This window comes from Calonectris borealis, chromosome 2 (genome assembly GCF_964195595.1).
Source record: "Calonectris borealis chromosome 2, bCalBor7.hap1.2, whole genome shotgun sequence".
Classification (NCBI taxonomy): domain Eukaryota; kingdom Metazoa; phylum Chordata; class Aves; order Procellariiformes; family Procellariidae; genus Calonectris; species Calonectris borealis.
The window spans coordinates 40,629,091-40,773,269 of NC_134313.1; positions in this window are offsets into that span (position 1 = coordinate 40,629,091).

A 144,179-nucleotide genomic window follows, 5' to 3' on the forward strand; every position below is an offset into this window, starting at 1 on the left:
TAAAATAATCAGAACTGATAAATACATTTAACAAAAATCGAAATATGTGTTCATACCCTGATTTGCCTGTCATCCAAGTTCTCTTAGTTTAAATATTGAGTTGGATTTTTTTTACTTAGCACAGAAAAAACACTTTACAGGGGAGATTTTTAAGTTTATATTTATCAAATTATGGGAATTTGAGTCAGGAACTACACATATGAGATAAACAGCTCCTGGTTAGAAATGCATGCTCATACAAAGGTAATCAACTTCAGAATCATGGGAAAGAAGAACACGAAGTGGAGCTGTAGGGAGTTCTTACTCACAAAGAAGCAAGATGAAAATATGGTTATGAACAGTCTGAGTGAGCCTACGAGAAAGAGTTCACTCTGCCATGACAAAAGAAATCACAGGGGAACATGATGCTTGCCAGCACAAAGAAATCTAACAACAGGCAGGAGGTGAAAGTCAAGAACTGATGTGTAGGGGGCTTTAAAATAAATTTAATTCAGAAAGCAACAGGAAACTTCCCCCGAGAGGAGACCCTTGTTTTACGTTATCACAGAACAAGCAGAAACACAACTGAAGGGGATTATTGTTGTGTCTGCCAACTGGAGGCCAGTCACTGGAGCAGACTTAATGATTAAACAGGATCCTCCACCCATTGGCAGGCTCTGATGGACCAAATTCTCAAAAAACACCTCTGATTTTGTGATTGTGTTCAATCAAGGGTGCAGCTCTGCAAATTCACCTAGCTACACGGGATAATATTAGAATGAAGATGACTTACTTATTAATTAGATAGCCGTAGCAGATGTAAACCTCCACCTAGACAAAAGCCCCTTTCTGCACAAGCCTCTAGAAGCACACAAGGACTCAGGGTTGGCCCAGCCTAAAGGAGGAAATCCTCCGGCCGGGTCACTAGTCACCAGGATTCGTTAGTTCACTGGACAGATACAAAAGTGCAGGCATTAAAACAGAGATCAGATACAGCTTTGTAAAAACAGATGTTAAAAGATGGCAGAATGAGCAACTGCCCTCCACTGTGCTAAACGAGGAGGAGTTTGTTGCCTTCTGCATGTTTCATTTCTCTTCCACGTCTGCAGCTACAGATGGGATGGGGTTTGACACCTGGTACTCTCAGAGCACTGACACGGCTATTATTCCCCTAAGTGAGTCAAAAATATCCTGTCCCTGCCCATGCCAGCAGTGTTAACTTGTCTGAGCTGGAAGTCGTTCCTTGCTAAAATGGCAATGCATGGGGAATGCAGAAGGTTGCAATGTATATCCTTGAACACCCAAGAGGCAGGCAAGGGAGTGGCTGTGCTATGGCACTGTCCTTCCAGCAGCATAAAAACACTGTCCAAATGGTGTTTGTATCTACCTGGGCTGCTGTGCAAAGGCACTCATCATATGTACTGCAGTCCTCCTTTCTGAATTTGGGGAAGGTCTTGTGCACAGGTGGGTTAGAGTACAGCAAGGCAATGTCTAGCTTATAAAGTACTTGCTACTCTGCACTAGCTCTCTGAAAAAGGTGTTGAACTAAATACGCAGGGCCTTAATTTACCTGTTAGTTTACTGAACATACTAAAATAAGAGCACTCCATATGGCATGAAGAATGTCAGGGAAAGAGTCTGGGATAAGTGGAAATTCCCTTCTCACTTGAGCATTTCTGTTAGTGCTCCTCCAGCCCGGATTCATGTTCCCCTTCCTGGGGAGCCTCGACAGGCAGAAGAGAGCCAGTGACCCTCCACACAGGCAGTAGGAGGAAGGAAGAAGGAAGATTTTCCAGCTTCAGAATGACTGAATGTCAGCAATAAATCACATTTCTCTTTCCTAAAAAAAAAAAAAAAAAAAAAGAAGAAGATGGAGAAGAAACAAAAAAGATTTTACAGTGCAGCTTGGGTATCATATTTGCTAGAAAGCTTTTGAAAATGTTTTATCGCATCAGTGTTAGCAGCCAAGTCTTTTTACATGAGAATGTAACAACAGCTGTTCTGGGTTAGATGAAGGGTTTATCTAACTCAGGTATCTTGTCTTTAACAGTGGCCAATAGCAAATGCCTAGGGAGGAATATAAGAGCAAGACACGCAGTGATGCTCCCCGGGTATATGCTTTCAGCCACCACAAATCCGCAGCTCAGGGACATCCTGACCCAGAGGTGTTATCTCTTTGTTTAGTAGCCTTTGATAGATTTTCTTCCATGAATTTGTCTAATAGCTTTCTGAACCCCTGTCAGCTTCTGGCATTTTAGTACTAGCACAGCAGTAAGAGTGAAGGGGAAACCAGATATGAAAAAATTTTGATAAAAGGCTCATCATTTTAGCAGAGACAAGAACCTGAAGAACTGAGTAACAAAGACAGGCAGCCTCATGTTCAAAACAAGAGTTTTGAACTTAACACTTTATGAGGTGTCCCTCAATCCCAGGCCACTGCACAGGATCCTGAGAAGCCAAGTCTTTGGGACTGAATCAACAGACAACACGCAACCATTATTGTAACTGAGTCACAAGCAACAGCAACAACGAAAAAAACAAAAAACACGGGCCAAACTTATTCATTGTGAAAGCAGAAGGATTTATTAGGAAAAACAGTTTTCCCTGTGCTTACATAGGGAACAGAGTGCATTTAAGGTAAATGCACTTTCATATGGGCACCAAGTTCAGTCCCAAGGTTTTGATGTCTAGCAATCATGTGTTTGGGTTCTTAATATTCAACAGCTGTATCACAACCCCTTTTCTCCCCTTCTGAAATGAACGTTTTTAAACAAAATACTCATTAGGGCAAAACTTGCCTTCTACAAAGGACTACATCAAGTCAAATCCACCCTTCCAGTAAAACTTGGGCCTTCAAGGAAGAGGATTAGGATGCATTTTAAGCACACTTAAATGCTTCTGCACAGTTTCTCTGGCATGTGCAGGAATGATCAGATGAGTCCCCTGATCCACAATGCATGTCTAACATGACCATCAATGCTCTATCTCAAATATAATATACTTGTAGGTCTCTCTCACCTATAAATAGCTTATCCTTTGAATGGAGTGCTGGGCATCTGATTTTTTTTTAACCAATCCAGGGCTGAAATGACTACCACAGAATTATAATTCCCTATCCATAAATCAAATAACCAACAAAAACAACAATAGTGTTCCACGGGACACTAAGAATGCAAATCCTGTAACGCTGAGCAGCTGCATATGAAGTCACTAGAAATCTGCTTTGCTTTGGAAAAGCTACAGTTAGAATTAGACCAGGAGCACCAGCGAGCACATTTCTAAAATGGGAGTCAAGCAAAGAGAGAAATAAGCCAGTGAGACAAGGGGAACACAGGAAGCCCGAATATCCCCATATCATATTCAAAAAATAAATAATTCTGTTGAGCCCCACCATGTCATTTTCTCATGGGTTTAGTGATCTCTCATGCAATAACGTGCCACAGTACATTCTGCTCTGCATCAAAATTAACAGTCAGCCACTTTATGAAATATTATCTTTGTTAGCTTTACCACTAACAAAAATACACTTTCAATTCTTCACATCCACATAGCACGTCTATTAAAGCAATCTGGGAAATTAGTTTGAGATAAACTGTACAGCAATTTTATTCATAGTCTTCCTGTATCTCACACTGTTAATCTGCATCACAGCTCACTAAATAGTGCCTAATGTTTATTGCATTTAACTGAATGTATACGATTCTGAGGGTACGCCAGGGACCGATTATCATAATTATACATGTTTCTATGGAAACCCACAAGTCTATCAGTTTTGATTCATTATATTGTTATACCTTCTAGCACTTTCTAATTATTAGGTGCCCATAAAAAAGTCTCAGTCTTGCTGTTACTATAGAAATGAGCTATAGACAGGCCTCAATTGTTAACCCTTACAGGGCAAGAATGAAAAAAAGGAAGAAACACAGCTCTGGATAGAGGGTAGCTGTTCGGATAAGATAAATCATAAACTATTTTAATCTGTGGTCTTAACTTTCCATAATTGCTTCACTGAACTTACTCATTTGTTTGAAAAAATATGCAGCTAGGAAAGCTGAGAGAAACGCATAGCTGCTTGCCACATGGTCTTGGACATGGTACGTTATAGTGGTGCCCTGCAAACGTCCCTCAGTGAGACTACAAGATTCCCTTGAAAGACACAAGCGTCATTAACAGACTATGCAAAACCCTGTAATGTTAGGTCATTAGAAATCAATACAAAGCCTGTTAAACTCAACAGGAATATTTGCACTCTTCTCAGTGGCTTTCAGACCAAACCTGGACTGAAGTGCAACTGGGTGATTGAGCAGAGGATTGGTTCAGATGCTAGAATTACAACTGGGTTCAGTGGGAAATCACAGGAATGCAAGATTTCCTCAGGTCACTTCCCTAAAGTAAGAATAAACCAGGAAAAAGTGAGTTACAGTGAAAGTAATGACAACACCTTATTGAGATTATTGTGGTTATTTTAGTCTAAGTTAATGCTAGTACTTACTTTGTCATATAATATACCCATTTTCCTCCTCTTCCTGTGTCTCCTATCACAGCCCTGTGAAACCTGAAAGGGACCAAGCAGTTTCACTGTTTCCCTAACCCTCCTTCTATTACAGTTTTCAATTAGAAGTGCCTTTTAATTTAGATCAGCAAAGCTCTCCCAAAGTGACAGCTCGTCCTTCACACTGCATATCTATTTATTTCGGAAGTCAACACACCATTCAATAACCTGAGAACAGGCCTGATTGCTATGCTAATAGTATTCAAAAATATGTCGACACCAATTGAAACAAGTAAACTAGGACTAATTCATAAAGTGAATAATAAAAGAGAGGGGAAACATTCATACTTCTACTTCTCTAGCTGAAATTTTACCTTGCAAGCTTTTGCCTTCTCAGAGAAATGGCCACAGCATGGTTCACACACTCAAATTAGATTTCACCTAATACTACAGTGTTCCTCTCTTGAGCTGGTTTTATTAGGTACAGTTAAAAAAAAAAGAAAAAAAAGAAGGCAAGCAGAGAAAAAATGACCCTACATATTCATGGTTTTGTGCAATGGTCATGGTACAGCATTCTTCAGACCAAAGTTATGTTTTTTTTTTTTCTGAGTGAGAGAGCTGAGAATTTAAAATATATTTAAAATATATTGCCGTATTTTAAAAAACTCACATCGTGTATTTAGCTATAATCTACGTGTTCAGTTCTAAATCAGACTTCCACAACTTCCAGTCAATTAGAGCTAAATCACATTACATACAACAATGAGAGAGATGTACATTTGCATTTATATGTAGGAACTGTTATCAAAGAAAGTGAACAGAGTGTCATTCTATATAAAGGTCTCAGATTTATACTATATTTTCAAGGACCATTCTGTTCAACTCTTATTTTACTATTGCCATGGAGAAACTAGATTTGCTGCTAAACAAGATCTTAAGCAGCTAAAGAGAAAATTTAATCAGATAATTTAAAAAATCCACTAATTGGTATATTAATATGTAACTTATAGAATATGCTCAGCTAGATTAAAATAAAAATCATGCAGCAGAGAATATTAATATTTACACAATTTAGCATTTCCCAATAATATGACAACGTACAGGGTCAGATCCTTAACTAAGTTAAATGGAGCCACACCAATTTATACAAGCCGAAGATCTTGCATAATATCTACCTTTTCAATTCAGTTGCAAATGGCTATGTTGTATAATTGTCACATACTACAAGTTACAATAGCATGACAGCATACCCAACGGCATGCTGATGCAGGGAATGAACATGGCTGGCAATTTGGTCCACTCACACACACCTTAACAGCCCAATATTTGTTAGCTGACTTGAGCATTCCTTTCCTGTTTGCTTTAGGTGAATAACAGTCCTTCACAGGAATATACAGAATATAAGAATTAGGTTCCACCTTGCAGGTGAAATCAGACCTCCCATGGTGTCCTCAGTGACATTGCCTTCGTGTCAATGGTGTGCAATATTACTCTGGACACACAGTCAACTCCTACCTGCCTTTATTTTCAGAGCTTTAGCATGCTGGAAATGAATCCACTGAAATTAATTTAAATGAATGAATGAATGAATCAATCAATTAATTAATGATCTAATTAATTATTAGCTATTAGGTAATTCATTATTCAGGAAAATGTCATTCAACATTTATCATACACAGAGTCTAGTGCTACAGGATTATGTTATATTTCCTAGCTGATGTATACCATTATATCATAACACTAAATTTTATTTTATAACTTGCTAAATAAGCCTGAACCTAATTATTCCTGTTCCATATAAATATCAGATTCTTGTTAGAAACACAAAAGCTTTCCTCTTATTTACATGAATGAAGAATACCTAATAATCAATACATCTGTGGCACTAAAGAGACCATTCATGTCATTGCTGCTTAAAGTAGTATTTTTTCTGCCCTCACAAATGAAAATAAAATATCTAGAACCTACATAAGAACTTCTGTTTTATGAGACTTTCTTGATTGCAAGATATTTCCTACATATCTAATTAAAAATCCCACTATAAAATCAGATGTATACACCTACAAGAACAAAGCAAGGGAAAAAATCAGGGGTAGAAACAAATTGGACAGATTAGTCATAAATGTTAGGTTATCACAGCCACTGTGAATTATACAGAACCACTCAATGGAATACTTACTCTTTTTCAAAGGTGTTGAGTTTACAGACACAAAGTTTAAAGTTGTTTTTAGAAGTTAGCTGAGGTCACTAAAACTCCTCATCTGAAATTGCTTTAGCAAAGACTTTTGCTTATGAATATGTATGTTATTTTGTACAAAGTACTTTACCAACTGCAGAAATATTAGTATGAGCATTCTCCCATCAAGTCTTTAGCTTCAGTAGCTGGTTGAATTTGTACTGTAAACTCCTTAGGGCAGGAACCTTGTCTGCTGGGATGCCAATAAAGACCATGACATGACTTTCCCTCTCCTCCCTCATCAGCTGCACTGAATAGAGCTCTGAAGATGATACAGACTTGGGTTTTTTGTCTGAGTTGTCATTCAGAAATGGATTTAGGGAAGCTAGAGTTCAAAGAATGATTTTTTCCTTAGATATATGGATTCAGTTCAGCTGTTATTTTACAGTATTCATTATTTGAAAGGATTTCATAATCAAAGAAGGGAAAAGTCCAGTTAAACAGTGAAGTCCTCTCCCATGAAAAGACATTTGGATCTGAAATTAAAGTTCAAAATTTCACCTTCTCTAAATCTTCTGATATGTCATTGATTAAGTTATTATTCATTTTTATTTTCTCTGGGCAGCTGTTGTCTTGACCTGGAGTCTCAGAATACAAAAGTTTTCCTACTATTGATCTCCTAAAGCTTAGCTGAATATTTAACTGCAGCTTCAGTGTCTGGCAATGAATTCTTTAGTTCTGCCAGTTTTGGGGTAACTGTGAGTTCCTCTTCAATTTTATATTATGGCATTACAAAGCAAAAGAAATTCAGCCATAAACTACATAGACCGTAAATGGGATTTTTAAACCCATGAACACTGAGAATTTCCTAAACATATCAATTATAGAAACACCAGTATTTATATAAGTTTATGTTAATGTTTTTTTCTGAAAAATGTGTGATTTTTTACTTAGAATTGCCCAGTGCATTTGTGCTGGTGAAGTACAGCACTTGCACCAACATTGGTGGTTGGATAAAAGTGTGAAAATTCATCAGTTGCTGCAGTTTTATAATGAGATTCAAGGAAAAGGGAACAAAATTAAATTTCAAGATTTCACTGTTATTACAGTAACTAAATAAAGACAGGCGATGTACGCATGAGTCTTACATCCCACTATAATAGGCAATTAACAACTCAAGTTGTAATGGCAAGGGCCGTGGTTCATTTCGTGGCAGATTTGTTTGTGCATGTGGAGACCTTTGTGCGTGGAGACGTTTGCATGAGGCTAGCATCATCCTCTCCTTTTGTGCAGCATGTTAAAAAAAGATGTGTAACTCTGAACCATGTCTCCTGCTTCTGCTACAAGCAAGGAGCCACAGTCTGAGGACAGCCAAAGGGAGATGAGGGTTCAGGATGCTCAAATGTCTCACCTGTTTGTATGTGTGTCAGGGGGTGGGAGGGTGTATGTGAGTATACATGTACTCATGTGATGAGTGAAATTTTCAGTTTTAGAGCTGTTGGATGACATTCACCCACTGACAACCACCGGGCATCAAAAGAGGGAGACATATATGTCATAAAGCCCTTGCTTTATGGGCATAAAGCCCTCCAGATTGGATTTCACCACTGAGCCCTTAAAACTAAAAAAGTATTAAAAGTGGAAGAGAGTGTGATAAGGATTTGTACAGCATTTGCTAAAGTTGGTAGGAGTTATGATCATTCTCACCCTAACTTCATGTCAAACATCCAAATAAGATTCAAAACCCACCCTTGCAGAGGAGACTCTTCCTGTGAACCTAGGCTGAGGGACAGGCACCTGAGAGGAAGGCAAATGGTGCTCACCAAAAATACTGGCTGGTTTTTTAAGGGGAAGATAGAAATTCTTGCATTTTTTGCAAGCAGACCAAAGATGGGGATTGCACCTCACTGGCTACCTTTGGTAGCTCTAAACTGTGCCCGTAGGTTCATGCTGCCTTTCCAATATGCCTTGCCCTCTTTTGCTGGGGTGACCTGCAGCTGCCCCGCCACCCCTTGTTTCTCTCACCATGTCTTTACCACATGCACATTTCCTTGTTTAAGTCTCTTTTTCCCTGAGCTCTTGGCACTCTTTGAGGGCCCAAGGCTAACTGCTCCTTTCTAAGCCCTCTATTGTCTGCCGCATACCAAACTCCTTCTCCTACAAGCCCTACAGATCTCTTTCTGCCTTTGTTTCTAGCTGTAAGTCTACTTATCTCATTCCTCCAAGTCTTTCTCTCTCTCTCATGGCTTTCTTTCAGGCTGTTCTTTGCTTTAGGCCTCATTCTTGCACAGTGTGGTCTCTCTGCCTAATCAGCCATGCTGCTCATTACATTCAGGAGCCCTTTGCTATCTGTTTGCGTTTTTATAAGGTCTCCTGTCACCATGGTATCTTAGCATATTCTCACAACTGTTTCCACCTGGTATTTTTTGTATATTCATACATACGTGCATATTATAATATTTGGTACAAAGAAGCAAGATGGTTTTTGCCTGGAATAGTCACTCTTCTAGACCCTCCTCAATTTCTTGTGGTTGTAAAGATAAACCTCCCCCATTCACCCACGCATTTTGAATCTTCATTAATGTCATTTCTTCATTTCTATTCTTGTCATCAACATTCATCTGTCCTCAGCCAGGAGTTAAGAGAGAGAGAGCATTTTAGAATGAAGGAATTGTAAAGCTATTAATTATAGCAGCAGGCAGAATGGCAGCATAATTAATAAAGGGGCTCAAGCAAAATATTTAAAATAATTTTTGTTGAAAAATTCAGTCTTTGTTGTTTTGACAAAACACTCTACAGGAGTGCCACTTTACCTCAGATCATTATTATTGCTTCTCACATGGATTTACTTCTTCGGTACCCATCCCCTTGCCCTGCCCCTTGATTCCTTCCTTTCTGCTCTGCAACCATGGCAACTCTTTGCCCCTACTGAAGGCTGGACATTTGACCACTCTTGGAGATATCATTAGGGCTGCTCCATTGAATCAGCAGCTAAAGTCGGGGAGAGGGAGCAGCTCACATCTGCATGTCCTTCCCTTCTATGAGCATGTACATCTACTTTACCAAATTCTGCTGTCCCAGGAAGAATGAAAAGGAAAAGGTCTTTCCCGCTTTCCCTTGCTCTCCTTCTCTTCCTCCCTCCACAGGATCCAGAATATTTGACTTGTGAAAATCCTTTAGGTTGTTTCAAAATTTAGGTATGCAATGAGCGCCTGTCAAAAGAGAATTACTTCTTTGGCTCATGTCATTTCTAAGGGACGATAAAAGATAATCGTCAGCTTAAAAAGGGTTGTGTTTCTGAAAGCATCAGTACAATTTTTCACTGAAGGATCTTTAAATAATTTCTATGCAATTAACTAAGTCTCACAACACTGCCCCAGAGCTGATGTTATTGTACAGATGGAGAAACTAAAGGAGATTAAGTGACTTATACATTGTTATGTAAATCTGTGCCAGAGCCAGTCACAGAACCCAATAATTTTCTTTAAAGTCATGTGACATTGTATTTACGTTGGTAAATTTAGCATTCTTCTGCAGGACACCCATTCATGAAGTTCAGCTTAAGATTTTACTGCTCTTCTTTCAGTAATTGTCTTCCTATTCAACATGGCACTTAAGCAGATGCTTGTCTTCAAGGATGGGAGCTGGCCTGGTTAAGAGACTTTTGTTCAGGTTATTCCACTAAACATTTGGTTTAAAGAAAATTCTCTACTTTTCAGAATAAAATAGGTTTTGTCAAAATTTTCCCATGAAACATTGATTTTTAACATTTAATAAATTAACATTCTCAAAGTAAAAAGTAAACAAATCTTTCAGAACATATAAGCAGACATACTGATTTTTTTTCTCAGCACATGATGGTCTACCTAGTTAACTCTATTTTTCTTTGTTTGGCTTTATGAACCAATAAAAAGTGAAGAACTCCATTCCGTGCTAGTAGCCAATGCACTGACCAAAAGGCAACATTGTATGCCCCTACTGTGTACAAGGTAAAACCCAACTAATTTCGATATGTTAAATGTTAAGTCAATAAGAACTGAGGGGGTTGAACATATACTTTGCCAAGTAACTAGCGATAGGACAAGAGGAAATGGCCTCAAGTTGCACCAAGGGAGGTTTAGATTGGACATTAGGAGAAATTTCTTTACTGAAAGAGTGGTCAGGCCTTGGAACAGGCTGCCCAGGGAAGTGGTGGAGTCACCATCCCTGGAGGTATTTAAAAGACGTGTAGATGAGGCCCTTAGGGACATGGTGTAGAGGGCATGGAGGTGTTGGGTTGACGGTTGGACACGATGATCTTAGAGGTCTTTTCCAACCTGTATGATTCTATGATTCTATGATTCTATATTTCAGGAAAAGTGTTCAGCACCAAGCAGAATTAGAAATAAACCAGCATATGATGCTGTGCTTGTTTGACACATTGCACTATTTGAAGTTATCACCTAAGGTGCTTTGAATTTCATATTTAGCAAATTCTTGGATGTGCGGTAATGTATCATGATACTTCTATACATCCTTGTAAATATTTATTAAAAACGAATGCTCTTATTCAGCTGATTAATTATTGACTATGTTTTCCACTTAACTGTCTTTATTTTGCCACTGATATTCTTACACTGTTCAACTGACTGAAATAAATTGTTTGAGATGCTGAGGCAATTCCAACCTGTGCAGCTAGTTTCAGAGTAGGGCTACACATATTTAAGTATATATATATATATGTGTGTGTATACATCTCCATATACATACATCTGAACACAGCAATAAGAGAGAAAAATAAAACAATAAATAGTTTCCTTTTCTTCTCACTGAATCACAAAAGACCTCAGGGGGAGGAACAAAGGGAGAGGGGTCAATATATGGCTGAATCACCAAGCCAGTGATGATTAAAGGATACGTATTGCGCTTGTGTAGCTTGCAGCTTTGGGGAGAAGAGTTTACTGCAGATTACTTTGATAATTTAAAATCCAGTTGAACCCATTCGATTTGAATATTTTATTTGGGACTTATTTTGACATTTTTTTTCTAAAGCTTATTAAACACTTTTTCTTAAGATAAATTAACAGAAATGTCTGTGTCTATGATGTTTGAAAATCCTTGTTTCTCATCCAGAAGCAATCAAAGATTTTTACTTTCTTTAAAAGGAACTTCAAAAACTTTTCCTTTTTTTTGATTATGGCCCAACAGGCATCCTTTTTGTTAAAGATCTCAGATGGTAACAGGTCTATTGCTTTTATATGAGTTATGGGTCATGTTTCATGGGACTGGAAGTAAAAGATAAAGGTAAGGTCCAAGCCCTTCTCAATCAGCTAATGCTGATCTGCAGTTTCAGACCACATCTGGACTGCTGGTCTCCCCAGTACAAGAGAGACATATTGGATGGACTCCAGCAGAGCCCCACAGAGATGATGATGAGACTGGAACATCTTTTTTATGAGGAGAAGCTGAGGGAGCTGGGATTGTTCAGCTTAGAGAAGAAAAGGCTCACGGGGAACCTTGTCAAGTGTGTATGAATACCTGATGGGAGGCAGTAAAGAATACGAAGTCAGACTTTTCTCGACAGTATCCCGTGAACAGACAAGAGGCAACAGGCATAAACTGAAATACAAGAAATTCCATTTGAACATAACAAAAAGCCTTTTTGCAGTGAGAGTGGTTGAATACTGGAACAGATTATCTGTGAGGTTTTGGAGTCTCTACCCTCAGAAGCATTCAAAACCTGACTGGACAGAGTCTTGGGCAACCTTGCTAGTCCTAGTTGACCTTGCATTGAGCAGGAGGCTGGACTGGATGGTATCCCAAGGTACCTTCCAACCTCAACCACTCTGGGATTCCATCAATTTCCTCTCTGGTCAGCTGCTGCAATAGAAGCTGAGGATATGCCTCACTCCCCAGAAAGAATTGTGGTGAACTGACAGAGATAGGTGTGCTAACAGTGAATTGCAGGTAGTAGCTGTTTGTGTCTAAACTTCATTTTTGAATGCCAGTTAATAACAAGGATGGCCAGAGAACTGAATGTGGAAATAGTGCTACACATTCTTCATAAGCAGCACAACAAGAAAATACCTATAGGCAGCTTACCCTGCATGGCTGTCATCTTGATCTACTCCCTTCCGATGCCTACAGAATAGCAGTGCCACCCACTGCTGGAGCAGACTCATTCAATACCTGGGCTGTTCCTGTCTGTCGTAACCTGTCCAATCCTGGCCAGGCTGCTTCTGCCTAAAGAGACCTGCATCTTGAAATGGCTACTTTAAGCATTTTACAAATCCTACCCTGTTTGTTGCAATAGCCTAATTCATAGCAAAGCCCTCTAGCAAACTCTGTATGTCTCTATCTCCAGAAAATCAAATCTCTAAAAGTTGATAATGCTCCTTTCATGGACCAACAGGCAACAAAGAGGCTAGTTTACCACATTTGCATCTCATTTCCTTCTAGTTTTCAAGGTTGAAAATATTAGATCCTGCTTTAAGAGGTTCTACCAAATACAAAACAACGGCACACTCCTGCATGAGTTAGCAACAGGCTATCTTTTTTCAATCTTAATTCACTGTTTAGTAGGAGCAAGTTAGATTTTGCTTGCACAGACTCTAGAAATTTCAGCTCAGTCTTGAAAAGGCTTAGTGTCCTTGTCAAAAAGTAAAATTCCTCCCATACTTAACAAAAGATTCATAGAAAAGTGTTGGAAGGAATCTTAAGAGGTCATCCACTCCACTCACCCCATCACAAAGCAGAATCAACTAGAATGATATAATTTCTTACTGAAGTTCATCTAACCTATCTGTAAAAATTGTGTGTGGTGGAATTACTACAGCATTCCCCCTTCTCTCCCCTCCCCCCCCCAAATTTAGCTGATTTCTGTCTCTTCCTCTTTCTTCTTTTCTATGTATTAAATAAGTTATTTCAATGTTTTTGGTAGTTTTTGTTTTCTAAATTTTTGTTTGCTTTTCTGGAAGCATAATAACACAGCTAAGTTTTAATAATATTGAATACATTAGGAGGATTACTCACTGCTGTTTATACATATATTCTCATGCAGTGTTTTCGTTTTTTACTGTATCGTGACACTGGTGACTCATACTCAGTTTGTGATCCATTATGTCTCCCAGTCTTTTTCTATACATCTGAAACCTAGCCCATTGTTTCCTATCGCATATTCATGGAGTTCATCATGTCTAAGAGCAGACTTATGTATTTCTCCTTACTGAATTGTGTTCAGTTTTTTCCAGATGATTTCTCCAGATCATTTGAAGTTCTAATCCCATCCTCTGGCATGCTTGCAGTCCATCCCACAGTAGTGTTTCCCGTAAATTTAATAAGCAAAATGCTGTCTAATGCATCTTCCAGATTAATAATGGAAATGTGGAGTAGTACCAAACTGGTAAGTACTCAAAATACTTTTTTGATCAGTTTTGCACTCTCTGGATTCAAAGAGTTTCATCTAGCATCTTTATGAGATGGTCATGTGAGACAGCATTTCTTTTAAGTCAAGAACAGTAATATCTAGTGTTTCTCTTCTATTCAGTACAGTGTCCAGTACACTGTCTCACAGATGAACTGCTGTGACACGATTTGTCTTTGAACCACACTGGCTGAATACCTTCTTGTGCTCTTTGAGGTGCCTATAAAAATTTTGTTTCATTATTTGAGACCTTCTCTCACAGAGAAGTGAAGTAAAGCTGGTTGGTGTCCACTTTCTTGGCTCCCTTTTTCCTGGTTTTCATAGTCTTTGCATTTGTCCTTCCCTAGTCTTCTGAAATCTCACCTGTGAAAATACTCCAAATTTGCTTTAGCCACATCTATAGGAGGAATTTCATTAGGCCCAGGCAATTTGAAAATGTCTGTGTTACCTAAGTGTTTTTCTAAACTGTTCTTGTCTTAACCTGAGATCTTACAACTTTGCTTGGTTTTAGTAGTACTAACTCCCTGACTGCACGTACTATTTATAGTGCAGACTGAAACAGAAATGAGTTAAGCATGCCAGTCTCAGTTTTTCAATCTCTATCAAGTAGTGGACTTAATTTTCCTTGTCTTGCTCTTACTATAACTGCTTTCTTCTTACCTTTCATGCACCTTGTGAAAAGTATCTTGTTTTGTCCCTCAGCACTTCTGAATTTGTCCCAATATCTTCTTCTATTCTTTCATATTCATCTGTAGTTGCTTGATCTACTTTCCACTTTCTGGATTCTTTCGTTTGGATTTTTAGGTCACTAAAGAGCTGATGATTTTACCAGATCTGTCTCTTAGTGTGTTTCCCACTCTTCCTCTGTACTGGCGTAATTAATGTTAATTTCTTTATAGAAATTTATTTACTTACAGAATTTCTTTACTTCCTTTCTCCGTAAGCCTTGTCTTTCTCTGAAATTATTAAGGGCTGTCTGCTTGAAATACATTACTTTTCTTTGGTCATGTCCCTTCTTTCCTTAAAGATCTTGAACTCTTTCATTGCATTGTCACTGTCATATTACCTTCAGTCTCCACATTTGCAGCTAGTCCTTTTTGAATGCTCAGAATCAAATCTAGAACAACCTTTTCTCTAGATACCTTTTTTCCATAACTTGCATACAAAAGATGCCTAGGAATTTCTGAGCCACCAGAGAAACTATATAGTTTTTAAGAATAGTTATACTTTTGAAGGTCACAAGTTAAGACTGTCAGCTTCTCCCAAGGAAGGTCCAACAGTCAGCTGTTCCCACTGCATTGGTTCCTCAAGAATCCCATCACAACCTGAATTGTTGAGCTAATGAATTTTTGAGGATCTACATTTGATGATGTACATCATAATGAAGGTGAAATCAATACTGGCATGTCTGTGGTCTATCATAGCCACATGAAAGGCTGGAAGAAATAAACACCATAAGAGGCTGGGTATAAAATTAATGGTTTTTGTGCTGATAATATGGTCAAGATGAGGAAGATTTTTATACAAAGTTTGAGTAAAATAATACAACCAAATGGTGCTCCTGGGGCTAACTATAGTTGTGGTATGCTTGGCATTGACTTTTACTTGGTGGTTAACATTTTTTTGTGTAGAGGCAGAGAACAAAGCAAAGCTTGGATGGCTAAAAAGTAGTTAATACCAGCAAGCTACAAAGGCCTGTGCCCCAGCCTCCCAAGCACACAGTTTAGTACAAGCCTAGATACCCTCAAATTCATCTCCCTCAAGGCATTAAGTGAAGTTGATAATTTCGTACTCTCACATCTGCATATTTTCCTTAGGACCTTTTCTTAAGTACTGTGCATAACAGCTTCATTTCCAACTGAATAATGGCATCTGCACAGTCACATTCACATTACTTCTTCCTTCACCATTAAAGACCCAAAGTACCACTTACTGAATGAAGCACCATTCTCCTGTGTTGTCTGTGACACACTGAAGATAGAAGATTTTACTTGTATCTGCTGCTGTATGCTCAGAGATTTTGTTTTAGCTATATATCTCTTTTAGGAAGAGAAGGTGAAATAACTGAACACTGCAGTCATTCTCAAACTTTTTGTATTGATGGAGCACCATGAACAACCAGACTTTCCTGTGGGTCATCGTAGATTCTAGTGGACACCAATACATTATTAGCATTACTTTTAGAGTTGAAAAGACTGTTAAGATCCTATGGTCCCGTAAGCCATTTTCTTATTCTTCATGCCCTCACCAATAGCCTGTTAGGACCTCAGTTTGGGAACAACAGCTTAGACAGAAAGGGAAGATTTTCAAGGTAAAACACCCATCCAGCTCCTGACTGAGTTCAGTAATGCCAGGTATCTTGGAAAATCTCTTCTCAAACTAGCTGATTTCATAGCTGACTTTCAACAGTGGGAAGGATTCACCCTGGGAAGAAGGTCTTGCTGATGCCACTATGAATAGTGACAGTGCAGAAAGAATGGGATGTCAGTGCAGGAAAATTAAAAAACATACTGATTCTGCACTGCATGAAGAGGCAGGCTACTATTCTCAGTTAAAATATAATTTATATTGTTCTCCAGAATGCTCAGCTCTTTTCCAGGGTCTGATTTCTGCTCTCTGTTAATTCTTGATAATTTTATACCTCCTTGACAAGAAGTAGAATAGATATCAAACTCCTATGTATTATGCATCTCAGCATTTTTATATTCAAATCCAGATACTGTGTTCTGATTTTCCACTTTCGCTGTATAATTGGGTCATCAGGTTTTCCATTAAATATGCTTAACATAACATTACAATTAAACTTTAAATCTATTACCTTTTGCCTGAGCATGTTTGTAATGTTCTTCCTTAGTATCTTGGGTGAAAACATTTCTTTAAATAAAAGATTAATTAAAAGAATAAGATACGCTTTCTATAGTAATTCACTAAAATCATTTTTAAATGCCATGAACACCACAAAATGAATTAAATTCATCTGGCTACATTTGAGAAATATACATTAATCCAAAATGGCTATATTTGTACCCTCCTTTGAAATTAGTAACCATATATTATTCTCAGACTATTAAAGTTTCTTAATCTAGTTTGGAGATGACTGACCATTACAATTAATCAGCAGTTTGTTATTTTAAATTTAAAAACTGGTTAGAATGCCCTTGCAGGATTTGCATTATGACTAGCAGATATTTTTGTTACATTACAGGCATGATATGTTTGCTGTTGTGTGCAAATGTAGGCTATTAAAGGGTATTATTCTTAGAAAGGGGAAATGCTTTGTTAAACAGCTTTGAAATCCACTGACAGAGTCTGTCCTTTCCCACAAGACAAATGCGTGGACACCTCGGCAGGAGTTCGCCCCGGCCCCGATTGAGCGCCCCGGAGCTGTCCACGGGAAGGTGCTGGAAAAGGCAGAAGCAGATGGTCCAGGTACACAATTATTTCAGCCTGGAATATAGCATAATAATCAGCCCATGTTAAAGTAGATCTGATTTGGAAACTGTGACACCAAGGATGCAAAACAACCTTCCTCCAGTGAGGGTTCCCATCTAAAAAGAGAGAGGCTTTACCAGATGACAAAATTAAATAACAAATAACACTAGGTTGCACACACCCTCCAAAAACACCCCAAAAGAAACCCCAAAAAATCCAGGTCATAAAAGGCATGGATGAATATTAGAAAGAAATTGGTTGAGTTTGGAAAAGAGTGTAAAGTTATGTTATGTTATCTTTTATACAACTTACAGCTGCTGTATTCTTACGTATATAAATATTGCCTAAGTATACATGTATATACATGCATACATGTATATATATACATATATATAATATGTATCTGTGTCCAGACATGTGCGCAAGCATGTGTGAGAGAGAGAGAAGGAGAGACGTAACAGAAAAACACAGAAAGGCTTTTCACTTTGAGTTGTTTATTGTCAGTAGAATAACCATAGAAATAAATGAGAGGTTTAGCAAGTTTAGCAAGTTAGCAAGATATAAATATTGATTTTCAAATTGTGGTAAAAAACTGGGGCAATATTTTACAATCAGATTAAAAGACAGACACTCCATTGGCCCCAGAAGATTCCAAGGGAAGATAGGTACTCGTAGACATTGCCTCAAAGCATGGATATTGTGACACCCCAGATGAAGCCAGAAGCACCAAGCAGGACCCTCTTTGCCTGTAGGCTTTTCACATTATGTATGCAGTTATTGTTTTGTATTATATGCTGTATGAAATGATACAAAAACATTTTGCTGAAAAATAAACCACTGGTTTTATGCTTAACATCAGGATTACAAAACGTGATGTAATGAATTATTCATTTTATTTGACTTCATGTAAACATTTTCCTCCCTACGGTAAGCCCCTGTGAATGGTGTCCTATACAGCTACAGTTTTGAAGAACTTAATACTAGGGGGAAAAACACCTGGCATTAACTGACCGCGAATTAGGCTCATTGTCACTTAGAAAAAAAATACTTTGGCAATTTAATCCTTGATGTTCTGTATATCCCAGTTTAAAAGGGCATCTATGAAGTAGAGAAAATGGATCGACCTTGAAAACAGGAAATAGAGGTAGGTGAATTTTAGGCAATGGCATTGAATCCATCTCTCTGTTGCAAGCCCGGCTGTAATTGGAAAGCAGTTCTGGCTCTTATGAACATTCAATCAGAGAATTCTGATAAGCTTTCATAATTTACTCAGATCAAACCTTTTTAAAAACTACAAACCTCAGGACAATGGTCCTGTGAAAAAACATGTTGCTCAGTGCACTGTTCTTGCCAATTTACACACTAATTTACTTTCTTGTTAACATGTGAACAAAGGAGATAAAATAAAAAAGATTTATCAAGCCACAGAGTTTGCTGAAGGAGCAAACCTCAAAGTTATCAGAACTGGTGTCAGAACTATAGAGAGCAGTTTTATTCAGAATCAGAGCCATAGTCATCAAAAGAGTTTTACTGGACCCCACAAAGCAGCTTAGGCTACAGGAAAAATAATGCTCATCACACTTAAAATGTGACCCTCTGGCAATATCTACTACCTGATGCCAAATCAAAACATAGGCTTAATTTATGCAGTTAATGGATGACTTCATTTTCCAGCAGTATAACGGCATCCAGTAAACAAATGAACTATCTTTTTTTTTTAAAAACATGGATAAAGAGGCTGTAGTATAAATAAACGGCAATAGAATCCCGAGTCTTTTCAAAGCCTAATTGCTGTTAAATGATGACATGTCTAAGCATAAACATCAAAATAGCAGCAACAGAAAGTAGAGATGTGAGGGGGAGGAAGAGTGTTTCTGTGAAGCTCCTATGTTATTTATGACAAAACCGTACCTTAACTTTGTGGTACTCCCCTCCACAATTTGTTACACTATCGTAAATCTCAAAAGGAGAAGGTTAACAATTCATTCCTGCATTCAATGTTTGCAACGGTGCACCACAGTGTCCACTTCACAAACCTACAATAGTATTTTCAAATCAAACAGTTCCTCAGGCAGTAGCATTAACTGCATATTTTGTTTGCTGCCTTTTATCTGAGATTCCCATTCTCTCCTGCTCTGCAGCAGTCTGGGAAGCACCAGTTCAGCCATCATCATTATTATGTACTTTTATTTATTAATCACATTCACGATGCATTTGAGCTACATTCCAATCAAAATTGTGAACTGGCCCAGAAGATGCAGCAGCCATGTCATTTTGTATCAGCAGCTTCTCTTTTATTCCAATACTACTCTGACCTTCAGCAATAGTGTCATGTGCTTCTATAATGGTTCTCATTGCCTCCTTTCGCAAGCACCACAGCTCCCTAGAGACTATCTGCATGGGAAGATAACTTTAGGAGCCTCTAGGGGCCTGCTTTCTGTTTGCTCCCATACTGGCTAAAAAACAGTAAAAATCCCATTTGTTCAAATCCAGAATTTTTTTGCTTTTTTTTTTTTAATTCAAGAGCACAGAGCAACACAGCCTCTGCTTTAAGTTTCTCAGCAAAGCTACCGCCTAATTACTGCCTGCTGAGTAGCGCAGTTAAACACAATCAGTCAGAAAGCCTTAAAGATACAATATCCTTTTTCATGAACTGTCTGCTTGTCAATTCGAAGTCGCCCTCCTGCTTTAAATCAACCAACCACAGAGCTGTTATGAACAGCAACTGATTTTCCATGCAGTGCTGCAAAACAAAATCACACCGTATCCTATTTTTAATGGCCACAGTTTTTCAACTGCATAACAAGAGGTAGCTGGCACTGCTGAGCTGAACCATATCAAAAATGGGTTCAAGCAGAAATAGCACAGAACCCTTGAAGAATACAAGTACAGACCCAATTACACGTGCATTGTGATGCTCAAAGCCAATTACAGGCAAATAACAGTGAAGCATGTTTTCCCCCTTCATAGCTGCATTGTAGACATGGGTTGCTTTTATTTTTTGTTTCTACAGGATACAATGAAATAATTTTTAAGGCTCAAATCCTAAATATTATTTTATTAATCCAGTGTGTATTTATACCTTTTTAAAATGGAATTAGCACAGGAACACCAGTCTTTGTCAAGCCTACATCAAAATGTGGGCAAGGTGCAAGAATTTTGTACTTCTGTAGGTATTTTTCTACTTGATCTTCAGACGTATAGATATTAGGAACACATGCATGGACACAGCACATAGAAGTACCACATAAATAAATACAAGACTATAACCCTCTATAGACATGACAGAGTGGGATTTTCTAACATTGGATCCTTACCGACGGTTGCCAATTCTGATCTGTTCTCATCCATGCAGTTAAGCTATAAACCTCCTGGTAGCTAGAAAATTTCTATTAACTTGGTAAAAATTTCAAATACAGTGAGTGAAGAAATTTAAAAGTGTACTTAAATTAACAAACAAAATGCAAAAGGACCATTAAATTTTCCACACTTAAGTCAATACCCTCAGTACTGATATGATTTTCAGGGGTACTGTATCAGAATTGGGTTTTTTTTCTCCATTCCAGTGAAGTTGTATACTAATAACATATGACAAGCACAAAAATGTGTTGAAACATTTTAGTATTTGTCATCTTAATTTAAATGATCTGACTTATAAAGAAACTTTTTTGTCTGTGTGAAACACGTTTCTGTTGCCTCTTACTCTCACAACACTACCACAGGGCAGAGTAAAGGTGTTTTGTATACATAAAATGGACACTGCTTAGAGCATTTCCACATCTGTAGCAGTGACTGGGGCAGAAGTAGGAGAAAGTGGAATGGGGAAATGTGGAACAGACACTCCACCATCAGACTGAATAGAATAAACTCTGCACCAGTGGCTCCACCAGGAGCTACTGAAAGTCCTCTCTTGTTTCTTAACTTACTTGTTCATTACCTAAATGTGGGTTTTATTTTAAGTGTAATCTTGGTCTTGAATTTCTTAAATGTATAATGCCAGATTTAGAGATAAAAATAGTTTATCTATTTCTCTTTAAATTACAGACAAATACACTCAGTCTTGCCTCCATGGTAATATAATCTTTTCACTGGGAATTCCATTTGTTTAAAACTTATTAAATATTTTATATAACTATTAAACCAAAAACTCATGTAAAAATGTAAAAATATCATATTTCTAGTGATTTGTACTACCAATAATGCATTGATTACAGTTAAACTAGCATTAACAGCAGATCCACTGTTATGAGATATAATATTCTGAGAAATCTTGAAGTTCAGGGGGGGAGAGTTTCACAAAAAAAGCCCACAATTTTGGAGTAAACTAGAATATATACACTAATTGATTATCAAAATTAAACTTAAGAATGGAAAATATGTAATGTATCATTTAGTTACCACACAAGTTATTGGCTAAAATATTTATGATCTACTACTACAATTAGAGAAAAAATAAAAATGATAAATATTATTGCCATGTAATCAATTAGTAACAGTGTGCAAACACAGAACTAATATTAAAATGTAGATACAGAAGAAAGTCTTGTTTTAGGGGAAAAGCTTGGAAAACAAATGGGGTTCCTTACACATTCACTAAAATGCACTTACAACAGCACACTATTAAAGAGCAACAGTAAAGAGGATTGTATAAAGGACTTGTAATACCTGAAACAAAACAACTTTGAAATATCCAGTAATTTTAGAAAGCATTTCAAAGGACTGAAGTGCAATATCAATATTATTAATTTAATCATTACTCTAAAAGCACACGTCCTTCCAAGCCAGAATAACTTCCATATTTGTTTAAATTTTCCTCCCCAAATTTCTAATTTTGCTGTACTACGAGGCTATAAAGGATCAGAGGAGAGAATAGCAAGCAACCACCACAAATATTTTTCCTGAAATTTTCCTAAGGGTGGTTTTGCACCTTCACAGATGACAAAGGATGCAGGACAGCCAGAATGCATTTGCCAACCACACTGAGTAGATATCTACCAAGGTATCAGGCAGAATGAAGGAGCCAAAATGTGTTGACTAAGCTGGCCCTCAGTATGCAATCAGTTTATGTGATTTTACGTGGCGTGTTTCAGAGACTAGAACATTTATATGGAAGAAGAGAGGGAGCCTAGTTCAATAGTTTGGACCACCAGCTGTTTTCTGCATAGGATAACACTTTGGAGATCCTCTACTCCTTTGGATACTTTGGGTGTCCATGGGGCTCACACCACCAGCTTGAGAACAGTGCTCTAGTCCTGTGTCTTAAGGGCCAGTTTACCTACCAGAGAAAATTCTTAACATATTCTTTCAAATTCCTTCAAAGCACAGTTGTGGCAACTAATAAAGTCACTGTACTCGAATTCTGAAGAAAAGCTGTCCTGAACTACCCTTCCCCATTTACAGGTTACCTAAGGATTGCAGTAGCCTATATGAGCATGACAGCTTGATAGAACAATCATTAATTCTCTTAATTGCAACCTCTGTTCCTAAATCAAGCCCATGAAAAAAGTTATTTTGATTTGTATAGAAACTGAAGATTTTGCATTATTTTATAGTCACATGGGACAAAAACAATGAAAGGCTGACACAAATGTCAAATTTTGCAGAATACCCAGCTTTTAATTTTAACTTGTAAAATAATTATCAGATTTACTGGTGAAGTTACACAATATTATTTATCAAGGATAAGGGATGTAATTTAGGGTAATGAAACTGTCTTGTCTTATTTGAATAGTTTAAAGCAAAAAATACAAGGATCTGCTCGAACCATGGAGGCATGTAGAGGGACCATGTAACTGAGAAATATTTCAGCAGCAGACAAATTCATTTCTAATAAAACATTAGTGAAATAATATGATAAAAGAAATAGGGCCATAACATTTCCACAAAAAATAGGAAATAAAACTGCATTCTTTGAAGCTGTACAAGAAACCATAATGATTCCCTAAAAAGCCATATTTTGAAGTCTAGAGAGAAAAAATGATTAGCAGGCTCTTTTCTTGCCTAAAATTTACTGTTCAGTCATGCAAGACACTGAGCAAATTTTTTCTTATCTGTAAAAGCACTTAAGCCGAAGCTTAACTTGAAGCATGTGAGAAATACTACTGAAATCAATAAGGAACCAATGTTTAAGTGCTTAAAGGTAAGCAACTATTAATGTCAATTGTTGGGTAGAGCCATGGTGCTCAGATCATTGAAGAATAAAGCTTTTATGTTACAACTGGAAGAGTCTTTCTAAAGCACTACCCTGCCGTTATAAAAATAATGGCTTCTGGGTCCAAAACAAATGAATGTTTACAAAACGGTTACCAGAGGTTTCTGCTCTGCCTTGGAAGTGCTGTCTGGTGGGCCCATGGACAGAGATTTTGAATCCTGTCATTAGCGAGACCTTGGATGAGTTCTGAGTCCCTGAAATATAGTTGTGAAGTCATTAACCTTCAATCTTCTGTAATAAGAACCATGAGTCAGGTTTACTTTTGAAATTAGTAAAGACAATAAAAGTCTAATAGCTGAGTTCAAAGATTCAGAAGCATTATGTCTCCTGATCTTAATTTACAGCAGCTCCTGGAAATGAGATTTGAAAGGTAGCTGCCCATTTCCTCACTCATGCTATGATCATCCTGGAGCTTGATGGTTGTTTACACCACTTTTGCTCACCTACACACCATATAGCAAAAATTATGTAATATGGTGGTAATAATTATCTTTGACTGCAGGCAAACTCCTGAATAAAGGACTGTTTTCATGGTATCAAACAAATGAGGGGATCTGTGACCTTTTTACAACTTACTGGAGTAATTTTAGCCTTTACAAAGAGTAACAGCTATTAAGGAAATATTTCTCATACACTCACTTTTTTTTTCTTACTGTGGATGTTGGTGTTACTATTTAATTTCATACACACCAGCATATTACTAGGCACATCAAAGAGGAAAACCCATACTCAGATGAGTACTATTAGTGCCATTATCTTAACGACCTGCTTACAAGATACATAAGAGTTAAAATCAAAGGAATAATAAAAAAGTCAGCAAATGCATGTTAGGGGTTTCTTTAATTTTGTTTAATGAACAAACAGGATATCTGTTTGGACGCACTGAGATAATAATGAATATATCTGCAGATAAAAACTTATTTTTCTTTAAGTGATAAGATTGGAATCTAATAAAAATCAGATTGTTCTATTTTCTACAACTGGGCCATTGTTCAGAAGAATTCATTAATTGCATTTAGACTTAAAGGCCAAATGTGGTAATATTGTGGACAATTTTTTTAATCAAAAAAGTTTATTTAGGTGCATAGAAACATGTGAATTGCCATCCTGGGTCAGAATAAGGTCCACCTGTTATCATATACTATTTGGAAACATTTAGTGATCCAGATGGAGATTTAAAAATCCTGAAGCAGGCTCGTAAATGTTATCTGCCTCACACCCTAAGTCTCTTCCTAATTAAAAACAGAATCAAGACTGCTTTTATCCCAAAGTGTAAAGTTTAACACTCATTACATCACATGCTTATAGCTAATTAGGCTGACACTGGACTGGACTGCTCTACTTATAAAGTTTGATTCCTTTCTTAATTTCGCTGAATCCTTGATCTTTGTAACTCCTAGTGGTAATGCGTTTCACAGTATAATTCACCCTGTGAAAAACTGCTGTAAATTTGTTTGATTTTAACCTTATTGAATGTTCTCTTGTGTATTAGAATACGGGCAATGAATTTACATTCTACCTCCTCTAACTGTTTGATATTTACACACTTTTCTCATGTCTTGCAGGCTTACAAATCCACCTGTCAACATCTTCGGGTGATCAATGTTATGGGAAACTGCAGGTCTGAAATTGCAACATCTTTTCCTATGGCGTTAGTAGATATGAATGGATATGAGAGCTTGTACATTGAGCAGTATAGTGCATGAACATATTCATTCTGTCTTCATAGTTTAAGAACCCGTTGTAATTCACTCCACAGAAAGAGTCAAGGGTTTCTTACCACAAGGAAGCCTCAAACTGCTGTTGTTTTCAGTCCTAGAAACAAGAATATAGAAAAGCTATATAACAGAAGCAGAAACAAAAATAAAACTACGAGAGCATCTAACTGTGGACTGAATTAATGCAGATAATCAAAACTGTTGTGGAAGTTCCAAGGTTGAAGATAACTCATACCCTGTTTCACACGGTACTTAGTGGTTCATATAAACAGGCCTCTTCACTGCAATAACATTGTTCAGAAACAATTAATAACATTGGCATCCTTTTTCTCGGTCACAGCCTGAAAGATTAGGGAGGGTATAAACCACAAATGCTCACAATGTGGCTAAAGGATGTTCACAGCTGTGATGAATACTTGGTCTATCATTACTGACTCAAAGGCTGTTTTCTATCTAGTGGACATCAGTTTCCAGGACAATAAACCCAGGCTTTCATGAGTTCAATATTCATTAATGATTTTTTAAAATAATGATTTGAAATTGAAAACAAAAATGGAATGTATTGAATTAATACCGTAGTTGCAACACACTATTTTTGGAGGGGAGGAGTATTAGAAAAATATGAACGATGAACCCTTTGGATCCCTTCAGGTGAGAATATATATCGGTGAATAAACGCATTATTTTACATGTGATTTAATATGAAAAGAATATTAAAAGAGTAAAATAAAGAATTTCCACTGTAAAAAAAATGTGACATTTTCTCTAAACATTTAAACTCAGAGAATGTTATACAATTTTCGCAAATGAGCCAAAACTGGAAAGCTCTTGCCAAAAGCTTTCTGGTCTCTTTACTGGCACTGCAATTGCAGCTCCAAGCCTAGAATTCAGAGTGGCTACATGGCACTGAATTTTTGATGTGCTGATTTCAGACTGGCCCTATTTTGAGAAGGACGTCTTTTGTGCAACTTTTGAGATAAAACATATGCAGATAAGCCCTTTTGGAAGATGTATTCAGTGGCAGAGTGATCAGTTAACATTCGTTTTGTGGCTGGTTACGGTACTAATTTCTGCATTAAGACCAAATTTTTGTTTAAATTCAGTGTTCTAGGCAGCATTCATACACTGACTCACTGAATGTTAAATGAAAGACTAATTTGAAAGAAAATGATAAATCTTCATAAATTTACTCTGATTCTTATTCTATTTTCCCATTCTACATTTCCTACCAAATCCTTCCTGGGATTTTATGGCTTTCTGTTTGTTTTAAAACATTTCTATAAAGAATTTTGCAATTTTCTGTTAAATGGAAAAGGTCTTTAGGTCTTCATTCTTGGTGATATTGGTAACTACCATTCTCTCCTTGTATCGCTCAGTGAGAATATGACTTTTGATTTGTGAATGTCAGGGAAAAATAAAATAATTAAATTTCAGTCCATATCCTAACATACACCCCCAGTTTATAACCCCAGCTACTTAGGTGAAGTAAAATAATCTTTCTTTTACTTCCTGAGGCTGAATATCCCCAAAACAACTGCTTAGACATCTCTCTGAAGGATGATGTGCACAGCTCCATTTATGAATCAACTTTATTATCTTTGCTAATGGGGTCGAGGGTGCCTTGGATTCTCTTATACAGTTTTAAATCCCTTCCATTCTCTGTTTAGACTCAGCAGTGACAAACAGCCAGAGGCAATAATTGGATATTCAGTCCTTTCATATGCCCTTCTTAACCTGCACATGCCACAGACAGTCTGCATGCACTGCAAATTGCAGCCTACTGCATGCAGTCAAACCAACAGGCAGGAGAGGTGCAACTTCCCTAGTACCTCCCCAAAAAACATGGACCGTTCCTCCTTTTAGCAGAGAGAAGTCTCATGCAGTCTCTTCTATTTACTGTTCTTTGTTCCGTTAAAGGTCATTTCTTTTTACACGATTTGTTATTCCCGTCTGCATCTAGTATATTTCCTTTAGAAATGACCTATTTATAATCATAATAATGCATTTCACTTACATATTATTGTCCAATAATGGCATGCTTTGGGTTTTAACAGCACTGTTTCTTTCGATTCCCATCCAACAACTATTGAGGTGTGTCATTATATTAAACTATAACATATACTCCCCTTTAATACCCTGCGGTTTGACCAAATTTAGATAAACTGTATACATTACCTGATTGCCTATACATTCAAGATTAATCTCTTGAAGCTTACGCTGCCTCAGAGTGGAGTGGAGTTCTGGCCAGGAAATGTGAGCCATGGAAAATTATTGACTTGACTCTTTCCTGATTTCAAGATGTTGTGATTTTAAATATTTAGATTTTCTTCTAAAAAACAGCAATGCAATTTGAAAAGAATTCTGGGAAATTCAGCATCTGAAAAAGTGGCAGGGAAATTGGTCTTCACATTTTTTTCTGAAGAGGTGGGAAGGTGCTGTGGATCTAAAGATGCCTCCGTACTTGCTAGTATGAAATACTGAGTACTGTATGAGGTATTTGGGTAAAATAGAAGATTGTGGTGTTTTTTTCTTTTTCTTTCATAAACCACTTTTCTTATTCTAATACTTCCAGACGGGTGGAAATGAAGCCATTGCTCTCGGCAGGGAAAAAAGGAAAAAAGAAGCTATTTAGAGGACACTGAGCAGGTACTGAGAGTTGCTGAGGCTCCGAGGACTTACATTTTCAGAACACATCATTTAAGCACAAGAGAGTACCGAGATCAGTCACTTGGAATGAGCTGCCATTCTTATTCTTTTTGTACCATCAGTTCAGAACAAATATTCTAAAAAAAAAAGTAAATCTTTTCCTCTTTTAATTAATTTTTGAAGAGGTATCAACATATTTCATAAGATTTTTCTTGTGTATTATTGAGCTAAATGTATTATAAATTTCCTAATGAAACAGTATGCAAATTAAAAAGATATGTCTTTGTTCATCATCTCATAGGCATATTTTATCACTAGATTTATTTCTATCATTAACGAAATGGTTTTACCTACTACAGACTTTTTGATGTCTAAATGTTTATATGCATGCAGCTAAAAAAAAAAAAAATGATAAGGGCTGTTTTGATAAAAAGATTTTAGGAAGAACCGACAGGAAGAAAAGAGTCATCAAGAGATATTTTACAAGAGTACCATTGGGGACCTAACCAGGATACATGAGCAAAAAATAGATGCAAAATGTATTTAAACAATGAAGAAAGTAGGCTCTATAGACTCATATGTAAGAGACAGTTAAATGTTCTCTGTCCATGGTTCACATCATATAACAAACGGATTCTGTGCAACTCATTTCAGAATCCTCTTATTCTTCTGCCTAGTAAGGGTGAAGAGGTTACTAAAGCAGAAAGGACTTTCGTCTGTAAAGTGTCAAGTCTTTCCCTCTCCTTGCAAGCACAAAATCCATTTGTGAAATCCCATGTTCCTTTTAAGTGGGAACTAGATTTTGGGGTCATCTTCTGCACTGAATAATAGCTCCTGGCATGCTAGCAATACAGCTGTCCTGTAAGCATCATTACCCATTAAGACTTATGAATTCAGCTCTTGAGACTGTTTGGTCGTCACATGAAAAAAGCAGGCTCTCATTTCTCAACCTTTACTACCATACAGCTCTCACTCTTGGTTATGAGTACGGCCAGGATAAGAAAAAACACAAGATGAAAGTCTCCTCCTGAACTGCCCTTTCCTAAGGCCACTTTTGTGCATGAAAATCACCTTCTGAAGGGAATCCAAAACCAGTTCTTCCGAAGATACCATCTGAAGCTCCGTTCCCATAATCTAATCTGAGCATGAGACTGACTAACCTACCAGTGTTGCCCAAACCTTACTTGTTTCCTCCTTCATCCTCATGAAGATAGGCATGACAAAGGTACATGACAGTAGACCATGTCTTTGGTGACTCTCTGATGAGGCACTTCAAAGAGGCAAATAAACTGAGACTCCATTTGTTGCTGCGGTTTGTACCACTCTAGAAGATGGATCATGTAATGAAGAGGGAGAGGAATCGTGTTAAGAGATATTAGAATACTGACAGAAAATTTCTCACTATTCCTGTTCTGAGTTTTTTTGACTCAAGATCTTTGAGGCAAACAGATAAGGATCTCCCATTCCTACATCTTGTACAGTTTGTTGGCACATGATGAAATATTTTCTGTAAACCCCCCAGTTTTAAATGTGCTTATAAGCACTTTTACACTATGATGTTTTTCTTTAGAGTGTGATATCCTCTGCATTCCTAAATACACAGTTATGGGTGTTGGGCTTGCTATCTTCTCAATTCCCAACATCTAAACCCCTCACAATCTCAACCATGACATTGCTATGTTTCATAAGAAATATAAACAATCAACTCCATTCCCAGGTGTTATGCACATTACGCTTGTGCTTTTTTCACAGGCATCTTCTCTTTCAGTAAGATACAAAAGAGTTTTGCAAATTCTGCTTCCCATTTTTATTTCCTTTACAGACTTGGACAGTAAGTGGACTTTCACTTCTCTTGCATGGCCCAGAAGAATGAGAACCATTTATATTCTTGCTTCTTTGATCTCCTCACGGTGAGGTTGGAGAATGACCTGGACCTAGAACCACACACCTTCCCTACTTCCTAGAAACTTTCTTTACACTTTCAGGAATGACGAACGACGAGCTGTCACCTTTATATCCAGTCTATTTTCCTCTCTCTGCCTCCTCTGGGGTATATTGACAAATCATATGCTTCCCTCTAGGGACTTGGAAAAAGACTTTCCTAATTTGAGCTGCAGTCAAAACTTGCAGCTTTCCAAATTTCTGAGGAACACATTGCCTTGGCACTTGCCTTTCTCCAAATTGTCTCTTGGCTCTTACTTGGACTACTCAGCATCCTCCTCTCCTTTACATATATCTGCTGGGAGGTGCAAAATTTGTAGTTGTAAGTCTCCATTTGCAATCTCTCTGAATTTCTCTCTCTACTCCTACCCACCCTATTCAGAGAAGGCAGACTTTTTACAATCTTAGAACATATTCCTGAGGCCTATTTTGAAAATAAAAGTAAAGTAAAAAAAGTACCTCTCCAGAATGAACTAACAAGGTGTCAAGACAGAATCAACAGTGGAATACCTGCTGCTTTTCAGAGTGACACCTCAGGAGTGACAGGATCATCTCTCATGTCAGATGAAGGTGGGAAGTTCATTCCCAAAGGGAATTGCAGTTTGATGGTGTTGGGAAGAAAAGAAAGTGTTAGAAAACATTCATTTCATTAGTAGCATAATGTTTGTGAACGGAGGCATCTGAATGTTAATGACTTCTTAACATAGCTATGTTCCTGACCTTTACAATGGGTTAAAAGTAAACCTCTAGAAGCATCTCACTAGAAGTCAGAAGAAGTCACCTAGTACACGTTCCAGAGGTAATTACAGTGCATGATATATTTGTAGACCCTTATGTGACATTGGGATTAAAGATGATGAGCAAAAAGGAGATGAAGGAAGAAAGAAATATTTTGCTATCACTGAGATGTGATGGCCATGTATGAGGAAGCAAGATGCATTGTCCCACACACTTCTCCTACATACCGAGGAGCTCATAGAAACGCTCTGCTTCCCTGCACCTTTGGGATAAAATATTTTACAGTTTCAAAGTCAAGAAACAATGAAGAAATCGCTTTACACAATTATTGAATTGCCCCAAGTAAAATTTATTTGGTCTCCATAATTTGTGAGTAACACCAAAAGAAATCAATAAAAAGTATATGTAATGCAAAACAAAACTACAAATGCTACCTCTTCCTACAAATCTTGCTACAACTATTATTCTGCTTTGGCTTAGGAGATATACATGTAGGTTATCTGATTTTCTTTCCGAACACACTGATTCCACTTAAGGTTGTGTCCTAAAAGATGCAAAAATCTTTCCAGCCAGCCACTCGAAGGCATTTGCTTCATTGATATTCTCTTAAAAAACTATTATTAAAAACTATTATTTTAATTACACTATTAGTCAATCTTGTCTTGCAGAAAAGGAACAAATCCCAAACAAGTCCAATTGCTTACATACTTGAAGAGGAAGAGAGGCTAAGGAGAAGCAAAAATATGCCCAAGAGCTAATTGGTCACTGGATGCATTTATTTGCCTAATAAGGGCTTTTATCCTGTAATCTGCCTCGGCTCTAGAATGAAGGTCAGAAAAAAGTCCAGAAAATAAAGTTTTCCTTGTGACAAAAAATTAGAACTTCTTATACTTACTCCCTTTATTTTATTGGTCTTTGTCTTGTTTCTGTTGTCTTTATCCTCTGGTTTTACCTTGTCTGACAAAAATGAACAACTTCAAAAAATTATTAAGGACAACTGCACTTCCCAAGAAATCGAAGTCTCAGCCTAGGACATAAATACTAAGACTTGCAGTCCTTTACCTTGTGCTTCCTAGATGGCAGGAATCATAATAAGCTAATTTGTTCCTCTTTTCCTCACTACCTTCAAGCTGTATTGATATTTCAAGCTCATAAAAACAGAAGCAGAATTCTACTCATTACTCTCCTTAAGAGCTGAATGAAGTTACCATACTTCCAGTCAGTCCAGAAGGCATTTCTGTTCCTCTCCGAGGCAAGGAGCTCGTACTGATTCCATTGATAGTGTAGGAAGGAATTTCTGGTAGAATAATTTGGAAGACCCATTTGTTTTACAAGGAAAACCTTGCTGTTTCTATCCCTCCTCAAAGGTCTTACACATACTACGTGTAGAATGATACGGTTATTATTGCACTGTGGCAGATACAAGACACAGCTTTGCAACATAGATAAGATTTGACACAAACAATGATGACTTCATACTCAACCTTCATCACAGGTCTCAGTCCAATTACTTCCAGTTTTAATGGACGTTAAGTGTATTCAAAGTTGATGTGAATACTCTCAAAAGCTCAAGAAAGTGAGGAGTGTTCCAGTAGTAGGCTTGCACTGCCAAAAAAATTGTAAGACTGCACAGGTAAACCAGAACTCTAAACCTAATTCTTCTGTCAGCTTTCAGCACATTCGTTATTTAACAGGGCTTTGAAACAAATGTTTATTTTGCTGCCTAAACACTAAACAATTAAATAGTTTTGAAACCTTTTCAGCTTCCTTATATAGTCTAGGTTTATCAGCTGCCCGTCCAAGGCCCATTATCTATTTTAAGAGCCTAATTCGCTTAGTGTACTCTATGTGTTAGCAGAATGATGTATATTACATTTGTAATTAATTCTGAGCTGGCATAATAATAAGAAGTCGTGTCTCATATAAAAAAGATAATAATTACAAGATCTTAAAGAAGGACATAAAGATCCTTTGCAACTTTTTTTAACTTCTGAACTAAAAATGCAGATACGCTTTTGTCCTATTATTACACTCAAATGACACTGAAAGATTTGTGTTAATAAAAAGTAAGAGATTACACAGACAGACATAATATCCCACAGCTGTAATTTAAGAATTAACCATTTATTAAACAATACATTCCCATTCAGTTCTACATATGTACATAATTAATTTATACAGAGATTCACCTGAAAAGAATAGTCTTCTTTTTTTAAAGATAAGTATTTTTTAATTGATGGTACTTTTAAAGGGATGCAAGGTTTTAAATTAAATTACATTGAATGCTTTTGTATTTACTCTGCATTAAACCCTATTTTATTTATTGTCATCTTCCCAGCATGGTCTCATCATGGTTGAAGAGGGCTGCTAATGCTATTTATATTATGCTGCACTGTCCTCTAATTGACCTTGTTTGTGCAACGGAATGGCTGCTTTTCTCAAGCTGCCAGCCCTTTATTGCTGCATTTTGACCATGCACTAGTGGCTCTTTGTGCTGCTGTTGAGTTCAAGAATCAATACTGCATTCCCCACAGCCAATAAAGGAAGCTGACAGCATGAATTAACTGAGTGTAGCCAGTTGCATGGAGGGCCATTGTCTTTAAGGAAAATCCGGACAATTACAAGCCTCCATTGCTTAGTGGAGATTTTAATGCAAAGCGCGAGGTTGCTGTAATTTAATTTTGGCCTGCTGCTCTGACACACTCCCCTTTGCTACTGCTTCATGGAGTCCAAGCTATTAATGGCTGCAGACCAAAACACATAGGGAGACAAAGGCAAATAGTCACAGTCGCATAGTAGCAGCAGTTACTTCTGATTTAACAGTAATGCTTCTTTTGCATTTACTGGAATTGACAGGAACTCTTTTTTTTTTTCTTCCCAGACTCTTCCCTGTTGAATTCATACATACAATATAAGCCAAATGAAAGCAAAATAACTCAACAACCGAACCACAAGGTGTCATGTCCCAAACTGACACCTAAAGGAAAGCTGCACATGGGGCAAAACTGGAAATGTATGCATTGACCAGGGCTCTCTCCCCTATAGTCTTACTGAATCGTCTAATAAGGGATGCTGCTTAACCACAGCTACTGCAGTCGAGTGTTGCAAAGAAGTATCCACAGAAAAGGCACGTTAAGTAAATGTAAAGTTAACAGTAGGACTTCTGCTGTTAAGAGCACAAATGAAATCACTTTTATTTAAAAAGAAGTAATGGCTTTTATTCAAGGTGCTTTGATATTGAAAACTGTAGTTCCTTATGACAGGTAATATTTTTGATTCAAATGGATTCAAGCTCAGTTATTCAAAAGGACAATGTATTATATACAAACCATTTAACTCAAGCTTTTAACTTGTTTTCTCTGTTGACAGTGGTAGGAGAGATTGTCTGGGGGGTAATCTTTTCAAAGTAATGCCTGTAAAGTTTTATCCACTTAGGACTTCTATAAAACATCTAAAGCTCTCGATTCCTACTGCCTGCTTACCTGCCTTATAAATACCTCAGGAATTTACCTGAGAAAAAGAGCTGAGGCTAAGCTTGATTTAAAGGATATTTCTTCTAGACCATAGGTCATGGAAAATAACAAAAGAGGTACCTGGATCCCTTAAGCAGTTTTAACTACAACCAAAAGACATTCTATATATACACCGTAATTCAGATCTTCATCCATTTCCCAGAAAGGAAAAATGAAGTTCAGAGCAAATAAGGCACATGGCCAAGTGATGGGGTCATTCAGATAAGAGCAAAAGTCCTTTTTCTTGAATTGCAGGCAGGCCTGGGAGTTGGTAGCTGTACACCAGACTCTTTTGACCACATGCCTTCTTTGCATAAGACAAATATAAAATACTTCACTAGAGTGCCATTTATCTCTTCTGCCATTAGCCACCTTAGCCATCTAAGAGTTAGACATCTAGTCGTCTTCTCTAGTCAGTGTAAAGTAGGAAGCCCTTCAAGAGGATGAATCACCCCATCCCAAAATAGCAGTTAGAGACAGCTGATGAACTGTGATCAGGAGATATCTATTTTTTCTCCACTGAGAGTAGAGGGAGCCTGGGCAACTACCTAAATTAACTTTTAGAATGCTAAAGTGAGGTGAGATAAATCCCAGATGCTTTTTAACATTATACAGTGCATTAAAGGGAATGGAGTAAATAATAGCCAACAGTTTGATTAGGTATTTCTTTATAGTCACTGTCATTCTGTCTGCTGCAAAGGTGTGTGAACAGCACTACACACAAATTGTGTACGGATGCACAAGAAGAGGTGTTGGGGTTTACACAAGGCATATCCCCTGGCAAAATGCAAAACCCCAGGGGACCTATTCCATCAGTGAAACCAAGAGATGGGAACTTATGACTACCCTGAAAAGAAAGGAGTAACTCTCTTCATCCTGGAGATGGGAGCCAAGAGCTGGTCTTATGATTTAGTAGATACACATGAATGCTCACAGTAATTTGCCCTGAATCCTCATATTTAAGGGTCTTTTACTAACAGCTCCTCAACTCTTCCATGGGATTCACATCTTGCACTGACAGCAAAGATGTGCCATAGATTTTCCTCTCTGAAACCACATATAAATTTACCTTTCAAAAGATCTTCCTTGATAGACTGCATTTTGCGCAAATTCACAGAGCAGAGGCATAAGTAATACTAAAATTTTTCCTAAAGTGAAAAGTTTAAAAATTATCAACTTTGAACACATTTTTTTCTACAGTATAAATATCTTATATAACGGTCAGAAAGAAGAAAAACTAACTAACAAAAAAAAGAAGGTAAAAATAATTTGGAGTGACCCACAAGTAATCATTATCCATCGTACTGCAAAATTATGAAACTGAAAATCAATGGATCTATGGAATAAAGAATCAATAGATATAAGGAATAGTTAAGTACCGCTAAAGGAAAGTATCAAGATGACAATAAATATAATCTAGGCAGACAAGCTGACTCCTGGGGAGCAACACGATTCCGTTTGTAACATGGGCTTGACCCTGCTCCAGCCGGCAGTAATTAAAATGATCCAACTGACTTCAGAAGGAGCAGATCTGGACTCTGAATGAGTTTCTAAAACTGCTGTCACCACAACACCTGAATATTCCTGAAGTTGCACACTGAGAACACTTAAGCATGTTGAACTCTTAGCCAAGTTCAGCACTAAGGTACCCAAATACATCTTCCCCTGACTACAAGGAGAACTACTTATATGTATTATTGGAGGGCAGAATGTGGCACCAGCTGTTGAAAAATATCATCAGTCACAAATGATCAGAAGATTATTTTTCCAGCCTAACTTATAAATAAACTTGAAAACGTATTTCAGACCTTGTAAAAATGTTGACAGCTAGGAAGTTTGGAATTGTTAGCAAGACCCAGTTTTCAGGTAGAAAACAAGGGCAGAGCACATCTAGCTCTCCTTTGAAAATAATATATTATTAGGATTAAAAACAGCAAATGATATGGAAGTAAGGTAAACCTAATTTGCATTCTTCAGTTCAAAAGAAATGTTGCTTTGATACCACTGTGTATTTACAGTACACCCATGTCCTCCTGGGAATAAGTGTTTATTAAAATTCTACTTGTCTCTTCTTTTTGTTTACTGCGTGCTTTTTCCCCCAATCAGGTTTTCAGTAGTGAAGTTATTGCAAGTGCACTTTATATATAAGAACATTTGGTACTGAGTTACTTGGAATTAGGCAAAACATCAGTTTTATAAATGTCAGTAGTCACCACTAAATTCTGTACTTTTGTAACATGACATAGGCGCCTCGCTCTCTGCCACTTGTGAGCACTGTATCAATGATTATGTTTGCACGATTACAGAATATACAGTAATTCAAACTATGTTCATTTTTAAATCACAAGCAAATTAAAACCTATGTTGTGCAGATGTGTTAATTATCTGTTACTTCTTGAACTCCTTGAAACTAATATTAGCTAATGCGGCTAAAAAGATATTGTTTCTGTTATTATATTAACCTCTTTACCTATTTTACAAATATTGATTTTACTTGGATATGCTAGATACAGTACAAATATGCAAAAACCGGTCCCATCTCAGCTGCTGTGCAGTTTCAAAGAATACAAATAATACTTAATGGAAAGCTGAAAAAGAATATTGGTTCATGATTACCATGCACTCGCAAAATTTTTAAATTGTCAAGAGTACCAAGAGTCCTTGTCTATCCCTCAAGACTACATCATTTGTCTAATTTCTTAGAGTCAATGCAGCTGAGTTTTGTGACACCTGAAGGGAGTGTGGTGGGCTTTTGGTGCACCTGAGGGAAACCCTTCCCTCAATAAGAGACTGTCTGGAAAAAATGTTTTAAAAATTTTTGATGAAGCTTTTAGGTGTCTATCTTCAGAACCCACCAAATGAACTTTGATATTTGGGCTGGTTCTGATAACTGTATTTAAATTTATTATTATTATTACTATTACTATTAACGTTATTATTATTATTATTATTTATGGAAATGCTAAAGATCCTCTCCCAGTCAAAAATTAGAGCTTTGTGCCTATCAATATACAGATAAAAGAGATTTCTTCTTTAACGACTTCTCTGCCTAGGTAGATGGGAAGAACATATTATGTGTATCAAATGGTCAATTTTCTTAAAATAATTTATAGGCTGTATAAAAAGGTTACTCACTTCATTCGCTACTGAAATGAATATGCAAGGTAGCCATATGGTGTGAGTAATACTTTTAGAACAGTTTTTAGGAATGGAAGAGAAGAATATCTTGTCATATAAAAGCCATGGAGAATTTAGGAAGGAAGAACATGATGAACTGATTTAGAATTTGGAGAGCATATTAGGGTTAACACCTCTAATGAAAACTGCCACTTGAGCTTTAATAATAAAATGCTTCAATTTTAGGTCTCATCTGAAAGGCAGATCACATAGAGAATAGTCTGAAACTCTTTAATTGCCTTGTATAACAATACACATTTTTAAGTAAGTGAATGCATTACAGCTTTGACTTTTGTTCTGATCATTTGGTGTTACAAATAGCAGCACACCCATCGTTCTTCTCATCGGTTAACAATTTTAATGTTGGTGCATAGGATATTCAGTCTGCATAATTCCTTTTACTCTTAATAGGAAATGTCTGGTTATGCCTTTATACACTGAGAAATGAATAGAAGCAGTTGTCTTTGAAAAGGCTGCCTTTTCTTTTGGTACAAAACTATATCAGTGTGAATTATCACTTGTGTCCTTAGCAAACTATGAAGCAGAGGCATTTGAAAGAAATGTATCATCTCAATGATCAGTGTCCACTTCTGACTTGTTTTATGTTAATAAACTGGCCTGCACACAGCTCTTATTTATACCATGGCAAATTGCTGCAATTGTATTAATATCAGGAAAGTTACTCCAGATTTACATCTGCAAAACTGAATTTGGCCCCATGTGGAGACATATAGCAGGTACTGTGTAGCCTCCCATTAGAGAGTTTTGGAGTCTGCTCCCAAAAGCAAGTGAAGAGGTAGGCAAACAGAGGCTGTCCTTTTAAGAGAGTAGCAAGTCTAGCAACTTGACACTAATAGAAAAGCTCAAATACCAGTGCTGATGGTTGACTCATGTGCAGCGGAGAGCCACTAACATTTTCCAGCTGTTTCTTCTATGCTAAATGAAGATACTGCCACCTACTTCCCTGGGGTGGTGTGGGGTTGAATTAATGGTGTTCTAAAGCACCACGTGAATCTTATTGCTAGCTGGAATTTGTCCATTGCATACATTTGGTATTTTGAATCAACCACAAGTCCCTGGTATCCATATTACCAATATTAAAGGAAACAAATTATTACAGAGAAGGCACCAGGAAGTAACGGGTTTTGGGAGTCTGCCACAGACTCTCATTGATTTGTAGAGGTATCATGTGTCTTTCCATAGATTTGCAATCTCTTCTTCCTTACACTGCTTGCATCCATCTAAATAATGATGGAGAGCATATGGCTTTATTTTTAAATACTGGCACAATTTTCAGTCAAGCAGCTCTTAGGTTATAAATCACAGACTATAGCCAGTTCTAGAAGACTGATGGCACCAGCAAGCCAAGGACTTCTTTTGGAGGGGTGGAGGGGCGCATGGCAACCATGGCCCTAGCTGGATCCTACTAAGAGAAACTTTTCCAAAGACAGTGCCCAAGAACATGTCTCAGTGAGAAAGCAATATTCAAAGTACCAAGAGATTTCAAGGGTAGTTTGGAGGCCAGAAAATATGTAAGATATTTTTGTTTTGTAAGCCAGAAACATAAAGGCTGTTGTGACTTCTACTCCAAATAGCTCCATTCAGACCAGACTATAACTTTGCAGAGATGGAAAGACAGAGCTAAATTTAGGTCAATGTTTGGCCTATCAGACTGAAGAGAGAGACCCACACTGCAAGACTGTAAATCTTTACTTATGCTAATCAAAGTACATAAACAATAATGAAATAATACATCAGAAGGAAGTTATAAACCATTCAACCTCATAAAATATAATAGAACCTTCACTTCTAAATGCTAATAAAGCTTTAATTTCTTTAACAAGTTTTCCACTGTAAAAGTGAAACCAAAGCTTCCATTAAAAGATTAGCTTTCCAGGCAACAGACAAAATCTGTAATCCAAAAAGCTGATATTCACAATGCATAGTGGCTTTTTCCCTTGTCTAGTCTTCCAGAAACTATTTTTACTTTTTAAAGAAGGCTATTTCCCTTAATGTTAGAGACTCTCGTTTGCATTAGATCACGCAGTATTGATTTTAATTTTTTTCTCATGACTGTAAGCTAAATTCAGTAATCTTGCCTTTTTGTTAAACAGTTGCGGGCATAGCTTTTGAACTAAAACATCCTGTGGTCATTTGGTTTCTGGGGTTTTGAATAATGCATTTTAAGCACAGAATATATTGGGCTGGGGAATTCTTTTGTGCTACAATTTTGTTACTGCCTTGTGAAAGCAGCAAAAAGGCTATCAATATTTTATTGAATATAAGGACCCGTGCGGTTTTTGTCTGTGAATATGCAAGGCAGTGAACCAGAGTCTTGTCTCAGACAGACTGGTGTGAATGCTGTCAAAACCAATGCAGCACCTCCAAATACAGGCAGTGAAATGGAGAGCAGAAAGCTAGCTCAGACACTATTTTTTCCTGAAGAGTGTGCAGTTTTCAAGCTTGCCTTAACCCCATGCTATCTGCCATGAGCACCTGGGAAAAAATTGAAAGGCAATTTCAAAAGCAAAGCAGGCCTTTCTAAGAACATTGTGAAACGAGTTCCCACTAATTACCAAAGTTGCAAAGCAATGGTAAACTCACAATAGTAAGAGCTATTGGATGGAAACAGCCCAGTGAAAGATACTGAGTAAATGTTTTCTGTGCTGCTGCTTGGAAAAAAAAAATGGAAAAAAAAAAAAGAAAGAAAAAGAAGTCAATTTTTTTGTTGTTTAAGATAAAGATTAAAAAAAATCAGGTAAGGTTAAATATTGATTTAGAAGCTTCAAGCTTGTCATTCAGATCTGAAAACGTGAACCTTCCTTTCTTTAATCAGAATTTAAGTTAGTAATTCAGGCTGTAATTCTGATTCCATGTGTGCATATTATTGCTTTATATTCAACAACAAAGAACAGATAGGCTGTTTACTGTGCAAATACAATGCATAACTATTCTCTGCCTTGAAAAGCTGATGATTTACAGCTTCAATTCTTATTCATGTGCTTAATTTTATGGACTTGAATAGTCACACTGGAAAAAGACATACCTGCCTCCGTCTTCGCCAGATAAGGGCCCAATTTTATGGATAATAAAAAGGTGAGAGCTTAAGCAATAAGGGTAGGAGTTAAGAACAGACCAGGGCTCCAACAGGAAGATGTTGCAGACACAGTAGGTGCATATCAAGTGTTTTGTAAAACCCTGAACCCATCAAACACATGAGACCAAGAGTCTTAAAAAATCAACACATGCTTATTGCTGCATAGTCTGTGATTTTACATGTTATACCTGAATACCCGGTTGCACATCTGGATCAGAAAGAAGCAGGTGTAGCTTAAAGAGGAAATCATATACCAGGCAGGATTGAAATTATCTTTGACAGAAGAAAAATATGTAACAGCGATGCAGAACTGTAATTCATGCAACATGACCTAATTATTTTAAAGGAAATGCTAGCAGCATTTTAAAAGTCTGTAGAAACACAATTGTTAAAATTTAATGTTGGTGTTTGTATGTATTGGAATTTATGGAAATTTGTGTGAAATTTTCAGTCCTGTTTCATCCAGGTCTCCTCTGAAACAAGACTGTGACCTCAGTAGGGTTTTTCAACATAATAAAAATTTTAAATACAATAAATAAGTAATGCCCAGTCGTAGCTCATTTGCAGGACATAAATTTGTAACTTTTGGAATAAGATTAAAGAAATACAAGGAAGAAAAAAACAACTCAAGGCCCAGCAGAAATCAACATTTCATTTAAGTTTGGTCTATTCATTTCTTATATGAACACAACACATTTTCTCAGTCTGTAACCCAGAAACTACCCTGCACCTATGCACAGGTGCAACACAATTCAATAAGATAAATTTTTGAGTGTCCCTTTTAATCTAACAATAATTGAGTAGAAAATGTCCTGCACATCACTTTTGTTGTGTTCGAAGAACAAGTTATTCTCTCTCTGAGATGCATTTCTTCCTCGGGCACCTCTCTGTGGAGATGTGCTTGATAGTTTGGCAAGATTCAACTGATCTGATACCAATGAGAAACTTGTGCGAAGTGCCAGCTCACTGGGGACTCTCTGAATCTCTGCACATTCCGCACAGACCTGCAGGCCCTCCCTGCTCTCTGTAGCTGAGAATTTTCACTGGCTGCAGTGAAAGAGGCAGCACGTTGGAGGTAACATTCTATCTGCCTTTCCTTTACCTGTAAGTTCCTCTTTGTGACTGTGGTCTGAAGAAAACTTTTGGTTGCTGTCCTGGTTTCGGCTGGGATAGAGTTAAATTTCATCCTAGTGCTCTGTTTTGGATTTAGTATGAGAAGAACGTTGATAACACACTGATGGTTTTAGTTGTTGTTAAGTACCCTGCTAGTCAAGGACTCTTCAGAGACTGGGAGGGAGCATAGCCGGGACAGCTGGCCCAGCTGGCCAACAGGGTATTCCATACCATATGACGTCATGCTCAGTATATAAATAAGAGGCGTGGTCCAGGAAGTAGCGATCGCTACTTGGTTACCAGTCAGCGGGTGGTGAGCAATTGCATTGTGCATCACTCACTTTGTATATTCTATTACTACTACTACTATTATTATTATTATTATTATTATTATTATTTCTTTTTCTGTTCTATTAAACTGTCTTTATCTCAATCTTTACCTCAACTTTACTTTTTTTTCCCCAATTCTCCCCCCATCCCACTGCAGGGGGGGAGTGAGCGAGCAGCTGTATGGTGTTTAGCTGCCTGCCGGGTTAAACCACAACAGTTGCTGAAGTTTTCACTAAGTTATGGAAAATGGCTAATGAACCAAATCTTGCTCTCATGGAAAAGACCTCTGCAGCTACCTGAATAATTCAGAAGCTGCTCAGGCTGGCATAGCAGTGGGATCTGAAACTGCCTTTCCCCTAGAGCTTTAACGGCTCCCAGCAAACAGAGCCAGGAAAAGAGGCTATCAGGGAGGGAAGGAGAGGTCTAGGGCACCACATTATACAGCGCTCCCATTGCAGGGATAGTAGGATAGGATGAGAGTTGGAGGGAAACTATTTCTCATGGCAACTATTTCTGTTGCATGCTGAGAGCATGTGTGGAACTGGCGACTGGATTTTATGCTTTGAAGTAGTTTTTTCCTGTCATCCATTACTTTGCAGCTGTCTGAAAAGACCATGGTACTCCATGGTGTTAAGAAGGACACTGTGTTGTCCTCCTCTCAACCTGAAGTCAGAATGACCTCACAGGATGGAAATGGGTGTAAGTGACTCCTTGCTCCCTGGTACCCACCAAAGTCAATGACGTGCCTTTGCTCTGCAAAGAGAGAGCAGATGATTAGGTAAACAATATTGTGTTTTTCACCTGACCCACATTAATCCAAACTCTTCAGATGGAGCAGATCTCTTGCCAACATTGCAAAACTAATGGCATGAGCTGAATATTGAAACACATATGTACAGCTTATCACTGTGCATACCCAATTCTCCTTTGGGGCAGGAAGCAGGGAATGCCATCCAAAAAGCAAGGCCATGCCAACCAATGCCACAAGGTTGTATCTCCTCAGAGACGGACAACCTCTTTCACAACCTTAAAGACAAGCTTTGTCCCCCCTCTTTAGTGGAAGACCTGAATTAGACCAACTAATGGTAAACAAAATGGCAGGAAAAAAAGGCACATGAAGACCTTTCAGCTTAGACCTTACAATGAAATCCTTTGCTGAACCCACCTAGTAGTTGGCGTTATTGCTGAAATGTACTGACCTGTTTACTTCCACTCACTATCTGTGACAATACCTTTTCCATTATTCACCCTTAGGGCTGTATTTAACTAATGGGAGAGTTTTAGTGCTCCTGACAATGAGAGACAGATACCCATAGCTGTAGTCAGCCTTGGCATAGGGACTGTCCGTGAATTCTGGCTCCAGCATACAGGTCAGTTAGCATCAACTTACAGATTTCTGAGCTTCAATTTATTTATTGAGGCCAAATGACATCAGTGGGAGCTGCTGCTATTTAACATCTCTCAAATCAGGCAATTTTATTTAGAAGCCTAAAAAAAGGGGTCAGTACCTGGACTCTAGGCATTGAGGTTTTTACACATTGAGAGTGAAACTGGTGGCAGTAATTTAGGCAGGCATTTTGCTCCTGGCTCCACAGGCTTCTGCTAATCATGCTCAGGTCTGACCTGTAGCACTCCACAGTTGTCTCAGTCGTTGGACTTTCTTGAGTTAACATTCCCAGATTAGAGTTAATTTCCACTGGCTGTGTGACGAACATGTTTTTCAAAGGGAACCAGATTCAATCCATGGCGCACCAAGACAGTGCCTGCCATTTGCCGAATGTGATGCGCCTTGCTGATGGGGGTTAGGTTAAGGATGGTAGTAAGTGTGTGGCACTTGGTGTTGAATCAGTGTCATTATTGCTTTGCCAGTGAATCAGCTAACGTAAGGAAAGATGGTGGCCCACATTTCCCAAAGTATAGCCTGCCTTTGGTGTTTGCAGCTCTGGTTGAATTGCTGAATTTAGCACTTGACTGCAGGCTGAAATTGGTCCATTCAAACCTTTGGTGCACAGGCTTGCGCTCATGATTAATTCTGCAGGCAAATATATGCAACTTGCTGAGCTTCACTCTGAAAATCCATGTGAGAGAGATGCAGAATACAAACTACAAGCTCCAAACGGTTGGCCTGGCTTCACTCCCAATGTTTTCCTGATCTTTACTTTTGTGGTAAAACTGTATTGCAGGTAAGCCTCTGCCTTTTTTATTTTTGCTGTTACTATGTGAAAACAACATAGATAAATCATTTTTGTAGGTTTTAACTGACCTTAAGATTCATTCATCCTTTTGAAAATGATTATACACACTCATGCGCACACACACACATGCCAACTAGTTTAATAATCTTTCCAAATAAAATCTGGAGAGAAGGTACTTTCCTCTTTAAACGTTTAGAAACAGGCTCATTTTTCTTCCCAATTATAGCAACTACACAAAGGAGCAATAAGTCTCAGAAGATTTGTCACAAATCCTCCAAGTCCGTGACACCAGTTTCAAAGAAAACCACTGGTTCCCTTCAAAGCAGTAGTCTGCAGCTGCCTGATAAAAGGCCACAACCCAGTACAAGGTAATCATTAGGCAGACATTATTATTATTTTGCTAATTAGTCAAAAATCATTGGATTTCCTGTGGCTTCTTCCTGCTGAGCAATCATTTGATCTTGCTTATGTTGACAAACATGCAAGTCACCAATTGTGCCTCATTTATCATTTGACAAGACAAGGACAATGTTTGCTTCTTCTTGTGTGAAGAGAAGACTAACAACAAGAAAACAGGCAAGAAGATTCAGAATATAACTGTCCTTCCTTTTCGCTTCAGCTGATACAGTGACAAACCCCACCAAATGAACAGTATCTGCAGTGAGCTATAAGGCCGCTGTTAGATCCTGGGGGGAGTGTTAATGCAGAATTCCTGCAATGATCCTCACGTAAAATGGACCAGAAATATTCCCGCTTCAACTGAAATGTGGAGAACTCCATGTTCCCAAAAAGGACCCCACAGCATTCCCCCTGCAATGCTGTCGAACTGTCAAAGTGTGGCTAAATTTAACTGGGAACATTCAGGGGAAAAAGAAAATAATTTTGTTTTGTAAAATGTAAAGAGTGAGATAAATTTGTACAATTTAAATCTCCAAATTTAGTTTGAAAGGCATTTCAAAACTCAGCTCCCTACATAAGGAGCATTCTTTCAAAGAATGTACAGGAAAATCTGGCAAGAGGGTGTGTATATGTGTATGTTTATTTATAGTTATTGCTAGTGATGGGTATGAAATTGTTTTGGTCTAGATATTTCTCTTTCAGTAAGCTGGTCTTTATGCTGCTCAGACACACCATGTACTCTGCAAAGTAAACTGTTATACCAGTTCCTGAGTATAACACCAAGCACTGGATTGTTTCTAAGGGAGTTGCAGTATGTTTTTCAAAATTCCTTCTTGATTGTTGCATGCTGCAGCTCTTTCACTTGGCAGTTTAGCATATCACAGCATTATTTTTCTTAATTCATTTTATGAATTAGTATTACCATCCCCTCAGGACAGAAATAAATAATGGAATGTTGATACAGAAAGAAAACAATAACAGTAAACGTGGGAATAAGAAAAAGTATTTTAAAATATGTAAAATAATTTATTTTCTGTATCAATCATTTGGAGGAAGACAGACAGACTTACTGAGCTTCCATATATGACTTTAAATAGGTGAGACAAGCTGCTGAATTTATATGATATTGACATCTCTGTCATCAAGAAAGTCTGGATGTCAATCTTTAATGTCTTTGTATTTCACTTTATAAGTGAAAACATGAACAGGCAGGGATGTGTGTGAAAAATAATGCATTCTACCACTTTTATGGAAAAGTACAAATCTCTCATAATTAAGGATTGTGCAAAAAATGGATTTAAGTGCACATTCACTATTTGCTCAAACATGTATTTTTCTAGGGAGATAATAGTGATTGCTTGACTCTTTTATTTACATGCAGTTTAAATTGGCTTTCAAAAATATAGTTTATACACTGAATGATCTCAGCTACTTTGTGAAATTACTGATGTGTTCTTTTTATTGAGGCTTAAATATCCTACATTAACAATCCTACCATCTCTTTGCAGCTTGCTGTACTGCTGCTAAGAATTTAGAAACAGACGTGCTAGTTTTAATTTTAAAGAGACTGTAGTTTTTCTCTGCTTTAATAAATCAATCTCGCATGACAATGTTGGCACTCCTTTAAATGGGTCAGGCCAGAGCATGTCCTTAGTTCACCTCACGCGGCCTGATCGCTGATCACCAATAATTTGATTAACTGTGCCACAAGAAATGATTTGGTTCAATAGATGTAAACATGACCAGCTGCATCAAAAACACATCAAAGTCAAGAGGACTCTGCCTGCCCTCCGACTTCCCCGGGAGCCAGAGCAGCCTGTCGGGGGGGGGACTGTGCCCCCAGCTCAGGACACCCAGTCCCCGCTGCCTTCAGCAGATGATTTATGTCAGATGAAGGGGAGCTGGGGCTGAAATTTTAAAAGAGCTGTGACTACTCTCTGATTTTAAGCACAAATACACAAGTCATTGCCAAACAGAATATTTAGGGCTGCAACTAGACAAACTGCAGAGAAATTAGAGCCCGCTGAGCTCTTGCCCACTGACCAACCCGCACTGCCAGGATTTCCTTTTTGACTGTTTGAGGTGATAAGTGTTTATTGATTTTAAGGAATTCAGCATTTGCAAGGGCATTCCTAACAGTGCTCAGCTGTTCAATTCAGGAACGTAAGGATTTTTTTTCCTTCAAAATGCATTTCATTAAAGAATGCTTTAAACAAAAAAGTGAGGAAGGCTCGCCCAGCAGCTCTGGTGTTTTACCTTCTCAGGCAAGGCCTGGCTTGCAGAAGTGATGACAGTTAATTTCCCAGCTTCTCCACCGAGTATGCGTGAGAAAGCAGAGCTGAATGAAACATGCAGACGTTACACAGGGATGTTTATTGGCAAGCTGGCTTGGTTTATTCTGTCCATGCTTCACACCTTCTGTACATTTACTCCTTGTACAGTGGGCTTTATTGGCACTGCTTGATATAGCACTTAAGGTCTTTGCTGGTATATGCTCACAGAAACTTAATTTCAGCACTGCATGGGGGAGTATATATGTTCTCTTAAATTTTAAATTTGCTCAGGCAAGTATTTGGGTTGGAATAGTTTCCTACATTCAGCCAGGGCAAAGAAAGAGTATTTTGAAGTGGAGCTGAACACCAATAGTTAAGAAATGCACAGTCGAGTGTTCACCATGACATCAGAGACCAAAAAGTTCAGAGTTACTTCAGTCTAATAAATTTATGCAAGAGGTTAGTTTAAGGAAATAGCAGTCTGCTTGTAAAGACTTTCCTATCCAATTCTTGGAATAAATTATTCATTTCAGATTATTAGCCTAGATGAGAGTAGAGAGAGAGATTGTTTGTTTGTTTCAAGAAAGAAAAAAAAAAAAAAAGAAAAAGAAAAACAAGAAAAAAGTGTTAAAGAAATAAGAACATGATGTAAATAGCTGTTCTGACCCTAACAAAATGAAAGACTTATAGGCTGTGCCTTACTATGAGATTATTCATTTTTATTTTCCTCCTTGTAATGCCACAATTTCATTGCTACAAAGACTTAAACTAAAGTGATAACAAAATGCTTATATGTAAGGACTCCGGTTTGGGAAAACATGCATGAAAGTCCCCCTGTTCTTGGACTTTTATGTATTTTGCTTTGCTGTGAAATTCTGCATTTCTCACTTTTGTTTGTGTTCTAGAATGTTGGCGACTTTTTAAAGATTTCTTACATTTTCATACACAGAGGCTTTGGGAGAAGTAGCTCGGAATGTGGAGAACAGTGGAACACCAAGTTCCTAAAACAACATAATTATGCATCTTAAATATGACTGAGTTTAAGAACACCAGAAGGACATGAAAGCTCTGTTTCTATCTTGCCTGACAAAGAATAAAATTAATAGCTTGGATGAATGCAGTATAGCCACAAAGGACAATCAGAGTAAATCTATAATGGGCTAAAATTCAGTGGGAGCAATAAAGGGGTCATAGTGGTTTGAAGGAAACGAGAAATAACTTGAATTCCTTTTTCGGAAAAAAAAATCTATAATGACCTTTTTTCTTAAAAAGATGTATGTTTACTCTTGTATTACTCTATCTGATACTACTATAGCTGTTACATTGTCCTTCCTTATATTACAGTGGCATACATTACAAGTATGTCATTGCAAACAAAAGGAAATTACTTTGTTTATTTATCCTCATCTGCAAGAACAGTTTAAATAGAAATACGGGAATTAAGGTACTGGTAGGTGGGAATACCAAAGGACGTGGTATTTACCGTAGGTGGATCTTTATTCTCCACATACCATTTGTTTCATACCCAGTATCAAGGTAAGGGATACCTGGGAGGTCTGAGAGCTTCGAGTGCCACATTTGGTTCCTGAAGCAGGACACAGCTGCTGCCGGAGCTCTTGACAGCCAGCCAACCCTCTGCAACCGTGTTCAACGTCAAAACTGCACCTATCAACACCCCCTGAGAAGTCCCAGCCGTGCACCCCAAGGAAGTTTTGTGAAGGGCTTATCCCCCAACCTGTATCGCAGGGGCACAGTCGCAGGTACCTCAGCTTGTGTGCACCTTCCTCGTCCCCACGGCCCGGCCCGAACGTCCTGGGCACTTCTGACCCCGGGTACCCTCACTGGGCCCGATCCTGCCCCTACCCACAGGCCGCCATCCTGTCCCAGCCTCGGCCCGTCCCCAGGGAGGTGCCCGATGCCCAGGGCTGGGGCTGCCCCGGTGTCCCCGGCTGCCCTGCTCCTGGCTGGGGTGGGACGGGACGGGCTGCCAGGGCCTGGCCTGCCGCCCCGGGTGGTCCTGCTGCTCCCCAGGGAGCCCCCAGTGCCCTGACACACTTGGATTGTAGTAAAAATAAAGCAAATGTCAGCTCAAGACACAGCCGGGCTGTGCATGAAGCGGTAACCCGTGCGCTGCCAATGCTGTTGGGGCAGCCGGATCTGCAAGAGCCTATAACGTGAAATGCAGCATTCACTGAATTGGATACGGGGCTGCCCCTCTGATCAGGCTGAGGTAACTATCCTCCCTCTCTGTCTCGGAGGCAGAGAAGCCCCTTCGGTGGGCCGCCTCCATTTCCTGGGCTCCTGCACTGCCGCACCCTGCCTCCCCACCTCTGCCATCAAACCACGTGTGGGAGAGGCAGAGCAGGCCCCGAACCTGGGCTGCCGGACTCCTTCCTCTCCCCAGCAGTACCTGAGCCGCCCCAGCCGGGACCCAGCACGCACCGCTGATAGGTGGTTTAGGCAGCGGATGGGCGTAAATCCCAATGGATGTGTCGTGCTTGTGCAATCACACATTGGGAGAACACCTGCAGCAAGACAGCATAGCAAAATCCCAATGCTGACTGTTAGCTTTTTGTCTCTGTTTAAATGAGACACCATGCTCATACTATGAAATGAATATGGAAAAAGTGGTTGTCAGAGACAAGAATTTACCATGTAGAAGTCCATGAGCTGGATGAAGTACAATTTATGTCCCTTTCTCTAGTGCTTTCTCCTCTGATTTTTCATCAGAAGCCCAGGACTAGAGAGCTTAACAGAAACGTGAGACATTACACATTACGCACTGGTCGGAAAGAACCAAAGGGTTCAGCAATTGGCAACAAATGTATTCAGGCACAGTGTACACAAATGTACATTTATTTACGTCTTGCATAGGAAAGGGGTATTGTTAATTAAACAGCAGATAAGTCGCTAAAAATTTTACTCGTAGCTTGTTTTTAATGTCTCAAAGGGGAGCCAGTGGTAGATGTGCCCTTTAGACTGTGCAGCTGAACTTTGTACTGTTCTTAAGACAGTTGTGCTGCAGTGAAACAGCAGAGTGCCTGAAACATCTCCAGAGCAACTGAGCTGCCATCACTGGCCCAACAGATCATTGCAGTCACTTCATGTTGGATAAAGGATTGGTGTTGAGGCATATAGATGAGGTGATTATAATTGTTTTTTTTCTGGCATACCCTCTTTAATAATTCAAAACCAAAAGCTTGAAAATGATCCTGTTTCTGTGTTAACAGTGTTATCCAGCCAGTCAATACTCTGCATTTATTAAATCACTTCCTAGATTTCAGAAATAACTGCAGCTGCCTTAATTTTGGTATGAAGTGTCTGCACCAAAACTGGATCAGCTGGAAACAGCAAGAACATGTCTTGTCAGTGTGAAGAGAACAGTCATTTCCTCATAAACTTTGATTTACCCTATAATGACCTGGGAGAAGCCAAGATAATAAATGACAAATGTGGTTTAGTTCATGGGATTATAAACAGAGAGGTGAGCAAAGAATCTATGGCAATATGACTGGTACTAGAAACAGGACCTCTTACTTCCATACTTGCATGTGGATTGACTTTTAGCCATATATTTTCAGTAGACAAAGGGGAATAAGAACAAATCTGGCTCTACATAGTACAGATCTCCGACACAAAGCAATATACAAAATATCTGAATAATATGAAAATGAAAGCAGGTGCTTCTTGCTCTTGATATTTTTTTACTCATTCACCAATGTCAACGAAGAGCCATCTGGGACCCAGGTAAGTCATACCCTTGGGGTTTTGTTTATACATTTTCCTAGTTTGCATTTGTCTTTCTATTCTTACAAATAAAGGAATGGTAATGTCTGTGGAAGGAGATCCTATAGGAACAAAAAAACTGTAAATTACCTCATGGGTCATAGTCCAATTTAACTTACGAGCATGCCAACTATCATGCAAGAGATTTGGAAGGGGTCATGGAGTGGCTGGTGTTCTCACCACAGAACAGCTCCAAGCCATTTACTTCTGATCTGTAGAATTAGAAAAGAACTACAAATATAATATGCTACAGGAAGACAGCAAAAGACACAGAATTTTGCCAGTGTCCCAAATCCCTGCAATTATAAAGGATGTTGTTGAATAAAGTTCTCAGAGATTCTAGGTGCTGAATCCTCACTCATTTTATAATGTGAATAAAACACACCACAGTGGTCTCTATATATCTAAATAAGGATAAAATAATTCCTCTTAAATCAATCACCAGATTTGGCTCAACAATGATCAAGATGTACCAGTAAGCCTCCTAACAGAATTTAGCATCACTAAAAGTACCACTGCAACCTCCTATACCCTGAATCCAACTCTGGCCAACATCTAACGCATCAGAAAACAATGAAGAAACCCAGAAGCTTAATTATGCATTTGGGTAGAACAGTCCCTTCCTGGGTCCCACACACATTCAGCGGAAGTCCTGAAGCTTGAGATTACGACAATCCAAGTATAGTGAAAGTGAGCCTATCACCTTTCACCTTTGATAGTCCAAAATATTGGAAAGCCAATGATTCATACCACAAACTTTATTTGCTCTTGTCAAGAATTTGCCTGCATGGCTATATAATTTGTTTCATAAACTTTCCAAAACCTATCTTAAAACAATTTACATTTCTTGCCTGGGGTATGCTATTTGGAAGACCACTAGAACCTTTTTTTCCCTCCTAATCTAAATTTATTAATAATGAGTGAGTGTTCAGTCATATCTTTGAATCACAGTTTTCAACCAGAAATTGGTCTTTCTGGAAACACTGAGATAAGACTATAAATTAGGCTTGTTAAAGAGAAAATCTATGCTGGAAAGCTATGAGACTATTGTTAAAAGCAGACAGACAGGTTTTCCAAATCTACCAAGAGAATTACACAACTGTTTTCTACAGAGAAGGTGTGGGATTTGAGTACTTTTTTTATGCTCTGAAAACTCTGAAAATTTTCTACATCCCTCTAAGGATGTACCTTCTCTTCACCACCTCTCTGAGGAATCTCATATACATAGAGAAGGGGAGAGATAAGGAAAAATCCACAGAAATTTCCACAAGGGGAAATGCTTTGGGAAAGAGGCGCAATTACCTGTCACCATCTCCTGGTCCTGTTTTTGAATTCTGAAAGAACTTGCTATACTTTTTAATCTTTCTATGTCATGTAAATAGGTCATGAGCCTCTTGTGCCTGACTTTGACATAAGCTGCAGAGGGAGGTCAAGTAGTCTGAGCTTTGAGATTTGGCCCTGACTCATTAACTTGAAGGAGGTCATCTGGGTGTCAGTTGGGCTGCCTCTGTGCTTAAAACTGGTCTGGAGTCCAATTCCTAATGGACCAAGATGTCTCATCATCCTGATGATCCTAGTTGTTTCCAGATTCTCACTGGATTAATCTTATATGACCACAAGACCACACACTAACAAAGCTTCTAAGGACATGCCAGAAACACAGAAGGAGACAGGCGTATCTGTACAATTAGAAAGCGGTGGCCACTTACATGATCTCTTACTGCAAGCTGATTTGTGAGCTATTGGTACCATCTCACCTGGTCGTCCTACTGGGAGTTTCCAAGGAGCTGATTTGCAAAATGGGTCTTTCTACAGGGCATTCACCTACACCACACGTCAGCTCAGAGGCTGACCCAACTGAAAGGACCTTTACTGTGACACAGCCCCAAATGTCCTATGACAATTGCCTTAAAATAAGAAACTGGGTCATTCCTACAGTCATATTAATATGAGCAATTGTTATGCACTGAGGTAGTGTCGTTAGAGAAATGGACTATATTCACAAGTAAGTGTTTGAAACTCTCTCCCCGGGAGAGTAGGTGCATCACTTCAGCTTCTCTCTTCTTCTCCCAGGGCCTCTGTTTGGTGTAACACGCATATATGCTGAAGTGTAAAACCCTTTCACATGGTCTATTCAGTTTTCCAATTGGCTTAAAAGAAAGGTCTTATTAAAAACACTGTAGGAGGTTTGAACTCCATCAGGAATGCCCCCTGTGAGTTCAATTCACATTACTTTGCCCACTAGGCTCATTACAAACAGCAAGTTGAAACCTACAGCTTTCTGAATTCACCTGAGAAGCTACATCGGAGCATAAGAAAGAAGGGCAGTGCAGTTCTCTTGATAGGCCCAGGTACAGCTCTGTTAATGTCCTCAGGAGCTATTGTATCTATAGATAGAAGGAAGAATTTTCAAATGTAATGCCTAAAATTCAGGTGTCTCTATCTCTGCCAACTTTAAATACTACATTAAACATAGCTTTATGTGTCATGTGTCTAAATTTAGACACCCTAGTTTTAAAGATGAACTTATAAAGAGGACAATACATATCTAAGAGAAGAGAGAAATGTTCACTTAGAGTACTTTCGACTTCTTAAAAATACTTTTTAAAGCATTATGAAAGGCAATGGAAGTATTCTTCCTACCTGCATATGAATAAGAATATGGTAAGAATAGCATAATGAGAATTTAAGGGGGTGATCTTTATTTTCTTCTTAGGCCAATTTAGCAAAAGTAGCTTCTTGATTTACATAATATCACAAATAGCACTTCCTGGGCTGTTCACGTTAGAGAACAGGATAACCAGCAAATGGCTCCAATTATAGTCATCACAAAATAAAACAGCATGCAGGCAGTAGTTTAAGATTCATCACAGCTTTGCATGTTATGTGTTCACTCTCACCTGTACAAAGAAGATGGAAACTGCTACCAAATCAGAACAGTGGTACTTTACACTTTTTTTGTATGGCTGAAAATGCCTCATAAATACCCAGTTAAATAGTGGATAATTAGGCTCCATTGTTTTAATTTAGCATAACCTGTGCTGTTATATCACTTTAGCATAACTGGTCAACTGGTTTTGAATCAATGCAGTCACTGCTTAAAAAATGCAAATGAGAAAGCAGTCCCATCATGTGGAGCCAATTCAGAGTATTTTGATTATTATAAGCAGAGTAGATAGAAATGTTAAGTGTGAGATTTATCAGGGAAAAATCAAATCAAACAAATCAAATACAGGTCCATCCCTCTATCTGTGGGTGTGTGTCTGGAGAGGAGGTTTGAAAACTCTATTTTTGATATTTCTGTCTCATAAAAGGAAAGGATGAGCCAAATATTGATCTCATCCATATTCTCACATCTTTAGTGACTTGGTCAAACTCCTCTGCAAAGTTTGCCAACAAAAAGCTGACATGCAAGACAAAACCTTAAGAAAATCAATGCCAAATAATTGCCCAAGCCATAAGAAAGAATAAACTTGCCCAATGCATTATGTTCCACCAACATTGTGGAGAATTGTAAGCCTAAAAGCCAGGGGAACTAAACTGCCCTTATTGTGTATAATATACTTTACATACCAGCAGGCAGCACAAATAATTTCTTCACTGCAGTTCAATAGCTAGTCATTCCTTCTCTTCTATATTCAATTCTGCACCAGAACCATGACTTAAATGCTATGCTGCTGTCAGTTAGTTGGCTATCCTTTCCTGGGCTGCCAAAGGGGATGCTTACAAATGAAGTTATTGTCCCACTAAGCAAGCATCTCCTGGTGGTACAGTATATGATACATTTTTAAGGACATGGCTGCAGCATAAAACATGCTGTATTTTACATCAGACATTGTCCCACACGGATGAGTTTCTTTTTCATTGCTTTTAAGATGAAAGTATTGTTGGAAGACTAAAAAGTGGACACTATGTCAGAATGATAGGAGATCCAAGGTGTACCTTGCAATATAACACTGTAGGTTTATGGATAATATCAGCCATAAATTGCAAGGGATACAGATAACCTAATTTAATTAAAGCAAGTCGCAAGGTATCCTGAATATTGATGGAGTTTATTTATTTGAGTGTACTTGCCCTAAAAACCTGGATTCCTTTTAATTCTATTTCAGGGAAGTTTTAAAAATTCCTCATCCACAGCTAAAAGTCTTCCAGTGTCTGAGGACAAGCGAAAAGCTATGGCTTGACATATGTGCATGGTTTAACTGGTATCTCAGGTACCAGTCTAACACATGTGTTAACTTATTCTCAAATCAAAATGTTGAAATCTCTACAAAGGATACTTACTTAAAAGTCCATATTTCTTTCAAAGAATGTTGGTTCCAAACATGTAAGCAAGGCCCAGGCACCCTGTCCCTATCTTCTTGAGATCCACAGAATCACCAAGAGTGATCTAGGTTCCACAAGTAACAACCCCTCCTTATAGTCGTAAAAGCAATTTTACCAAAAGGCACTCTGGTAAAGAATATTCACCAATAAAAAAAACTCTTGTCAAGGTCTTTTTAAACCGGGAAATAAGGGCTGATCAATCTATTCAAGTAAAACAGATCATCATATACAAACACAGAGGGTAGTCAACATCTTATATTCAGCCAGTGCTGGAAGAAGCATATCATACCACAGATTATGCTGCAAGAGTTCCGTGGTATCAGAGACAATTCAGCTCCTGTAAGCCAGTGGATACAGCACTTTTTCCCCCTTTGGGTTAGACATAAGGCAGTCTCTTACACTGATACTATGAGAATATTTACTAAATTTTATTTTCTTTTAGAATGTTTTTCTGAATCATGAGGCACACCTACTGCAACTTTCAAACCATGCCTTTAAACCCAATGCATTTTCTTCTTAGGGCAGCTATTACTGCAGGGATACAGTAGTGATGCTGTGATTCTTGTCTTACTGTTTTGTTACACTAGATTAAAATATTTTTATTAGTAAAATGCTCCTTTTTTTCTTCAGAATCTAACCTTGTCCCTTGCAGATAGACTGCTCACTTTAGATAGTCTGATGTTTATTTTCTCATCTAGAAGCACATGACATGACATGTAGAGGTTGCACCCGCTAGAGGTGATGAATAACCATCAGTGGGCTATGTTACGCAGCACATAACTCTTACCGGGAAGAGGCTGATGCCTAAAACTGAGTGCTGGTGGACCAAACTGCTGCTGAAAGGCACAGAGGGAAAGGGGAAAACTCTGTTTTGTAGGAAAAGAGTCATCAGCACACAACAGATACCAGGTCAAATCTCCAGGAGACTTAGTACCAGACTGTAGGCAGGGAACAACCTAAAACATACACACATTAATTTCCTTACATTCCCCAAGACATATATGTAAGCATAGTGTTACGTGGAGAAGCAGAAAATTGAGAGCTTGCAATTTGTTACCGGAAACAGAAGCAGCATTAGGAATACCACCATGTGCAGTGACCCTAACCATGACAACATCTGGAAACTTCTAGAGGTACTTCTTCTAGTTCAATTTCTATTCAACTTTCAGGTTGACTTTGTGGCTCAGTCTTTTCTGACTAATGATTTCTTGTGATCCTCTCTGCCAACTATATGGAAACACTACCTGAGATCTGTTAAGGCACTGATTCCTTTCTTGACTATTTTCCTATTGCTTTATGGTGCTGAAAACTATACTGATAATAGTATCTGTCTTCTCTATTTCCACACTGTCTATCTGGCAAAAATTTCTTAACAATGTGTTCAGTTAAGATTATGGAAGCAAAGATTTTCTCTGCATCAACAAGAGGAGAAATTATTTTGTGATTATCCTCTACATATTTGCTACCCTTTGATTAAATCAGTAGATGTATCTCTGAATTCTCATGAGAATATCAAATAATTTAATAATGCAGCTACATGTGGGTTATAAAAGCCAAAATATTCTTTCAATAGGTGTTGAAATAAATGTTATCAGTTTTTCCAGTTACTTCCCAAACTTCTTAGCCATGTTCCACACAAATAACATTCAGCAAGTATCCACAGACATACCACGAGTTTATAGAGACCCTGGCTTATTCATGCTAATGGTCCAGGACAATTGTGATAGAGACATACATGTCCATTTGGTTAAGCATGAAATAAGACAAGAAAGGAAGAAATTTTTGAATAGACAACCTGTCTTTAATAATGAGTTTTCAGCATCAAATAGCAGCATATGAACACTCTTACTGACATTTTAGTTCAACATCTCAAATACGACAGACCAAAGACATAATTTATTAACAGTTGGCAGTCTGGCACTGACTGGGGTCCAACTTTTACTGCAGTGTGCTCTGATTTTTTTTCTTTATTCTTTCAGCTTATTTTGACTTCTTAGAAGAGCTTTGTCATTTGATAGTACACTACTCCAATTCCAGACTTACTCCTGATTGCATATTAAATAAACTACATACACAATTCAAAAATATTTTTAAAATATTACTGTAACAAGAAAACAATAGGTAGAAATAAGTAATCTTAGGTAAAGCTTAACTCTTGTGCCTTAGTTTCCTTTCTCTTACAAGGATCAGTGTTTTTGTCAGACTTCCCATTGTGTCCAGCTAGGTTCAGTTTTGTACTTGCACTTGAATTATTTGTGGGTAATGTTTCTCCTTAAATGTTTCAAGATGTTTCACCTTGATTTTGTGGCAACCTATAGGTCTTTCACAAATAACTGTTAGTGGGATGTTACCATTCTTTTTCTTCCTACTGAAATTAAAATTTAAATATCCCAAACAGAATAGTAGGATTTCCCAAGTAACTAGCAATAGGACAAGAGGAAATGGCCTCAAGTTTCTCCAAGGGAGGTTTAGACTGGACATTAGGAGAAATTTCTTTACTGAAAGAGTGGTCAGGCCTTGGAACAGGCTGCCCAGGGACGTGGTTGAGTCACCATCCCTGGAAGTGTTTAAAAGACGTGTAGATGTGGTGCTTAGGGACATGGTGTAGTGGGCATGGTGGTGTTGGGTTGATGGTTGGACTCAATGATCTTAGAGGTCTTTTCCAACCTTAATGATTCTATGATTCTATATGATTCTATGATTAGAAAGTTAAAAGAGAATAGAGATGACAATCCTGAATTAGATAGGGATTGAGACCATTTATTAACTCACTCACCTAGGCAAGCAGAAAAGATCAGGCAAACAATTTGTCGTGGGGGTTCAGAGCCTGGACAGGCTTCATCATGATATCTCAATATCTCCCCATAGGTGTGGAAGACCTAGGGGACTTAAGAGTTTCTAAAGATTCTCTTTCAGACTAAAAAAACGCCTTTCTCTTTCATTAGGAATCAAAGGGGAAGGAGTAAAGATAAAGCTCAAAACTAAGCAGCAAAAGGAAATACAGGACACAAAAAAGATAACATTTCTTTCCTTCAGAAGCCACATTTTTTGAACATTAGAGGGTGTTGGAAATTAGCCTTCTAAGTTCTGAATTTGCCTTGTCACAAATTTACTGGCCAAGCAGTTCTCAGAGATCCTAGCAGTGTCATGGTTTCTTAAGCAGTAAAGAATAATAAAGCCAAGTGCAGATGAGATAAACACGAGTCATGAATTCTGGATTTGCCACTGTGGTGGTATATTGCTTTTATGACTGAGATCCAGCTAACTTTAAGCCAGGTCGCTTCAATTTAGTTTGCAGAAGAAAGACTGTGAAAAAGATTATTAACCTATTTTTCTATACTGATAAATGAAACGGCTTTGAATCAACAAGTTTAGGATACTTTGATTTTATTTCTTTTCATTTTACAGGGAGGGAGTAAAGAACATCACCATTGATATGGAGTGAGGTGGATCAATACAAAAGAGTAGGCCAGGTCCATTAAATGCTTGAGGTTCAAATACCTATGCTTGAAATATCACGGAGCACCACAAGAGTGAGTGATACAGTGAACACATCAATTAAAATGTTTTGGTTTTATCAAGTGGTGGCAAGACATCAGTACTCTTTTCATTCTTTCACTATGCATGCCTGATTTGTGTTATCTTTTTTACTGGGTGTACCTTGTATTTGTTTTTTAATGAGAGAACTTAAGAAACGCACATGAAAACTAAGCAGCATGAAAACACCTCTCCATACTCCAGAGAATGCAGGCTCAATACACTATGAAGGTCCCCTCACAAGTCTGTTAACCAAGAAAGTTTTTTGGCTGGTGGGAGTAAAATGCTTGAGTAAAACTACCCCAAACTTTTGTATATTGGCCCAACCTGTGCACGCTAGGACTATCTTATCTACTGACATACAGAGAAACTAGGGGACACCTGGACTAGTCAGTCTTGCTAAAACCCATTGGTCTTGGTCATCAACCCTTTCTTTCAATGGAAAGCTCCAAGTCATCAAAAATCCTCCTTAGTGACCTACTGCCTGGTGTAGTGTATTGTTCCCTCTGAGGGAATTATTGCTCTCTTTCTGCAGTTCATTTCCCATCTTGGGAAACTTCAACAGTTATCTGCTTTAATGCAATATATTTTCCCGATCCTCCATCAAAAATATGATGCTCACAAATATACTTGAATAACAATTCTTTGAATGTTACATCACTATGAATATACCAGATTTAGAAAGTCATTATAGAGAGAGTTCCCAGTGTGGTGATACAGTACAGTGTGAGTGATACAAGTAAAAAAGTTTCTATTTCAGTACTCCACAAAAATCAGACATCAGCTCAATGAAATCACACTCTGCCTAACTCAGGCAATACCAAGGATGTGCATATGTCCAAGTCTCCGTGCTCAGCTGTCCATTCATTTTTCTGTATGTACACAGTGCATTTACATCAACAGTGGTTGCACACCCTCAGGAAGTAAGCTCCCCTAAATTTTGAACAAAGCACAAGACTGCAGTCAAAATTCCTATCTATGAGCTAAAAAGCAGATCTCTGTCGCTAGTGGAACCAATACAGGCTATGCATTAGAAATCTGCACTGCAGATAAAGGATCTGCAGTATAGATGGAAGAAGAAATGCTGTCCTCATTAGTTCTAGATATCATTTATTCAAAAACATAAAGACAGTACATACTTTCACCTGATAGAGGCTTTGGAACTGAGATTTCAATCTGATGAGTGCACAGCTGTAAAGATATATACTAGTAAATATGGTTTTCAGGTAAGATTTTTATCATCATTGACTTTTAATGGCACACCACATAAAAAAATATTGGATTTTAGATTTATCTCAAGTTTCACGTCAATATTGCAAATGAAGCCTGGTTTGAATACACTGGCAACATTTACTTCTAACAGAACAGAGGGATTCAATGATACATATACGTGTGTATACAGAGAGAAATATATGCATGTGTGTGTGTATACATACACACAAACATTTTGGAAATTCTATTCATATGCAAAGATTTTTAAAGTGTTTCTCTCTGATACACTGTCTTTTGACAAGCCAGTGTGTACTTCCATATTTTCACATTACAAATGTACTGCCATAATGTACAGAGATTGTACACCTATCAGAGATATTAAGAGGTGGAAAAGATCTCAGCCATCCAGTCCATCTGCCAGATGACACAAGATTATTGCCTGTGTCACATTTTCTCTTGTTTCTCTAAGTCTAGGCAAATATCCTTCCACTACATGCTACAGGTTATTACACTCCCTAATGTGCGTCACTCAAGTTTTTCCATTACAGCCAGAAGTTTCCCTTTCTTTAAGGCATCCTCATCTCCCACTTTATTCCTTTGTCCTACTCAGTCTCCTCCTGTCTTTACTGACAGAGAGGCTGTGTCTTTTTTTTTTCTTTCTTTATTTTTCTCCCCCTCATCCCTGCACCAGCTCCCCTTTCTCTACGGCATCTTTCATTACTTTCTCGGGTTCACTTTCAAGTCTTTCATAGCCTCTGCCCTGGCCACCCTGTCATTTCTCATTCAATAAAAATGGATACACTGCTTCTTCCAATCAACATATGGTGATGGTGTTCAGCACCAAATTACTAAATTTTTCAAAGGTTTTTGTGCTTTCTCTCTTCCCTGATTCTCCCTCTTTTTAACTCACTTGGAATGTGCCTCCCACAAATAGCAGAAAATCCTTATAATTTCCCTCCTTTAAGCACTCTTTTACTACCACGTTGAAAAAACAATAGCTGAGAGATGGGCTGTGGGTGACTGATATCATTGCCTAGTGTGCCATTACTGTCTTTATTATCCTCTGTCTCTGTGTCCCTCTCCCCCACACCCCTTTTTGGCAGCCTAGGGCCCCTGTTATCTGTTAGTCATTAAGCATTTTGGGACAAGGTCAAAGTTTTTGGTGTTTCCCTCATTGGTTTCATGATCTGCAACCAAGAATCCTAGGCACTATGACAATACAAAACAGAAATACTAATTATTAATATTCATTGCCCTCATATATTTGGACACTTATTCATGAGTTCAAGTTACGCTTACCATGCACTATATACAAGACAAAATGTCTCATCCCACTGATATCAGTAAGATAATTCTAATCATCCTAAATTATAACTTTCATACCTAATCTAACGAGGTAAAACCTCATTAGTTAGCTTCTTTCACTTTTGTTGCCCTTCTATCCATTCCTCTATACCCTTTGAGGCAATTTGCCAATTCCTTCTGGTTCCATATTAACGTATAGCAAGTCGTCTAAACTGAGCATCCTTTTGCTTAGCTAGAGAAAAGCCAGGAGATAAAATATTATAAAGAAATTATCCATAGTTTGTGGCAACAGGAAACCTTCTTTCCTCCCAGACTGAAAGGAAATCTAATGAGAGGCATTAATAGCAGCACCACTGCTTCCCTCAGAGAAGCTGGAAGTGACCAGTGTAGTGACAGATGTAAGATGACATTTTTTATTAGGGCAGGGAAAATTTCATGATAGAAACTCTAGCTGGATTAGCAGTGTAGGTGCCGCTTGGACTTCCCACAAATATTACAATACTACTAAGTCCCATCACATTAGTTTACACCATTCGGCTTTGAAGCTGATGGATCAAACAACTATTTTTCATACAGGTTAAATATAATTAAACTTATTCCATGAACTAAAATATCTGAACCAGAGCAAGTCAGTTCCCAAGCTCATTACTCATGCAGGGAATTGCGTTCGAGGAGTACAGAGTAACATGGACCTCAGATTTGAGGAAGGTTATATGGGTATGTGAAATAGAGGGAAAGCTGGAGAGATGTACAACCGTTAAGAAAGTTTGTGTAAAATCAGCAAGGAATGTTACCCATAGCACGGCCTTGATTGGAAAGGCTTGAAAAAAGCCCTGGGAGAGAGTGCTTTTGGGCAGAGTGCTGGGAAGAGAAAGTCTTGCATCACAGGGAAATTATCTCTAATTGTTATTTCTCCCATGTTCAAAAAACCAAAGCTTCATACACGGTATCATGTGGCATAGAGATAACATAAGTAGAATAACTGAGTTGGCATGAAGCTCTATCTGGGCAATGTAACTCCCCTGAGATTAACTGGATCACATTAAAAAAGAACTAAATTCTTCTTTTCTTTTTTTTTTTCTTTTAATGAAAGACACAGTGCACATCACACGCAGCATTGGCCAACCCCTGAGGATGATGTGAGTGACAATACTGTGTCGTATTACATGCTTTTACAGTGCCTAGCACAATGTGGCCCTCAACCCTGAAGGAGGCTTCTACATACTACCTAAGGACAAATAAATTATAATAAATACATGTAAATAAACAGTCATTTAACGGTAGTCGAGACACATTGTTATGTTTTCTCCATCTTAAAAACCTTTAGTAAAAAGTATTTTGAACCATTTTCAGGTTTTTATTTCTTCTTTTCCTTACAAACAATACCAAAGGCACGTGCCAGGAGACGCTGCTTAGGTTATCATGTCATATTTCCTATGATGGCAAGGGAATGTCTTCTTTTCCTGCCCTTCCGCAGCTTGTGGTTGTAGTGCTTAGCAGGAAGGGCAAAAAGCTCTTTGGATCTTACTTTCCCTTTTTTTTAATTTTACACTGCATATTGCCTCATGCTCACTTGTCTAAGGATGCAATATGCAGAGCCACTATATCATAGTTTCAATATGACACGTTGCGAACCTTCTGGCTTCTAGTCCAGGAGCCAAATGGCATTGTGTATTCCCTCCTTTTGGCCTCATTTTCACGTTCCCCCTTTGCACTCGGGCTGACAAGAGGAACATATGAAGCTTTTTCTCGCTGCTGCATCTTGACCTTGACCTTACAGCTTTAGAAAAGGCTACTTGCATGCGCAGGGCAGCTATTGTCCACAGCCAAGTCCCGCTTTCTTTTGACATTAAGAGAGTAAAAGGCCACGTGATACAGTCCCTCTCAGCCCCAACATTTCTGTCCTGCTTTCTCCTTTGCAAATATTTTTGTACTGACTTTTTTTTCTCAGGTCAGGCTTACAGCATTTTTCTTTTTTTTTTTCTCTCTGTTGTTCCTATCCCCCTCTCCTTTCCCTACACACACGCAGGCGCGCGCGCACACGCAGACACACTCACGCGCGCACACACACACAGAGGAAAATCTATATGTGTCAGACATTCAGCAAGGGAAAGACAAAGGCACTGAGTTAATTACCCATCATTTACTGCTGCTGAGAAGAACAGATGGTAGCAGGCGATATGTAAATGGCAAGGGGCAGTGAATTATTCGATTTTTTTAGATTAATCGTCGATGACAAAGGAAGTGATTACAAGCTGTGACATTTATACAAATGTATAAAGTACATAATGCTAGAAAAAAAGAGCTTAATATTATTATGAGGATGTCAGGCATGTGAACACCATTGTCATAACACAAAGCAACACATTTTGTGAGATCCAAGGATCTGCTTTTCTTTCATTTGCAAACTTTACTAAGTCCTAGCCTCTGGAAATATATATTTCCCAAAATGAATCCATGCCTGACAATCATGAAAAAAAAAAAGGTTTGGGTGCTTTTGCATATTTCCCACAATGCAGAACAGTGCCTAGTCTGAACAGTAGAGCTTGCGAGGGATGAAGCTGATGTCGAATCAGTGTGTAGGACTGTAAAATAGAAAAAGGATGCTAATAAAATACATAGACAGGAAATGGAAAATAAAGGGAAAGGTGATGTTTAAGCTGACAGGCCCTCTGTGAAGACAGGAGGGCAAAAAGTGAGGTGGAAGCGAAGACAGAAGAGAGTACTATTTGTTTACTGCTTGGCTGAAAAATAATTGTTTTAGAGTCTTTGAAGGTCAGAATGACATAATTTCCAAGCCAGGCCTTGCTGTTGTTACACAAACACCCAACCTGTACATCCTCAAGGTAGTCTACTGTATTTTCTGCTGCATAAATAATTAATTGGTACATGAGGAAAACAGATGCTTTCTTTTGCAGATCATAGAAACCGCTCCATCATCAAAATGTCTTCAATCACCTAATTATTAAATCTATACAATGCTAATAATACAGATGGGAGAAGAAGCCAGTGAGCCGCAAATTTTGTTCCCTGTGAAGTATCCCAATCTACTGTATTTCTTGTTTCACGTCTTGCAGTGAACTACTCTCTGCAACATCAGCAAGGGAAAGAGGGGAGAGTTTGGGGGCAATCTTATTTATCCTCCTCAGAAATACTTTCCAATCAAGCAGGCAAAACATCACCAAAATTACTGTGAAACACTCCACTGTTATGCATGCTTTGTTGATTACAAAGGGGTGAGGGAGGGACAGAATAACATTATATTAGTCAGCAGCACTGGGTAGTACATTTAAATCTAGCAATCCATTTTGTATGAATATTGTTTCAGGAATAAAGTGCTGGCTGAACCAATCTGCCCTGAAGAAAGAGAAGAATAAAACGCTGTAGCACACCAGTATTTCCAGTGTGGTATTATTAGAAGCCAGACACTCAAGATAAGCACCATCAGCTAAGCTATTGGTTTCTAAGGTGCTTTTCTTTTTTTCCTTTCTAGATAATGTTACCTTCATGAGATGCAATTAATGCAATAATACAGTTTCCACTCTATTCAGAGGTGCACATGCAAGGTTGGTTAGTATATCTGTCTTTCTCCAGACAAACATAGCATGGACCCCAGAATAAAAACGCATGTGCAGTTATTGAAAGAATCGAGCTGTATCCATTTCTCCTGACTGCAGAGACTAAACTGAGTCTCCCAAATCAGTTCACATTGTACATAACATTATGTTATCTACTTATTTCTTTGGGAGTGGGGGGATTATGAGTTAAAGTTGTAACCTGGGGGTGGGGAAAGGCAGTCATTTCTCTCTTACAAGGCTAGAAAGCAGAACAAGATTCTCCCTTCCTGAAAATTAAAGAGAAGGAAAACCTCTTTCCTATAGGGGAACAATGAATGGGACATGACTTTGTAAAAATATCTAGGTAACTCTCAATGGCTGTATTTCTTAGCTTTCCCTGGACAAGATGAAAAGGTTCCAGTGAGAAAACCCTCACTCCCTCCTCCCCCACCTTTTTTTTTTTTTTAAACAAAGGATGGATGATTTACAACATGGGCATAAGCATATACAGCTTTTTTGTACCTATAGATTCATATTTATGAGATTTTTTTTAAAACATCATAGGTAGACCATACATTACTGCAGTCTTTCCATTAATAACATGTTAATGCATTCCAAAGGACAAAAAGCAACATCAACAGGGAAACATATGTTTTTATTTGAAGAAAATGGCTGAATCTGAATCCACGCCATATCTAGCCATCTATTTATACACATTCCTGCAACACAACAAATTCATGAGGGAAGAGAAAATAAAATATCCATGCATTTTTACAGCTTTCCACTGCTTTGGAGATATTTATTTATGAAAACCACAGGTAGTCATTATTTATAGTCCTGATCTTTTTGTTCTTTTATTTTTTTACTAAAACAAAGATGAAATTGGAATTGATTTTTGGAGGGACATTTATACTGAAAGCAGGATCATTTTATATTTTCCCAAGTTGAAGTCTGTATTCATTACTAGGAAAAAAATGTAAGAACAGCAAGCTAAAGTATTTTCATTTGTGGCCCATATTTATTTTATAGGAAACTTGTCACTGCACCATTGCATGAAAATGGAATTTGAACTACGCTTGCACAATAAAGTGAACTTCAATACACTCTATTCGTACACATTGAAATTATACACTGGATATATATTTTTCTTATGTATATATATATGTAAACACACATTTACGTAGAGAGGGTTTTTGCTTGGTTAGCTATATAGTTTGTGTCTTAAGAAGGCAAGCACACCTAAAAATCACAGTCTTCCATTAAAAAGATATACATACAATATTTTTATGCAAATGTGTATGTTAGCCATCATGCATGTATAAGCACGTTTGTTAGTACTGTTTTCATTTTTTCATTTCAGTGCTGTCCACATTAAAATAACCGTGAATTTCATTTGCTGTGCATTATAGAACATATACACTACAGTCTAGCTAACCTGCGAAAGCCTGAATATGCTATGAGACCAGCATCTTTCCAGTCATTCAGAAATGGATAACAAGAATTAAAAAGTAGAATAGGAAGGCCTATTGTGGCAGCGAAGAGGTGAGTGAGGGCATCTAGACATTGTTTGGTAAGAGAGGTCAGGCACTGGGTAGCAGTTAAACACTCCAGAAAGACTCTAGGTTATTTTTCAGTTTATTGTATGGCCTCCTACAGCTGAACCAATAATATGTTCCATCTTAAGTGGGATATAATAAAACCCTAGTGAGCTAGGAAAGCAAATATTTTCCTTTAAGTCAGTTTCATGTTTATTAACATGAATTTTCATTTTTTCATTAACATGCACATCTATCTTTGTGTGTTATGCTTAAAAACATACATCATAAGAGCAAACATGACAAAAAAAATCTGGTAAAGGATATATAGACATATCATTTTAGTTTTGGTAGGCTTTAAACATTGCAGGTCATTTAAAATTATCACACTACTAATATCTTCCTATTCTTAAAAAGCCTTACAGCGTTCTAGACTGTGCTTTTCCGCAAGCAGATAAGCAAGTCAGCCAGCATCAGTATTCCAAAATACCAAAACAAAGCAACAACAAAACAGATAGAGTAACACTTAAACGATGTCCCTTTAAGCATTTCTTTCAGCTCACTTCGGCTGACTCCACTTTTATATAGGTTATAGGTTTTACTATAGCAACCTACTCCCCCTCCCCGCCCCGGAGTCTAGTTCCCCCTTCTTTGTGACTTAAACCAAACCAATAGAGCCCTCTATTGGTTAAACTTCAGATAGCTACAGATGTTCTGTGGAATAAGGAGGCAATACTTGTCATAGCCTATGCCATCATGCTCCAGCTGAAGTCAGTGGCAGATGTTTTTAGACTTAGACAGCATTAGCAAGGGGCCCTGAGATAAATTGTCTGTCTTATTCCCCAGGTATGAAATTTCATTTTTTTCTTAATGCAACAGCCCTACACAAGTGGTTATTGTGAAACTCGAGCACAACATGGCCACATAAACCCGTAACATGTCTGATAGCACTTTGTTCCCTTCAAAAACATTTCAATTTCTGGAAAGGATGCAAAAATATTACACCTGGCCCTGATTCAATATTTCTGCTTTGGTAAGTACAGGATTTTGACTCGAGCCTCAGAAGCTATTTGGGACATCACCCCCTGTTCAGTCCTACAAATTAATTAAGCAAGGCCTTGCATACATTATAATTAAGGGGCCTAAGGCCACGTCACCCCAGCAACCTAAAAATGCATGACTTTATTCATTAATATAGGAGAGAGTATATCAGGGGTGGAAGTTGCTTCTTTAAAGAAATGTAAGGAGCTAAAACCAGAAAATCTTTACAGAGGGAGGATTCTTAAGGACTTCAGAGAGATTTTTCTCACTTGAGACAGCCAAAGTTAAAAACAAACATTGATTAGTCCTTATGATTTGGCCCAGAATTTATATCTCACAGCCCGGTTCCTGACAAAACAGCTGCTTGTAGCCACATGGATCCAGGTACCTAAGGCGCTATTGACCTCATGGAGCCCTTCGTGGGGCAGGCAGGAAGCAGGGAGAGACTTTGCAGGAAGATAGACTGTAATAAATATCTGCTTTTTTGAATGAAGTAATTGTCCATATTTTGGCTTCAGCATAGTGGGACTTCACTACACTCTTAGCTAATTATGTATTTACATTAAGATTAGCATTTTGTGATTATTAAGTGGATGTATTTATTGGTTTATTATTAAGGAAAGGCACTGACTTATCCAAGGTAGAAAATTATCATTTCTATTTTGCATATGGAGAACCAAAGTGAAAAAGCAGTTTTAGGCTGCCACCAAAGTGATCTGTGAGTCCACAGCATGGCAAGATCTGTCCCCCAGTCATTGCAAATGGGACCTGGTAGGAGTACATGTTTTTCCCCAGAGCATCGAGTGGAAGGAGGTTGGTGCACACCAGGGACTAATCCAGATATGAAGATGGGGCATAACCAGATCCAGCACGCAAGTTGAAAAGCTCAGAACCCTCCTGGGTCTCACAGCTGAGATGTAGCCTAAGGTCAAGGTCACAAGGGAAGCCTGTAGCTGATGCAGCTCCTGAAAACAGATAACGAAGTCTGGTGCTTCCAACTGTTTGGTTGCCCACATGGTCTCTGGCTATTTCTGCCAGTCTCACATGCTGTAGTCTTGTTTTCACTGACTCCATGACCCTTCTGAAAGTCAACATCAGTTTTTCCAGCTAGCCTCAAAGTTCATCTGATTCATGGAGGCAGGTCCTGGGCCTGAGCTGGGGCTGCACAGGAAATATTAAACCAGCAGCAAACTCATCCATCTTCATGTCTGTGTGGGTTCGCTCCTTCCTCCTTTCATGTCACTCATGCATCTGTGAGGACATTTGCTCTACCTTTAAAGCCAAACCATTGTCTCTCACCTGTTTTTCCATGTCTGTTGCTTTTACTCTGCTTTCTGTGGGCACGAAGGGAAAAAGCTAAAAATATTGTATGCTTCTAAATCTACAAATTATGTCCAACCATTTCATTGTTCAAAATGTGCAGAAGCTTCTTTTATTTGTTTGTTGTTTGTTTTTTGTTTTTTTTTTTTAATTTATGAATTCTATTGAACTGCAAGAATTAAAATAAGCCGTGGGTGCTCAATATACTAAAATGTGCACAAATAATGCCTCCTTTCAAGTTAAATTAGAGTTGTTGCATTTCCAATGACTTCCAATCACCTTTTTGTGTGACACGAAGATAAACTAGTTCTGGAAGGTGTGTGGGAGCCCCTGGGGTCTACCAGAAAAGGTGACACTGTCAAAACACATGAAGTCCTTCACTGGAGATTTTCTGCCCTCATTCCCTAACAATTTATGAACATCCCAGTATGTTCTGCGTACAGGGCATCTCTGTAAAGCCGTGTGACTCAGTGGGAATTATTTAAATCCTATTGCAGAAAGGCAAGGCCCTGGCATACTTCTGTTTGAGTACTTAGATATCTCTGTAGGCACTACATGAGAAAGCACTGAGGGGAAAGGTAGAAAAGGAAAAGGTCCTTGTGAACTATAAGTAAACCTGCTATAACAAATCAGTCTACTAATTTGCTTATCAGGTCTTGCAAGCACTGTTTCAGTCTAAGCAGGTTTCTCCGCATTTCCTTGGGCATGGGACCTCCATACTCTGCTTGGCAGCACAAAGGATGGGTCGAAAAAGGGAAAGAGAGAACAGGAGCCTGACTGATGTGTCTCATTGCATTTTTCCTCTTTCTTTTACATGCTGTTTATTGATTTTCATTTCTACATTTGCCAGACAACATAATGGCCTTTAAACCATCCAAAGTCTTGGAAAAGTGATTTTTTTTTTTAATTTCACAAACACCTCTTATTTAACTAGGTAAAGAAGCACAGTTTTTTAATTGTCTCGAGCAGAAGTGACTTTCTACAAATGATGTTACTCCACAATTAAACAGAAGAAAATGCCACTGTGTTAAAAACAGCTTGCCTCACACCCTGAAGCTCTTGATGCTATAAATAGCGGGGGCTGGCAGCCTACAGCTCGCCATTTTCCACTGCACTGACGCGCCGTGGTGCTAGCAAGGGATGCGATTGCTGCGTTCACCTGAGGAGCGAGTATTCTGGTGTCTCGTCAGTGTCTACTGAGAAAGGGCTTCCAATTGGCTGATTTCTACCCTGTTAGGAAAATTACAACTGTCCTTGTTAAATCTCTTTCCTTCTTTTTTGCCCAGAGTGGCACAGGTAACAAGTTTGGATGGATACAGTGTGGGTGAGACTGCTAAAGAAATGCAGTAACAATGACATTAGAGAGAATACAGCTTCATATCTCCAGTCTTACAGGGAAAAAAACAGGAATAAAAATAAATTAACACAAACACTGCATATAATCTGAGATTTGTCATGCACAAGAAAAATAATTTCTAAAAATACTTCTGGGACACACGTAGGAAGAGGAAGATGCTAAAATTATTCTAAAATTCTTAGACTTGCATTTAATTGATAAATTTATTTTATCCTGTGGAAAACGAAGGGAATGCACACATTGCAAGGTTGTACTCATCGTGGGATAAAGTGAAAAAAAAGATGTTACCAGGCCCCCCAAAAAAGTGATGTGTAACAAACAAAGATTAAATCAAGCCACCTGGGTGAGATGTGTGCTCAGATCTCGCCTCTCTCTGAGTGAAGGAAGGCTCACGCGCTTCAGCAGCTGTGACCCTTTCGCTCAGACATTACCCGCAGGGTGCCAAGAACTGGGACAAGGCTGGGAAGATGCATCACTAACCCCCACCAGATATGGGCAGAAAGGTCCTCAAAGCGGAGCCTGCCCACACGTCCTTCTAAGAAAGCCCTGACCTCTGCCATCACTCCGCTTGCTCTCAAGGGGTTACAGTGCTGCTCTGTTGCCCTCCTCTTCCACACACAACCTGGTGGCATGGGCATGCTGATACCTTTTGTCCTGCCAGGCCAGGAGTATAACCAGACTCAGAAGGATTAGTCACATCAGTGTCAGCAAAATCCAGCAAGAGTCAAAGCTTCAGTGAGAACAGTTTACTGGAGAGTAAAAGAAAATTCTCTTTACTAAGCACGGTGACAAAGCACCGGGCAGAGGCAGCGACTGAGCTGCAGATTTCTTATTTGTGACACCACAGCAGCAGCAATTCGGCTCAGCCCCTCTGCACCTCCCTACAGCTTTCCCTGTCAGGGTCATGCTGCAAAATATGGCTGCTTCCAAGAGAGGAGCGGGGCAGGCAGGAAACCACAGCTGAATTCCCCACGGACCTCGGGCGGTTTATAATTGCCTGTTGGTAGGTAGGTTCTTCAACGGTGTGCATGTTGCTTAAAGGTCAGTGCACATTCTCCTTAAAATTTCAGGGCACATTTATGCTCTACTGCATGCTTTTTATTTCCCTCAGAAACTGGCACAGGGGAAGCAGAGCTGATTTTAGGCTCTAGGAGCAATGCCTGCACTAGGAATGCTTAATTTTTTTCCTCAGACTGGATAATTTTCATTTCCAGTCTCCCCAAACTTTGGGGAACCTTCTGGTCAGCTTAGGTGAGAGGATACCAAGCTGGCAATTTTTCCCTGCTGCTTTTACTGGTTTAGATTGAAATCAATGTTGCTTTAACATGCTCGTGCAGTTAATACACTGCACCGAGGAGCTGAGGAGGAAAGAGAAGGGCAACGACCAAACTGCGAGCTTAATAGCCTGTTTGGATAAGGCTAAAAGCAAACTGTGGTTTTGACTATAAGCAGTGATGTCCTCAGAGCCAGAGATGTTATTACATACTTGTGATCAATATATGTTACAAAGCAATGTCATTTTTTTCTCTGCTTTAACCTCTGGAAAGTGTACGTCTCTAAAACACTAAAATAAGTCACCATATTGATAATTACAGGTTCTAAATTCTTTGCTTAACATGGCTACAGTATGAATGTCATGAAGGCTAAAACTCAATTTACCAACAAGCCAAAATATTCAAAAAAGGACAAATGAAATATGATCACAAAGGACAGTCCTGAATCAGAGCTTACAGCAAATACAGATTGAAGTTACCTTGAAGCTTAGAAAGTGTAGTAGCCTGTATTCCCTGTTTAAACAAAACTATTGCATGTGACTTTATGGCTCACAAAAGATTTTGGACAAATGACTCTGGATTCTCTCACCTTCTAATTGTCCGCGGAAACTATTCATATTTAACCATTAACACACCCAGAGCTGAGAATAATTGCATTGATCTGAGAAAATGGACACTTATAGCAACATTTTTATTTTAAATAATATTTTGTTCACTGAAGATGAGACAAAGACAACCTAGCAGAGACACCAATGGTTTATTTGTGTTACCTCTGATGAGCTCATTCTAAACCACCTCTTTCTTTCCTTTATTTCCATAAACCTGTCCTTTTTTCATGCTTCCAGCTCTCCCTCAGAAAACACCACATATTCCAGCATTCTGCTGTTTTTCTACTTCTTCATGAGGAGCACAAACCATTTATCCCCATTAGCTGTTTGTGCAGTTCCCATCAGCAAGGTTCGGACAGACTGAAAGGCTCCAAATCCCATTGCCAATTCCCTAAATTATCCAGTGCCAACTTCTTTCTGTCTCTAACTTTGTTTCTCTCTGTGGTACTAGTGGGTAATTTTATGGCCACATACAGGGCCAGATCAGGAAGAAGTAAGAAACAGTGAAAACGTAGATCAAAAGAATATTTATAAAGGTATGATGTTTCGAACTGCTTAGACTAGTTTCTGGTAAATAAATTGTGTTCTTTTTCTTAAGACAGTGTTGTGATAAATTAAAGCTATTGATATGTGACTACTTATATCACATTTCTATAAAATTCAATTGTCACTTGCAAAATTATATTTATCCTTTTTTATTTTATGCTGTCAAGGAGACTTAAGTAAAAGCTGCAGTGCTCTAAATTCCAGCTTTTAGTTTGGGAAAATACCAGCAAAAAGACAAATAGAGTTCAGTAAGACTGCAGATAGAAGTGTCTCGAGCGCCCAGGTGAGCTGTGCCGCTCCATCTGCACTGTGGTCTCCGTGCCAGGCTGCTTGGCAGGGGAAAGGAACGGACAGGACCCTGCTGTCCAAGCATTGCAGAAGACATGAATCTTGTCAATTTTGGATTGGATTCCCTGCCAGTTATCAAGCAAGCAGCCAGCAAACTGCAGCACACCACACAGCAATGTGCACACCAGCATTTCTGTGCCCCACTGCCCTCCCCTGGATGGCACTTGTTAAGGCATTTCTGTGGGCTCCCTGTCTCTAGGTGCTACAGAGACCATCACCAATTAACAAGGTTGACTCTATTTACACCAGCTGAAACACAAGCCTATGTTTACATACAGCAAAGCTTAGAGCAGCTTTAATGTGTGACTCAAAATGAAATCTCTCTTTCTCTGGACAAGATTATAGGAACTATAACCTGGTTTCACAAGGGTTCAGGTTCTTTGTGTTTCTGTTACTTTAAGGAACTGAACTCTAGCATTGTCAATTTTATTCTCAAGGGTTTTAATCAATTCCAAAAGATTTTATTACTGTATACTTCACGTTAGCCAGGACTGCAGTCATACTCAAAGCATACTCTGGTGGTCAACAGGAAAAACACTTAAAATAAAGATTTCTCTGTTACTAACTCAATGGAAAACAATAATTCTTTTGCTGGATTAAATTTGTATTTTGCAGCTAGTAAAGACGTTATTTGCTTTTCTCTTAAAAGTCCTCCTTTAAGCATCTTGATTTCCTAGTGTCTCCCTCTCTTTTCTCCTCTGATTTTCTTATATTCCTTCTTCAGTTTTGTTCTATTCTTCATCCTGTCCACAGCAATTTCTTCCAGTGAAGATACGAATCAATAACTAGAGCCTTTCAAAATGACAGAGAAATGTATTTAAAGGAAGAAAAAAAAAAGATAAAATATCTTACAGATGTCATATTTACAAATTATATTCAGCTGGTTTCATCAACTTGCAATCAATGATCCACAGGCATGAGACTTCACACATAAGTTTATCTTAATGTGGAGAAAACCAGAGACCTGAACTGTCACAACCTCTAGAGAAGCCTGATTAGAGCAGCCACAAACAAGTATGGATCTCTGGGGGTCTCCATAAGGGGCCGTGAAAAACTTAGGTTTGCTTATGGAGCTGACCAGACAGTAGTGCCTCTCCTCTCAGATTAATTTAGCCTGGTCCTGGTGATCTCCAGAGCTGCTATCGAAATGATCAGGGACTAGGTAATTCAGGCCTTAGTAACCCTACAGCCAGTTCAGAAAGCTGCTCCCTGGAAGCTCAGCAGCAGGGACTGCTGGCAGCACTTCACCCTTGTGCCTTGTCCTTATCCCTGGCTCCAAATAGGATGCTGTGTCTACTTCATACAAGAAGCAACATCTTTAAGGTCATTTATAAGAGTGACCTAGGGTTCCTGAAGATTCTGATGCATGACCACATTAGAGGAGTTTACCAGCCTATTGTTTGTTGGCTGAGCTACTGGAGTCACTGGTAGATGACTGTGGGTGTATTGTTAGCCCATCTCAGGTGTAAAGTGATGCGACACAATTGAAGCCTTTCGATATAAAGTTAATTGAAAGAGGTTAATGTTAAACCATATTGTCTTGAAACTGGAACAGGCTAAGAATGGAAAATTACTATAGCTCTGCAGATGGGCAACAACTTAGTAAACTCTGGTAATTTTATTTTGTTCTCAACTCTAACCTGGCCAATGAATATCATGACTTTACAAAGCAGCTACCTTCCATGAGTCCAAGGAAATCTCTGCAATGGAAAAAAGTTTAATGAGAAAAGCTGGACCACTAATGGTTTACACACCTGCAGTTTGCTCCTACAGGACTCCAGAATAGCACAACCTTACAAAAACAAGGTACAATTCCAGCTTCTGAAACCAAAGCCTTTCCATGTATCTCAAAGCAGACAGTTAAAACAGTGCCAGAAACTGTTAAGAAAAGCAGAACCCAGATACCACTCCCAGTCTTGTAAAAAAAAAAATCTAGTTTGAGGCTTTGAGCACTTTTACTTTCTTTCTAGTAGAACTAGTGACATGATTCAATGCAGAAGCATGAACATTTGCTACCTTTTGGTTGGCGTCTGAGGCTGTATTATTATGATGCTGCAATGTGAGCAATCATTTAATTCCTGGGCTTTTGTCCTGTACTCACACAGAACATCAAAGCAAGCTTAATGTCATTTTAAAGATCATAATCTAAACTAGAAGATTTAAAATGATGCCCAAATCGACCTCGTATGCCAAAAAGATAGGGAGAAACTGTGATTTAATCAGCTGGCAGATTTTTAAAATATTTGTTCAGCACTTTTCTTTTCTCCTAATCAAATTTACCAGTAGCAGGGGAATTAAAGTAAAAACTGTCTGTACAGATATATATCTTGCTTATCTGTATTTTCATGAAAAAGGACACCAATAGCAGACTTCAGATTTTGTGAAAACTCACAAGAATATTAAAGACATCAAAATAAAAAAGAACCTACTATCATTACCCTGATACTAAGGTACCAAAATCACTGTGTGAGCCAAATGGGTTTGTTGGCATGTAGCCATGTCAGAGGTCCTCCCAGAGGAGAGGACATCCTGACTCAGGAAGCAGTTCAGGGGAAGTCAGGCTTGTTTATGTGTCTCCTGTCTTCCTCTGAGAGAAACTGTGGTGCACCATTAAGCCCGTCGGCAGGGGATGGGCTGCATGCCTTCTTCCTACCAACAGTAGACAGATGTGGCTCTTTTGTTTAGTCCTTTCCTCAGGCTGTCATTTTTCCTAGGGACTGTGACCATTTGCAGTAGCCTGACACGAAGGTCACACAAGGAAATAGAACCATGCATTTGAATTTTGTGTTTAATTGGGTCTCATTAGGAACTGCAGAGGGTTTTTTGCCTTTTAAGTTCTGGCCAGTGAAATCATCCCAATTGAAGTTATATACACAAAACTTGGGTTTGATGCTCAAGAACCGGCATGGGGAAAACTTTCCGCTCTACTGTGCTGTTAGAAAAGTCATGTGCAAGCTGGGGGACACTGCTGCTTCTCAACTCCTGGCTGCCCTTTCAGTCCTGGGATAAACAGGGGAGGGAAGAAACACAGAGACTTCTCACTGCATCCTTAAAATCCATATACTTGCTGTATGATAATGCAGTGAGGGGGCAAGATTGACAAACGTGTTTTTAGATAGGAAGCAAATGCAGGCTTCAAAGAGCCTACAATATTTTTTAATTAATAGGGGATCAGTAGGAGCCAATTAAATCATGGCCATTCCAAATAGAGAAGATTGCTTTGCTCTTTTCCCTGTGCTGCTGTACAGTAGAGTCTTAAATTTGCTAGTTCCTCCAAAAAAATGTGCTCTGCGGCTTTTCATATTACTTTGCTTTTCACAGTCATAATTAAGTGACAGTTAAGGAGCAAAAAAAACTTTTCATCTTTTAAAGTTTAAGCTTTAGTTATCCAGGGAAAAGTTTTCATCAGTGGTTTTAAAAAAAATAGAGGGCCATATCAAAATAACTAGGAACAGACAGAGCTGCCCTGGCTGTCCATATAAAACTAAGGTACATTTCTCTTTGCTTTAAAAAGCAGTTAAATATGTTCAGATCCAGTTCTTTGTGTTATTCAGTGTTCACACGGAGGCAAGTCATTAGGAGATAAAACTTCAAACTTTGTAACTTTGTGGGGAATAAAAGTCTTCAATTAAGAAAATCAAACCTGTAGCTCATGGCTGCTCAATGAGTGGAAGAAGCTGACATTCAATGCAATCGCCCATCTACTCTACTGAATCCAAAACACTTACAGCAAATAAAATATAAGTTGGTTTGAGTCTGTGACACTCAAATGAAAACACTAGCTAAAAGGAACCAAGGGATAAGAAATTTGCTATAAATGAATCTTTTTTGTGAAAATTTATACTCATTACAATATTATTCTCCCAAGGTGGCTTGTACCTAAAGCATGGCCTTACCAGGGACCATTTTCAGACCAATGTCCAAAATAAATTTGCTTGCCTGTGATGACATCTAAATTCACCTATTCAGACTGCCCAATATCCAGAGCTACTAAACTGTCTCCATATGCTGTGAATGCAGAGAGAAAGTTGTTACACCTTATTTAAATATATATAGTAAGTGTCATAACTATCTCTCTCCTTGACTATATAAAAAGCCAGAGATTGGCAGCTCTGGCGAACAGGTAGTCCAAGATGATCACAGCTCAGTTTGGGAAAAGTCCATTTGGCATATCTTTATGGAACTGTGCCTTTATTCCCAGTGTTGCTCAGTTCAAGAATTCAAGCTTATTAAGAAACTGGACTTCAAATCACAATTACCTTTATTTTTTAAAGAAAGTTCTATGGTTTTGACTCATGTTTGGATTTATTATTTTTTCACTTTTCCCTGCTGTCCTCCTTTGTGTCTAGAAGTGTGTAACCACAACAGTGTTGTCCAACTTCTGACATCTACAAAAGAGGAGCGTTTCATGATCTCACCACTGGAGCTCTCTTGAGAAAACCCAAAGATCCATATATCAAATGTTGCCAAGTAATGTCTCCTGCCCCAAATACAACATTTAAACAACTGACCCAAATATAATTGTTTGCACCCTATTTCAACTTTGTCTACACGGCTACCCCAAGACCTTCTATCTCCCCTGCACCTGCAGGTCTTTACTCCCCTCCTGTAGTATTGTTATTTTGTGTTTATGTCACAATCTGTGATAGGAGAATTTTTAAATATAGAAAATACTAAAAGAATTGGGCTTTATAAGGGTTCAGGGAGCTAACACTTCAAAACATATTTTGCTCACTACACATAAATATGTAGTCTAGCTTATTGACACTCACATAACATGATGCCTTTCTCACATCATACTCAGAAGACAGGCAGCTTAGGAAAAAAATATTTGTGTAGCTCCAGGTTATGTACTCTGCTCCCAGCATATCAATACTCTTGAAACAGTAAGCTATAATATATTCTATCAGTCAAGTCAATCCCCCCACCTTCCCCAGGCAGAGGCAAACCTTACCTGAATTCCTAAATGGGAGAGCTTTCACTCATAAACAAATTCAGCCAATTCATTTTAATTGCCTTGGAGTGATCAGCTGTGCATCTCAATACTGAAGTTAGGCTTTTCTTCATCTCTGGAGTTACATTTTGGACCCACTCTCATTCTGTGAGGGAACCATAGAATCATAGAATAGTTAGGGTCGGAAGGGACCTTTAAAGGACATCTAGTCCAACCCTGCTGCTGTGGGCAGGGACATCTTCCACTAGATCAGGTTGCTCAGAGCTCCGTCCAACCTGTCCTTGAATGTTTCCAGGGATCGGGCATCTGCCACTGCTCTGGGCAACCTGTTCCAGTGTTTCACTACCCTCATTGTAAAAAAATCCTTCCTTATATCTAGTTTGAATCTACCCTCTTTTAGAATGACTGTAACAGACATTGCCTCCAACCACATCCCTCAGCCTGGGAGCTTAGGAGCTACCCTTCTTTCCTCTACACTTTCTTTTTACCACTCCTGCATCACTTCTGCCTTCTTACCATATTCTCCCATACTCTGTGGAAAGCAATGTCTTTGCACTTCAGTTCTTACTAATTTTTAATGTCAGGAAAATCAGGCTACTTTCCCAGGCTTTTGTTAACGAACTGCTGGATTCACCACTCCTCCTGGTCAGTCAAAAAATCTGTGTGTTGCCAGGCTTGCGTTCTTCCGGGTAAGTCAGGGGGCTTTCTTTTTAAAATATGGGTCACATGGGAGTGCTGTCTATCTCTCAGCATTTTGGAAAATCATGAGCTGCATTGCATTAACAAAGTGACAGTAGAGACAAAAAAATTACAAGCTTAATCTGCAGTGTGCATTAGAAAGGGGTTTATAAAAAAGGGGGAGTTTTAGATGCCATGCTCATGTTGCTTTGCGTTGCCTCAGAAAGCACTATCTGAGAAAACCAGCAGAGATGGCTGTTGACTTTATTACATGTCTGCTAATTTCAGAGATACTTGCTGAGAATGTCCCTGGTTTTAATTGCCATCTTGATTTACATAATTTTGTTCCTTTACCATCTTTACATATACTAATTAGCAGCCTTGGCCTACATTTTTGTATTTCACTAGTCTTCTTAAGAAAGTGGACATACTACATGGTAAAAACCATTTTTTCTGGTGCCCTATTCCCCTAGGACGTAGTGCATCGTCGTGTGTGTGGGCATGGTAGAAAGCTGACTCAAATGCTGCATCCTTTTTATTTCTCATTTGTTTTCCCTCAGGAAGCCCCAGTAACTTCACATGATTTCTTGTCTTCTATTCTTAGGATCCTTTCTGTGAGGAAAAACACCAGTATCAAGGAGCAGGTATCTACCAAACTAGCTATTTACCACAAATGTCCCATTTCTTTGCTGTTTCAGTAAGAGAGAAACAGTAGAGAGAAAAGTGTACTATGCCAGCTTGAGTAATATTCATAGTAAATGTCTTTAAAAAAACAGTAGTAAAGGCTGCTGACTGCAGATTTTTTTTTTTAAAAATCTGCTGCCAGGCTGGCAGTGGAAAAAGTCCCTCTCGCTCTCTCAGATGCACACTCACAGCCCCAAAAGATGAGGTGACTAAGCTGTATGTGCTTCTCCACTTCAGACCTCCTTTTGGATCTGGCCTTTACCAGAATAATCTACAGATGGAAAATTAGTCATTTTACTGCTAAAAAAAAAAGTATCAATGAGATTTGAAAGGGATGGGAGAGTGAAGAGACTAAATCTCCTGAAAAGACCCGGGGGCATTTTTAGCGGCAGCTTTTGTACGTTGTTTTTGCTTACACTCCTGAAGTGATTAGGATTTTACATGTGAGTTTGTCATGTCTTTCCACTGGGAAAGACTAGACAAAGTATTTTTTCCTAACCCTCAATTTTCCTTCTTGACTCACAAGAGACTGGGTTATATGAATTCTGCAACAAGCTGACCTGCTGCTGCAATGTGCACCACTTTGATGGTGGTAACAGGAACTCTGAGGCAGCTTCATTAGGGTCAGCAATGGAGAGTTTTAATAATTGTAACACAAAATGCAATAAAGCAACCAGTGCACTTTCCCACTGTTATTTTTGTACTACATTATTTGAATCTAGTTCTGAGAAAAATAAAAAAGGTCTTTGTGATAGGGATTATCTCCATTATAAGGCTTAGCAGTGAAGTAGTTAACCATGTTGATTTCTACACTGCTATATTTAAGTTTCGGAGTTAACATCCCTCTGAAATAAATAGGGCTGATTATTCTTTTTAGAACAAATTTGTCTTGTTCTGCAGACTGAGGTATTGTCTACATTAAGAACATTTGCACCATTATAACTACCCTAATTTTAGTCACATCAATCCCGCTTCTTGATGTAGATGAATTGTACCTAACTACATCAGATAAAGCATTATTTTATGGCTGTGAAGGCTGCTCATATTAGGCATTTTCAACAAAGAACAATGGAGTTCCATTAGTGCAAAGTTTCCCAAATAGGGAAAGGTGATATTACATCACTTTGCACTAGCTTTGCATTTTAAAGTTTGTATTTTGAACAATGAAGAGTTAATTTTTTTTTTAAAGAAAGGAAAATACATTAAAAAAAGCCCAACTAAAACTCTCTACCTGACTGTGGCAGCCTCAGCCCAAGCCTCTGAGGAGCATAAGTTCCTGCTGCAAAGGGCCCTCTGCTTAATAGACGTGGGTGCATGGTCAAAAGCCGAGTATACCAACTTTCAGAGCAGGCTACTGATACATCTGACAATGCAAACCACTGCCTTCCAGTGCTAAAGGAGCTTATATTCCCTTGAGAGGAAACAGATATTTTCTGTTTGCATACTACCTAACACAGGAGGGTCAGCTACCACAACATAAATATTTAATCCTAATAACTAGGGAGGTAATATCAAGGGGATATGTTAACATGATGCTCTCCAAAGCTTACAGTGAATAAGCGACAACTTTGTTTTCTTTTTTAAGAGGTAGGAGAATAGAAGTCAGACTTTCAAAATACAGAATCAAAAGTTGACGAAAGCCTGAATTTCCTTGCCCATTGACACTGTAGCCAAAGAGCCCAGATTTTCAGCATAAGGCATAACATGCGGTGATTTTGCCAGTGTAAGGAGTCAGACAATAAAAAAGGGGCTGGCGGCGGCAGAAACGGGGTATTGCCTCTCTCTCCCTCCCCCTCCCCTCCCTGGAACACAACATATTTCTACCAGGAACAAAAATAAATAAATCCTCAGTTGTCTTGCTGTGCCCAATTAGTATTCCATCCATGAACTGTCCCATCAGGGAAAAATGCCTCCCTCACACACGTGTTCAGGATAGCACTGATGGATCTGAGGGCCTCTCCAAACACAGTGACCATCTGCTAGGCAAAACATAGGGGTCTGACAAGCAGGAGCCATTCAGCCCTGTTGTTGGGCCACATTATTACATATTTGACAAGGGTAATGAGAGGCTGTCATTAACCTTACATGACAGTCTCCACAATGACACACACTAAAGCAAGAACAAAGAGCAGAACTCAGTAAAAAGGCACCTACTTCTCATTTAACCCCGGAATTGTCAGACACCATTATTGCTAATGGAGGCTGGCGGTCCTGGGGTTAATTTCCATCTCTGTGCTCTGCTTGTTCTCTTTTTGAAATGTACTCCTCATATGGATAAGGAAGCAGTTTTATCAAGGCTATTGGGAAGGCAATGCATTATTTATCATAACACACTGAGATGTAAGAACGGAGAGGGTCTCCTGGAGGAATGAACAAACAGACATATTTCATGAACTCTTCTGATGGTCTGAAAAAAAACATTTCTCAGCTCAGTCTCTGATATTTAAGGCTATCATTGCCTAAGTGTGACATTTCTCTCATCTGCATTTCCTGCCAGATTTCTGTCAAGCTTAAAATCACAAGGCTGTTTTTCCTGGTGACCTTGTCACAGTCACCTGGCTTTATAATCACAGGGAAATCCCATTGAGAAAGTTAATCGGTCGCCTGACTTTTAGTTGAACAGCAGATGTAGGGTGAGACACTATTTACAATTTCAGGAAATAAAAGGTCATCTGAATATAAAATCTCTGTCTCAGATGTGATGATATGGGTTACAGTCCTCCTGCAAGTAATAGAGATCTCGTAACAGAGCCGCTTGCCACCTCGGCAAGCCGAGGAACACATCTATTTCCATGGTCACCTCCGGGCTCAACCTAGGACGGGGGGCTCTGGGAGTGAATGCAAGCACTTGTTCGGATGCTTTGGCATATTAGGGACAAATGATAGAAGTGAAAGTGAAGATTATATCTCACTGCAGGAGGCTCGGAGCCCGTACAGCTGGGCGTGAGCTTGCAGGAGTCACAAGGTTTGGGAACAGCTAGAGCCAATGAGAAAATAGGACATCAGGTGGCGGGTAGCCGCAGTACGAGGATGCTCAGAGACGTCGGGGGGAGGGGACGCCATCTCTGTGGAGCAGCTCTCTATAAATAGCATACAAAAAGCAAATCACTTTCTTTCCACACAAAGAAGCGAATGCAGCAGCACGAAGCTAGCCTTCCAGAGACACTGGCTAGGAGGCCGGAAAAGAAGCTGGTTGAAAGATTAATACTTCCGTGGAAAAAGTGGAAGGTAAAAACTGCCATCAGGAGACAAACTATCCAAGAAGTGAGTCCAAGCAAGATTGTACTTTTTCTTCTGACAGTGAATTAACAATCATCAAATGTTTGCAAGCCTGTTCACTACTAGAAAAGGTAGAATAACAAGCACATTTCAGATTATGAATTGCTTTTCCAAATTTATTGTGATGATCCTTTGCAGAGTTGGATGCCAACGTCATGTCCTATCTTTTCTGTTCTCTCAGTGGAGGATGTCCTCTTCCCAAGCCACCCACAGAGGAGTATGGTTTACAGTTAAATAAGTCTTGTTGCCATTGAATCAAACCCCTTTTGTTATCTAGCCATCCAGAAGTCATTTTCCATTAACAGCTGCATGATCAAACCGTTGTTTTACAACTATTCTCAAAGAGCTACTGAAAGGAAGGCAAAACACATGCGAAACCGAGTTCTGCTTTGAAATGACAGAAATGCTAGTGAAGTGTTTTTCCTCCTTCACCCAGCTACAGCTACTGGCATTCAATGAGTAGTGGAAATACACGGCCCACCTGCCCCATCTCTTTATCATAGGGTAAGGCTAACCCACTAGTGCTCCTCGCCAAGAGATCTTTTTTTCTCAGTTAGCACAGAACTCCATTCATTAGTTTCCCCAGTAAATGTGTGTGTCAAACTACTAAGGATGACTGAAGCATTTGTGCTGCAGTACTATCAATATATGGATTGTACACCGCTCTCTGTCTTTCCATCTCTCTCTTTCCCCGCCTCCAGCCCTTACCCACCTCCATCTACTCCCTCTTGTTGTTTTCTTAATCCTTAGTTTAAAAAATTCTTGGCTTTAGCTCAAGACAGACTAATAGGGAAATCTGCCTTCATCATCTGAGTCTTAATAGAGTGGTATGATCTCTAATAATGGCTGTAAAATGATATGTTTTAGGACCCACTGATGGCAGCCTTAGCAAGTATGACTGCTTCTCTCTAGCACGTACAATGCGAATGAAGCCAAATTACCCCTGGTTAGGATTTGTTAGGCCAAGACTGGTGGAGGTGCTCACCTCCGCTTAGTTCAGACTCTGGCCATATGCCTATGAACAATGGGAGATGGCAGCGGTTTGAAAGACAGTAATTTCTTACTAGTTTTTCTGAATATTTTATGTGCTAATCTTACAAATTTACGAATATAGAAAGATCATCGCTCCTAAATCTTCAAATATAGCATATGCATGTGCATAATATTCCAGTGACTTTTAATTCTGTGGAGAATTTGAAGCGTCTGTGTTATCAAGATCCCTCAGGACAACAAAAAAGATTTGATATGTCTTTCCTTAAAGGGAATTTTAAAAGGGTTCTTTAACTCTAATTAGTGGATCTACTTGGGAATTCTCAGAAATAGTACTCTGTACTCCAAAAGGAAGAATACCTAATAATTTTCAAACAAAACAAAGTTGATTTCCTGTTTTAAGTGCAAAATTCAGACTTTACTAAAGGACCAGATCTGATGGCTCTGTATTAACCTACAGTGAGTTCCCTCAGCATGTCCAATCTTTAACCTTTTATGAATAGGACATCACATTTACCTATAAGACCTATTTCCTTACAAATTAATGCTTTCAATTATTTACAGTTCCACTGTCCTTGTGAGGTTATATAAATCTATTACATTTTCATTTAATATTATACGTAGCAATTAAATACCCGTACCATTAATTGCCAGAACTGCTCTTCATTTTCTTTTCTGAAGCTGAGACTAGTTGCTGTTTTGCTCCAATATTTTGTCAGTGACTCTATTTTGTATGACTTTTCAAGACATACATATACTGGGTAAGATTCTTCCTGTGTTATGATATTAAATGAAAGATCATCATTATATAAATGGTAAAACTGTACTGTACCGAGTCACTTAACATTTTCTAAAAGCTACAATCAACTTGATATAGACTCAGGGAAACAATATCTAATACTGAACTCTAACTGGAAAACAAATGAGGAGTACTAATAGAATGTACTTCTGTTGTATTTTGCATAACCTTCAAGAACAGAGATTTATTTTTATCACCTGCCCAAGTCACCTTTACAATGCCCAGCGTTGGATGCATGGATCTATTGTGTGGGTCACTGCATATGAAATAGATATGCATGAAAGATTTACAGTATAACCCTGTCTTGCTGTTTTTAAAGAAAGAAAAAAGGTAAAAAGAAGGGAAAAGAGGAAACAATTATCAATGTAAACAGAAATTTCGGCTATTCCATAAAAAGGAATCTATATTTTTTGGAATATGGAACCATATAAAATGATTCATATATTTTAATCCGAAGGAGAGAGTTCATTCTACATGCTTAGCATATATTGGCAAGTTGTGCAAGTATAATGTTCTGCCTTTAAATTAGCCTCAAACACTATCACATGAGTCAGACTAAACTACATTTAATCAGATGCCTGATGAATTATGAATGGGTCTACCAAACGATTGGGCCATTAAGCATTAGATGAGACATAACTGCCCCAGATGCTTCACTTAGGGTAAACTCAAGTATTTGTATTCCAACTTTCTAAAAGTTAGAAAACTTAACAACATAAATTTGTTGATAGCTCAAGAGACTCCAGGACTGGAAATATGTTTGTGTAAAGTTAAGACAGGAACTGCAGGCTTGTAACATGTAGAAAAGCCATATACGAAAAAATACACCTTTTTCATCATCTTTGACAGAAATAACTTAACCATAATCTGAATAATTAGAATAACTGAGTTCCAATGAAATAAGAGGAACAGGTAGCCACCTGAGCTAGAAGCTGCCTCTCTGAGGAAATAAATGGCGGACAGCTTTGAGTTAGACCTTATTTCTGTATAAAATCATGAAAAATGCCATCCATTCTGAGCCAAGGATTCTAAGACAGTAAAACAGCACAGGGATCCTGCCAAGCGCTATTAAAAGATTAGTAAAATAACTCTGTCACTAAAATCATATGATTTTTGCTATCAAAAGAGTTGGCAGCACTGTGGATTTTCAAAGTCGGGGTAAAATGACTGACTGACACAAAAAATTCTGACCTACCACTGTTGCGAACAATGGCTGCAGCGTGGAGAAACTGATTTCACCACCCTGGTGTCAGGACACCATTTCATCAAAGGGTAGTGTAAGCAGTCCAGAATTTAAGCTGTATTTCTGTCATTCCTCTCATGGCCCACAAAGGACCATTAGCTTTTTATAGCAAGTAGCTGCTGGCAGCATTTCCGCTGCACCCAGTTTCTCAATCTACGTTGCTGGAGGGAAGACAGCCCTACATGAGACCTAAGTACACAAAGTAAGGCAAGTCAGTATGGCAGAATTGCTTGCTCATTATGGTCCTATATATAAGATTCAGAGATGCAAATACCAAATATCCAGATGCTGCAGGAGTGCCTGAATTCAAGGCTGTGAAGATGGAAAAGCAGGTAGGAGCCCCAGCAATTGACTGGAGAAGAGCTGTGCCTTACACTTCATGAATTCTTTATGCTAGTGGTGGACATTTGCCCTGGAGGAGGAACTTACTGGAGGCTTCTTTTATGTATCGTGTCACTACAGCTGTCCTGGTTCCCACAAGCTATGCTGAAAGCCCTGGTGGAAAGCATCACATCCCCCCCTTCACTCTCCCTGTGTTTCATCATGTGTCCACAGTGACTTGTTTCCTTTCCCTCACAGAGGTCTGCAACAGTATGCTCCCCTTTCCAAACACCTGCAGGTTTCTCTCAGCATGGTCATGTCTGCTCTGACCCTTCTGATTCTCAGGAGATGGCTCCCTCCAGCTGCACCTTCTCACCATGCATCAGCTGGAGGAAACTTTTCGTGCCAGTGGCATCTCAGCTCATTGCTATGCTGAAGACAAGAGCAACAAATTCCTTCCCTTGAGGAGCTATGCCTCTAGCCAGGTAGCAGCCCACAAGGACGCCTCTAGCCAGGTAGCAGCCCACAAGGACACTGATGCTCCCCGCTGTTTGCATGGTGCAGGAACACCTGCAGCAGCGCAAGCCTACATGAAATTCTCCTGCTCTAGGACAAGAATCGACAGCCTGATCCACTGAGCTCTGAGGACATTTCTTAGGAAAGATGCTCTCTGGTGTTGCCTGCTGGAGTCAAGGTTTTAGGGCATTGTGGTCTTTTAGTTATGAAAACAAGTGGTCTCTACTATAACTGAAGTGTTCAGCTGGAAACTGTATCACAAAAAGAAAAACACTCAAGAATCAGATAGAGGCTCAATAAAATGTTCTATGAATTTCTACATTGTACATACAGGAAACAAATGTGTTTGAATCACCAGGGCTCAGAACAGGGCCGTAGCCTCCTTCCCCAGGGTACCACTTGAACTGGATAGCTTATTTGTGCCCTGTCAGAGTTTTTGTCCTTTCTAAGAACACCCAAGTGCTATAGGGAGTCATTCAGCTGCCAATAAACACTGGGACTTCCAAAGGCAGGCAAGGGTAATTTTCTGCTCATGCTTACATTTCTGAAGCAGGTCATTGTCCTCTGCACATGGAGGTCTCTGCAGTCCTTTGTGGAGTGTCAGGCTGCTCTGGGATGGGTGTACTTCACCATGAAATGAGGAGAAATACAAAACACGTACTGCCCTTTCTAGGAATCAAGATCAAATTATTGCAGTGGTCGGAGAGGAAGACACCTCTCTCCCACTTCTTTCCTTAACTCTCATTCAGTTGCTAACGTTTCCTTTCACTGTCAAGCAGAGATCTCATTTCTGCCCTGGATGCCTACCCATATTGCACTTTCATAAGTAAAGTACTGTTACTTTATTGATGGTATTTACACATCTTCCCACTCTGGACCATCTCCTGAGAGACTCCTAGGGCCCATCTAAGTAGTGACGCATCCTGCTAGTTGAGCAAATTTGTGGCTTTGCTAGTGAAGTCCTGTCCAAAATTATTTAAATCCTGAGGAAGGCGTGAATGTCTGTGTTGTATTTCCTGTCCAATCACAAAGAGCAAACTAACCCTGTACATCTTGGATTATAGGTGTGAGCTGCTAAATCTATTCTCCTAAACCTAATGCCTATTCACACTTTGAAATAGTGAGTTAACGGCAGTTCTGTTGCTTTGAACAAGAGATCCAATGTGCTACCCCTGCTCTGCCACCGTTTCATAAAAGACTGTCACAATCAGGCAAATGAAACCTGATCTCTTCCCCAAGAGCCATCTAATACTGCAAAATAAATGCTGGGACCACAAAGGACCATCAGTTTTTGGGAATTTCTTTTGCCTCAGGCTTCCTATAACAATCTTCTCAATTCAGTGCCCTTCCTTCCCTCTTCACCTTGCCAAAGAAGTCATTCAGAGGATGAGTGTTCAAGAATACAAGAACATAGGCACCAAAACCAGAATCTGGGTGAGACTGAGTGCTGACACTGAATAATTGCTCTCCAGAAAGGTTCTGCTTGGCTTCGCCTTCCCTCATGGGAGGCCTGTGCATTTGACTTTGACATTGACTCCTTCAGGTCTGTTTCTGTGCATCCTCCACAGCCTCCACAGTCCACAGACCTGGAAGGCTCAGCCCTGGAAGAGTCAGAAAGTTGACATACTGCTGCCCAGACTACCCTTCACAGGGGCTCAATCCAGTACCTGCTTTTGGAGTTCACCTAATTTGCACACAGTTGTGTTCAGTATAGCAAAGAATTACCTCTAGGTTCTTTTAAGAAGTGGTAGAAGAGGGTGACACCTGCCTGTGTGAAAAGCCCAGGGGTTAGAAAGCTGACTCAGCACAGGCAAAAGCAGAGTTCAACCACTTTGCCAGTCCAAGGGGACAGGAACTGGCACTCCCACCTCTCAGGTTTTCCTAAACTTTGCAGCCACCTCATCTTGTTTAAACTCCACCACCATTCAGCAAAAATGCAAAACGCACTGTGCCATGCTCTGGCAAGACAAACTCCCTTAGCTCTACTCATATATCTGGTTTTGCTCCAAACTGGCTTCTTGGATTCCAGGTAGAAGCTTCTACTCATGGAAAAAGACAACGGGAGTCTTTCATTTTAGCAACTAAACAAATTCTTAGCACACACAGAAAGGTCTGGTACCTTCATTCCTCACCTTTTATTGTATGTTTGTATGTTTCTTTCTGCCAGTAAAGCACTGGAAAGAGAAGATGGTTGTAATCAGATCATTGGCTAAAACAACTGATCAATAGCAACTGCATATGCTGCAAAGAGCCTTTAATGGCTCTTAATCCCCATTAGGCTGAGCTGGAGGAAGTTGAAGGGGAAGCTGCATCACATTTCAACCATTTATAGCAGCATCCTGGTACTTGAGCGGCTTTCAGGAATGGGAGCATTTGTTCTGAGGTGCTCTGGGACAACCATCAATAGGATAGGAAACTATTGCATCATTATTATCCAGGAAATGCTTTGGGGACCCTCCAGGGAATTGACTCCAAGGCTTATAATTTTTTAACAGGAGTCTATGTTGGGTCAACCAGCAAAGCAGAAGCATGTGAAGTTTTTCTGCCACTGGTAATTAAACATGTTTTTGGATATATTTGACACGATTTTTAAAATCAAAAAGGCCAGTTTTAATAATGTATGCCATCATACTGTCTTTAGGAACATCTCCTTCTAAAAAACCATTATGCATCTTCCTGACATGTTTCAATACAGCCACATAATGACAAAAGTTTCAACATATTCTTGGCTTGCTTCTTCACTAAACCAAATAAAAAATCCACACCAAGCTTTACAGTACATCTATAGGTGGCTTGAGAACATGTACTTGTGTCTCACATGTCACTCCTCTGGGCTGAAACAATTCTAAATGCACGTTTTTTCAGCCTACACATTTTGTTTTGCAAAGAGAAAAGACCAAAATTAAGAATAAGGACCTGAAATCTGTACCAGCCAGACCATAGATACTAGGTGTTACCACAGGATTCAACACGAAGTCTTAATGAATCCAGTATTAAGTTTACTTGGTGATGTATCTTGCTCTCACATAGTGCTGACTTTGAGAAACATAAAGCCTTTGAAAACCAAATTAAAATGCAAGCTGTTTAACCTTAACAGTGTGCTGTGGCCAATAGCCCCTGGGAATGATCAGTTTTTATTCCAGTTGCATTCAGTATGGTAAGTGGGGGGAGCTAGATAAGCTTGGCAGGGCTGTGATTGAGGCAGAAGGTTAAAGACACTCTGCTCCACAGGCCAGGGGCTGTGCATCTCTTCCCTGTATGCATACTTGGTATGTATTGAAAGAAATTCAGCAAAACCTACTTCACTGATGAGATCTAGAGCTGTACTAACTGCTCTTTCTCCTTACCAAGACAATTTTTAGCAGCAAGTGGACTCTGGGAATGTCTGTGAGTCTTTTGATGGGTGGGTGGGAGTCTAGTGTTAAATGACATCTTTTGTAAAATGGCACCTGTGCTGCAGGTATGTTGGGTATGGCTTAAAAATGGCAGTATTGAAATAGCAGCCGACTTCCTGGTTCTCAGAGGTCTGAGTTTTGCTCATCTTCAGTGTTTAGAAGAGTGCAGGAAACAAAGAGGCAGCTCTGCATCAACACAACTCAGCTGGCATCACAGGCAGGAAAACACAGCTCATCTTAAGCTTACCTTAACTATCATCTAGCCTCAAGAGGCCTCACCACTTTCTTGTGAATTGATTTTGCAGCTGGAAGGATATTTCCCCTTCGCAATTCCAACCAACTCAGCGATATAATCAGACAAGTATCAACTTTGAGAAGAACATACTCAGGATTTTTAAAGAATCTGTACTTCTTGTTTCTTTAAGAATTTATAGAAAAAAAAGAGCCTAAACCCAGAAAGGCTAGGCAGTCTTGCTTATTTTTAAAGATTTTTAAAGATTTTAAAAGATTTTTAAAGAATCTGTACTTCTTGTTTCTTTAAGAGTTTATAGAAAAGAGCCTAAACCCAGAAAGGATAGGCAGTCCTTTGCTTACTTGTAGGCACAGAGATGTTAATTCAGTCTTCAGTATCAAGGGATTAGTATGGTCTCTTGGTGAAATTTGGCCATCATGTCACTTTTTTCAGAGCAATTATACAGAGCAGTTGCTTTAAAAAAAAGGGACTCCAGAGAGCCATCGTTCTAGAGCAACTCATGGGAAACCATCCCGTTGTTCTCCTACGCTTTCCATTGAAGGCTCCTATCAAAGCCTTATGAAGTCAAAGAAAATACTTTTCAGTGGACACTGGCTATAACCCAGATGAGAGGCATCTCCTTTAATGAGTAGACCGTGTTTCTTTGCCTTCATCCTGCAAAATCAGAGATTCAGAAACTGAGGATCTCAGCGCTCCTAATGCTTATGCTGGCAGTTTTACTAATAAGACTAAATATAGAATTTTTTTGAACTGAGCCTTATTCCTAAGGCTTTTGTGTGTCATTTAAGCTTCAGAGGGTTAAATAACAGTTGCAGTAATATGAAGAGATTACAGAAAAGCACCAGCCACTGGAACCAATGAAGTTATCCCATGGTGCTGTTTTGGAGTTTGCTTTGTAGCTGCCTCATGAAGTCCTCTGCCTTCCTAAAATAATACGTAATTAGTATTCAAGACACATGCTTTCTACTGGCAAATGGGAATAAAGCATTCTTGAAGAATGCTGATTTTTAGTGTTTTTCTATTTTGAATCTTCAAAATGACATCTGCTTTGTGAGAGACTTAGAAATCTGGAAGGAGATTTGCAGAGGGGAATGAAATCGTATCTCTGATCCTTCTGTATTCTATCCCCTTCAAAATAAATACTTGTGCTTGCCTTCCTGCAAAAATCAGTACAATGCCAACTCACTTTCCGACAGTTTTATATAACATCCTGCTTTGTGGAAATATTTTGAAAAGTTTATTTCCATGTTGTATTTCTATTAGGCTAATCAAAACAGTTAAGCATTTTAATAAACATGTCTGAATAAAAACACATATCTGTTGGAAAACACCAGTGATCCACAGTATTATCTGCAGTTTTACATACCAAGAGTTGAAGCTAGCTGATAGAGTAATTCTCTAAAGATAAAACAAATTTGCCTTTTTAGATAAATTGCATGTTTGAGCTTCTCTGGTACTTACATGTAAGGGACAAAAAACCAACCATGTTTCCTCCCTATCTGTCTGTAGAAGAAAGGGCTTTATTTGTTTAAAGGACAAATGTGTGTGTATAGATGAGATGACTGGGGTCTGTAACAGTGTAAGGATGTATGAAGACACAAACTTCAGTCTTCTGGCCTCAGCTTGAGCTCCTGAGGGTAAGACACGGCTCTCCAAGCTGGGCTGCAGGGATGCTGGGGGCTCTTGCAGAGGCTGAGGCCGGGGAGATGGGTTCTCTGCCCACAGGTGGTGGGCACTGGTGAGGGTCTGTGTGGCATCAGAGTTGAGGAAAGAGGTCCCCTGGATCTCATCTGAGTCCCCATGGAGACAAAGCCCCAACTCTACCTCTGTGGTATGGCCAGAGCTGGTGGTACACGGTACCATACGGCAGCGCAGGGGGAAGCGTCAGGGACAACAATGGGGCACAGATGTCCCTTCGCTGGCCTGATCTGCTGCCCAGGGAGTTTTGCCACTTACTGGGGGCTTGAACCTGGGACACTGTGGAGGCATTGCTGAGGCTCATCTGGCACTCGTGCTAGAAGCCCCACTACTCTTCTACATGGGCACCTATGGCATGGCTGGGGAGGTCTGGATCATGAGTGATTATGTGGCTCTGGGGCAAGGGCCAAAGATATGGGGTCCATTGGTGTTTCCCTGGTCCCGCTGGTGAAAGAGAAGGGCTCAGGGAGGAGTGGATGCATTCTGCAGTTCTGCACATCAACAAATGTTTGCACAGGTGGTGTTGAAAATAGGGATTTGGCTTTTAGGACCCTGGGATCTTCTTTGAAGATCGAGAACTGCCAGAAAAAGATAGGATCTACCTGACCAAGTAGGGCATCTTTGCCAACAGGCTGGCCAACCTGGTGAGGAGTGCTTTAAACTGGGATGACGGGGATCGTGATGAAACCTGCCCCTAAAGACGTGGACTGATTTGGTAAACAAGAGTGATGTGGAAAAGAGAGACTTTTAATCAACAAAACAGGGCAGAAGGGGGTTCACCCCAGGTACGTGCACACAGATAAGGAAGTACCTACAGGACAGCAATATGGAGGAAGCTCTCATACCTTTTTTGGGAAATCAGCATGACTGAGTGCCTCTCTGAAGTGCCTGTACACTAACACATGCAGCATGGGGAGCAAACAGGAAGAATTAGAGGTCTGTGTACAAGTGCAGGATTATAAGGATTACATAGATCTCACTGGGATCACGGAGATGTGGTGGGACAGCTCACATGACTGGAACAATGCAGTGACTGGATACAGGCTCTTTGGGAAGGACACACTTGGATGGTGAGGAGTGGAGTTGCCCTGTACATGAGAGAGGAACAGAGATGCACAAAACTCTGCCTTGGGATGGGTGAGGAGCCAGCTGAGACCTTATGGATCTGGAGTAGTGTGCAAAACAACGTGGGCAACGTTGTCATGGCTGTTTGCTATAGAATCGTGATCAGGAAGAAGTAGTAGATGGGACTTTCTTCAGAAAAGTGGAAGAAGCTTCACATTTGCAGGCCCCAGTCCTCATGGGAGACTACCCAACTTGGTATCTGCTAGGGGGACAACACAGCAGGGCATAAGCAATCCAGGAGATTTCTGGGTGCATTGATGATAACTTCTTGACACTGGTGATCAAGAAGCCAATGATAGGGTGTGCTCTGCTGGACCTCATACATACAACCAGGGAAGAACTGGTTGGGAATGTGAAGGTCAGGGACAGCCCTGGTTGCCATGACCACGGGATGGTGGACTTCAGGATACTGTGAGAACAGCCCCAGAACACACTGGGGGCCAACCGTTTGGAAAGAAGGTCTCCAAAGAAAGGCCTTGGGATCCTGGTGGACAACAAGCTGACCATGAGCCAGCAAGGCACCCACACAGCAAAGGCAGTCAACAGCATCCTAGGCTGCAATAGGCAGAGCGTTGCCAGCAGGGCGAGAGAGGTGATCCTTCCCTTCTGCTCAGCACTGGTGAGACACATCTGGCCTGCTGGGTGCCGTTCTGGGCTCCCCAGTACAAAAGAGGCATGGACATACTGAAGAGACTCCAGAGAAGGGCCACAAAAATGAATAAGGGACTGCAGCATCTGACATCCAAGGAGAGCCTGAAGAAGGGAAGGCTCAGCTGGGGGATTCTAGCAATGTGTAAATGCCTGGTGGGAGGAGTAAAGAAGATGAAGCCAGGCTCTTCTCAGAGGTACCCAGTGAAAAGATAAGAGGAAACAAGCACAAATTTAAATAAAAAAAAACACAACTTTTTTTTTTTAGTACAAGAGTGCTCAAACAATAGCACAGGTTGCCCAGACAAGTTGTGGAGTCTCCATCCTTGGAGATATCCAAAACCCAACTGGGCAATGTGCTAAGCAACCTGGTCTAGCTGACCCTGTTTTTAGCAGCTGGGCTGGACTAGAAAGTCTGCGGAGTTGCCTTGCAGCCTCACTGATAGTGTGATTCTGTGATTCATTAGTGAGGGGGTTAGTAATCACTTTTTGTCTTCTGGGAGGAATTGTCACAGGAACTGGAGCTGTACTGTAGTCACACCTAAACAGACCCAGGAGCTCTTCCAGGATCCCAGTTCTGGGTGCATACCCTGGCAATGGCTTGGGTCAGGGAATGCTCCTGCACCCTCTGCCTTGATTTCTGCTGGAAGGGAGCCACACTGCAGCACAGCCAGGGTTCTGTGAAGAAAATTCTCCCTTATGCACTAATGATCTCATTCTCCTTCTAAATCAAGAAGTTTTTTAGGGGATCTTGGTTTTCTTCCCCAGTCCAATATAATTTCCTCGAAAGTCCCAGCTGGAGGGGCAGAAAGAGAAAATTCCATGCAGCTCTGGTTCATCCTGCAGAGGGATTGACAAGGCTGGGAATCTAAGATGAGTTCAACACAAACAGAAGAGCACCAGACTGAAGTACATACAGCAACCAGAAAGCTGACAAGCTGTTGCATTTTGTAGCAGATGCAGCTCTAACAGGGTATGTGGCTTCATTCCTAGATATAATGAGTTGCAAACGCACACTGGGAATGCTGTTTTTGTTCAAAAAGTATCTCCTCAGTTACTATACAATATGTGCACTGCATGAATGTGTGCTTCTATTCCCATAATGCAGTGAGAGATCACAGAGAGGAACTGTCACACATTACTGGACTGAGACTGATTATTTTGGCTGTTCATATCATTGCTGTCTCTTCCTCTTCTGAACAATACAGTTAAAAAGCTAATGCTCAGAGATCAAATTCAAGGATGGTTCTTCTACCTCAAGAAGTACAGTTCCAGGCTGTGTTTAAAGGGATGGATATGTTCTGCCTGAGGTTCAAAGTAGTGGGATGCACTCACACTCTCTGTGCAAAAGTCTGGAGGTGAAGTCTCCAGATATGCACCAAAATGCAGACGAGCTGTTGAACAGATCACATACATAAGCAAGGAAGCAGAAAGCAGAGGGGACAGGGACCACAATTATCGGGAGCTCCAGAACGGATTATATGTCATCAAGAGGGTGTATAGGCAGAAAGATTCTTGCTCCAAGACAACTCAAAGGCAAGAATTGAAGAACAGGTACCAGACAGCTAACTGGATAAGGCAAATTCACTAACTAAACAAGAACATGCTATCAGGGCAAATAAACAGCACACTCAGGCAGATATCCAAGCATGTGAGTAATTCTTCTGTCAACTTCATTTTACAGCATTAACATACGAATGACAAGTCTCGCAAGCATCAAAGACGATATGTTCAAAGTAAATTAAGTTTCTAATATGGAATACAATGAAATATGAAGGAAGAATTGCTACCAGAAACAATGTTGATGAGAAGAGTGTCTGAGACATTATGTATGTACACACTGGAATAAGTATCAAAGAGGTACGAAAATATCAGAATAGCAAATTAAGGAAAGTTACTTCTTGTCTTCCTTCAGTTTGAGGGTCCAAGAAGCTCACATGCTGAGTGGCAATGCCCACTACACTGCAAGCATGTCCTCAGCTGCAGCCTTCATCCTAATGAATAGGAAAATTATTTGAGGCACTGGCAGTAAAGGGAGACAAGCGTGTGATCATAAACCTGTTTTCAATGTTGCCATTAGTGTTCAGATATTGAATTTTTTATTAGCTTTTGTAAGCTAATAATGACAGAACTAGGCTTGCAGTCTTTGACATAAGCTGCCACACTTCTGCTGCCACAACAAATTGGAGAATCATGTGCCTGTTCAAGGTGCTGAAAGGATCAAAGTGGGTATAACATTCTTGTCAGAAGCAACTTTTAAAATCAGTTCCTTGAGGATGTTCCTCCTACTGTCTCCTTTATTTCAACTATGTTTTGCATCTAGTTCTGCCAGCTGGCACATTTTGGAGCTTGCTAGTGGACTCTGAATCAGAGGTCTACCCAGTACAGATAAGAAGGGGGGAAGAGGAAGAAACAAGGTCTACATTTAAACTCATGGTCTAGGGCTACTAAATGACACTGATAGGTCAATGCATGAAGGCAATTGTGTTTTGCTGATTTTGAGAGAGGGAAAGGAATAATGATCTTGATGTGATTGCAGATTGTATTTTTACTTGGAAAAGTGTTATTTTAAAAAAAAACAAAACCAAAAAAACCCAGCCCGCTACTGGGATATTAAGTTTATAAGTTGAAGAACTCAAAATTATGAAATGCCTCAAACCATGTCCGTAGATAACCTACAACCTGCACAGGCACATATATGTGATCAGAGTATATTTAATTGTATGTCGTTATATGATAAACTCAGCATATCATGTTCATCTGCAGTACTCCTGCCTCATGCAATTTATCGAACAGACCGTGTCCTAAGGATGAATCAAAAACTTATGCGAAGGACTCCTATGTCTGGCTGGTTGCTGAGAAAGGGACATATGAGGTGAAACAGGATGAAAATTTCCAGAAGAGAGGCTGTCTTCCTGATTGAATCCCTTGACTATCATCTTGAGCTCTGAATTTTTCCTCTGTCTAGATCATAGAGTTTCTGTGTGATACTGATCACAGCATTTGTGCAAACTCTTCTTCTGTGATCACTCCCGTTTCTTTTTCTGAGTGCCCAATCTGAAACAGCTGGAGTAGTGAACTCTCGTAATTGCAAAAGTTTGATATGAACTGTGTTCTGAACCCAAAAAAGGCAGCAGAATGCCCAGAAAAGCTAGGCTCCAGTCTTGAAAATTAGCCTCCAAAAACGAGTTGATATAGGAAAATTTTGGCTTTAGTCTCAGTGCCTCTGTTCCTAATTTGTAAAACTGAGACATCATCCCGTTACCTTGCTGGTCTGTTGTATAAATAAACTCATTAATACCTACAAAGAAGACACAGAGATCAGAATCAGAGAAAAGACCATGGAAAAAAGAATACATTTGTGCTCAGTGCAGCTTTTGGATGTTAAGCATTAAATGGTATATGGACCACTCACCAGAAAAGAATGAAGATAAACTGTTGTGAATCACGTGGATTAAAGACTTTATCATAATGCACGCACAGAGTTTGCAGATACGAAACTGTAAGGTATTTTAACTCTGGTACTTCCTGGCTTTCGAGCTTCACCAATCTTTTCAGGTAAGATTTTCTGTTTTGTTTAGAGATATACATATACCTGAAAATCTCTGAAGTTTCTACATGGACAGCTAGGAGCCAGCTATCTCAATCCCCATCACATGGATAAGGAATTGAATCTAAGCCATATGAATCTAGATAGAGAAAAAGTTCTAAACAATTTGGAAAATTCTAAAATTCTTTTGCAGTAAATCTAATTCCCAGTTTATCCAGGTTAAGGGGACATTCAGAAATTTTTTTAGATTCTCAAATGTCAGCTACAGAAAACGTGCCTCGGGCACCCACAGTTTTCTAAGAGATTATGATCTTCTTTCCTCATGGTACCCTTATATGGTCTTCCATATCCTATAGGCTGAATAAATGCTAGTCATGCTACAAGGGCTTGAAGGTCTAAGTACAACCATTGTATAGCTCAGGACAACATGTTCCCAAGAAGACAATGTGTCCAGACAATGTAACATCCATTTGCTCTGCTCTACTTGCTCTTCCCTGAAGTCAGGTCAAGTCTCAGTGCTTATTTTCAAAGCCTTCAATAGACTACACCAAAATGTATTCTTAAAAAAAAGTCTTCATTTTTGGGAGCTCTTAGCCACTTTTGAATTTTCTTGCAGGGAATGACATGGTCATATGCATACGAACAGAGACTAAGCAGATGTCTCAGCAGACACATGTCTGAAGTGCATGCCTTCAGAAGGCGTGCAAACTTCTCCTTTTTTATACAACTACTGGACTTGGTGTGTCTGCAAAACCACTGCATCATTACCATTTTTGTTAAAAGCAAGTATATTTGAAAGTATGTAGCTAAACTGCACCATGAGAAAAATTGTGGACTGTGGAAATGGCATGATAATTACACAGCAACAAGCTGAATATCAGCGTGATGGGCACTGTCTTAATACACCAGGCTTGAAGAGATCAGACAAGAATGAGGGGCTACCACACCCCACCTGAGACCACTCAGAACGGTCTCCTTATGTTTGGTGCCCAGGTAACATCACAGTAGTAAGGGAAAGGTTTCAGAGCTATGATATAAATAAATAAACTGTGAACAAGATCATTTTTTCTTCAACTGACCTCAAAAGGGTGACAAATCTGTTTCAGAGTTTCTTATGGTCTTTGCCTTAGACCAAAACACATATTTGATTAGTAGGAAAAAAAAAAAACCACAACATTCTTGGTTTGGCGGTTATTTTTCTCTTTTGTGAACTCACGTATATATTTACATCTGACTATTCTCTTTACAGAAGTTTTTATTTGATGTTCTGTTTCCTCTCCTGAAGTTGAAGCATATACAGTACCTGTTTCATTAGTGTCACTTGGCTTTTCATTAGACAAGGAAAATGAGACTCTACAGCATTCAAGGAACAGACCAATAAAGATATATTACTGTCACTTTACTCAATAAGAGCAGATGGGTCATAATAGTATGGCTGATACCAGTACATTTGTAGAGTCATTTTTTCTTATCAGGCAGTTAATGAAATGAATTTCTATCACAGCATCTTTAAAATATAATACTCTCACAACTGTCTTTAAAGACCTATTTTGAACCAAATATGTTATCTATCAAAATATTCATTAAAACTAGGTGCAGGCCTACAGGAAGAGACAGATTAAATCATTGAGGCATCTGGGCCTCTTATTCCTCTAATGTGACCTCATTATATCGTAATTTGTTATTGCAGAAATTTAATTTTCTGATGCCATGGAATTATTGAGGGTCTTCCCATTTCCAGCATTTTCACCCTACCTAATTGTAAACTTCAAGATCATTTGGTATTTGATACTGGTTAGCTCCAAGATTGGATAGGAAACCGATACATTGTAAATGAGGAAGCACTTAATGAGGAAAATGTGATCATGTCATATTGACTACATTCTGAGATAAGAGATAAATAAATAACAGTTTCACTTGAGATGTCCTCAACTTCTCACTGACACATTTATTAACTCTCTTCAGAGCAAGACGCTTCCCTGCCTCAATGTCAAGTAAAGAGGGAGATTCAAGAGACTAACCACGGCCACGAGCCTACCGGCACCACCACCGAGCAGTCACTGAGCCAGGGCTGTGGAGGAGAAACTACCTTACCTCTAAGCTTGACAGCTGGGCTTTAAATGTCACAGGGCCGACATAAGAGAGAGACAAGCAACCCTGTCAAGACACGCTCCCCTAAGACTCCTTTATGCACTTCCAGCGTTCTTCACTAGGACACTCTTCCCTCCCATTGAAATATACAGGAAAAACAAATTACTTTCATGGCACTCTATTAATCCTCTCCAGCTGAGGCATGCCATTGAAAGACTCCAAATTTTCCAGGAACGCATGACCAAAGTTTTATCGTCTACCAGATTTTTATGGCAGAAAATCTCTTCTAAACAATGTGATGACATTGCCCTACAGAGAAGGTTCTGTAAGTTTTGGATGCTGCATAGCTGTTACATGTGGGACTCAAAACCAAAACACCTCTTAATGCATGTAGCTCTGGACTCAAAGCTATCGCAAACTGGGGTAGAATAATAAGGGACACATACCCTAAATGAATAGTATTTCAACGTTCCTGTCGTTTCCCACATCAATCATAAAATGCACTTCAAGGGCTTAACGGTCAAAATTGCTGCTTGATCACTCTGGGACAGCTTCTCCAGCTGCTCTGAAGTTTGAAAAAAGCTTGTGGAAGATATAGTCTTAAAGAAGAATTTCCCTTTCAGATTTAGGATGAAAATAGCTTTAATTAAGTAATTTCAAAAAAAGTCAGGTATGAGCAACTGAATTGAGTTCTCTACAAATACAGTAAAATGAAGAATGCATCCAAATTGCATGTAGATCTGTCATGTACCAATTTATATATACACTTGTGAAGGCTAAAATTAAAAATTTTAGGACAGTTCTAAATCAACACAGAGTAAGTTAGCATCAATATTCATATGCAAAATGCGGCCAAGACATTTAGCTTCATTTTCTATGCATACATCGACTTTTAATTTGTTAGTAAGTGAATGAAAATACTTTTGTAATGGTGTTCCAGATTACAAAAGAATTTACAATACAGAGGTATCCACTTCATGACCTGAACACACAGAATAATCATCTGGAATGTTCAAATTTTTTTAATTGAAACAAAAAAATCCTTCATTTTCCAGTCTGCAAGTGGATACAGGATTTCTAGAAGATATTAAAAAAAATCAAAGGACGTCATATGCATCTAAACTCCCTGATGTAGCTTCTGACGTGTGTGTTTAAGTAAAAACACTTTTCTTAATTATCTTGTAGCTCAATAACCTAATAATTATTCATTTCAGCAAACCCGTAAATAACACTTAAAACACAAACTCCATTTTTAATCAGTGAAAACTGCCATTTATTGAAAAGGTTTTTTGAGTAATTACTTTGCATTCTTATTAGTAATCTGGATTTATAGGAAAATCAAAACTATATTAATTATACCATACCCTGATTATATATTAATAGACCCAGAAACCAAACATTTTGTGCCTTGCAGGCTGAGGTGTAATATTTATACAAGGCTTTGCAGCAGCAGCCAACATGGCACTTAGCTCTAATGCACCTACTTTAGAGTATTGACTTGGTGCTCCTGGGACCCATGAGCTCAAATCCCAACTGGGAACGCAGATACACTGCACTGAGTCTCCAGAACACTGTCTTGGGGTTTTTCTCTTCTCATAAGGGGCCAATTTTTGTCAGTGGGTGCTATTTGTGCTTTGAGACATCAGTTTCCAGATGCAACATGTGTGTCTTATGCCTATTCCAGGCAAGGCTGTAGAATTCTCTCGCCTCAATGGGAGGGAGACCTGAGAAGATGCAGCATCTCAAGGTCAGCGATATGCAGCTCTATAAACACAGGCATGCACAACCCTCTCAAAAAGCTATGAGCTGGAGTAATACCTCGTCCTCAGAGGCACAGTAACAGGAATGATGCTTCTTGCACTGCACACAATGTGTTTGCCTGGCTGGAAAGCCCGGTTGCTTTGGCAGCTGGTGGGATCCAGGATTTGGGTTATTGTTTCTGGGTGTAAGCTGAGAGCAAAATGACTGATCGATTGCCGCTCCGTGACAGTAGCTCTTGTAGAGCACGTACTTAAGTCAGACATCAGACTTGTGACATTACTTGACTATTGATGGCTTCTGTAACTTAACTGAGTTTACTGCTTTTTGTTCTAGTTGTTGTGCGGTCCAAATTATTTCTTTTGAAGACTGCTAAACATGACTGAAGCTGCCAGCCAGATGTTGAAGTCCATTAATGTCAATATGTATCTTAACTATGCTGATCTACCCTGCCAAGGATTGCTGTACTCACCCCAGCCCCAGGACGTTCCTTCGAGAGAAACATTCCTCAAAAGGGCCTTTAAGGGAAGACGCTTTCCCTTGAGCATTCATCTGCTGACTGATATGGAGGAACCTAGAGAGCCCATAATAGCACCACTCACGAGTGGTTTGCACATCACTACCCTATTATACAAGGGGATGGGCACCCGTGGTATCCCTGGATGTCCCTGTCATATACTTTCCACATCTGCAGGTGCTGTCACATGCCTGGGCCAGCAGGCCCTTGTGAGATCCCGAAGGAAAGAGAGGTGAGGGATAAGAACTACTGAAAGGATGGACCCAGTCCCTTTCCTGAGACTAGGGGTCTTAAGGAAAGGCAGTGACAATGCTGGAGTCGCTGTGAATTGCTCTGGTGGGCACGAGACCATTGGAAACTTCCTCCCACTGTGACCTTGGGTGGCCCATTAGCCTCATTTACAGATGATGCCTAACAGTCCATGCTCAGGCAGAGATTTTAGCCCTCTCCCTTTCGAAGTCCCAACCCAACAGCACAGCGGGGAGTGATGGTCCTGTAAAGAGAGTTATTTCCTCCCTCCCACAAAGGAAATGGCAGATCCTCATGCCTGGTGACTGTTCTTGGTCTGTTTTTAGCTTTTCTAAGTTCCTTTTCTTGACTTCACCATCCTCATAAGTGTTTGCAGCTCAAGCTGTGTCATCTGAATATGTCATTAGTCACTGAATAGGCGAGAGAGGAACAGTCAGCTGGGGAGGATTCAGGACTATATAATACTGATCTCTGCCCTCTGTGGATTATGAGCATTTTTCTAAGTGCCTCTAATTTTAATCTCCCAAGCTGCGGCTTGTACAAAAATATATTCAATGGCCTCCTCTCTAGTGTAATATCTTTATATTAAGGATTTTCTCTTTCACCTCAGGAAGTCAGCTTTGTGGCAGACCATCTCATTTAAAATCTAGTATAACAACAGTGGCATTTTTCTGTGGAAAATTGGAAGTACCACAGGTGATAGATTCAGCTTTGCCTCTGTCTGGTTACAAGTGTTGGAGATGGAAAAAAATCATTTTGAAACACATTGCTGAAAGTTCAGATCTTTTCAGTTAGTGAAAGTAAGTAATTTACTTCTGCCTGTAAGTAATAATTATCTGTATAGAAACCATAGTGATGGAGAAAGACAGCCCAGCAGGGTAAGAGAAGAATGAGAAATCCTGGGATTTTCTGAAAGCATTCAAAAGGATCAGTAAGCAATCTGTCTGTATCTCCTTCCTGCCACTGTGCATACAGGATAGGAACACAATGGGGAAATAAATAAAAAATTCGATAAAATAAAGTGGGCACCTAACAAGCAGCACACAGATGACTCTCTTGTGATCCAGATAAGGCCAGTGCTTAGAGATAGGATCCAGTTGCAAGGAACGGGAGATGGGTAAGGAGACAGAGCCAATGTGGGTTTTATCCTCATCTCAGAAGAAGCCAGACTGTTCCAGGGCTTCTCTGGGGTTATGCAGGGCTCAGACTTTGTGCCCACGTGCAAACAGAAGAGTGGATGTGAATGAGTCAGACCAAAGGTTCAGAGATATGGATCGGGTGCTTCTGCCTAGATCCTGACTGAACTTCTGTCCTTATTTGTTCATTTATGTACTTCCCACCCAGTGCACCACAAAGTGATGGAGCCTCTTCATCGGCTTCCCTGTGGTTGCGGACCTACAGCTCTAGGCTGAGGAAGCCCAATGGCTCCTGGTGACTGTGAGGGCTATTTTCTCTTCCCTACTTTATTGTGTGCTAGGACAAATCACCACTGTGCAATTTCAACCAGCTCCATGGCTTGCTTTCAGGGAGCTTATTTTCAGTATATGGCCATCACATCTTTCTCTTTTTTTCCTTTTTTCACCCTCTGCACTAGTTTGGTTATTCAGCAATATGCCCCTCTCAGACTGGGCAGAGACTTCAGTTTCAGGACTGGGAAGCCGGTAGAGACAGCAGCTATTAGCAGATGCGTATGGAAAGACCTTTAGAAATAGAGCAAGCATAACAGCACTTCTCAATTATATACTGACTATCTGATACTTCTCCCAGTGCTTCCTCCCAAGTGTATTATTTTTTCTTATTGTGCTATGAGCAATTTTTCTTTGATAGACGCTCCTATTTTTTAATGAATCATTAAACTCATCTGCATTTACCTATCCTTAGACTTAGCGCGTTCCGTTCAGTACCTTAACCAAAACATCTTTCACACCGCCAGGCCTTCCTCCCCAAATTGTTTCTGATCGGCAATACAGCTTCATCTGTAGTCAGTGCCCTGAGCACTGCGCCTCCCCTATCAGCCATTTCAGGCGGGAGTGAAAACACACCCTATCCGCCTATGATATCCTCTTTATTTCCTTGTTGCAGCCCTTTTCATTTCTCCCTGGCTGTTCTCTGACAGCTGCAGCCCAGGCTCCAATCTGCTGCAGGTGGCTCTTTTTGCCCTTCAGGCTTTCTTCACCATTGTGATGCATTAATGAAGTAGAGCTCCCTGTCAGACTTCATCAGCAGTCTTGTGAAGGCAGAATGAAATCACTTCTATTGACCCACTGGCATATTTATAGGCTCCTTCTTTTTTGCTGAGTATGGCAGTTATCACCTTTCCATCCCCATGTTGTGTTTATTCAGCAGAAAGCTAAATCACATCTGTGCACAAGTGGAACGTTAATCAGTAAACGTAAGCCACTCATAAAGACTGCCGAACCTATCTAATTACCAGAGCTGGGACAGCTCGCAACACCTACCCCTCAGAGGGGTTCACAACCCTATCAATCCACGGCCCTCTAAATAGAGCCCAACAAGCTCTGAGACTTTTTCAGCTCTCCTCTTGCTAGAATGTCTCCAGAAAGCAGCATTTTAAAGTTTTCCTGGACTTGTTCCTGGTACCTCTTTTCTTCTACAGCAACAACAAACCCACTTGGGAGCAATTTTTTTTTCTTTTTTTTTTTTTTTAACTCTATCTCTGTTCTCCCCTTTCTTATTCTATTTATCAGACAGAATTACTTCCAACATAATCTGTTCCGATGAATATCTGTCTGCCTGCCTTCCTCAACAATTTTTCCCCCTTTTTCCAGTAATTACCAAAATCACTCACCCTTATGTTATTGGGGTTGGAGTCTATCACACTTGCAATTGTATAAATTTGTATTATAATACTAAATAGAGCATAATACTACATCAATATGGTAATATTTTCAGTAATGATGCATAAACAGCAAAAGCATTTGATAACCTTTGTGTGAAAAGTAGTTAGTTGATGTACACATCTCTATGATGGAAAAAAGGTGCTGTCAGACAAAGTTTGTATCATTTCTTGATGAGACTACAGAATTGGCTGCCCAAGATAGCTCTAGGGATAGATATACTTTAGCTTCTAAAAAGCTTCTGACTTAGCCTTGTTTCATTCTGATGAAATTAGTAGTTCTCTCGAGTATCAGTTAAATACTTTATTTTCTGAAATTCTGATCAGCTCTATCTAGAACACATTAAATGGATTAAAATGTGGTAAATCTATAAATCTTAAAATACAGAAGCATCATCCTCTCGGGATATTTCCAGACAGTAACCTTTTCTTAGTCCAGTGCTATTTTCAACAGTCAAGAGGAAAATCTTGCAGGTAGATATTGCCAATGGCATAAAAATATATAGAGCTGTTAAAAAGAACAGATCAGTTCCAAAGAGAAAACTGGTTTATTTTAGCAATATGCATTTTAATAAAACTGAATCTAAGAATCAGGATTATAAATGGTATCTATGAAAGAGAAAAACAGCTAAGAAAAGGACTTTGGGGTCAGGACAGTCAACACGGTGCCTTGTGGCAGCGAAGGAAGTAAATATGGCCCTTGACTGAGTGAACAAGGGAGCATCAGATAGATAGAAAGTGGGAGCAGTGAGATAATTAGCAAAATCCTCTAATCAGTAATGGCCTCTAAGTTTATAATACATGAGAAAATCAAGAGAGAGAGCTCCAAGAATTATTTCAGTAACTATAAAACCTGATTACTGTGAGAAGCTAAAGATACTCAGTTTAGTGTATACTATTCAGGAGGAAATATGATCACGTAATTACTCAAAGGGGATGTAAATTTCAGATGTTAGTAAACTTATTTAGTTAAGGAGATGAAAATATAGCAAGAGCCTGAGCTTGGTCACTTATGCTGAATAAATGCATTGTTGGAATAAGATCTAAGATCATTTTAAAAGTAAAGGAAAACAACCATTGAGACAAGTTACCTAGGTTTGCATTGGTTTCTCTGTCACTTATTTAAACCAAGATAGCAAATCCTCCAAAAATAGATGCCATATTTCAGCCAAAAGTTATTGTATTTGATAGAGAAATCATTTGGTACAATTTTAGATTAGATGATTTTACATCCAAGTAGGTAATAACTCAAATCCTTTGGGGGTAGCCTTTTCATACTGAACAGTGATCTGTCTTCATGTCCACTAATGGGCCTCACTTGAACTCTGAAAATTTTACTGATGGCAAAATGGATAATTAAAATTTTAGGGGCTTGCCTAAGCTATTAAAGGAAATTATTAGGCCGGGGAGGAGATGGCTTAGAAATTCATATTCACATCACTAGAATACAGGTCAATAGGTATCAGTTGCAAGGGTCATGTAAAGCTTACACAGTCAGGAATTCAAGAAACTCAAATGTAGATTATTGAAATAATTGTTCACTGGATATGCAGCCTCCTTTAATTTACCTGATAGCAGTTTTAAGGAAACCTATGGTTCTAATTACAGAGCTAGAAATACAGAGAAATTCTGTGCAGTGACTTTATTATCTATGTATTGAGATGAATTTTGGGCTCTTTTCATCTGAAGGAAGGCATGAGCTCTAGTCCTCATGAACTCTCTGATTAATATGTTGATTTAGTCGCATAGTCATGGCTTGTTGCCTTCTCTAGGAGATATCATTGAACTATAGTCAGAAAATAGCAGATGACCACGTTCCATCTCAACCTCCCTCCCAAATAATCATTGCTGGTAATTTAACATTGATAGATTATAAGGTTTTCTCACTATTAATGTTAATTTAACAGGTCTTATTTTGTTTATCCATGGGACAAAAGAGTGGTCTTACCATTGAATGACACTATTTCAAGTGATTTTCAAGCCACAGCTCTGTTTGTAAAAAGCTTTAGATATTTCCTTATACAGGTAAGCTAGAAATCCACGATAAGCCTTTACTTATGACATCTGAAAACTTTCAAATACAATAGCCTAGTAAGTATGAATTAACAAGACTTTATTATATTACTGTGAGGACTAAGATTATTCCAAGAAAAGCCAAATGAAACTAGAGGATCTTCCTCTGGGATCTGAGTATTTAAAAGAAGCTCATCATGTATGTGGAATTGATTATACTGTGTTGAAACAAAATGAAGGAATCAAACAATGCATATTTTTTCTGATGGGAAAAAGAACCGCATCTTGTAAGTCACCTGTGATCTCAGCGTCCACGTCTTCTATACATAAGATACTTTGACTGCCAGCTCCCACTGGAGAGGGTCTATTGAGCAGCGGAACTGATACAACCTAAGATTGTTTATGTTCCCTCTTCTACCAGATAAGAGAAGAGAGACCATGTCTACATGAATGTGTATAAACACAACTATAGAATCAGAATCATGGGCATCTGTTTGCCATCATGTTATTACACAACACAGTTACCACAAAGCCATCAAAGACCTCTGTTTCATGGTAACCTTTCCCAAAGGCAATGTCAATTAATTCAGCCTTCAAATGGTGAGGACGTCAGGGAGGCAAAGAAGGCTCCAAGTGGGGACTACTTTTGCTAGGATTCCTCAGTTCTCCATGTACCCAGCTATACAGTTTTGATATTTGAAATAATACTTCCACTGCATGCTTTCAGAAGACGACCACTGAAGAGTTGCTGAGACCAGGCACTATTTCCTGGTCTCACAATTCCCAGTTACCAAGACAAGGGAGAATGTACACATGCACGTGCGCACGTGAGCTTAAGTACCTTTTTTGCCCTGCTACCTCCCACTCTCCAGCATGAACTGGGAGCAATGAATTCAGCAGCTCCCCTCTTCCCCGCATAATTCAAGAGAATTGGAGACTTGGAGGGTGTTTTCTTTGTCCTCAGTTAATTGTTTTGTCTCTACATTCCATCTTTTAAAAATATATCAGAAAAAACACCCTTAGTGAGGGCTCGTACCTCCCAAGATTAGGTGACCGGTTTTATCTTGTCGTCACTAATTTCACCTTCAGCAAGACAAACACGCTTTTAGTAGTACCCTACAGGCGGTTTGCCGTGCGCAGGTGGGGTAGTTTCTTGTGAACCAAATATTGGCTGTTACTTAACTTGAAAACATCTCAGGCTTGTAATACTCTAGACGTAGATGATTTCTATCTGGCTCTACATGCTTAGTCAGGTTTCCTTGCATCATCATGTCTACTGCCAGTGTTGTCCTAAGGAGATATTTCTGCCACTTGGAGTTGTTCCCACCATATGCACAGACAGCATTGGGTAGTCTTTACAGACTGCACAAATAATGACTGTTAGCGTGAGTTTCATCACAGCAGGAACTGAGGAATTTCACCCAAGAAAGAACATTAATAGCGTTACCTTGAACTCTTTTATAGTGAAAAATGACTCTAGGAGTAGTTTGGGGAGCAGATAAAATAGGTTTAGCCCCTGCATACCCCTTCCAAACCAATTCTGAGGCAAGTAACCTCAAAAAGATAATCTTTGACTCCTGCAGAACATGGGAGGTTGTTAGTGTGTATGATTACAACTTATGTCTCATCTGAAGACACCAAAACCATCTACCTATGCCATGAAATGACCCAGGGTAAAATAATTAAGGATGCACTTCAAATGGAGGTTCTTGAAGACTATTATCCTCTCTGTGAGGCGCTGATCTGTTATAAGAAGTACCTTCTACACACAGAAAAGTTTTTCTATGACATGTTAATTTTGAATTATCTAGAAAATGAGGTATTGCTGAACATTTAAAATGACATACAGTCAAGGTGGGAAGAGAAAGAGAAGGAAAGAACAGAAAAGGAGACACAATGGTACAACCACCTGAATGAAATGTGGGTATCTTTTTGTATTTCTAAAAAAAGTCAGTAATTGGATCACGGAAAAGTCATACATCAGAAGATGCTCCTGTCTACAGTGTGGTATCATCCTTTGCTATTGCTGACTTCACTGGAAACTGATAAAATAGAAACAGAGTTTTCATTTGCATGATCTCTCTCACCCTTGTGGCTTATACTCAGCATGGACTCAGCTCAGAAGAACTGCCACAGTGACTGCTCTGCCCAATACGTCCCGGTTGCTGTTATAAGATACACCACCTTATTATAGCTCAGCATCTTTCATAGACTCTTCCAAAGCCCACAAACCTTAACATTTCTATTATCATCATACGTACTTCTCATAACATAGGCTCTTCAAGGGGCAGCTTTTCCTTGATGTCCGTTATACATCTGTCATATGAAGTCAGACTGCTGCTGAGGCAGTGAGGGTTAATGCCATACCACGTATTTTGACAAAATGGGAGAAAGGGTGGGGATAGAAGGGATGGTAAGAAGTAAGAAGAAAAGAGGAGAATAGCAAAATTTGACAAATGCTTTTCTCAGCATTATGTCAAACATGTTTACAGAACTGCACAATTAATAAAAAAAAACCTCCACTAGAGTCCCTAATTACTATTCTACACAGGGCGGAACACTTCTTCATTATCCCTTTTTGAATTGATTGTGTACATCAAACAGTCAAGATATAAATAAAATATGCCTGCATGCATAATACCCTCACATTAAAGCAGAAGGCAATTAACCTATGATTTTTCATTAATTAAATTAAAATAGCCCTCTGAAAATGTCTCAAATCAAAACAAGTTCCTTACAGAGTATTTTTTTCTTGCCGTGATGCACAGAGCCTGCTTGTAAAATCATTGGTCCAATGAAATTACAATAAACCTCCCCAATTTTATCACAGGCTACTAATTTTCTTCTGTGACTCCATTGTTCAAAGTGCTAATCCCAATTACAATATTGGTTTTATTTTTCCATCTTTAAAATAATATTTACAGATGCTTGTCCACTATTTAGCACACTGTTTACATTTTATTTTTACTAATTAGAGTGATGTGCTTTGCAGAATTACAGTAGGTATTGATCAGAAACTTGGCACATAAGATCTGACCCTAAGAGTGTGTCTCTTTTCTCCTCTTAAATTTATACACACAATAACAAACTCAGTTAACGTAATGATTTATTAGTGCTTTATGGTTATCTCCAGTTAACTGAATTTAGCTTATGTTGCCAGAGAGAGGTAAGACTAAATCTGCTTGCTGCCCCATACCCAAACATATTTCTTGTCGATCATTCTATTCAGATAAAAGGAGTTGTTCTAAAGACACCTTCAGATGTCTATTTGCTTTGTGGAGGATACATTGTGAGGATACATGTTCGTAAAACAAAGGGAAGACATACTGGAGACAAGAATACTCACCAAATAATGACAAAATGTCTAATGCAAAATTGCTGTTTATAAGATATGTTCATTTCCCTTCCTTAGATTTAAGGGACAACTACCCAGATAGGCTATCGTGGTCACAGATCTGGATGGAAAACATGATGGAGTTTGGTTTTGTTGGGGGTTTTCCTTTTTTTTTTTCTGAAACCTGAGGATACAGAATTTTAGATAGTTCCAGTTATTTATAAACCTTTGATAATAAGAAGCCACAAAATAAAATACCTACTTGTTGCCTCCTAAAATTATATCTTCACACTGTAGAAGTGTTGAATTAAGTGTCTGTCTTAAAAGACGGAAAAGAGGTTTTCAAGTACAGAATATATGAACAGTGGTGCTAAAGCAACCACTAAAGTCTTTCTGTTAACTCAGAAGTCACTTACCTTTTTTAGAACTCTGTAAATTTTGAATTTACAAGATTTTGGTTATTTAATTACCATAATAATGACTTGTTATGTTAGCAACATTAAAAATAAGCCATTGGAATACCAGCATAATTTCTTCGGTACAGATCACACATGCTGAGGTAGCAGAAGGAGAAAGCAGCCATGTTCCCTTTCCTAAGTGTTGCTGAAAGCCTGGAGGCCACAGGCAAAAACGAGCAGAGAGCATTTACTGCGGGATGGGAACACACTCTAACATCCAAGCAAAATCCAGCACAGATTTCAGAAGGCACAGCAAAGCTATTGCCTCGTCAGGGCTGCAGTAAGTCTCACAGGAGCAGCAATGACGGAAAGAGAAGCACAGCCTGTATTCACAACATGTGTGTAGGAAGTTGTATATTGAAACACAAAAAGATAAAGACAGATATTTTGTTATTTCTAAATTTTCAGACATCACAAAGTGGAATGTCTTGCCTCAGGGAAGAGAATCATCTTGGTCCTTATTTCTTTGTCCATAAAATGGGGACAATACTGACCTCAAACAAGTGCTGCGAGAAGACACACATTAGATTCAATTTATAAAACAATGGGTTAGTAGAGATCAGCAGGTAGTTCTGTTGTGTCACAAGTCTTCAGGTCAGACTTGTCCACGGCCTCTCTTCAGTCTTTCACAAACCATGCAAGCCTCAAGGTTTTCACTTTCTATTAGGGAGAATCCCAAATTTCTGATAGCCTCAGAGCCTTTGGCACTATTTTCTTTTCTTCTGCCTCTTAGATGTTGGAAGGTAATGCCTAGCCATTGCTTTTCTTGGTATCACTGGTGTAATTCTATTCCTACATTGATAGCTCGATAGCTCATTTACACTAACATATGCTTTTGTGTTCAATATTTGTGGCGCGTTTGCCTGGTCTCCAGAAGGAATTAAGATTAGATGGCCAAGGTCCCCTAATCTTGATCAAAGTAGAGAAACAAACAGGTGAGATAAGTCAGGCATCTCTTTTCTAATAACAGTCCAGAAATTCATCACACCTTACCTTAGGAATTTGAGATTTGGTAATTTAATGAGAAATAATGATCAGAAATTTCAAATGAAGAACTGCAGTTCCAGCTACCCATTCTTACTAAGATGGTCCAAATGATTAACAATCTAATTAAATTCAGAAAAACTGTTCTTCACCTGTATTTATCTTTGAAGATACCTACTTTTATTTCAGATCTGAAAAAGAGCTTATGGGCCTGAAAGCTTGTCTGTTTTTTCCAGCTATATGACTTGCTCTAATAAAAGATCTTACTTCTCCCACAAATCTTGCTTTGCATTTATTATTGTAATGAGCACAATTGACATATGGTTGTCTATTCAAAACCATTTCCTTCCCAGAGCAAAAAATAAATACAAACTCTCACCCAGGTCACAGCAGAAGCCCAGTCAGAAAATTAGTTATACTACTCCCATGTCTAAAAAAAGCTATCCTATTTTTAAGCTTGGTTTCTTGCACCATTTTTTAAAAATTAAATGGAAAAAAAATCAATGTTTTAGGAAGCATAAGGTGTTAGAAGTTGGACAGAAAACTCTATCAAGTATCATTAGTCTAGTTACCAAATATTTTGTCTAATTAATTTAACTGATCCTCCTCCTACGAAAGTACTACAAGATATTCATTCATCTTCCTCATGGAAGACAGCTTTCAGCTCATAGAATCATAGAATCATAGAATAGTTTGGGTTGGAAGCGACCTCTAAAGGTCATCTAGTCCAATCCCCCTGCTGTGGGCAGGGACATCTTCAACTAGATCAGGTTGCTCAGAGCCCCGTCCAACCTGACCTTGAATGTTTCCAGGGATGGGGCATCTGCCACTGCTCTGAGCAACCTGTTCCAGTGTTTCACCACCCTCGTCGTAAAAAATTTCTTCCTTATATCTAGTCTAAATCTACCCTCTTTTAGTTTAAAACCGTTAACCCTTGTCCTGTCACAATAAGCCCTGCTAAAAAGTTTTTCTGCATCTTTCTTATAGGCTCCCTTTAAGTACTGAAAGGCCGCAATAAGGTCTCCCCAGAGCTTTCTCTTCTCCAGGCTAAACAACCCCAACTCTCTCAGCCTTTCTTCATAGGAGAGGCGTTCCATCCCCCTGATCATTTTCGTGGCCCTCCTCTGGACCCGCTCCAACAGGTCCGTGTCTTTCCTGTGCTGAGGGCTCCAGAGCTGGACGCAGTACTCTAGGTGGGGTCTCACCAGAGCAGAGTAGAGGGGCAGAATCACTTCCCTCAACCTGCTGGCCATGCTTCTTTTGATGTAGCCCAGGATATGGTTGGCCTTTTAGACTGTGAGCGCATGTTGTTGGCTCATATTCAGTTTTTCATTCACCAATATCCCCAAGTCCTTCTCGACAGGGCTGCTCTCAATCCCTTCATCCCCCAGCCTGTATTGATACTGGGGATTGATCCGACCCAGATGCAGGACCTTGCACTTGGCCTTGTTGAACCTCATGAGGTTCACACAGGCCCACTTCTTGAGCTTGTCCCGTCCCTCAGGCGTGTCAACTGCACCACTCAGCTTGGTGTCGTCTGCAAACTTGCTGAGGGTGCATTTGATCACACTGTCTATGTCACTGATGAAGATATTAAACAGTACTGGTCCCAGTACAGACGCCTGAGGGACACCACTTGTCACCAATCTCCATTTAGATACTGAGCCATCGACCACTACCCTCTGGATGCGACCATCCAACCAATTCCTCATCCACTGAACAGTCCACCCATCAAATTCATATCTCTCCAGTTTAGAGAGAAGGATGTTGTGGGGAACCACGTCAAAGGCCTTACAGAAGTCCAGATAGACGACATCCGTAGCTCTTCCCTTGTCCACTGATGTAGTCACTCCATCGTAGAAGGCCACTAGGTTGATCAGGCAGGACTTGCCCTTGGTGAAGCCATGCTGGCTGGCTCAAATCACCTCCCTGTCCTCCATGTGCCTTAGCATAGCTTCTAGGGGGATCTGTTCCATGATCTTCCCAGGCACAGAGGTGAGGTTGACAGATTGGTAGCTCCCAGGGTCCTCCTTTCTACCCTTTTTAAAAATGGGTGCAATGTTTCCCTTTTTCCAGTCACCAGAGACTTCACCTGACTGCCATGACTTTTTCAAATATCATGGAGGGTGGCTTGGCAACTACATCAGCTCCTGAACTGTCATCTTAATTTCATTCCAAAGAAGTAAATTGAGTTATTTTCTTCTTCCAAGGGTAGATAAATCCTAATGTTCTCTGTTTCTGTTCTTCAGCAGTAGAGCCCACAGTGCCAGAGAAGAGCTATAGACCTGTTGCAGGTACTTAGCTGATGCTTTCATGCATGATAATTGGCCAAGGCCCTTATTTCCTACAGAATATTAAAAATGGTTGCATATCCCCATTCCTCAGTCAAAATGCATGTATGGGTCACAGTAGATTACATTAGAAATACTACCATTTGTAAAAAAAAATCGTGAAGACTACAGACTACTATTTTCTTTTAGCCAGCTAGAGTCATTTTATAGGCACAGCTACATCTCTGTACTTGTGCTACAAAAATCATTAGGCCTAGAAAATAGCCACTGTGAAGAGAAGGGCTGTGCTTATTGTACTTCTGAGGGATTTGGGAGGAAAAGGCATTTTGTGATTCTAAGCTCTAGGAACTATTTTTTAACCTAGACAGGAAAGATTCAAGTGAGGGCAGAATGGAAGGGCACACATTTCCATCACAGCTCATCCTTAAAAAACCCCAACAAAACAGAAGAAAACAAAATCCCACAGCAACTTATGAGCAGAGGTCAGCATTTCCCTTCCAAAGTTACCTGAAATTTGCATTTCACTTCTTGTAACACTTTCTCCCTCCCATCAGGTGTTTTTCTTCTCTTCAACTACTCTTTTCCTAAAAGAAACTAAACTGAGAAATTGTATTTGATTCAAGTTTGTGATATATGTAAATATCTTTTAGCAGTGAGGTAAAGCAGCTGAAGACCAGTGCCTTAGACAGCATAGGTGCTAATGAAAGAGCATGTCACTTATGTTCAAACAGAAATGGAGACTTTTGGCTTTACTCCAAGCACGTGAAGACTTTTGTGTTTTTCAGGGAATATTAGTCCAAAAACCCCTATAAATTACCAAAACTCTTCTCCCCACCCCTCCAAGAATAAAGAGCTTGTGAAAGGATATTAAAAAATGGTTTGCAAACCAAATGCACATGGGGAAATTCTTTTTGGCTGCAAAATACTCCCTCACCAGAGTCTCAGGGGACTTGTATAAATACGAAAAGTGGAATTGCAAACAGCTGTGGTGTCACAGGCTATCACATGGTTTCCTATGATTATCACCTAAACAGAAAAACAAAAGAGGAAAAAAAGAAAGTGTTATCAAATTCAGAAGGGAGGAGGGTGGGGGGATTCTGCCTGACATTTTGCCTTAATCACATCACAGCCAGCTTCACCCAGAAAAGCTCCAGCACATGGAACAACCAGGGTAAGCAGACACATCACATTTTTTATGTCACAGCTTAGGATACTTCAAGATGAACTAAACATTTTAGCAAGTTTATACATCACAGATAGCTGCACTGGCTTTCAAACTTTACTTTTTCATAGACTGGAAAGAAACAAGGAATGTAGACAGAGGATGATTCCAGTTACACAGAGTTTCCTCAGGCAGGAGTCTGAAGATTTGCCATAAAACTCTTGCTTTTTTTTGCAAGGTCAACAGGAGCCAGGAGAATACACCTTAAATACTACCACCATAAATCATTTCTATAAACATGGTGGTAGGGGAAAGCAAGAATGTAAGCACTAATATAAAAATATTTTTTAAAATTGTAAATGTATGTAAAAATGACATGAAATGATGTGCATCATGAGTGCACGCCCAAGAGCTCCCCAGATCAAAAACTGACCACAGCGTCCAAGAGAGCTCCACATCATTTCAGCTCAGTAACAAATTAGTGCTTGACTGGACAGTTATTCATGTAAAATTTCCATCTACAAACACTGGACTGGATTTGCTATTAAAAAAAAAATAATGGATCACTGGCATTTCTTCATGTTATCCGTTTTGCCATGAGAGAGAGAAGAAAAACATGACAGATACGAAAGTGTTCTAGTATGAATAGCCTGAACATAAGCTGTTGTCATCCTCCTACCTGTCAAGAGAGAAGAAAAGAAGTAAACACTAATTTAAGTTAGTCTAAACTGCCTCAATAAAGAAATAAATAGATATGATTCCAACAAACTGTACATTTATTAGATCTGTCATTTGAAATCACTGCATTATATGCATCTACAATTCAAGAAAAGCAGAAGAAAGTGTAGGATTACAAATTACAAATTCGATTCATGTAATGAAACAGATACGTTGTGTCTTTTCCACAAAGAAGGATCGTGATGGAATTCAAAACTGTTAAGTAAGCTTAATTCTTGTCTCACACTCTAAGAATGCACCCACAGTCTGAGCTCAGAGGAGGTCCCTCAAAGGATTTATGAGTGCTGACTTTCTGACCTGTGCTGTTTCCAGCCTATTTCAGCCTCTGTTAGAGCGCAGTCAGATCATGTCCAAGGTATTTATGCTGATCTGGGGGAGGCCCAGGCTCTGGATATATACCAACTGGTGTTTTATGCAGTAATGCACCCGGTGTTATCATTTCAGATTGCATAAATGAGAATTAAGACACACAGTGAGGTGCTGACAGTGCTGGAGTATCCCACTGTGGAGAGCTCTGCAGCTCATCCTAAACGTACAACTTGCATGTAAATAATATGGGAATTAAACTAGTCTGGTCTCAGAAGTCAGGCTGGACCGGGTCAGTTTAAGAGTACAAATACATGTTAAAAGGCACAGAGCTGAATGTGTACTCCAAGGAGAAAGGGAATTATTCATCTCTCAAACTGCTGCCATGGCTTTAAAATCCAGAACTACACTGGGCATCTCTAAAATAATTTAGATTACTCTGAAGATGTAATGTAATTTATAGCAAGTAGACTCTCAGGAGGCAAGTAATTTTGTACAGAGCTTCTGCAGGAGGGAACTGCCACTAGAGTTCAAAGCGAGCAGGCAGCTGATGGCACACAGTCTTCTTGCGGTACCCAACAAGGGACCAGGGGGAGGAACAAACAGCTGAAGGGGGGAGAGACTGTGAAGCTGGAAACCAGACAGACTAGGAACTTCCTCTGTTGTGACAGATCTGCTGTAGGACATTTCTAATTTCTGTTCTCAGCTAGTCATTGCTGCCCCCGTTACTGCCAGAGGTTGCCAGCCCTTTGCTGTGCTGATACAGGTCTTTGAATAACTGCAGCCTAACCCAGCACTGTTGTGGGTTTGGGGGTTTGGGGGGGCGTGTGTCTTGTTTTTAACAATCATGCCTGTTTTAGTATCAGCTGTACCTATGGGGCAAGATTACAAACCTCAGTACTGAGCAGCACACAGGCAGATTCAGGCCCCAGGGTATTACACATGCTCTATGACCTGAGCCTAAAACCATCCATAACGCAGTGGCTACAAGGATTATTTCAGTCTATAAGCAAGAATGAGGGTAGCTTTTATGAAAACACTCTTAGCAGACAACAGCCCTCCCTGCCTCCTTAGCTTTTCTGTATTGTTCTTTACTTTGTCTCACATGTAAATATAATAAATCATAATCCAGGGCCCTGAAAAACAGCATTTAAAATGTACTGTCATTGCTTGTGCCAAGGAGGCAGTGTAAGAGGGATGTGCTCCCAACGGAGCCCTCCAGCACCTACGTGCTGATTCCCCCGGGCCGTACAGGGGAGTTTCACGGCTTCATTCCCCCACTCCAGACAGGCACAATCAATAACCTCATCTTCACATAATACCTGCTCCACTCTGCTCTCTGATAGAGGAGCACAAAATCTTCCAAGAAAGAGAACTGAAGTGTTCCCTCTGCAATTGAAGGGTCCTTGGGCAGGAAGGCTGCCCCGGGCTCTTTTTTTATAGCACATTTTAGCTCGGGGTTGTTGTTGGGTGAGAATGAACATGTCATGTGCTGTCTCCGCACGCCCCATGGAAATCAGCTTGCCAGCTCACTGTACTTTACAAGTTTAACCACAGCAAAGCGTTACGTTCCAGAAACAGTGGGGTCTTCATTTTGATCCAGGGTGGTTTTTTTTCTTTTTTTTTAGCTGAATTTTCAGAAAACATACCACTTAACTGCAAAGGTATGTGTGGGTGTTCCCCCTATTAAAAAAGGGCCTTGAGGTACTCTTCTTTGCTCTCCTTTGAAGTCTGCACAAGTTACCCAGGGTTTGTGCTACCTTCATGTGTGAAGAGAGAAAATTATCTTCAACGGGCAAACTCCAAACATAGAAGCACCAATGGTCAAGCAGAGCCAGGCAAGCAGAAATTCACATACTTTGCCTGAGTGTCGTGTCAGGGGTGACAATCCATCCTTAACACACCACCAGAGCAGGGACAGCTCCTTGGTGCTCAGCATTGCTTGTTTTACAGCAGCACCTAGGACTCCAAATCACAGAGGAGATCCCCACGGGGCTTTGGGAACAGAGGGCAAAATGTCCCTCCCTGAAGGTCTCCCAGCCTGTGTGCAGCTGCAGAGGCTGTGGGCAGGCTGCTGTTGATGCAGATGAGTGGAGGCAGCATGGTGTGGGAGGGGATGGTCTCGGTGGTGTTGTTCATTGTGAGCAGTAGTTGGGTTTTATACCTCATAGCTCAGAGCGGGTTAAGTGGAAGAAGAAGGTTTCCAGTCAGAGTTCCCTCCAAACTAATGGACAACACGGCAAAAACCAAAATGATGCATGAACATGAGCTGTATAAATGATGGATGCACCATGGAAAAATCAGAGGTGAATTTTACATCTCAGTATCATGAAATCATGCAAAAAGGCTAAAAAGGATCTCAAGACCAAAGCCATAGGTGTCATCCAGACATCGCTTCATGGGTATTTCAGGCTTCACTCTTCCTAAACCATGCTGGTAGTGCATGAGAGAGTGGGAAAGTGAAAGAAAAAGCTAATACTTAATGTGAAAGATAGATCATCCATGGCGGGTGGAGAGAGGTGTGACAGGAAAATTACCTTTGCAGCAGGACTCTAAAAGGACATGGGAGGGCCAAGCTGGCAGCTGCCAGTACTGAAGTGAAAAGATTTTGCAGTAGTTACTACGTAAGGGTCTGGACGAGAGTACGATCGGTGCCCATTTGTGATGGACAAGGAAGGATGTAGCTTGAAGATGTTCTGCAGAAGAAATCTTTACAATGCAACTATAAGGTTGGACTAGATGAATCTGTAGCCAGGCTCAGCTCAAAACCAGGCCTATGAAATGGGAAGGACTTTGATATTTTCCACAGTGACGACAGTAGGAAGGAAGGTACCTGTTTGAGGGTAAGCAGAAGCAATAATTTTGGGAAGACACTAACAAGACAGGGATAACTGAGGCATGGAGAACAGACAGATCTGTAAGTCACTGACAGAGCCAGTTGCTGTAATAATGCTTGCAGGAGGTAGATATAGAGTTAAATAAAGGCAATCTGAAACAGAAAAATAAGGAATCCCTACCAAAAAAAAAAAAAGAGAGAGAGAGAGAGAGAAGAGAGAGAAAAAGACATGACAAGACATGAATATTATTTGATAGGGATATCACAGTTCATAAAGGATCCTCACAAACCTGAGAACCACTGAATAAAAATTTTATGGGATCAGTCAAATTGTTAAGTTCTGACTATTTTTGTGTGTGAAAAAATCCTATTTTCTCCATGAGATGTTAGCTCTTATTACACAAATGAAAGTGTGCTGACCAAAATATTTTTTCCTGATGAAACAGAATTTCCCAGAGAACAAAACACCATTTTCTGACTGGATCTTAACAACATCTTCAGGATAGTTCCCATGCTCATGTAGATGTTTCTACAGCAACAACAAAATGCAACCTGACTTCTGGTCATTCTTGTGTTACAAATAATAAGTGTGAGTAATATACACTTAATTCCACACTATAGCAAATGTTTGGGGTTTTTGGACAAAAAAAAACCCCAACAAAACAACAAAAATCCAGTAACAAATGGCATTAACTATCCCTTCAGATATAAACAACCTTAGTTTGTGAATTCCCTCACCACCCAGTGAAAATGTCACAAGGTCAAGCTTCAGATGAAACCAGTCTATGGGTTGTACATGTAAATTGCACTGCAGCCCAAGCTTAGGCAGAGAAGTAATGACCAGTATGAAATAGCAAGTCGTAATGAAAAATGCATTGCCATCACAGAGGAAAATATCCAGGTATCTGAAGATAAAAATGTTTTAGATGTAAGCAGAAAATAAACTGGCTTTATCCAGTGTTCAAAGCGCCTGGCTAATGAAATTAAAGGATTGCTCGCTAACCTCTCAGACTCCATTCAAAAATTAAGAGTTTGGCAGGATTAAATCAATCAATCACACACACACACACTTCCTTAGCCCTGTTCCATTTAGTTCCTTACGACAAGGTCATACGTAAGATGTCTAGATTGCTTGGACTCAGTCAACAGTAATTACTTTACTCTTGGCTACCATCCTTTCAAATTTATCCCTAATCTGGCATGTTCTCTTCATCAAGTCCTTTATGGACGTCTGTTGAAATGAATCTAAGTATTTTCCAAGGATGGATATAATGCAGAAGCAACAGGTAGTGTGTTAAGGTGCTAAATATCTGTAAAAAAGAGAAAGGCCCAAGAACATGAGCATTAACTGGTGTGACACCAGGCCCGATTCAGCCTAGAAAAGAAGATTCGCAGGTGGCAGGGGAGTGTGGTGGCAGGAAATCAGAAAGGTGCACAGCCGGGGCTACGGCTCCTTCATGGCAGACTTCACGTACTACAAGGAGCAGGGAACAAAGTGTCGCTGCTTCTTCTTCCAGTGCCCGCTTTACAACATGGGTAAGCCTCAGTCAAAACAATCTGTCAATTATTGTTTATCTTTTCTATCTCTTGTTGCTCAGTCTTCTGGCTGGAAAAGGAAACAACTCTGGGTTCACACGCTGTATCCTTTTTTGAAAATATTTTGTATTTTATGACATTTAAAGGTATTTTATGACTCATCATGTTGAATATACAAACTGATTTTTCAGCTACAACTCTCCTTTCCACAGTTTTTTGAATAAGCTGACGTACCTATCTTTCAGATGCACTTAGCAAAAACATTATGCTTTCCTGACAGATCCTCAGCAAGACAGCAAATTCAGAATGAAACCAGTGTAAGTCAGTCATACATTCTCATACTTGAAATTTATGCTCAACTAAGCAACTAACAGGGTTAAATTTCTTCCAAATAGTTGGACATATTTAGCTGCTTCTTTTGTTTGAAAATAACTCACTGAAAGACTCAAAGCTTTGCAGATTTACTTGTCAATAAACATTAATCTGCAAATGGTTCATGGAAGCATCCTGCAGCCAATGGGCGGCTCACAATCTGTTTATTGCTCCTATTGCCTGGTAGCTGTTATCACTATAGCTGCTTTCTCATAGAATGACTCCTAAAGAGCTTCAAAAGGCCACCAAACATTTTAATTCAAACACCCAGGCAAAGCCACATACCATGTTCGCGTCCCACTAACAACCTTCTGAACACAGATCTGCTCAGCAAATATTGATGGAGACAGGAGAGTTGGTTTTGAAGCATTTGCCTAAGGCCAAAAATTTCTAAAGTGACTAATTATTTTGGGTACCACAATTTCAGTGCTTCCCAGACAGACAACTGCAAGGGATCTGTGTACAGAGTGAAGCAAATCTGCAATAACTCTGGATCAGGCCCTTTGAGAAGGTCTCCAGGTGGACAGCCAAGAATTAAGGTGTTCAACATCCTTAGGCATTTTCGAAAATTCTAGTTCACTGTGGGTTTTTTTTTCCTAACAGAACCTGAGTGCTTTTCCCTCAGACCTTTCTCTTGGCTTATAAGATTTTCATACCATAAGATTTTGGGGTATCATCTTTCAGTGGTAATTAAATTCAGATAACTAGTAGCTGTTTTTTTTTTTTCCTTGGGGATAGAAAATTTACAGTAAAAAGGAAAAGAAAAAGAGGAGGAGAAAAGGGACTGTGCATATTAAATGACAGGGCAAACTCTCAAATTGCCATAGATATAACATTTACATTTTTCAAGGTCATGTGTCAAATACAAATGAAATAATGAACCTTTGTTACTCTGTGGTATCCTGTGCCAGGCAACTTATGCATCAGCATCAATACAATGGCTTTGATGAACTGCACTCCTGTGCCCTGCTGCTCTAACCTGGAAGTTAAAAAGGCAGCAATTAAGTTTTCTAAAAAGGAGCAAGAAAACCAGAAAAAACGGGGCTACGAGCTGCCAGTATTCTTAATTACAGAATTGTTATTTAATACAAAAGCAAAAGAACTAACCAAAATGTGCAGAAGAAAGGTAAATGGCACGGAACAGGGATGTTAATGAAAAGGTTGAATGGGCTGCAGCTATGAGATTCACATCTGACCCATGGGACACTTCAAGAAAACAAGAAGGTGGGAGTGTGGGGGGAAAAGATAGAGGTGAAGGACTGTTATTTACACTCCTATGATGGAGTGCACAGCAAAAACGTGCATCAAAGCTATTCTTTCAGAAGACACAAGACTGCATGAAAACACTCTCCCCAACTTGGATGATTTATTTTATTCTAGACTATGTCACTGCATTGAAATCACGCAGTGCCTTCCAGAAAGGCAACTTATAAGTTAACTGTATACTGCAAAGGAGACTGTATATTATAATCCAATTTAGGATATGTTATATTGTATCATTAGAGAACAATTTCTGCTTGGTACAGCACAAAATGTCTTAATGGGTTTAAAACACATGCCTCTCTTCCTTTTCTCTTCTCCTCTCTCAGCACGGCATAAAATGAAGCTACGGGTAATACTTCTGTTCCATGTGCCTTCCTGGGAAGCGTATGTTACTGAAAACATAATGGGTGACTCCAGAGTTGTATATGTTACAGTCATATTTTGAAACCAGTCATTTCGGGAAATGATTAAAATTTTCAGCCATTTCACAAAATGGCTGTTTCATTCAGTCATTCTGCAAAATAAGAGAAAGTTTCACGCCTTTAATGAAGTTAGTGAAACTAGTAGGGAGGCACCATGTAAAATGCCTGATACCTTGTTATTTGAATTAACTTAAAAAGACAACACGTGATTATTTTTATAATTTATTTACTTCTAAAGCCATACGGACTTCTACGTTTATTTCTGAAATCATCCAGTCATATACACCACCTGCCAGAACCGAACTTATCTTCATAACTGAGGTGACTGCGACATCAGTATTATATCTGTTTTGCTTTTCCGTGTTTTCATCCATCTGAAGACCGTGCTTTACCGAGAGCTCTGCCTGCAAAGCCCGTGCTGCCCAGGCTCCTTCCTGCTGCCCAGGGAGGCTGTGCCGATGCGGGCAGAGGGCAGCACGCGGGGCAGGATTTTGCAGGCGGTGGTTGGGATGGTGCCCTAGAAGTGAAGGGTTCAAGGGTATTTGTTGTTGGAGAATTTGGTGGGTCCGGATGAATCTTTTCTGACAGAACTTGAGATACAGGAACAAGTCTAACCTTTAGTTTAGCAGTAGTTCCAGTTTGGCTGCCTACCACTGTGTCAGACATGGGGGCCAGCGTGTCTTCTGGACATGTTGATGCAGCACAGTCATTAGAAAGAGCAGTGAGCACTGAAAGCAGATTGTGTTGACTGCAGAGGTGGTTGATGATCCCTGATGGTAGAGACGTTGAGTTAATTTGGGATTGGTACTGAACCAAGCTGCATACGGTGTGCAGTTTGTTCCAGATTGACGGGTGGTGCTTTTGAGAACTGGACAAAGTGAATCCCCACAGTCCAGTCCCATGAATTATTGTCTGCCATCCATGCTAAAAGCATTTGCTTAACAACCCCTTTGAGAGAGCCCTGGCTTTGTGGATATCTTGCTTTTCCATGCACTAAGCTAAGTGGAGGCCACAGAAGCTTCAGTTTTTGGATGACTTCAGCAGCAAATTCAGATCCTTTGTCACTCTGCAACACAACAGGGCTACCAAGACGGAGAAAAATATCGAAAAGGTGAAAGGCCGCTTCTGATGCTCCCTCTGAGGTAACGGCTCAGAGAACACAAAATTTGGTGAGGTGGTCTTGATACACCATTATCCCCTTGAAATTGCCTTGAGACCAAGCTTGCATGTCAATAAGGTCAGCTTGCCCTCGTGATGAGTATTCATTGCTTACGGTCAGCTTTACACCAACGCCATTAGTCAAGGACCTCTTTCTCTTCTTCTGGCACCCAAGACAGAAAGATTTGAAGAGCTCAACAGCCTCTCTTTTGATGTTTGCATATTTAGATGATAAATGCTTTATAACATGAAGGTGTAGAACGCATGCTTTTCTGATAATATCATACCTGTCTTCGCTGCTCACATGGTATATGGGAGATGTTTCTTTAGTCCAATGTTTCTTGATTAGCTTCTCATTGTCACCACACCATAGACTTTCACACAAATGAGCAGTGGAGGAAATATAAAAGAACTAACTGGCAATTCCATAACCAAAGAAGAAACAAATTGTGAGAGTAGAAAGTAAAAAAAAAAAAAAAAAAGAGCGTTCTTTAAAACTTACTCTGCAAGCAGGTAGTATCAAGTCTTGACTTTGATTTGGGATCTTGGCTTGCCTTTTGATCTCAGCTATAGTTGCACAGTATTCTTCCCTTGATATCATGTACTTTGGGTACTTCTCATACTTTTTATAAGGTTCTTTTCTGAAGCTACTTTCAAAATCCGGAGCCATCTCCAGCAGTCACTGCAGAACAAGCAAAGGATCCTTATCCAATAACCCCCCTTTTCACAATATGCCTGTTACTGAGTGCAACAAACAGTCAAATAGTCTGGCAGAATATCCAGCACGTCAGTCATTTCGTAGAACGCGTGAAACTTTTAGTCATTTTACCAAATGAGTGAGTGAAGGAGTAATTTTGCAAAATGACTGAAAATTTCAGTCATTTCAGGAAATGACTGGTTTCATGATACAGCTAACATATCATGCGCTAAAGGAAAGGCTTAGGCTGAAAGCGTGAAGCAGATCATGTTCTTCAAACCCCCTCTTGTGGCTGTGGGGAATAACACCATAAAATACCGCATTTTGCTGTAATCTTTTGTTTAAAGCCTGCAGTGATTGTTCAGGAAGGAAGGAGATGTGGGAGCCCTTGTTTTGCAGTATAGTACATCCTGATGCTTCATATTTTTCCTTGAAAATGTCTGGCAAAGGACTTAAATTTTTTTGTTAAGTTCTTAAGTAATAGTACACGGGGTTTGAGCTGGACGCCTCTGCAGAGATGCAGGACAAAGCAGTTGCCAAAAAGGTTCTGTAGGGATGGATCCACTGTCTTTTTTATGTCAGCTGTGACTATTTAGTATAACTGTATGTGTCTTATATCTAAGTACAACCTTCACTTTGTTTTCTGAAAGCCATTTTAAAGCTTCATAGCCTTCAGGTAGAGCTGAAACAAAATGAACGTGTCCAGAGAATACTTTCTTAGCAGGTAGTAAGCAATGAAGAAGCTTGAACAAATCCTGATGAGCAGCTATTCAAATCCAAGCAGCTTTGGGCAAAAGGTGCCTATAAGGCAGAACTCCTTGTTTTCCTAAGTAGGAACCAAATAATTGATCCTCTGGTAAAGTTTGAATGTGACTGAGACGATGAGCTGCCGTTGTAACATATGTCCCTTTGTAAGGGGAGACCAGGATAAGGAGAGAAGTGATTGTCGTTTACTGTGAAAATCATTGCTTAATTCCAAAGTGCTTTAAAAATAGTGGCAGAAATTTTGGTCAACGCCATATATCGCTGGTGCTGCATTCCTGTGGAATGAAATCATCATCTTGGCTTTCAGATATTGGATGTTGAGGACCAGTTTGCAGAAATGGTACCACACCTCGAGTCCCTGTCAAAAGGATAATGCCAGAAGGAGAGTTAAATCCATCAGATTGGATCACTACTTGGTTTGGAGCCTACTCAGAACAAGATCAGCGGCATCCTCTGTAGGACTTCAGCACAAAAGCCTTTGGACGCCATCCAGGTCTGTGATACCTCATTTTGCCGGCATTCCCCTCTTCCCAAATCCCACGTACTTCCTCTTTCTTCCATTACTGTTTCAGAGAACTCTTTTAAATAAATTTTTAATCTAATTTAAGTTAACTATTTTCCTTCAGCATAACTACGGCTACTAGTTTCTGGTCTTTTTATTTTTTCTTTTTATAGTAATATTGAGAGTCAGTGGACATATAACTTCTAAAACAGTAGCCTGAGGGAACCTGGGAGAATACCATTGTATTGTACATTATATTCTGGCATACTGAAAGAATACACAGATCAACTACAAAAGTACTTCATACCAAAACTTACAGGAACTGTGTCTATAGAACCTGCTATAAACCTGAATAAAACATCACACAGCATTAAGCTTTTCCATCCCAACAGTTTTAATTAAGCCAGCCAGTTCATACTACACATTTATCAACATTAAAACCAGCATTATTTGCTGAAGTGAATGTAGACATGCAGAGGAGTTAGATATTAGTAATTACTCTTAAAGCATGCTATACATATACAGCTGCTCTATTGATTTCCAATATTTAATATTCCACAGTGACCAGCACAGAGCTAGCTACACTAATGAAAATACAAGTATATTATTCTCAGTCCCTTAGCCAACATTTGAGACATTTATTTTTATTTACCTAATACTGAAGAAAAGCTCTATCCCTAATAAATTTATCTGAGTGAGAAGTTACTTTCAAAGACCACAATACTTTGCAGACATATGACGCAAAAAGTAATCCCTTTTTCTTTATTCAAGCATTACTTTCAAGATATGTTTTAAGTACTTTGCAACCGTGTCATGTATTTAGGTGTTTTGCACTATCGGCTTACAGACTGGTCAGTCTCATTCTGTTGTTGTGCCGTGCTGAGACAACGTCGTTGTGATCGTCTTTCCGCAACAGAAGTGTGATAGGTTGGCATTTCTTTCCTTTTTCTTTTGCTTACTCTATGAATATGTTTCTACTGAGAAAGTCAGATTAATTTTCTTTCCCAAAGGTGTATAATTGGTGGACTTCTAAACCACTTGACATTTCATCTGTGTGTGTTTCTGGAAATAGTTTGCTAGCGAAGGGAATGTTATGTATTGCTACTAGCTATACATTCCTCCAATCTCCCCTGTGCTCTTGTTTTCAAGGTTTATTATTATGGGATTGAACTTCAGGGAGGCAGATTCTTAAAGAGTACTTAATTTGGGTTGGTCTCACAGACACCGACTTTTCCTGGGCGTTCCACCGTTGACTTCTGCGCAAGCAGCTTCTGGTGAAGGTTGACTACATTTGAAACTCCTCCTTCAACTCAGATGCTTTTCAAGTGATATCTGTGCCCAGAAGGAGCCAAGCTGTGGGTTCAAGACCTGGTATCCACTGTTCGCTTGATCAAAGATTCCAGCACTGGTAGTAATTAGATAACTGACAACAAAAACTGGAATATGGCATAGACTGTAGGAAGTAGGAAAATGCACTTCTGGTATGTTTAAATACAAATGTGAATGTGAAAAACCATTCTAAGGCAAATTGTCAGTTCACTAGAAGATACAGTACCTGGTTTTCTTAACCTTTCCATAGCAACTGAGAACAGCCAGCTGAGAGTTTTTTCATCAGAACAGATTTAGTGAGTTAAGATTTCCCAACTCTAGATCTTCTAAAAAGCATTATTTGTCTATATCAATCACATCCATTTACCAGGTAAGAAGATCTTGGCATTTTTTCTATAGCAGCTTACAAAAGCATTCAGTCTAGTTATCATATTTATTTCTTCTCTTTTAAGTTTTGCTTCTGTCACTTCCACGGCTTTAAGTTGTGACACTTTAAGACCCACACTTCCTCAGAAAATAATGCTTCAAGGTGAAAAGCGCTTCTTGAAGATCAGTTCTCTTCCAAGCTCTGATGTTATTCCCAGTTGTACCACCCTTCTGTCCTGCCTGCTGCACCTTCAATGGTAGACAATACAGAGAGTCTTTGCAAAACATTAAGAAACTAATCATCATGAACTGGATTTATCCGTCCATCTGAAAAATATTGAAGAGATATTTGCTTGGCAAGAAGTAACCTTTCTCTACAGAGAACAGTTAAAGATGTCTTAAAGGGATCTATTTTAAAACTTCAGTATGTTTAAAATTCCCATTAACGAGAATGACTTTGTTCTTACCATTGACAATTCAGGAATCCAATGCTTTTGAGTGTGAAAACAATTGAGTCTCAAGTAACAAGTGACCTCTGCTGCAAAATGAAAACTGGAGAATTTACAGCCTTCTCAGTCTTCTTTCCTGACAAAGATCAGGTGCTACCAGATAGGGATCAATTAAAGCAATGTGAAAAAGCTGACAATTTGGCTTCCTGGCTAAATTTAAAATGGAAAAATCAGTAGTTTTGGATGATGCCAAAATGATCAAGTTTTTCTTGGGAAATGGAAAACTATTGAAAAAGGTGAAAAACTTTTCAAAAATTCTTTTTTTTTTTTTTTTAAACGTCTCTCTATGGTTTTAGTCAAACAAATTAAACAAGCTTATCACAAACTTGCAAACAGTTTCAGCTGACCTGCACTTACATTTGTAGTGAACAAATCACTCGAGCAAAAGACATTCATCACCTCTGGGAACAATGCACATCTTTTTTTCCACGCGGCTTTCCTGGACACTAGTAAGCCATTTACCATATTTGTTGCTTCCTGCATTCAATTACCAAACACGGTGTGCTTGCCAGACCAGATTTTCCACATGAAAGTATTCAACATACATATCTTCTTTGCAATTCTTATCCTGTTCCAACAATTGGTTTTGTTTTTTATCTAAACCAAGGACTGGGGTCCATGAACAAGCATGAGAAACACTGTTTCTACATGCTAAATGCAAAAAGCTTGAAGGACCCAAGCTCTTCATTTATCTTAGATGGGAAGAGGCATTGTCTAGTCTGGGTATCCAAATTATAGCACTCAGACTGATTCTCAAGTGTGCTGAAGTGCAGTTTCTTTCTCGTTTTTTAATTTTAAAACAACACCCATATTGTATAATTGTACTCTTTTGTTTTTCAGAGCTACTGCTTCAACAGCAGATGCACTCCAGCAATGGCAGATACTTTAAAAACGATAGGAAAGGTACTTTAATTAATTAATGCACTGTTAGAAGTGTTTTGGATGCAGAATCTATGGGGGAAGATTACGAATATTTTGTCTGAATGGTTCTTCTGTTTCCCAATAATTCTGTAAATATTTTAATAGTGTAGCAAAAATGATGCATCCCTGATGAAAAGTTAGGAGACAGGCAAAGGAAAAAAAAGGGATTTCAACCTTTGTACTATTTCCTCCCCAAAATAGGAGATGTAGCCTGGGGCCAGGCAACTTCAACCTTGTTAACTGAGCCACGAGCATCCTCCTAGGAATGACTAGAATTCATTGCAGGCTCACCAGAGCCCTGTAATGGATTCAGCATTAGGCTTCAAATGCAAGAGTTGAACTCGCATGGGCCCGCAAAAGGCCTGGGTTGCAAAACAGACAAGAACAAAAGCTCTGCGTACGAACTCCTTCGCTTACCTTTAGAAACAATTTTCTGCTGATTTTTTTCCTTTTTGCAAGAAAAATCACCTTTTTTCAGGATACATTGCTTTCCTAATTTTATTTAAATGTGAGAAATTATTTTGGGGGAGGGAAAGACATATGACAAGGTTGAAAATAGAGCTGGAGAGGGTGGTAACACAATTGTGTGCTCTTGTATTTTGGTTTTGTGTTGTTGTTTGTTTTGTGGGTTTGTTGTGTTGGGGTTTTTTTTAAAAAGCTTTCCACTCCCACTTCCTTTCTTCCCAAAAAAGGTTTCCATTTTGCACTCCCTGCTTTGCTGAAATCCAGGGAGGAGGACCTCTATGTATCTTTTTGGGATATCTGAGCTTTCTGGAAGGCAACAGAATATTTCCTATTAACCTACAGTGTGTCAATGGCAAAAAGCCTTATTGTAGCTCTCCTGTTTTCATTTTCAACCTGCTCTTGCTGGAAGGGATAATCTGCTTAGTCTCTGCTGGGTAGGATGGGACCTTGGGAATTCCCATATTACTTCTTATCCTGCAGGTTCCCGGTGTTCTCCTCCCTGACATTTTGCCGGGTCCCGCTGACAGGGTGGCAGAACCCTCCCCTAAATCCCATTTTTCACCTGGTATGACACAGCACTAAATCATCCCATTTACACAAGTCTGTTCTCCGGGACCATTCAAGGACTGCCCTCCTCTCAGTCTGGCGCTATATCTGCAGCATTTGCTTTTCCTTCTTTTCTTAAACGATTGTAAGAAACTAGACAACCAGGGAGTTTTCTTTGGGAGGCAAGTTACTAAAGATGAATGCTGTAAATATGGGACTCCTAAATCCCTCCTCCTTTCTTTACCCCCCCCTTCCCCCATATTTAAAAGCACGTGAGAGGCTGCCGGTCAGCTCTGTTTCAAGGTTATTTGGAAGGTCTTCACTTTCCCTGGTGTCAGCAACCAGCCATGAATCACAGCTTTCAGTAAAGTAAGGGCTGCCTGTTAGCTAAAGCATTACAGAATGCTCCTTTCAGACTCACCCAAAACACCTCCACAAAGTCTAATACTAAATCCCAGTGATAAGCAACAGTTGAAATTAAACAACGTGCATGTCAGAATCCGTTGGATCTGTACAAAGGCAAGAACACTGCACTTTGAGAGACACTGGAACAGTAATACCAGGGGAAATCAGTCTGTAAGCTGTCTGACCTCTTTTTTTTTCCCCTCCATTCCTCCCTTACTCTCTCTCTCCTCCATCCCCAAAGGAAGTTAAAGATGTTTTTATAATGTGGATGATAGAGACGGCTGATCTGCATAATGAAGCTGAAAACAGCCTGCTTGTGTTGAAGCTCCTCCTCTGCATGTTACATGCCAGCAGAGATTTGCTGCGAAACAGAAGGAGAGCTGCAATGCAGCATTTTCCTCTGGAACTTTGCAGCTGTATTACAGTTCCAAGCACACCACCAAAAGACTTTTGTTTACAGTATTTAAATTCAATTTGAATGGTAGCTGTTAAAAGTAGGTAGATGAATCACTGCACACCCACTAACACTTTAGTGCTCACCCACCCTAAGGCTATTATGCTTAACTGAATTACTTCATGTTCTCTTACAATTAATTTTACTATTGTTTTATGGTACTGCTTGCCTCTAATAATTAGTGGTCCTTACTACTCAGCTATTAGTGGTTCTTAATACTCAGCTAGAAATAAGATGCCTGGGTGAAAAAGCAGAGTCATAAAGGAGCTAAAATATTGAAGAACAAAATCACTAAGTAGGGATGATAAGGGTAGTAACCTCAGAAGGGGGAGAAACTTCAAGGAAAACTTCATATTGAAATCATCTCTTATTTTCTTCAAGCATAGCAGTGTTATTTCCTAATAATATTCACCATTCTTCTGCTTCCCAAACTGTACAATGTCATTAGAAGGTCAGTCGGGATGGCAGTATCTTTCCTACAGAAGTCAAAGCTGGCAAACATTTGGTAACTCTCATCCCAGGCAGTGAAGTAACGGCCTTTTCTCCTTCAAGTCCATATTGCTTTAACATCATCCGAGCTCAGCAAGGCAGGATGTTACGAGGTCATTTCCAATATGCTATCCTGCATCCCAAGCCCCAAAGCACTGCTCCAATTTACTCATGAATCTGAACTCCAAATAATCTGGAAAAAGTAAATGTCGTGGTCCAGCTTCTTGCCTCCTAGCCCCACCACAGGGGTATTAGTTTAATGCACCAACAATTCCATTACAGGTTCAAAACATACTGCAGTTGCAAGTGAGAAGAATAGCAGTGCTCTTAGATTAGTTCCCCATGGAAATAGTCACCAAACCAGTCAGCATAATTATCAGACTCTGGTGAAGAAAAATCCTGGATGAAAATATATCAGTGACAATGATAAAATTCAGGTGATGAAAAACTCTGACAGAGCTCTGGGGGAAAACTATCCCAATACTCTCTCACTTGTGACATGATATGAAGATAATTCGTATAGAAGAATTTTATTTGCACAAGGTTAGTAATAAGAAATCTCAAATTGGATTTCTGCTCTGTTTTTAAAAAACAACTTCCTACATGCTGGATTTAACCACTGATTTCAATAAAGCCAGGATTTAACTCTCATTGACTGCGATGCAGCCATTTCTCCCTAAGCCTGAAAAATACTTAACTTCCCACACATGTGCACGCAAACAGAACAAAAGAGCAGAAACTACATATCCACGTGTCTCCTATAACATCCTGTATCAAGTGCACCTTACAGAACGACAGCTGCAGGCGTGCTTTGCACCAAGCTTTCTCTGTTTGAAGCTATAGCGCGCAGCATTAAAGCAATTGCAAATAGCTATGACTACTACAAATGAAAGAAGCGTCTCTCCCCTTCATCTTTCTCCTGCCATTTCACTAGAAAAGGCAGTTTTATGATGGGTCCATATCTGAATGATCATCCTCTGATTTTCTGCATCTTCTGTTGCGATTGACTGAAGACCGATCAGTTGTTGATACGTACACACTGTGAATGTTAAATTACATCACACCAGAAGTGCGGATAGATTTCTCCATTAGCTGTGTACACACAGTCCAAAATAGCAGCCCCCTTTCCCTTGAAATACCTGCACATTGCTGTATTGCAAATATTAAACAGCAGTGAGTTATTTATTGCCCAGTCAAGTCCTCTGACTCCTAAACATGACAAACTCTATTGCTTTGCCTGAACTGATCTCTGATGGAACAAAATTAATCACTCCATTTCCACAAAGACTGTACAGATGTCCAGAACATGGGATCTTCCTAGATATTTTATTCTTTTGCTGAGTAGAGTGCTGAACTGCATAATCCCTAAGTTGCTGACTGCTGAGCAGGTTTAGCAGGGAAAGGATCACTCTTTATGTTCCTATATGCTTCCCTAAGCATCTGCTCTCACCCACTGTTAGAGATAGAATATTAGACTAGAAAAACCCGTAGCCCAACGTCCGTCTTGTGATTATAATCACAGTTTAAATTCACAGTACAGTTTTCATACCAGAATTTGCAACTAATTTATGCTGGGAAGAGAAAGTATTGCAAGTCCCCCTCTCCCCTAACAGACCCTTCCACCCTCTGGCCCCACACTCACACACCAGCACCGGGGCAGGACCTGCTGGTGGGGGCACACGTGAACCCCGCTCCTGGCAGCAGTCCTGCCCTGGTAAGCACAGGTCACTCCTTTGCAGAGCGCAACCCCCTGTTTTCTGCAGCAGCAGCACGGACCCTAGAGCTTCTTGCTGTGCCACGGAGATGATGTGTTTCTTTCCCTGCAGTAGCAGAGCTCACATGAGCCCTAGAAACTTCCTTCAGATCCACAAACCACATCGCAGTTAGCGTCAGGGGAGACATCACGTTTCCAACATATGGACAGTATGTTTCCAACGTACGGACTTGAGGGTAGCCACTTGGACCTAGCTGAATTAATATAGCCACTGATCAAATGCTGAGCGACTTTGATCCTCACAAGACTGCTTATTAATTGAAACTATTCAACAAATGTTTTCTGCAACCTAATTCAGTCAATTGATTGTTTATAATCTTCGCCTGTGACTGCTGCTTTCAGTACAGGGAGAATTCTCTTTTCCTGTACTCATTTGCCTCTGAGTGTCAGCCTTGCAAACACGGGTGTATTGGTTATTAGAACATTCCCAGAAAAATGGTAGAGGGACAAATCCATACTTCTCAATTACCTAAAAACCATATCCTTGAAATCACCTGTGACCTGTCACTTGTTTATCCAAACAACTATTTAAACCCAACCTTGAACCTTGGCAACTACAGAGATATGCAGGGTGTAGTAGCTGGGAAACATTACCACCTTGCGATAACCATAATGCCTGTGATGCATTATCATTAGGGGAAAATGAAAATTCACGTACAAAAAAATCCTTACGTTTGATTGCTTTGGAACCATTTAATATGCTCTGCTTTGCCAGGAGCGTAACTGCCTGGATACAAGACTCGACACACGCGTTAGTGAACTCTGACCTTGCTGGATGCTATGGTCCAAGCTGCAGTGTTGGGCTTTCGTTACAGAGGCCTTCCATAGTTAGCTCCGCTGATAGAGAAGGACCCCAGTGGCAACAAACCATTAGAGAAACTTTCTTCTCCACCTGTCTCACCAACCTTGAACCTGCAAAGTACGTAGGCTAGTGAAGAATGCCAGAAAAGCAAGGACATGTGCAACCAAAGTGCTGGACAGCTTAATTAGCATGGTCACAAGACCAAAAAAACCACAAACCCAATAATTATTCCATGCTCAAATGCTAGTCCTTCTTTATTCTTTTATGTTGTTGCAATTAAACTGCAGATTACTATTTAATTTCCTTAAATAGGAGAGTATTTCACAGAAAATGGATGTCCTCCTGGATCCCTGAGCTCCTCTCTGAGATGTAAGTCAGTGTTAATAAAACAGTATTAAATTACCCTGCAGTAGTAATTACTCAGCCTCAGACCTAAGCTGTAAATGGCAATAAGGGAAGATTCCCCCCCTCCCCACAGATATTAGTCCCTACTTTTAATATCTGCATTGCTGATTGGATTTAGGTTTTGGCTGGCTTGTTACTACTCCTAATTTGGTCGACTAGAGTTTGATCAAGAATAGGAAAGATGGGGAATGCGAAGGGAGAACAGCATGTCCTGATCAAGCAAGAGGCAAATTCAAAAGGTTCTTATTCTATTCACAGAAAATTCTGCCAATGAAAATACATAAAAGCAAAATTTAATCAAGTTGACACAATCTAATATACAGGTATGAAGTCCAGCTGTATAATTTAAGGAAGTGGCTTTCTCTGATTAAGTGGTCAACTACCCGGAAAAAGACTGACATTGTCAGTAAAACTCTTTGACATGAGATAAGAGAAGGATGCCCATCTTTCTGAAATGTAAATAAATAACAATAACAAACACAGGCAAATATTGCATAATGGAAAGACAACGTCAGTGGAACTGGATGCTTTGACAGGACAATGATACTCTTCTGACAACCTGAGTTTCTTTGTTTCCCTGTGAATTTCTAATGTTCAGTTAAACCAAAGAAGACACCGCTGTAAAAGCCTTGTGACTGCCTTAAAATTGTATGTTGCATTAATCTGTGTTAGGGCACAGATGTGCCAGACCTCTAATTCTTCACTCGGAAGGAATAAAGATATACCTTACACAATGCTGCTCCATCACTTTGCTGGGAACAGCCAGTTCTACAGTGCAGCCCAGGCCAAATAATAATAAAAATTCATGCTTCTAATCCTTCAAGTCACAAATCCAGTCACAAATTTCAGGATGTAAAAATAACACACTTGAGATGCGTTAAATGCTCATTAAAATTAATGAGAATGATGTGATTCTTACAAAAAGTACAGCATTGTCTAGTGAAGGAACTGTTTAGTCTCACAAGTGAACTGAGAGTGTTAAGAAGTCTGGTGGTACCAGATAAAATACATGAGAAAGCTGTATAGAAAAAATTCACGTGGCCACCTGGAAAAAGAAAATCACATTTCTGTCAGCTCTATTTTATCATAGATTTTGTTACTCTTTCCACATATACCGAGAGTAGTTTTCACAAACCCAGGGCTTTGTGATATTTTTTCTCCTTTTCTCTTCAATGCAGCACAATCTCTCCTCTATGTTTCATGGCCTAATTTTACCTCTTTGCCCTTGAAAATCTGTATTCATTACCAGGCAAAATAATGACAGAGAGTAACAAAAGTAGCACAATACAGTTCTCATGTTTGGACGTAGATACTGATAACTTTCGCTTTGCTCCAATTCAGAATAGTGTTTAAAGCCCCCAGATCTAAGGCCTGGTAAAGAATAGCGCAAGTAAATGAATTTTTCAAGGGAAAAATTTAAGATCAGAAATGGGGATTCCAGGACTGTGGGCAGCATCTAAAAGATGTAAAGGAGAGTTGACTTAATATTTAAAATGTTGACTCTAATCAGAGGTCTTTAGAAATCCCCTGCAGAATTCATTTTAACACGTGGCTTTGGCAAAAGTGAACACGCTGTAAGCACACAGGAGCTTTCCAGAGTCGTTCAGACAGCCGGTTCCTTGATGACGACCCTTCTGCAGTTTAGAAAACTACTGCGCTAAACCAGCAGGGAAGACAGTGGAGTTTGGGGTAAAGAGGAGGAGATGGGGTCTGTCCCTGTTGCTGCGGTACCCGGGTCACCCCTCTGCTGGCTCTCCCACCATTTGTCTGGCCTCTCCAGCTTGGGCATTCTCAGAGGCAAGGACCCTCTCACAATCCGTTTACAGATCGATTAGTTCAAATGGTGCCATCTCAGATGAGGCCTCAAGGTACTAATTAATATAAAAAGTGATAAATGGACAAAGACTAATTCCATTCAAGTTAATCAGTGCTTAAGAGGATGAGGATTTACCACAAAGAGTTGTTTTCTAATAAATATAAACCATGCCAATATGAGAGAGAGTCTGGCTGTTTACTATAGTTCCTTAATGGCAATAAAGCAATATTAAAACAGTCAAGTCATTTTAATTTGTGATGCAGTGAGAACATTAATAATGTTTATAAAAGATGTAAAAGAACAAGAATTAATTTGGGAAAAAACTCTAGAAATATAAAAGAAATGCATTTTCTGTAGAAAGGATTGAAATGTTTTAAGCATCGCAGTGACATAGCCTGTATGTTTTACCTAGGGCAGGTCTGCAGTAATTGCAAAACCTCAGGCCAGACTGCAGCCAGATTAATCCTCTCTCTCCTTTGAATCACTAAAGTGTCACTAGAGATTTACGTCCTAAGGTGATGCCTTGGGACAGTCCCACTATATAGCTGGTGTCAAGTTACCTGATAGCCCAGCGAGAAAGGACTGTCAATAATCGGATCCCCAAAAGAGAGGCATAACATTGAATTGATCGAGCACAAAAGGGCTTCAGTAACAACCATTCAAAACATCAGAAAGCCTGAGGAAAATGAAAAGAAAAAAAAAAACCACAACAGCAGCAAGTAAGGTTTGTTCAAAGCCAAATGGAAAATTACTAGATTCAGCAGTTGTCTTACTAGGATATTAGATTTGATATTAAATTTCAAAAGCTGCATTATCATTCATGTCCTGATAACAGGGTAATGAAAAAAATTAGGAAAAAAATCCAAATGTAAATAAAGTAATACTTTATTATTAAATTCCATATGAGAAGAAAGAATGATATACAGCGTTTTCAGTCTTCCTGACATTTCAGTTCCCACTCTCTAGTATTCAGTTACCTTAACCAAAGGCAAAAAGTTAGCTACTTTAAAATGCTACAGTAAAATATACTAGCCAACTTCTGTGTAGGAAAACAGGTCACAGAATGCAATCCCAGCCCACTAAATCTGCTTAATGCAGACACATTCCTTTTCCACTTTGAATCAATACCAAGATTTTCAGGAGATATGCAATGTTCTGCTCCTAAATAAATGTCCTTGTGTCAGTAATGCTGAGCTCCTATTGTTTCAAGAAAGTCATGAAAAATATGAGAGATATGACTTTGCAGGACCAGGGCCAAACTGCCTATATGGGTATAAAACACGAAATCACATTATATACATAATGAAGACAGATGCATACAACTAAAAACCCTGAAAGAAAAGAAGAAAAACCAATTATTTTCTCTGATCCCTGCAGTTTTAGTATAGAAATTCCTATCTTCCCAGAAGAATGCAAATGACAGTGCTTTTTTACCTTGACAGCTTTCCTTAAAACACTTTTTTTTTGTTTCAGATTCTAAGGATGGAGGAGAGAAAGGATTGTGCTACGCTTAATTTTGATTTTTTTTAGATTTCTTACTTGATAACTCATTTTTAAATCAGGAGTTTGCGACAACGGGAGTGAAATCAAAATCATCATGGGGACATTATTTTTCCTTTTTCAGAATTACACAGGGGTTTAAAACTAATGCTCTAAAATACATATTGTTGCCACACAGCAACAAACAATGCTCATTTTTTCCAAGGAGTCTCCTGTGTACAACATTCATAGTCACACATGGATGTAAGCATCACCATGGTTAACAGTTACATCGCCTAGAAATTATGGCCACAGCTCTAGGATTGGGATTGACCAAAGTCAGAATGCGGAGCAGAGGAACACCTGAACAGGCAATAGCAAATGCTGCGGGGAAGGGAAGGGGTAAATCCTGCCTCCTTCCCACCTGGGAGCTCTCCTGCAGCCCCGAGATAAGCACTTGTATGAGGCATGGTAGCCCAGCCCACAGTTCCTGTCTGCAGGTCTTGCACCTGGTGGAGGAGGCTCCCCGATGTGAACACGCCCTGAGAAACCATCCCCAGAAAGATGACCAGCACCCGAGGCCCCAGTCTGGCAAGTCAGGCTGCCTCTTGCCTGTTCACGTGTGGAGATATCTTCATCTGTCAGTCTCATAATTTTGGCTTCCTTGACTGTACAGTGGCCTGCTGTCAATAAAAAGAGTGGAGAAAAATCCCAAGCTAGACCAGTCAATAGTTCAGTTTAAGACATTTCCTTGGAAAGAGTCTCCCTTACGCCATGGAGAAACTTGTACATGTGCCTCCTACTTTGCCCAGGAGGCTACTGTATATGCCTTATCACTATCTTCACAGGCAGCTAAGGCAACCCTGATTTTAGTAATCAACGGGTTATAGGAAAGACCATAACAACTTTGCATATGCTTTTCCTTGAGTTATCTGAATTGCTGACTTAAGTACATGGCAACAAAGATGTTCTTGAAGAAGTAGGTTCTGATACTTCAGCTGTATTAACACAGCACATGCAGTGGGTGACATTATTCTTAAAAGGCCGTAAAGGATCCAACCACTTAGAGAAATTAAGAGACATAGCCTGGCTTTTGTTCAAGCACTAAATATGAGGAACTTATGGCCTTGCATTTTGAATCTGTCCTGCTTAAATAGTGGAGAAGGCCAGCCGTGTTGGACTGGGTTCAGTAAAGAAATTAATATCTGCCTTTTTGATGCCAATAGAAAGAGAAATATAGCAAAACCACCTCCTGTTCTAACATCTTATTAGGACCGCAGATAAAATGAAAGGAAAGACAATGAACAGACCCTAAGCATTTCCATGGCATGTAGACTTTATTTCTGACTTCATCGAGCCTTTAATACACAGTGGTTGCTCTGTTGATAAAAAATGCCTACCTTGTGAGCATCACTACACTGTGAATAAGTTAGTAGTACTATGTAAATTCACTCTTTGCCAATTATTTCTCAGTCACTGACTGAGAATGTGCATCTTTTACCACATGGTCCATGCGGGGGAACTTAATGAAAGAGGCACTGACAGCTCACAGACAGGTATTAACCACGCGGGAGCTGACCTACAGAGAGACCATGCAGTATCTGACCTCTCAGATAACTTGCTTTCTGACCATGACTTAAAAACTGAGAATCAGAGAGAAAGTACCTCTCTGCAGCATTTCCTGGCCATGCTATTAAGTAGAGGAAAGGCAATAACCATTCAGGATGTATATGCCTCTTCCTATTTTCTCCAAATTGCTTACTATAGAAATTAAGCACAAGACCTGTGTCACAGCAGCAAATGAATGTGAAGGCAAGAAATGCACAATTTAAATATATATTAATACTTCCTACTGGTACTGAGAAACAAATGATATTTGATTTGCTGAGCACTGTCTATGGGGGACACTTCTAGTAACCATCTCAGTACTGCTGCAGCAAGCTTGGCATTTTGCAGAATCAGAAACAAGAAATCGTTCTCATCCCACCTTCCCTTCCCAGTCTCTGAGGCGATCAAATGCAGACGAGGACAGGAGAGAGCAAATGCACCAGCCAAATGCTTACTGAATATTAACAAAAGTGAAAGTAGAGCACATTTAACATTACCAGCCCGAACTTTCCTGTCTGCTGGAAAAAAAGCCTATCTACATAGGAATGGATCGAAGGGAGGATACTGACTTTTAGTATGATCATCCCTAAAAATAACAATTGGCACAGTGTTTCCCTATTCTTAAGGGAAGATACCTATTTCTCACCTAGGTGAGATACCTATTCTTACAGGTATCTAAAACCCCAAATTAGGAGCTCTCTGTCACAAGAGCAGCAATGTGGAAGAGAAGGGAGAGCCTGGGCTCCGATATCCAGCTGCATGTCTTACCACAAAAGCCAAACATGTGAGATGACATGTACCATGCAGATTTTCTTTAATTATCTTTCTACAAATTAGTACCTCTGCCTCTCAGAACTCTTCAACATAATCGCTTTCACTGGACTCTAATTTAAGGTGTGTGGCTGCTGTTCTGTATGACATTTCTTCCAGATATGAAAAAGCCTGTAGAAAGGAGTCATATCAGACTGTGGGAAAAAATGTCTGTCTTGTACTATTTCCTGATAGTAGCGGCTTTATTAATAGGAATAATAATGGTAATCATCATACAGGATATGTGTACCTTTATTTATTTCATCTGAATAGTCTACTACGGTTTTCTCAAGCCTGCCAGTATAATGTTCAAAGAGCCAGTTCAATTACTGAAGTATTTTCTATTAAATTAGAGCAATGTACTTCTCAAAGAAATAATCTATTATTTATAACTAAAAGGCAAAGAAACATCTAACCCACAATGTCTTTAGAAAATCTTACAGCTGAACTGTTAGGCTGTAAACAGAGCCATGTTAATGGGCTCATTCTATAACAAATTACTTAAAGACAGCACAGCAACAACAATGGTAGATGTTAAACTGTTCTAATAAAATCACAAATCCAAACTGTTCATGAGAAAATGTTAGACATGTAAGTGAAAATTTCCCTACTCGTAAGCATCACCAAAATGTTTGGTGTGGGATTAAAGTGTAGTTCATTGCCTCCCTTCCCCAAATTCTTACTGTAGCATGACAGAGGAGAAGGTCTGGTATTAATTGACTCCTGCTATAATATACTACATATATAAGAGGCAACAATTAGCACCTGCCTCAGGTGGTGAGGAGAGAGGAACTTCAGTCCTGTTTTATAGGAAGAAAAAAAAGTAGAAATCTATAAATCTTATCAGCACCAAAGACCCGATGCTAAAGGTTTTTGTCACTGATATTAGCCTAAGTTTAGACCCATTCTAACATATCCTGCTCAGTAAAAAACCAAGGTTAAGGGGGTTTATTGAAACTGTTAATTTTCATTAAGAAGAAGAAACTGAGCCAATTCCCTGGAGTCTGATCAAATAAGGTGACTATGAGACAGTTCCTGGAAAAAGCCTGGGTGTAGCAGTACGTTGTGGGAGGGAAGATCTGCCCCCAAGACTCTCATTTGTCTCTAAACACTTCATCCTTTAAACAGCAAATGTGAAAACTTAGAAAGGGAAGCCTGGAAGAGGCCTCCAGGCTTCATCTGGTTCATCCTAGCCTGCTGCTCCTGCACTGCTTCTGACAGATGGCTTCCCAATCTCTTACAGACTTCTTATGACAAGTTCATACGGGTTTTCAAGAATGCTGCTTCCCAGGCTTGGCTATCCTTACTTTTTTCTTTGAGTCCTAATTGAAGTCTCCCTTTCCATAACTTAAAATCATTACTTCTTGCCTTACCCATACAGGAAAACCCAAGAGGAACTCTAACCCCTCTCAAGAAGCTATTTTTTTCATATTTGAAGACATAAGTGAAACCCAAATTATTCTCTGGAAAGCATAGTTTCTTGACATGAGTATAGACATTTTCTGGAGAACATCTTCCCCGCTCTCCTTTAAACCCTCTCTTGTCAGCCAACACCTTTTTCAAACACAGTGACCAAACCTAACAACACACTGTTCATCTTGCAAGACCACATCTAGCAGATAAGATTTATACATCCCAGCCCATTTGCAGTTTTTGGCAACAGCAGGTAGCTTGTTGACTCATGCAATTTGCATCCGCTGTGTCCTGTGGATCCTTTTCTATAGATGAGCTTGTTCTTCCCCTTGTATTTATGCAGCTGATTATACATGCCTAAAAGTAGAATTTTTAGAATTGAATTGTATCTTACTTTTTCCCCCAGCTCATTTCAAATTCTAATTTTCCCCTCCAGGACATTTCCAGGTCTTCCCACCTCGATGTCATCCATAGATTTAATAAACATACTTTTCATTCCATTAGCCACATAACGAATCAAAACATTGAGCAAGTTGAAACTCAGGACAGGAACAAAACCACCTCCCAAACCAATGCAAAACACAATGTTCTAACCTGAAAAACAAACTACTCTCACCACAATTTTTCAGTGTTTACACCTGCATTATAGTAGTTTTGTCCAGAAGGTGAATTTGTAGCTTACTTTTAAACATCATGCAAGTCAACATCAGAAGCATAAATTCTGAAAGTTAGGACTTAGAATATCTATTGTTTTCTCTCTCCCCAGAATGTTTGTCACTTTAATAGAAAGATATTAGACTGATTTGATGCACTTTGTTCCCAACAACCCTCCATGATGACTGCACTGCATCTCATTAATTTCTAGGTACTTGCAAATAGCTATTATAATAATCTTCTGTTTCTGTTTGTTTGTTTTACCAGGAATTGAAATTACATTGGTTTCTAATTCACAAGCTCCTTCTTCAGAAAACAGAAAACTTACTTGTCCTTTTCCAGACTTCTAAAACTACTATTCATGAGATTTCAAAGGTAACCTTTCACTTTTTGGAAATTGCTTCATCTTGCTTTTTAAGGAGCTTTGGGTAAATGTTAGATATTTTCAAATTGGATGGATCTAAGTCTTTTGAATACTCTCTAACCTGTACTTTCTTTATGTCTGAGAAGTGCTTCTGGTTTATCGTCCTTTTTCGTTAATTATATTAATAACCTGAGCATGTTCTCTTTTTGGTGAGAACTAAAACAAGGAAATCCAGAATTTCAGACTCCATCACATTTGATAGCTTTCCTTCTGTTTTAAGCAGTGGACAAATTTTTCCTTGCTTGTCTTCTTACTAACAACATAAGATAAATTCTTGTTATCCTTTATACATGTATATGTATGTAATATACATCTTGATTTATTGATCTTGCCCTTTTGACTTTGTCCTTACATTGCTTTTTTACTCTATGTCTAGCCTCCCCCTACACTGGGCAGTTTTCACTTGTGGTTCTGAGTAACTTCTTAAAGGTCTGCTGTTTCTCTTGAGCAACATTTTCCTGAGACTTATGTTCTATGAAATTTTAGCAGTTAGTTTTCTGAGGTGACAATGTTCTCCTTGCCTTACCTCTGTAAGTTGCTTCAGGGTCTTCATACAGGAGTGCATCATAAATCACCAAGAAATATTGACTTATGATTTTTTAAGACTTTGTTATAACTTTTTGCCAATGATAAATGTGGCTTTTTTTGTTTGGAACATTACCAATGGACAAAAAATAAGTGTTTCCTGGTTTAAAAAAAAAAAAGGTCTAGTTTTTATGCTATATAAAAACTAAGTTTAATGTTTTCAAACATTGTGTTACAGAAATGGTTATGAGCAGGGAAACAGCGGAATAAAGGATCATTTTAGTGGGCAGAAACAACTACCTTCACTCCCTCTCTTTCTTCACCCACTTCGCAGACATCCTGCATTTTTAGAAGGTTAAGGAACAGATACTAAGGTGCATAAAAGCAGCTTTAACCATAGCAAGGAATGAACAGCTGTGGCTAAAAATGGACTCATGCAATCAAACATATTCCCTTAGACAATTCAGGAATGCAGGGAGCGCTCAGGTAGTCTGCAACAGTCCCTTTCACAGTGTCATCTCTACAGCCACCCGGCAGAGCAAGTAAACACCTCCAACCAACTCAGGCTTTTGGTACAGGCGCACAGAAATCCACCCCAGGAATTCTGCAGCATTTCAAGGTCAGTCTCCGTGGCAAGGGCAAAAGATTTCCGCAGCAAACGTTCGTCAATCCTGCGGCTGTAATAACGCGCTGCCATCTGCAGCACCACACCCCCCGAATCCCCTGTCGGCTGCCGAGTTGGAGGAGCCAGGGCTTTTCGTAATTCCGAGGTCACACACGCGCGCTGCCCAATTTATTTAACTCTTTCTCAGCACTTTGCTGATGAAACAGGGACAAAAACCCAAATACAGAGAGTTCAAGAGGAAATGTAAAGAGAGCTGAGCAGCAGAGATGAGCTCTCCCTAGTCCAGACATTGCCAAGCACCGGTGGGAAGGAGAGGGGAGCCCGGAGGAGGGCGGGAGGGTAGCAGTGCCATATGCCCACCGTGCAGAGCAAGCAGCTATAGATGTGGGAGAGGCTGCTGGGTCCCGGGGCCTGTTGAAGCCAACAGCTGACACCAGCTTGTGAGTCGCTACCCAGACAATCCCGTGCTGCCAGGTTCAGGCTCCAGTGGCATATCGCAACTGAAAGAGAGAGAAGAAAACCAGCACTACAGCAACATTTGTTGACTTTCTTCCCAATCTCTGGCACTTCTCTTAACAAAAAAAGGCATTTTGTTCTGATCAAATCTCCTCACTTGCATTTCTAAGCCGTCAAGCAGGCACAGACTACCTCAGGTTTATTTCTAGTGCGATGTGCCATCCTGAAGCCTGGAACTGGAGTTTGCCCGCCTCTCAGCAGACCCTGCAGAGCTTGAGCAGCAGCACGTAGGTTTTGCATAACCTTAACCCAGAGCACTTTCACTCCAGGCTCACAAAAGTGATCGCTATCCCTCAGCTTGCCCCAAGCTGGTGGTGCGAGAATTAGAGGTGGGGGTGGAGGTACAAGGCTAGCATTCAAAGCCACAGCTCAACTTTCCTTAAAATTTGGCTTAGTGCAGAGAGGGATGTTGATGAGGGGTGGGAAGTTTGTCACGAGGACATTCATGAGACACAAAGAAATGGTTCACGTCTGGCTTGAGTCAGCAAAGGGCCCAAGATCTGCCCATTCTCAGGACATCATCCAAAGGCAGCAAGCCTGTCCAGCTGGCTGGGAGCAGTTCACTGCATCGTTCATCATTCACTGCAATTTCCAGTGCTTCCACACTCACACCAGTCTGGCAACACTCAAAACAAGTGTTTCACAAGCAGGGCTGGTGAAACCTCCTAGCTGACATTACCCATGCAAGCACAGAAGTGCAAAAGGATAAGCGAGAGATAGTAGGAAGCCTTGTGGCTTCACAGTAAGCACTTCTGTCTTCAAAGCAGTGCTTTAAGCTTGGCTGGGGTTTTAAATGTGGGTAGATATTTCAAGTTC